The following is a 119,400-nucleotide window of genomic DNA, read 5'->3' on the forward strand; positions in this document are numbered from 1 at the left end:
CAGCTCCAGCACTCCCGAGAGACCCTACAATCACAAACCAGCCCACCCAGCTCCAGCACCCCCGAGAGACCCTACAATCACAAACCAGCCCACCCAGCTCCAGCACCCCTGGGAGACCCTACAATCACAAACCAGCCCACCCAGCCCCAGCACCCCTGGGAGACCCTACAGTAACAAACCAGCCCACCCAGCTCCAGCACCCCAGAGAGACCCTACAATCACAAACCAGCCCATCCAGCTCGAGCACCCCTGGGAGACCCTACAATCACAAACCAGCCCATCCAGCTCCAGCACCCCTGGGAGACCCTACAATCACAAACCAGCCCATCCAGCTCCAGCACCCCTGGGAGACCCTACAATCACAAACCAGCCCACTCAGCTCCAGTACCCCTGGGAGACCCTACAATCACAAACCAGACCACCCAGCTCCAGCACCCCAGAGAGACCCTACAATCACAAACCAGCCCACTCAGCTCCAGCACCCCTGGGAGACCCTACAATCACAAACCAGACCACCCAGCTCCAGCACCCCAGAGAGACCCTACAATCACAAACCAGCCCATCCAGCTCCAGCACCCCTGGGAGACCCTACAATCACAAACCAGCCCATCCAGCTCCAGCACCCCTGGGAGACCCTACAATCACAAACCAGCCCACCCAGCCCCAGCACCCCTGGGAGACCCTACAATCACAAACCAGCCCATCCAGCTCCAGCACCCCTGGGAGACCCTACAATCACAAACCAGCCCACTCAGCTCCAGCACCCCTGGGAGACCCTACAGTAACAAACCAGCCCACCCAGCTCCAGCACCCCAGAGAGACCCTACAATCACAAACCAGCCCATCCAGCTCCAGCACCCCTGGGAGACCCTACAATCACAAACCAGCCCACTCAGCTCCAGCACCCCTGGGAGACCCTACAATCACAAACCAGCCCACTCAGCTCCAGTACCCCTGGGAGACCCTACAATCACAAACCAGCCCACTCAGCTCCAGCACCCCTGGGAGACCCTACAATCACAAACCAGACCACCCAGCTCCAGCACCCCAGAGAGACCCTACAATCACAAACCAGCCCACCCAGCCCCAGCACGCCAGAGAGACCCTACAATCACAAACCAGACCACCCAGCCCCAGCACCCCTGGGAGACCCTACAATCACAAACCAGACCACCCAGCTCCAGCACCCCTGGGAGACCCTACAATCACAAACCAGCCCACCCAGCCCCAGCACCCCAGAGAGACCCTACAATCACAAACCAGACCACCCAGCCCCAGCACCCCTGGGAGACCCTACAGTAACAAACCAGCCCACCCAGCTCCAGCACCCCAGAGAGACCCTACAATCACAAACCAGCCCATCCAGCTCCAGCACCCCTGGGAGACCCTACAATCACAAACCAGACCACCCAGCTCCAGCACCCCTGGGAGACCCTACAATCACAAACCAGCCCATCCAGCTCCAGCACCCCTGGGAGACCCTACAATCACAAACCAGCCCATCCAGCTCCAGCACCCCTGGGAGACCCTACAATCACAAACCAGCCCACTCAGCTCCAGCACCCCTGGGAGACCCTACAATCACAAACCAGACCACCCAGCTGCAGCACCCCAGAGAGACCCTACAATCACAAACCAGCCCACCCAGCCCCAGCACGCCAGAGAGACCCTACAATCACAAACCAGACCACCCAGCCCCAGCACCCCTGGGAGACCCTACAATCACAAACCAGACCACCCAGCTGCAGCACCCCTGGGAGACCCTACAATCACAAACCAGACCACCCAGCCCCAGCACTCCCAGCCTGCTCCAGCTCTGCCACAGGGAACGAGCTGGGGTGGGCTGTTCCAGTCACCCCCCAGGTCTGCCTGCACTGGAAACCCTTGGAAAAGGTGACCTGGGCTGGGAGTCGGGGGTGGGCCATTCCTGCGGCCAGCACGGCTCTCCTCCAGGTCAGGAGTTTGAATTCTGCTCAGGCTGGCAGCGGCCAAGCCAAACTCTTGAGATCAGGGCTGGGATGTGTGGGGCACCGCTTAGCGCGAGTGCCTAGGCGCGATTGGCTAAGAGCTGCAAAATGAGCTGCCCTCTATCTGCCCAATTGGCCCCCACCCATCACCAGGTGTCCCTAGTGCCCCAACAATCCCCTCTCCGGTTCCTCTCTGCCCATAGCTAGTCCTAGCACTGTAAGCACCTCCCCATCTCTCTGCCCTAAGCCCCCCCAGCTTAGCGGTTTTCCATCTTCAGAGCCCAACCCAGACGGCAGCTCCGGGCTCAGGGATGCCAGCAGCAGAGGAGCCCAAGGCTGGATTGGCCACGGAGACTGACTCCCAGCCCGAGGAGGGCCCCCGGAGTCACGGGTGGTGCCCATGGGTGGGGGAGCTCACCCAGCATGGTGGGAAACAGAGACCTCAGGGGTGTCGCTCTGGTACTTGCCACTAGGGGGCGCCAGTGTGTTTTGGGGCCTGGCCCCCATCCGTCGAACTGGGGGTCAAACAGGCTGGCACAATACGCCCACCGAGACCTGCGCCCTTGTCCGGCGGGGCTCGGCCAGCCTCAGCCACTGCCCCTCTCTGCTGTGCTGCCCCCAGCAAAGCCCCGCTCCCAGCCCTGGACGTGCCCTTCAGGGGAGGCCTCGGGCTCCCCGCCCCGTGGCGGGGCCGAGGCGCCTAGAGCCAGGCACGCTTGTGCGTCCCGGCTGCCGATGAAGCTCAGAGGTCAGCCCCACTCGGCCACTCCTGACCGCGCAGCTGGGGCCAGCCCGGCCTGAGGACAAAGCCAAGGCGAGCCAGGGCCCGGGGACAGCCCAGAGCTGCCCCCTGGGGTGGGGGTGGGTACAGCTCCCGCCAAGGAGCCCGGGGGGTGGGCGGCAGAGGGAAAAAGACGAGCAACATCCCAGCGGGGCCCAATCATCCCTTCTAGCCCAGTCGCCGCAGCCAGTCCAGGAGGGGTCCCATGGCACACTCTCCAGCTTGGGGGGCGCACGGCTCAGGGCGCCTCCCTTCTGATCGCCCTGTGATGGATGACGGAGGATGCAAGAAGTTTGGCCCAAGGATTTTCCTGTTTGTTTCCCCCCGACGCCAGCCCCCGACATCAGGACGATCAAGTCTCTGTCCCTGGCTGTTGCGTCCTGGGGTGTCAATACGCTTTCCTATGGGAGGGTGGGGAGGGTGTGAGCGAGCAAACAGCGCTGCCCCCTGCTGGAGGGAATTGGCTCTGTGTGTGTGTGTGTGTGTGTGTAGGGTGCACTGCCCCCTGCTGGCAGGAATCAGGGCCCTGTGTGTGTTTGTGTATAAGTGGGTAGCTGGGTAGCGCTGTCCCTTGCTGGAGGGAATCAGGGCCCTGTGTGTGTGTGTGTGTGTGTGTGTGTGTGTGTGTGTGTGTGTGTGTGTGTAGTGCTGCCCCCTGCTGGTGGGAATCGGGACCCTGCGTGTGTTTGTGTAAAATGGTTGGCCGCAAAACCCAGAGAGTCTCCACCGGTCTCAGGGAAACCCCGTCCCCGCCACCCAGGCTGCGTTGTTTGTGCTCCAGTTCCACCTACCAGCCCCAGGCGAGAGTGAGGGGGGCACCTGAGGCGATTCCCTGCCCCCCAGGGGCTGTGGTCTAAACAGGCAGGAGAGCGATGAGCAGACTTGCCCTGGGTCAGAGGTTGGGCTGGGAACAGAGCCCAGTGCCCTGCCCACTGGGCCATGCTGCCTAGTACCCTACCCCTGCCAGCTCCCCGGTCACGCACGGAGTCCTCCGGGGGCCACAGGCCCAGCGTTTCTCATGTAGACACCAAGCCCCCCATCTCTTGGGAGGGTCAGACGGGGCTCCTTGGAGCTGGTCCTCCTCTCCCCACGCCCCATGCTTAATTATTCCCACGCACGTCCTCGAGGGAACCGCAGGCAGTAGGAGGCACTGAAAAGCGAAGGGAAGTCCGCCACGGTTTCAGGTTAATTATTTTTCCCATTAAAAACAGCAGCTCCCCCCCCCCCGCCCCCCCAGGGGCTCAGCAAGAGAGAGGGAAAGCCCAGTCATGGGGCTCTGCTCCCAGCCCAGAGGGAATCCCAGAGGGGGCTGGACGGAGCAGATCGGCCGCGGGGATCAAAATGTGGGTGAATGACTAACGGCCAGGGGCAGAGAGACCACGAGCCGGCTGGAATTGACCGCCCCCCCCCGCCCCCGCCCCGGTCTCTGTCACGCACACACCATGGGGGGGTCAGTCAAACTGGGCTCGGTGCTGGTCACTGGGCGAGCGGCTCTGGCTTGTGTCCGGCCGGCTCAGGCTAGAATCTCGAACCCCCTCCCCGGCCCTGAACTCTGCGTCACTCAGATGTCAGCCCCCCCCCCCCCCCCCCCCCCCCCCGCAGCTCGGGGTGCCTGGGGAGGGCCGGGGTTGACCCCCACGAAAGGCCCCCGGCCTCGGGCTGCTCCTAGAAGGGCTGCTGGAGTGGCCTTGTGGGGGGGCTGGGGGGGGGGCGAGAAGCATGGGTCAGCGAGTGGGGGGGTAGGGCAGGGCCTTGCCCTGGAGAGCAATAGCTGGCAGGGAGAGTGCCCCTGGGACAGGCCCCACTCTCGTCAGGGCCCCCTCTCTCCTGCAGGGCACGCTCTACACCCAAAGAAATTGCCTGGCTCTCCTCCACAGCTACACCCAGCTGTGATCTGGGGGGGACGCTCACGGGTCGGGGTGCTCTGTACTTTCAGTTCGGCTGCATTGGGGGAGATGAGTGTGCAGGCCTCAGCCCGAAGTCCCTCTCTTTCTGGGGGCGGGGGGGCAGGATCTGAGCTTTGCAGATCTCCCCTAAAGGATGCAGGGCACCTGGGGCGTGTCCCCCCCCCTCCCCATCCCCAGCGGCTCCTGGATCATTGCAAGGGCTGGTGTTTACTGGAAACGGGGCCTGTGTACAGCAAACACCGCGGGCGGGCCCGGTTTCCACCCAGGGCCTGTGATCCCTGCTGCCCTGCTGGGCCCTGGCCTGGAAAGGGGGGACCAGGGATAGAGAGGTGGGACTGTGGGGAGGGGAGATGCCCCCACCCACGTTTGGTCTGAACGGCTCTGCTCCAGCTCGGCTTGGGGGGGAGCGGGGGTCTGAGCCCTCCAGCAGGCAAGTGGGGCTGCTTGGCCCCTGCCCCTGGGAAATTTGGGGGGAGGCCTGGGTTGTACTGAGCCCCTCTCCCCCTCCATGTGTAGCTCATGTCAGGGGTCTCAGAGGGGTGAGCTGCAGCCCCGGCTGCCCTGCTCCCCCCCAGGTCACACCATGACCTGCCCCCACTGCAGGGCTTAGTCTCTCGTCCTCGGGGCCCCGGGGACCAGGGGAGGTGCTGCCCCCTCCAGCCCCCCAGCCGCTCTGCGGTGGATCAGTATGGGGCCAACTAGCCAGGCACCCCTCCCCCCAGCTTCCCGGGCCCCTGGATCAGACCAACGGATTGAAGTCCCCCAAAGTCCCTCTGAACCCTGGACACCCCCTGAAGTGCTGTCCCCGTCCCCCTACCAGTGAGCTCCGTCTATTTTGACACCAAACACACACGTCTCTCCGGGTTTCTAGGAGCGCGTTTTACGGCGCGGGCTGTGTGCAGTGTAAACACGGGCGCGGGGTGCGGGGGAGAGGACTCCATGCACCCAGCAAGCCAGCAGCACGCCCCCGTGTTTGTGCGTAAACACCCCATGGGCGTGTCGGGGGGACGGGGTCGACGGACGGGGGGTGGGGGGGGCACTGCCAGAGCGGGCAGGAAGCTGATCTGAAGCCAGCCCAGGCCCAGCGGGACGGACCCGACCACGGGGATGCAATGGACGAAGACCAAGCGTAGGGCGGAGGGGGGCAGGGGAGGTTCATCACTGCCCTGTTGCCATTAGTGGGTGCCAACGGGCTACACGGCCCAAAAGCCCTGGCCCGGGCGGCGTCCTCCACAGGCACAGATTCGGCTCCCCTGACTCTGGGCTCCCCCCACATCGGAGGCAGAGTGCGCCCCCACCCCAGCGCTTAGCTCATGGGGGTCATTGCAGCAGGCGGACGGGGCAGCACCAGCGGCTGAAACGGCCTCCAGCAGCCCCGGGTTGGGGGATGCAGGGCCTCCGTCCTGGCTCGGGGCTCTGCACAGAGGCAGGGGTGAACTCGGGCCACGGGGCTCCCCGGTCTCAGCCCCCCGGTGCCTCCCGTCCCCGGAGCCCTGCCCTTTCAGCAAGCGATGCAGAGTCTAGGCCACACAGGAAGGAGCAGCAGCCACCCTGTATTTTCCTAGCGATCCCCCCAACCCCCTGCCTCGGCCGCCTGCACTGTCCCCTGCTTCCCCCCCAGGCCACAGGCTCCCCTGTCCCAGCCCCACGGCTGCCCCAAACCCTGGGCCAGCGACACCTCCCAGCCCCCGCTACAGTAAAGAGGGAAGACAAGAATTTCCCCAGCTCAGCAAAACAAAGGGCCCTTGGCTCTGCCTGTTTTCACAACAAACCCCAGCAAAGTGTTTGCTGTAAACCCGGCTCCAACCGCCCCGCCACACCCTTCGCTGCTGGGGGGGGGGGGGGGGGGAGCTCTTCCCAGCCCCCCTCCCCGGGGCAGTCCTGGGCTCTCGCTCATCCCACCCCACCCCCTCCACTCAGCCGTGTAACCCTTTCCTGGAAGCCCCGGAAAGCTCCAGGCAGCTGGGAAGAGACCCAGGCCCACCCAGGCACTCGCTCCGGGTGGGAAGAGGTGTGATCCTTGAGCCACCCAGGTGATGGCAGGGCAGAGCTGGGAACTGGGGAGACCTGGAGCCAATGAAATCACAGCGCCAGCCGCGTGCACACCAGGTGGGCGTTGCTGGGCTGGCACGTGTGCACGGGTGGAAAGGCCCGTTGCCATCATCTAGTCTGACACCCTGGATAGCCCACTGCTTCCCAGGATTGAGGCCCCCACCCTGGAAGCACGACCTCCAGTCTCCCTTCCCGACGTACACGGGCACAGGGAGCCGTATTAACCCAGGCTGGCGGCCGTCGTGCCAGACCCTTCTCGCAGAGCCCAACTTTCTGAGCACCCGGCGCCAGAGCGGAGCAAAGCTAGGAGTTTTTGGTTCGGTGCCGGGGTTCCTGCTCAACCCGCGGGCTCTGCAGACAGACGGGCCTTCCGCCTCTGGGCCCTGCCCGCGTCTGGCCTGGCTTCGCTGCTCCTCACCGTTTGCCTCCCCGCGAAAGCCAAGTCTCCCTCCATTTCAGCCGCAGGCCGATCTGGGCAACATTCGTGCCTCACTCTGCAATATGCTCCCCGCTCGGAGATGCCCCCTGGGAAAAGCCTTTTACACAGGCGTGCGACAGGAGAGACAAGGCAGGACACCGGCCACCCTCTGTCCCAGCTTGCCCAGGCCTGTGCAGCAGAAGCCGGAGTGCACAACGCGACACGCGGTGAGCTGCAGCGTCCAGGAGGCGAGAGGCCTGGGGGACGATGGCATGTCTGGGGTGCTCCTGCACCAGTGGAGCCTGTGTCTGGCAAATCCCCCAGCAAGAGAGCCCCGTCCCAGCTCAGGGCTTAGCTCTGCGATCGCCTGTCTCCTGCGCCTCCAAAGCGTGCACCTGGGGGGAGGGGGTTACCCAGGCAATGCCCGCTGCAAGGTGAAGCCCTTCTGGCCCAGCCCCCCGGGGACGGCTGGACGTGGCTATGGTTTTCTGAGCTTGTTTGGGCCACATCCCACCGGGTCCTTGCTGCCTCCTACCGCAGCTCTCGGTTAAGCAGGAGGGGCAGGAACCCCGCTCTGGCTCGCGGCGCTTTGCCCGCTCGTGCCTCCTGTAACACAGACCAGGGCAGCCGCCGTGAAACGGCCCCAGCTCCCGTCCTTCCCCCCCAGGGTGTGGCCAGCTGCTCAGAGCCATCTGGAAACTGGCCAATCCTTCAGCACCTCTCCCGGCACACACCCACCTGGGGAGCCTGGGAGCATAAAGGCAGGTGCCAGGAGCTGCCTCGCCGGACAACAGCCACCTGACAGCGCCCCTCACTCAGATCTGGGGACTTTTCCGTCCAGCCTCACGCCCTCACCATGCTGTTCTGGCACAGCCAGCCCGAACACTACTGGCCAGGGCCAGGGGAGATGTACCCCTGCTCCGGCGGCAATCTGCTCAGGTAAGTGGCTTTTTCTCATCCCCCAAATTGCTCCCCCACCGTCACTGCCTCTCTGCCTCAGTTTCCCCCGCTGTAAAACAGGAATATCAATTTTTCCTTGGGCTTGGAGATCCTGGCCTGTTATTACAGCAGCTGCGCTAGCTGAAGGGGTAGGTGTGTGCGTGTGAAATGGACGCCCGGGAGAGGCGGCAGGGGCTCTCCTGCAAACTGGAGAAATGCAAGCGAGCGAGGAGCAGGGGATTGTCCCATTTCAGTGCCCTCTGTATGTGAGAGATGCCCTTCAGTGGGTGTTTGGAAAAGACACAGGCGATTCACTTCCTGTGCCTGACAAAGCAGTTCGCAGGCTCCAAGCACCGGCCCGGAGAAAGGCATTTGGTTTTGGTCCGTCCCCCACCCTCTGTCAAAAATGAGGATTTTTATTTTTGTTAAAACCCCAAGCATGAAGGACATTTCTGGCTGGCTCGTGATGGTGCTGGATTGCCAAGAGCTGTCCAAACTGCGTCACATGTGATCAACACGCCCCATGGGGAGACACGGCTGGTCTGGTCGGCAGAGAGGCTGAGCGCCCACACGTGGCTGGCCACGGAGTATGGAGCTCCCCCACACTGGCAGGCCCTTGGCAGGGCCTGAAGGAGGGGCCCCTGGAGCTCACAGCACATGCTTCTGCTGCTGGAGCTAAAAGGCCAGGCTGGCAGCACCCTCCCCAATAAACCTCTGCACTAGCAAAGAGCCCCCTGGGGTTAACACTGGCGCCTTCCCAAGCGCTTGCAACCAGCCCCGGGAGGCAGAGCTGGGCTCCAGCCACCTCCCTGGTGTCAGGGCAGGATTCTTCCCTCTCGTGTTTCCTCCTGTGAGGGCCGGTCTAGATGTCCCAAGGGCCAACGGGCTTCCACCCCCCGAGAGACGATTCCAGGGTCGGGGGCATTTTCTTGCCTCTCGGCAGAAATATTCCCTCCCCTTCCTCCTAACCCTAAATAATCGCTGGGGCCCACCCCCCTCCAGAGCTAAGCACCAGCAGACGGGTCAGGGTAATGCTTCAGAGGGGAAACAGACTCAGGAGAGGGGGAGTGATGTGCCCAGGTCCCAGTGGTAGGAGCTGGGGTGAGACTCTGGCTCCCAGGCCTGTGCTCAGGGCACTAGGGGCTGGGAGGATGTGTGGGCGGGGGGGAAGGGTGACAGGAGAATTATACTCCCCTTCCCATCCCCCAGCCCTGCATCTACAGATCCCCCCTTCCAACAGGCTGGGGGGAGGGGGAGCTCACAGGGGAAGCTGCCCCCACTGCCGTGTGCTCTGCCCTGCCGCAGGGAGTCCCTGGCGCTGCCCTTCCTGAAGCAGGAGGAGCAGAACATCTCCACGTCGGCCGAGCTGCAGTGCCCGGCCTTCCAGTACGTGCTCTGCGCCCCCACCTCGCCCGCCGTCAAGCAGCACGAGGAGACCCTCACCTACCTGAACCAAGGTGAGCCGGGTGGGCTGTGCCCTGGGCGGGGGGCAGGGGTAAGCCCCGGGGCTAGCAGTGGGCCGGCTACCCACAGCGGGGCACAGAGAACTCCTCCCCCGGAGCCTCTGCCCACAGCCGCCCGGATCTCACCCCCAGGGCCCTGCCGTCTCTTTCAGGCCAGTCCTACGAGATCCGGATGCTGTGCAACCCCAAGCTGGGCGACTCTTCCGAGTGCCGGAAGCTGCTGAAGGTGAGCCGGGGGGGGGGGCAGAGAATGGGGGCTGAGCTGTTGGAGCCTAGGCTACCCCTGCTGCATGCCGTGACCTCTCCCGCCCTGGCTGGCGTGGCTCCATCGCCCGTCTGCTCCCGGCCACGGAGCCCAGCTGAGGCACGGCCCAGGGCCTGACGCCCCTCTCTCCCGCAGAGCGTGGCCAGGGTGGTGTTTCACGACCGGCGTCTGCAGTACACGGAGCACCAGCAGCTGGAGGGATGGCGGTGGAACCGCCCTGGCGACCGCATCCTGGACATCGGTGAGTCTGGCTGCCCCCCGGGGGCGGCCCGGCTGTGCCCCAGGGAGGGGAATGAGAGGGGTTGGGTGAGTACCAGGTCCACACCCCTAATATCTATCACACACACGGAGCATGGTGCCCCTCGCTCCTGGCATCTGCAGCCCAGCCCGGTCGTAGCTAGAATCCAATCCCTGTGGGCAAGGAAGCCCCCAAGAGCAGCCCAGCCTTGGATGTGGGTGAAGCCAGGAGGGGAGGGGTCCCTGGGTCAGAGCCAGGAGGAACCAGAACTGGACTGTAGGCCCTGCACGGAGAGGACTCGGGGGGGGGGGGGGGGGCATGAGGAATCTGTGCTGGGCCGCTGTGCCAAGCCAGGCTGGGCAAGATCCTATTCCTGGTGCCCTCCCACCTCCATCGCGGTACATGTGACAGCGCCAGCTACTGGTCCTGGCACCCCAGAAATGCCATCCCAGCCCTGGCACTCAGCTGAGAGGTCTGGGGGAACCCCAGGCTCCCCCTTGCTGGGTCTGGGCCAGCTCCAACAGCCCCCGCGGAGGCGGTGGGGGAAGGAAGCAGAGGATGAGAACCAAGGGCTGGGAACCAGGCTAAAGGAACAGGGGGCACTGGGGAGCCGACTCAATTCAGTCCAGCCTACGGAGGCGCGGCTCCTGCAGACACCGGGAGCTGGGCCACTTGAGAAGATTTGGGCCCATAAAGTGCTTAGAGCACAGGACTGGGAGCCCGGCCGCCAGGGTCCTGTTCTCATCTCTGGGAGGAAGCCTGGGCTAGTGGTCAGAGCCCCAGCTTGAGGACCTTGGGCAGGTCATTCTCTCGGCCTCACTTTCCCTAGAGGGAGAACAGCTCCCTGCCACTGGGGCTGGGAATTGAATTCGCAGTGGCGTAGGAGGGCTTTGTGATCCGGTTTCATGGGAGGGTGAGAGCGCCGAGAACGTAACTGGCAGGATGCCCATGTGGCTGGGCAGAGGCTCATGGGAAGCGGATCCTTCAGCCCCCTTCTGTTCCACATGGGCTCCTCCGTCGGGCCCATCCCTGGGGTGTCTGGGCACCTGCTGCCCCGCATACGCATCTCCCTGGCTCCAGTCCTGACTGATCCCTCTGTGCCCTGCTTGCAGACGTCCCCCTGTCCGTCGGGGTGCTGGAGCCGCACATCCACCCCACCCTGCTGAACACGGTGGAGTTCCTCTGGGACCCCACCAAGAGGACGTCTGTCTTCATGCAGGTCAGAGCATGGGCGGAGCATGGGGAGGGTGGAGAGGCAGAGCGCGGGTGGGTGGGGAGGGGAAGCCAGGGGGCCACGCTCACCCCTCCTCCTCCCGGCAGGTTCACTGCATCAGCACCGAGTTCACGCTGCGCAAGAATGGGGGCGAGAAGGGTGTCCCCTTCCGCATCCAGCTCGACACCTACAAGGCCAACGAGAAGGGCGAGCACGTGGATCACCTGCACTCGGCCAGCTGCCTTGTCAAAGTGTTCAAGGTGCCCGCGCCGCCCTGCCCCTGTCCCGGGCATGGACTGGGCCCCCTCTGTGGCTTCCCCTAACATCCCCAGCTGCCTGGGCCGGGGGGAGGCTGGGAAGAAGCAGCATTGAAACAGAGACGGTCGTGGTAACAGTCCTCCAGGGCAGGGGCCTCCACCCTGGGATCAAGTCGGGGGCATGGAACCCAGGAGGGCGACGTGCCAGCCTTCGCTACAGCCACTGGACGGCCCAGCTCTCCCCTGCGCCCACGGCCTCGCAGTCAAGAAGAGAACCCAGGAGTCCTGCCCCGCTGTCCCCTGTTCTAGCCCCTAAACGTTGCTCCCTCCTTTCCATCACTGGCACGCAGGGTGCTGCTCCGGCTCTGCCCCCACCGGCAGCAGCCTCCCACTGCCAGGCCTGAGCTTCCACCAGACGGGGAGCAGCCCGGGGCCCAGCTCTCCCGCGCTCCCCCAGACTCTTGTCTTCGGGGTCAACTCTGTCTCGCCGTCAGCTTGGCAGGCTGGTGCAAGCAACACACAGGGGTATCTGTCAGGGGGCCCAGCAGAGACCAGAGGAGTTCAGTGATTTATATTTTGCCATCACCACCGCCTGGGAGGCAGTGCGGTCCAGTGGTTAAGACACCGGAGTGGGACGCAGCACGCTGGGGTTCTATTCCCAGCTTTGACCCTGACCTGCTGGGTGACTTCCCCACTCTGTGCCTCCGATCCCCATCACCAAAATGGGGATAGCAGTACTAAGATCCTTTGTGAAGATCGAGGGCTGCAAAGAGGTAGAGGGTGCTGGGGACTTTCAGAGGCCCCTATCCTGCCAGCCCAGCCGGGGGGGGAGGGGTCCCTCGACAGACACGATGGGGTCCGCTCTTACTGGGTCCAGCTGGAAACTGGGGAATTTGTTTTTTCAGCCCAAGGGAGCAGACAGGAAACAAAAAACTGACCGGGAGAAAATTGAGAAACAATCACCGCAGGAGCGAGAAAAATACCAGCCTTCCTACGAGAGCACGGTGCTGGCGGAGGTGGGTTTGGGTCAGGTATGGGGCAACCCCACAGCACCAGGGGCAGCTGAGAGAGGCACCAGCCTGCTGGCATTACATTTCTAGCTGTACCTTGTGCCCCCCCACGGCAGCCCAGCTGTGGGGTTAGCAGTGCAGCGTTCCCAGGTAGGCCAGGGCTGGGCAGGCCCTGACCTGTCAAGGGGTCAGGATCGGTGCCACCATCTTAATGGGGCAGCAAGATAACCAGGACTCCATCCTCTTAATGAACCCCAGAGGTGTGTCCCCTGGCTGGGAAGTGCGCAATTGTCTAACCCCAGAACACAGACAGGGAGGGCGGGAGGTGCGTGTGGTGAGGGGGTGGCTAGGTCCCACCCCAGAGGTAGCTGCATTAAGGGGGCAGAGCTGTGTGCAAAGCACAGCACTGCTAGAGAAGTGGAAACTACCCTCCTCCTAACCCCCTCCCCTCTGCTTCCAGTGCACCCCCTGGCCAGAAGCCTCCAGCAGCCCCCACAGCCCCCCGGCCACCCCCGGGCTCCCCTCTCCTCACGCCTTCAAACTGCTGACCCCAGAAAGGTAAGCTGGAGAGACCCCCTGCTCTGATCAACCCCCCTCCCCCGCAGCACTTGTAGTCCCCCTGCTTCCCCCCTGCGCTGCCTGCTGCAGGATAACCGTCAACCGTCTCCCTTCTCCCTGGCAGGGGCTGTTCCTCGCCCAGCTGCCCCTCCGACAGCCCAGCAGAGAGCACGGCCGAGGTAAGAGCCTGCCTGGCGCTCCCCTTGCCTCACACTGCCACCCGCACCCCGTGCCATGGCCGGCTGCTGCAGGAGGGGACCTTGGCATTGCATGTAGCAGAGGAACCATCATTGCTTTCCCGGCAGCCGGAGGAACTCCAAGCACCTGCTAATCAAGCGAGTCTCCGCACGCTGCGGGGTGGGTGTTATTGCACCCATCTTGCCCGTCAGCAAACTGAGGCAGAGAGACTAAGTGATTTGAGCTGATGCCCCGCCGCAAGGCAGGGGTAGAGCCCAGCGCAGAACCCAGGAGTCCTGATTCCTTGTCCCTGCTCTAACCCCCTGATCACACGTCCCCTCCCAGAGCCCGGCGCAGAACCCAGAGTCCTGACTCCCTGTTCCCGCTCCCACACCCTGATCGCGCTCCCCCACTGCTTGGGAATGGGGCTCACAGCCCTTCGCTCCTGTTCTAAACCCTGCGCCACACAGGGAACACCCCAGCCCCGCTACTGGAATAAGCCACGGAGGTAACCAAGCTTCAGCCATCCGTGGATTCACTGGGGTTGTTACTGAACCTGCCCTGTTCCTGGCTGATCCCTTGATGAGAGAGGGGCTGGCAAGAGATTGCCGGGCACAACGATCTGGCATGAGGGTGGGTTCCCTGCAGGGTGAGATGCAGAGGTTAGATCCCATGCCTGGGTTGGGACACCGGACAAGGCCTGGGTGTCTGGGCCCAGCTGGGACAAACACTGAAGGCGTTCAGGTTCCGGGGGGCTACCAGCATCACTCTGCACCTGGAGCTACGCCTGGCGGCTGTCTCCCCACAGGCTAGTCCTCACGGTCACTCCAGCAGGTCCAGGGGACCTGGGTGAGTGCTGGGCTGAGGTTTGCTGAGTACGTACAAAACTTGCGATTGGGGTCTCAAGCCCACCTGTCACTCCAAACACTCCCCTCTCCACCTGTCTGTCCCAGGCTCTCAGTCCCTGTGCCTCCATCTTGGAAACCCAGCAGTGGCTGCACAAGAATCGCTTCGCCGCTTACTGCAGGATGTTGGCTAATTTCACAGGTGAGGCCGTCTCACTTCCTGAGCTAATGAAACTAGGGAGAAGGGCTGGTGGAGCCAACCCGCCCCAGAGCTGGGGGGCAGCGCTCACCCTTCCGTGGCTCTGTCCCTGTCCTAAGGGGATGCTCACAAGACAAATACACCTCTGTGCTTTGGAGGTGCTGAGACGCATGGATAAACTCCGGGTGGCTTGGATGATGGAGAGGTTAGTGGTGGGTAGGAGGGGCAGTCTGTCCGTGCCCCTGGGGACCGGCAAGTGTGAGCCCTCCACTTACAAAGGGACGTAGGCCACGTGAGCGGTACCAGCTCTGCAGGCTGGGCTCTGGCCTTGTCCGAAGAACCCAGCTGATCCAGGAGGTGGAGGAGCAGCCTGCTCTCAACAGGTCCATGCTGCTGGATTCATTGGTCTGGCACGGAGATGGCTGCCTTCATCCCCTGCTCACCTAACCCTCCTCTGGGGGGAGTCGGGGATGGTTTGAAACAGAGAGGAGTCCTGCTCGGCCCAGTCCCACCCAGGGGGACGCTTTCCTTCCCCAGGCAGGGACCTGTAACGTGGCAGGTCCGGCCCCTGCCTGTGAACCACTCTGCGCTGGGATTTAGTGCCGCACTGGATGATCATGCCAGCCACGCCTGCATGCCTCTCTCTCTCTCCAGGAGCCGACCTGCTGAAGCTTTCCCGCAGCGACCTCATCCAGATCTGTGGAGCGGCTGACGGGATCCGGCTCTCCCATGCGCTGAAAGCCAGGTAGGGGGGGAAAAAGAGACCTTGACACTGCATCCAGGGCTGGTGGGTGGAGGAACACGGGGTCCCCTTCTGCAGTGCTCAGGCAGACCCAGAACCCATCGATTTGCACAGCCGTAGCAGCCCCAGTCACAGCCCAGGCTCCCACGATGCTAGGGGCTGTACAAACAGAACGAAAGGACTGTCTCTGCCTGAACGACTTCATAATCTAAGCAAGTGCTTTGCTGCACCAAGTCACTGCTCTACCTCATCTAGCAGTAGCATAGAGGGAGGCTCCCTGTCTCCTTTGCACCTAGCTGGCACATATCATGAGCTGGTAAGTTCTCAGTGTGGTCACAGGGGGTGGGATGTGGTGGATATAGACAGCCCAGGAACTAGTGATCGTGGGAGCCCAATTCTCAGAGGGCAGGTGCTCAGCCCTTGGAAGGAATCTGAACTTGGACCTCCCAGAATCACTAATCACCTTTGGAAATCTTGGCCTTAGCGTCCAGGAGGAGGTGCAGTGGGTGGCTGGCCCTTCCCGGCTCCCCGCAGGCCTGCCCGGGCAGAGCCGAGGACACAGGATCGCGGAATGGGCTAGTCTTGCGGCGCTTACCCCTATGATTGCAGCAGCCATGGAGCGAAGGGGTCCCTGTGCAGGGGGACAGTGGTGACCTCGTCACAAGCACTGAGGTCTGCTGTGCATGTCTCACTTATGCAACCACAGTGCCTAGCAGGAGGTAAATACTTCTCTCTCCAGCACCCCCACAGCTGGGGCAGATCAAGACAAGTCTAAATGGTTCATTACAAGCTTCTCTTCAGCCGCAGGGGTAGGGTATCCCTGAATTCCAATAGGCAGACGAAGGTGGTGTGTCTGTTGGAAGCCCTGTACTGGGGACTTGGGAGATCTGGCTTCAGTTTCCAGCTCTGCTAGATTCCCTACGCAGCCTCCAGTGAATCACAAGCCCTGTGCCTCAGTTTCCCCACCTGTAAAACTGGCATTGAGGTCGGGGGGGGGGGCAGGGGGGTGGACACGTGCATACATGCAGGCAGCCAATCGCTCCTGGGGTCCCTGGGCACTAAGTGCAATATACGTTACACGAGCATGGCTCCTGCGGCCCTTCTGCTTAGAGACACTGGGAGCTACAGCTCGATAGGCCAGTCAACACGCTCTCTTCTCCCGCAGGTGCATCCGCCCTCGGCTCACCCTCTACATGTCCAGGGAGCCCCAAGCCAATGGCAGAGACGCCCCCGAGGACTCGCACCCTGGTAAAACAAGCAGCTGCTCTTTACTGTGAATGCTCCTGAGGGCCAAGTTCAGGGAGCTAGGCCAGTTCTCCTTTGACCAGGGGGCTGGGCACAGCAAGCCTTGGGCTCGGGAGAGATTCTGCACTGGCCTCCAGCTGTGCATTTCTGGTGCACCCATCCATGCAAAGCTGAACCTGGCTGGGCATCTGGCTCAGGGCTGGGGCCAAAGTCCATTGAAGACAATAGGATTATGCTGGCTGAAATCCCCTAGGGCCTATCCTATCAACTGTATGGGGAAGGGGCTCAGATACGCACATGCTGGGCAACTGCATAACACCTTTAGCCAGACAGCCCTCCCTAAGCACTGGATCAAGCCCTTGGCTTGCAATCAAGCCGTGGCTATTTCACAGGGGCTGCCGCCTCAGCTCAGCAGGAGCTTTCAGGGACTGGGGGCCGCTACAGAGGCTACATCTGAATCCAAACTTCCTCATACTGCAGGAAGGGCCGGAGCTGGGCTGGTCTCCACGGTAGCTGCAGGTGACCCTGGAGGTCTTTTTGTTGCCTGACAAAGCTCTTGGGAAGGGGAGGGAAATCCCGGCGCTGGCTCACTTGCTTTTTGGGGTTTTCTTTGAAAGCCACGTACCAAGAGGTCTATCTGGAAGAACTCACTGCCACGGAACTGACCAATAAACTGGCAGAGCTGCTCAGCCTCCCAGCCAACCAGATCCAGCAGGTTTCCAAGCAGGGACCGACCGGGATTCACATCCTCATCAGTGACCTGGTAAGGGGCTTCCAGGTTGGGAAAACTGCTCTTCCCTTCACCCATTCCATCCCCTCCCCTCACTCGGCAGAGCCCGCTTTTGTGCTGGACTTTCCCATAAAAGATCACCCGCTGTTGGTGAAGGGTGCTGATGGGGCATTGGCCTGGGATGGAACATTGGCCTGGGACTCAGGAAAACTGGGTTCTAACCACAGCTCTGCCACAGGTCAGCTGGATGACCTTGGGCAACTCACTTCTGCTCTCTGTGTCCCACTTCCCTGTAAAATGGGGATAATGATGAAGATAGTGCTTTGAGATCTACCACTGAAAAGTGCTATGTAAGAGCTGGGTATTATACAATCCTGCCTGCATGCAGCAGGATGACCAAACAACTGGTACCCACCCCAGCAATTCGCACCCCGCCTCTTAAAATCCTGCTGGAGCACCGCTGAAGAATGAGCAGCTGACTCACTCTGCAGCCTGCCCACGTTCTAACCTTGTCTCTTTCCTCTCTGGGGCACCACAGATGGTCAGGAACCTGCCAGATGAATCCTGTTTCGTAGCAGCTGTTACCAAAGGTATACGGCTTCCCTGGGAAAAGGAAAGGGCGGGGAAATGAGGAGCAGCCCAAAAAAAAAAAAGCCCGTGAGGGGAAACTCCAGTCCGCAGTTGTGATGGCCCTGGCTCATGACAGAATGGGAAAATGACTCATACGAACATCAGTCATAAAAGAACAGGGAAGAGGGAGAAAAAATAAAGACACACGAAGAGGGCCTGTGCAGGTCTAGTTGGGGGTGGGGGAGGCTCCTTCATTCTCACAGGATGACAGGATTTTGTGATGTCCTAAAGCACTGTCTTAAACCGTCTCAAATGCCCTGAGAAGCCCCCCCTCAAGCTGAATAAGAGAAACATTAGGACTGCATTTCCCAATCGAGGAAAGTGACTGGTGCGTGTGCCTTTGTCTCTCTCAGTGCAGGCTCCAGAAGGCTACCACTTAATTTTAAGATAAGCGCACAGCAACCTAGGACAGTTCAACGCAGAGAAGTGCAATGAGAGAAGCAATGCCAAATCACTGTCTGGAACCAAGGGAGATTTCCCCACACAGAAGCTGGTGAAGAGGCCAACAGGAGCATTTCCCAGCAAGGCAGTCCCATCCCAGTGCTGGAAAGAATCTAGGCCAAGATGGCCGCAGTGTCCTGCATTTGTGAAATGCCCATGTGCCACCTGTTTGAAGACATGCTCTGCTTTGTGTAGCCTTAGACTGTGGCAGAGTTTACACTGATGCTCCATGGTGGCACGGTCATACACACAGCTAGTGGCCTCCTGCACTCAGGGGCTTGGCAATAAGGAGTTCACTTCTAGGTTGTTGGTTGAAATCCAGCTTAAGTCAGTAATGATATTCAGTCATCTGGAGGCCTCTACGTCATGAGGTTAGTGTGGGGGGGGGGGGGGGGGGGGGGGGAGGAGGAATCTGTGGACAGAGGACTTCTGGGCAGAATTTCCAAAAGCACCCAACTCCCAGTGAGCTAGGCACCCAACCACCTTGGGAAGCTTTGCAAACCCCTGCCTGCCAGGGAACCCCTCACGCCCCTTTAAATTCTTCCCTTCACAGACCTGACCTGTAAGCAAAACCAAACCTCAGGCTGAGGTAAGCAGGCTCCTCTAAATATTGTATCATCTGCCTTAGTATTAACACTGAAAACCAACTGCTGTTTTTGGAGTTCTATTTTTATTTGGCTGTTGTATTGTCTAATCCTTTTTATATTAAAAATATCAGAGCTGAAGCTTCAGTCTATTACTGCCATCTGCTTCAGTTTGGGTGGGGGGGTGGCACATTAATGGGATTTCAAATCCCTCTGTGTCACAGCAGGGGGGCACCTCTGAGTGATTAAACTAACCGCTAGCAAGTAGTTTGAGAGGGCAGAGCCTGTGGTGTGTGGGGACCAGGAGTCTGGCCTGCTCAGACACAGGATGGGGCTGTGGTGCACACATTTTTCACCGTGCAGACCCAGTGGAGTACGAAAGCAAAGCTAAGCCCTGGCCCTGCATTTGGATCCTCACAGACAGAGCCTTGCACAGGCATGGAGCCCCAGTGGGGATTGCCCCCATCAATACAACTAAAGAAGCAGGGATTAAGAGTAACCTCCCCCTCTACCCCAAAACACACACACACAATCCCTTGGGTGCAAAGGCCTGACTGGTTCAAACTCCTCCCCAAAACCATGTGCTCTGTCACTTGTACCCTGAGAAAGGGAGCAGGTGACTCACACCTAATGCACTGTTGACTTGCTTTGGGAGCTAGGACGGCAATGCTTAGCAACCCTCTGGTTAAACAGGAGGAAAAACCATTCTTAAAAGGAACGTGCATTCACTTCCAGGGACAGCCCTGCCCCTTCACACTGGCACATCTCAGTCATTCTGGCACACGAAGGGTAGGACGAGTGGGGAGGTGGCGCAGCTCTCCCCAAGCCCATCTGGTGGCCCCCTAGGTTTAGAGTTATGAAGAACATCTGTCCTTATAGTGCTGATGAAAACCTGCGGAAGATGATGCAATGCTGTCCCCAGCAAGAAGCATCTTTCAGAAAGGTGAGAACTACCCACCCACAGAGCCTCAATACACTGAGGACTCTGAACGCTAACTATGACATCTCACATTCAAAGAGCCCCTCTCATCCAGCTGGGGAATGAAAATGTACCAAGGGAACCCAGATTTCTTTAACTAGATACCTGCTTGCGTCCCCTTATCCGCCTTCCACAGTTAAGTGAGAGAGCAGCAGTGTGGTGTGATGAAACATTAACGGACCAGACATATTTCACTTGCCATAGTTAAGGCTTGAATTTTCAGAAACATCAATAAAGGATGGGACACAACTCCCACTGCATTTGGAAATTAGGAACTTAACTCCTACATGCCTGTGTAAAGAAGCCCTTATCAATCCTAAATACCAGGGACACTCAGCACTAGAATCTCATCTTAAATAGGTTGGTTTTTCTCCCCTTTCTGAACCATCTTTTGTCATTGTTTAGCCACAGACAAATCCAAACCTGACTACATACAGCTATGGACTCCGGAGAAAAGCTGGCAGGGAATGAAATATTAATGAAGCTATTTTTGTGGTCGCTTTCACTCCATTTCTTGTGATGACTACTCACGGGGGGTTTACATATTCTCTTCTTTTATGGTCTTTAACTAGAGGGGTTCCAAAGTCCTGTAAATTACGATTTTAGGATGCTTTGAGTAGGCAACACACACACTTATCAACAAGGATTTTGGGGGGGGGGGTTCCCCACCCCCAAGGTTTGGTACTATGAAAGGAGGATAAACCACGGAAGAAGGGAAGATCCTTCTCTGCTTCATCACAATGGGAGAACGGTGTCGTTGAGGCTAACATGTTAGTGACATGCAGCTGTTGCCAAATATATTAACACTTGGTCCTTTAGTAATGAGTCTTCCACTCAAGGATCTCAAAGCACTTTACATCGTTAAGCCTCAACATCCCAGATTAGGTCAGTATCATCCCCATTTTACAGATGGGAAAAACAGAGCAGTGACTTGTCCAAAGCCACACTGTGCATCAGTGGCCGAGCCAGGAGTAGAACAAACTCCCAGATTCCAAGTGCCACACACTGGAAAAAAGAAAGTGAGCCCTTTACTTGAAAAATGATGAGATTCAACAAACGCATTAGCCAAGCAGCAATACCAAGGACTGAGGATCAGTCAGGACAAGTAATCGTTCCCCAAAACAATTAAGATCCTCTTTAGGTTGCGGTAATGGTGGGATTTCAAAAGTGCTCAGTGGTGGCCTAACTCTGCTCCTGTAATGACAGGTTTCAGAGTAACAGCCGTGTTAGTCTGTATTTGCAAAAAGAAAAGGAGGACTTGTGGCACCTTAGAGACTAACCAATTTACTTGAGCATAAGCTTTCGTGAGCTGTAGCGAAATAAAATAAATAAAAAGCTTATGCTCAAATAAATTGGTTAGTCTCTAAGGTGCCACAAGTACTCCTTTTCTTTCTGCTCCTGTAGAAGTCAATGTTGAAAACCCCAGCCTAAGTGTAGAAGAAACAGAACAGATTAAAGAGCCTTTGTCAGATGATCCGTAGCTATTTGCTGTGTGACCTCAAAAGGCAGTATTTGTGGGCACTCCTTTGCACTACCATCACCACAACGCAACCTCGGTGTTAGTCAGGACTACGGCATATCACACAGACGAAAAAAAGGACAATTTAGCTACATACATATATATATATATATTTTACTTTTAGTTAATTGGCAATATTATATCCACACTTAGTGTCCAGGAGAGGGAAAGCACAGATTACAATATCATTAAAATAATATTTTACAGCTCTCTCTCTAATATATATAATTAAGGGAGTGTATGACAAGGTTCTATCTTGTGTGTCCAATAAGTTATTCTAATGGACATGACGCATCCAACAAAGTTTAAAAATACTTAAAGAAACCTCTCCAACACATACAACTTTAAGAGAATAGTACACTCAACCAATCCAAAACTGCAGCTATTCGGACTGGATCAAGATAAGAGGCGGTTGTGGGGGAGAAAATGAAAGGAACTATAAGACAAGATCATCAGCCCAATCCTGAATGCTAAAAAGCAAACAATAAAACAAAATGTCTTCTCAACACAATTAAAACTATTTCTTTGAGTTAAGTTCAATTAAAATTACGAGCCTCACAGCCAAAAATAAAAAGATACTGAACCACCCTCCGGAAGAACTGAAAGCCAGGTCAGGGCTACACTACAAAGTTATGCCAGTGTAGCTATGTTGGGAGGAGCGTGCAAAAATTTACACACCTTAGCTGGCACAGCTATGCCGGCAAAGTCCCCAGCGTAAATGCAACTATGCTGACAGAAGAGTGCTTCCGTCAGCATAGCTCATGTCGTTTGGGGAAGTGGTGTTACTATGCGGGTGGAACTCCTCCTTCTGTTGGCATATGTGGTGTTTAGACTATACTAATGGGCTATGCCAGCATAGGCTCTGTAGTGTAGACATGGCCTTAGTTCAGGAATTTGGTCAGCTGCAGGAATCCACAAAGGTTAAAGATTTTGACGCGGCAGGAACGGCCTCAACGGGAAAGGAGGATTGTAGGAGGTGATGGTGCAAGAGGGATTGTCATGGTGAAAGCTAAGTAGTCTCCAAGACCCCATCTGTCCTGGCCTTACAGCCAATCTAAGCATCATGCCTCAATGCATGGGTAGCCAAGCTGACAACATCTGGACAGACTAGATGGGGCCAAGACCGATCAACAGCCGCCATATACTAGCCTTGCTAGGCAATGGAGCAGATGGGGCCTAGGAGAGGAACGGCCTCCATGTGGCTGGGGAGGGATATACATCTGAGGGGACATGAGGGAGATTGTCTCAGTGGGGGCAGTAAACGGAGGGGTGAAGGAGCAGCAGAGGCGGGTTGGTGAAGCCAGAAATTTCAGGTACCTTGACTGTTTCTTTAAAAAAATCACTGTCCAAGTAAAAACAAAACCAGAAGGTAAATGTGGTGTGGAAACACATTCGGTGGCCGCAAGGACATGGCAACATGTGCTAACCTTTTCCTCCCCTGCCTGCTGGGAGGCGGGGGAGAAGCAAGAGGAGAATAATGCCCTGTCGCAATGACAGTCCCTCCACTGTGGAATCCAGAGGTACAAGGCCATGTTCCCTGCAGCTGTAAACAAGAAGGGAGCAGAACTTATCTGAGGGGGAGTGTAAACGAAACGAGAAGCATTTAAAAAACCCAGCAGACTTCCCTGGAGATGTGGCATTGTGCTGAGGAATCCACTCTGTACCCTGGCTACTCCAATTGCCAGCAACTGTGCAATTGCCTGCAATTGTGTGGGTTTTGGCACGTAACCCAGGGAAAGGTTATCCTCAAAGATGGAAACGAAGAGCTAAGAATGCAAGATACCAGATTTTTGAACATGGATTGTGAAAATTTTGGCCTGAAGCTTTGAAAGATAAAAGTATGTTTTTGGTACCTGCCTGGAAAGCCCTTAAGAGGGTAGGGCATGGGGTTGAGAAGCCCAGCGCTAAGGAGTAGGATTGTGACTCCCGGTGCCCGTGAGTTTTCTGGTTAACTCTGCAGTATCGTTGGTAAAGCAGCAAAAAGAGAAAGATCTGCAGTTTGGTCAAGTTAGGTGGATGCCCCTCAAAAAAAAAAAAAAAAAACACTAAGCCACACACTGTGTGGACAAAGGATCACAGGTCAGTTCAACCCTCAGCTCTGCCCACCCCCACTAACAGGACACTGTAATGAAGAACCTTGTCATACTGGTCTCCCCTGCACCCCCCCGCCCCCCCCCCCAAAAAAACCAAAACACAACACCATGGGCCAGCCATGAACAACACATTCGATTAAAATAAAAAAAAGGAAAAAGGAAGAATACAATGATGTTTAGAAAATAGGAATTTTGTTTAGGTTTTTTTTTTATTTTAAATATTCATTGTGACAGCAAGCTACGCCTTTCCCTCCCACCCCTTTCAGGAGCAGCTCTACAATCATGATTGAAAGTACTGCTGTCTTTTTTTTTTTTTAATTAAAAAAAGCCTCTTATTTTTGGTTGTGTTCGAGCTCCTCACAGCACCTCTACTGGAGGACCTCAAATTCCATTAGTCCAGAGGTTCTCTCTCGGTCTTCATTTACTTTACCTTCTTGTCTGTTCTGAAGGTCACCCCCACTCCCCCTCCCAAAAGTGCATGGACTGGGGCAGTTTGAGAACCACTGCACCAGCCCATGGACAACTCACGGCTGCTGCGTACTGAAAAGACAGATACAGGTTACACAGAGGAATTAATACATGGTTCAACCTACACCACTATCATTGTGGATCACGTGGATTTCCATGGAATCACCCCAGCAATTTAGGCTGCGTGTGGGGATTTTTGGTGGGTGGGTAAAGAGGGAGCCAATAAGTAAATGCAACAGTCAATGGCCTGATACATCTTTAAGACCAGCACTGACAGTCGCTGGAGACGACACTAAGTGAAAGAAGTCTAGTGTCCTTCAATTTAGCTCACATATTTGGCACAAGTAGAAGCCTTCAAATCAGATTAGATATTCAGCACGGGTTTGTTCCTTGCTGAACCTCTAAGAAGTTCCACTACTTCCCACCACTTCCCCCTCAAAAACCTCCACACCCCTAAAGGATGATCCCTTCATCTCAATAAGTGATACCTCCTGTATTCATCAGGTCAAACAATGGTGCTCAAGTCTATTACCACCTCCACATCAGCAGCACTTAGGCTGAGACATAACCCTGCCGCCGGTGCCTAGCAACCCCATATATCTGATCGATGGCTAACCAAGACAAAGCAGGAATGCATCTGGGACCTATTCTAGAATTCCAAAAGCCAGAGCTTGTCCAAAACACTAAACTGTTGAAGTTCTTGCCCTACAAAGGCATTCTTCTGATACGACAAAACTTGGAAAGTGGTTGTTTATTGGTATTTATAAATACAAAACATAAGGAAGAGACCATTTAAAAGAGAGATTCTTGACATAAATGGACTCTGTCAAGTAGTTTGGGATGCCACACAAACTGTTACCCTGTTTAAGAAAACACTTTGGATTCTAAATTCTTAAATTCCACCCCCAGCCCAACAATCCATTGCCAAGAAATTAAACAGCCCCTCTGTAGTTTGACTTACAAACCCACAGTTTTTTTTTCCTCTTGCCCCACCAGAAGTTAACTAAAAGATTACTCCCAGAGCTGTGCTAACACTGACCACTTCTGGTGCCCAAATTGACATACATCTGACTTGCTCAGGAGATCAATAAGTTGCAACATTGTAAACCCGTAGCCAGACTCCTTCGGACACAATCAAGGGAAAGTAGCAAGTTTGGCAAATGGAATTTGAGCTCTGCTGTTGAGGGGAAAGATTATCTCAGCTTCTAAAGAGGGCTTAATGAATATAACAGATATAAAAATTAAAATCTGTGGGGGAAACAACTGTCAGTATCCTTTTAAACAGTGCATACTGGGTTTCTTCTACATGCCTTTCCAGCAGATTCACAACATCTTGCAGATTCACAAAAACATACTGATGGATTGGTGAAATGAATTGTAGATGAAGGAATATAGCTTATACAGTGCTAAAAAATGACCCTTTTAACTGCCTGAATTACTCAGGTGGTGATGAGATCCCTGGGAAGGTAACACACTGCCCTCCACATAAATGTGCAGGGAAAAAAACAAACCCTCAGAGATCTGAAATCTATTACTAGTACTTTAGAAAACCATCTCTTCTTCCCTGTCTCCTGTAATTCTTCTCCATAAAGGTGGAGTGCCGTTTCCTCAGTCTCGGACAATTAGGATGATTAAGCATGCTCATTCCTCTGTGTCTCAGTCAGTCGGGAACAATTTACATAACATGTGCTCTCTCTTCTATCCCAGAGTGCTGACGGCAGGAAAAGAGCAACTCCTTACACATGATCGCTCCTTCCAGGAACCTGCTATAGTCTGACCAAGTTCAGCCCCATTAAGCCCGCAATGCCAGCGCGTCTGTTAGCATCTTTCGTGCTGGCCAATCTGGACGCCTGGTATCAAGGAATCAAATGATTACATGTAGGCTAGCTCAGGTTCTCTACATTCCCTTGAAGCAGCAGGGTTAAGCTTGCCTGAATCACTCAAAACACAGCTGCTACATAGATCAACCATGTCAGTGTGCTAGAACATACCCTTTTTGAAAGTTGGGAGGAACTGGAAGCATGGTATATCCTTGTGGCATAGAAGAAGCTCCCATTTCACTCAAATGGATGCTTCTCCAGGACAAGACACTTACCTGTGGAAAATGCAAACGTCAACAAAGTTGCTGAGAGTTCACAAACTCAATACACGACAATGTGGCCATAATCAGTGTTAGATTTTCAGGTCTTCTGTCCCTTCTGCTTCAAACAATGAATCATTCCTTGATGAGGGCAACAAGCAGTGATTCAATTCTGATTTGGGGCGGGGGGGGGAAGGTGGGACTGTAGAATGTAGCTGTGTCCCCTATATTGTGAGCTATGTTCTCTTTGCTGGGGTAAAACTTGAAATGCAAAAGAGTTGAGACCCAAATATTGGTAAAAATGGGCAAATAAGCCCAGGAGATCCTAGCCTGCGCTCCACTCTCTCTTTTATTTAAGATCTTTCCATCAGACAGGCAGTTTCAGACGCAGCCTTCTAATGGTAAAAAGTGTCTTATTTTTTATTGATAAATAACTTATGTTCAATAATCTCAAAAATTACTAAATTAGAAATCTGTAAAAAAATGAGCAGTTGGGTGGGGTAAAAACCTGAGCCCGACATTACAGATTTCAAGCTATATCATCACAACAATCTAGGAAGCCTCTGAGCTGAATGCTATGAAACACAGAAGAAACTGATGAACCTTCAATGTGAGCATGCTCAGTGCGTTAGCATGGAAACAAGGAAGTACCGAAGCACAGTAAATCATGTCTCACAATGGCTGCTGTTTTCATTCCCTTACTGAAGAACGGAAAACAAAACCTCTTTTTTGTTTTGGACAGTGGGTGCAAGAATAAAGCATGTTCATTTCTCTCCCTCCCCCAGCTTTGAAGGATTTTGGTGCCATTCCAACGCTTAAAAAAAAAAAAAAAAAAAAAAAAAAAAAAGACAAAAACCAGCAGCAGCCGTTTTGGGTTTGCACAACCCCCTCCCCAATAGTTTCTTCTGAGCATGCCCAGTAGGAATGGTTCAGAATTATATCAATCCACCTACAGCAAAAGACAACACAGATCCAGCTCCCATGTCACAGAGTTCATCAGTTGCTGGAACAGGTGGTGCGTGTGTATGGGTGGCTACAGGGGCCCGGTGCCACAGCCCTTTTCACTGGCCCTTGCAAATGACACTGGGATCACTTTCGCTGAAGATACAGGTGTCCACTGTAATTCTAGAAGTGTAATTAAATACTCAGTTTGCAAGGATGATCAATTCCAATGTCATAGGATGATGCAACATCTGCAGAAGCGCTGTCTGCTGCCCCCTACTGATGGAGGTGGAGTCACAGGAGCGAAGTAGGCATGGACTTTAATATTGGGTAAATGGGTCTGAAAAGATAAACACAGTATTTAAAGAAAGAACAGCTGTGGTAGTGCAATACGCAGTCATGCACAGGCGAGCAACTGAAAAGAGCATCAGACATTGAAGGGCCTGCTATTTTTCTGAGCTTGGCCACCTAAATAAAAGCATCTTTCCTCTTTCACAAAAATGTCAAGCCTTTTACAGATCTGAGAGGAGGGTTGGAATTTTATCTTCCTGGACCGTTACCAAATTCTTTTTCTCATCTACAATTTCCCTTTCCTGCCTAGTGAGGGTGGCCTGGAAACCTCTCCTACTCCAGCAGAGTTGACCAAAACCACATGTCCTCACCCAAAAAAATCCTTATTGGATGAGCTATGGCGAGGCAGCGATGGCCTTAAATAATAGTTTTTGGCCCTTCTTTGGTCTAAGATGCTATTCTTTACTTATGCCAAGCTATTAATGTTAAATTATATCATGAAATAAACAGTCAAACTTTGCAAAGTTGCATAGTGACTTGGGGACACATTGTAGATTACCGAATTATTTGAATTAGCCAGTAGGTTAAAAAACAAGTTGTAAAGGGTAAGGCATCAAGAGATGTTGTTATTTTCGTGTATTCCCCAATTGCAAGAGATTAGATTGAGATATTTACTAGCATATGGGGAAGAATCAATATGAAGTGCTCTGTCATATATTTCATCAGATTACTTAATATGAGCTGTTGATCTAACACCAGCTCAAGTTATTTCTTTGCTGGGAAGTGAGGCGAGACTCTCAGGTTTTGAGGGAGCATCATCAGGTTTGTGAATCTGTGAAGTAAGCATTAGCGAGCTGGCTTCTCCTGTACTCCTTTTTAGTTCTATTCATCTGGAACTGGAACCGGATCCTACACAGAAGGAAGGGAGCATTCCTTCCCCACCAGCTAGTGCTTACTGTCATCAGCCTTCTCTTGAATGAGACAGCTATCATTTTCACAGATGATGGCATTACCCTTGTAGCACTCTCAGGCATCTTAAGGACTTGGTATAGATTATAGTGAGTCTGGATCCTCACAACCACCCTCTCCCCATCCAACCATTTAATAATGTGTAAGTAAAAGTCTTAGGTTTTTGGTTTTTTTACCCTGAGTCTCTTGATTCCTGCCCGTGTGATCTGTTGACAGTCATAAAGTTCTATCCTCTCCAGGCTATGGCAACTCTTCAGGTGTTCCAAGGAGGCATCTGTGATCAAAGGGCAGTTGTCCAGCTCGATCACTTCCAGTCGGTCATGTGCACAGGCGCCATTCCCCAAGTGACGAATCCCATCATCTGTGATCAACTCGCAGTGTGACAAACTCTGCAGCCAAACAGAGATGGTTAGTGGTCTCTGGAAACACTACTGTACAACCATCAAGAACACCAGGCTAGGACGCTTTCTGGAGAGATGACAGGATGAACGGAGATAAAGTCCTAGAAGAACAAAACACACCCCAGCAAATCTGCCATGTCAAAGTTCTGGGCAAGTCTGCAGTTGTCCCTTGACACTGGAGGGGGTTGTGAGCTGTGAATTCTGGTTATCAGAGTCCCTGTGCCTCTCTCTAATTAGCCAAGACATCTGTAGACAACAGGGGAAGTTCATATAATGTAGAAGGGAGCCAGTCAAGTTATAGAATCATAGAAATGCTGGGATGGAAGGGACCTCAGCCCCCTTCACTGAGGCAGGACCAAGAATACCTAGACCATCCCTGACATGCGTTTTTCCAGCCTATTCTTAAAAGCTTCTCATGACTGAGATTACACAACTTCCTTTGGTAACTTATTCCAGTGTTTAACTGTCCTTGGAGTTAGAAAGTTATTCCTAGTATCTAACCTAAATCTCCTTTGCTGCAGGTTAAGCCCATTACTTCTTGTCCTTCCTTCAGCGGACATGGAGAACAACTGATTCCTGTCCTCTTTACAACAGCCCTTAACGTATCTGAAAACTTATCAGGTGTGTCTCCCCTCTTCCCCCCCTCCCCCATCTCTAAAGATGCCAAGGGGTTGCTGTTTTTTTTAAGCCTTTCTTCATAGGTCAGCTTTTCTAAACTTCGGATCATTTTGTTGTCCTCTTCTGAACTCTCCAATTTGTCCACATCTTTCTCAAAGTTTGGTGCCCAAAACTGGACACACAGCTGAGCCCTCACCAGGGCAGAGCAGGGTGCAAAAAATTACCTCCCTTGTCTTACATACGACACGCCTGTTAATACATTCCAGAATGAAATCATGGGAGATGGAAGAGTCTCAAATAGATGGAAGAGCAGCCATGTAATGTCAAAAAAAGACAACTATAAAGTTTACCTGCTCTTAAATACTACAGTATTATACAGTACCCCAGTCACAGTGGTAATACTCTTTTGAGCTGTAGGTACTGGAACTATAAGGAGGACAGACTTTCCCATCATTTGTGGGCTGCCCCTATTTTTAAATATTCTTGTAGGTGAAACTAAACTGTGCAGGGAGCTGGGAGACTTCACCATTCCACCATTGTGAGTGATGTCAGTCCATCACCAGAGCATCTGCATAGTTCATGTATCATTTAGTTTGCAGAGGAACTAGGAACAAGAGCTGGTGCATGGATCGCTGTGGAGGAGAATGCACTGAGTGAGTGCTCCAGAGACAGAAACTGTGCAGCTAAAACAATGAAGCACTGTGGAGACAGAGAAAAACCCGAAGTTACAGGAGTTTCCTGCCCAAAGGGTGCAAGGAAGCACAGCAGGCATGCCTGAACACTTCAGATCTAAAATGCCGTCAGTGATAGAACTGCCATTTTAAGGCACAGGGCAGGTGGAGTGGAAGCTGTTTTAGTGAGAGCTCCCTTCCCTAGTGGCCTCTGCTGTCCCTCCCCTCACACAGAAGGAACATGCTGTTTAGAAGTGAGAAAATTTGCTTTGTAGTCCCCTCACTTCAGGTTGAAGCAGACACTCCTACTGAATATGAAGTCTAACTTGCAAGGGATTACTCCAGGACATGGAGGCTTGTCAAAGCTGGATTCAATAGGTTACAGGCCAGAAGCATTCATGCTCCAAATGAGTGAAGAGAACTCATTTGAACTCCTCCATCCCTACCCCAGTTCTTTTTATTTAGGGCCATCACTTATGCCCTTTATTCTATGAATACATCCTTGTAGGACTGTAGCCAAGGCTGTTAAATGCTAACCCACAAGTCAAAACTTCCTGTATGAGAGCAATAATGCACATTTCACACATGGAGTAAGATTCAGATTCAGAGGTGATGAGTGCTATTAAACTGCCTTTCAGCAACAACGGCTTCTGAAGTATAGTGTGAAGAAAGGAAACGAGGGTGGTTGCAGCTTTCCATCTCAAGTACTTATCTGGCCCCCATCACTGCAGTATTTGAACTGCCTCAAAATCTTAATATATTGCTCTTCACAGCACCTGCATGAGGCAGGGTAGTGCTGCTACCCCCATTGTACAGATGGAGAATGGAGGCACAGAGAGGATAAGTGACTTGCTCAAGGTCACACAGCAAGTCTGTGGTGGAGCAGGGACTTTAACTGAGCTCTTCCAAACCTCGGGCTCATCTCTGTTCTCCCTCCCAGGACAGACTGATAGCCCAGCCACTGAATGAATTATATAGACTTCTACGATCTAGGGTTGTAACTAAAGCAATTAAACCATGTGCCAGGATAATTACTTTCCAAATTATATAAAGTCTGAACAGATTAACGCACTCATAGATCAAAAGTATTGCTTTAAAAACAAATAAAAATCCAAACGCATATATATTATTATTATTATTATTAATATTTCTGTGGGGAAGTTGGTAAAACTTCTCAATTTAATCCCGGATCACGCCCTATTGCTTTCGGACCACGCCCTATTGCTTTCAGGCCACAACATGTGAAATCCTGAAACAGCCTTCAAAACAGCAGACAACTGCAATGCAGTAATGAGACAGGGAAGAATTTCTTTTTGGATCATACGATGTGTGATCAGAGCTGTGGAACCAGAATGGAGCTGTAAACTCACAGAATGGAAGAGAGGATAAAATGCCACTGGAAAAGGAAAGGTATCTGAAGGGTTTTGGCAGGGAAACAGAACATGAAAGCTAATTACAACAGTGCACTTTCATATCCATAGGACTGACTCAGCTGGGACTGCATTCTAGTCTCCACAGGTCACAGTTCCATATTCAAGACAAAAAGGGGCTGCAGACTACTCCATGTTATACAAACTAGATACAACCATCACATGCCTGGCAGATTGCAGAGGCAATCCTCAATCGGGCAAAATCTGGAGGCTCCCATTTTATAAAGTGAGAACACAAAAAACTGTTGCCCAAACACTTACCAACACCTGAAGCCGCGGACAGTGTATGGAAAGCTGTATTAACGTACTGTCTGTTATCTGGAAGAGACACAAAGCCCTTTAAGACTGAAATCTTTGTACAGCAATTTCTTCCCAACCAAAACTTGACCCCAAGTTAGTATCTTAAATATTCACCATTTTTCTCCCCCATTGGAAACAGCAATCACTATCTCGAACATTTCCAGAACTGGTCTGTATCTGGACCACATTTCAGCCAAAGGTTCCTATTCATTCTTTAGAAGGTGATCGGAAAGGATTTTTAAGAAGTTGGGTCTGTGTTTGTTTCCTTATGATGCGTAGTTTAAAAGGGTTTTTTAAAGTTTTTCTTCTTTTCTTGTTCTTCCCATTTGAAACATAAGGAATGTCTGGTCTTCCTAGGTTTTGCTGGAGTGAGCAGAACACTTACAGATACAGTTCTCCAAAATGTTCATTTATCACTGAAGTTAAACAGGCATTAACAGCCTGCTAAAAAACCCCTTCTGCTCTAAACTGCTCAGATTTCAGTCTCCGGCTCCTGAAGTGTCCTCACTTCACTCTTTTTCAGTCCTCAGAGTATGTCTACACTGCAATAAAAGACCTGTAAGCACAGCCTCAGCTGGCCTGGGTCAACCGACTGGGTCTTGCAGGGCTAAAAATTATAGTGCGGATGTTCGGGCTTGGGCTGGACTCCGGGCTCTGAACGTTTCCTCCTCAGGAGGTCTCAGAGCTTGGGGGCCAGCCCAAGCCTGAGCGTCTACATTGCAATTTTTAGCCCCGTAAGACTGAGTCAATTGACCCAAGTCTCAGTGCCCCAGGTTTTTTTACTGCAATGTAGACGTATCCTTCTAGGCTAAAGAAGACATGAAGTTCTAATCTAAGAAACATGCAACCCCGACTCCCCTTGTCCTTTCAAAAAAAACAAAAAACACAACACAACTTTTCAGGTTGTCTTTGTACAAAGCAGCAAGACGGGACACAGCTTTAAATCACTTCCTGTGTGGACTACTTTAATTTCCTTTTCTGTGGCCTTCCTAAATCCCTAGTGCAGAATGTCGGGGCCAGTCTGTTTTCTCACTGCAGGAGGTGAAACCCTATTACCTTCATGGTCTTCCTATCCATTTCTAATGGAAAACTGCTCTGCCCTTATGGTATTCAGTCTCTTCAAGGACTTCCTTATTTCATACCCACTTAACACAATATTTCACTTTATCTTTAAATCTTACCTTAATCTTTTCACTCTTATGACATATTTGCTAAAGGACAGTGTTCAGTCACATATGAAGGGCATTCTAAAAAAAACCCATTGAATGAGTCTGTGGCACTGAGTTATTAGGAAAGTCAGATTACAGACTCAAAGGCTGGTGAAGAATTATAGCCCACTGACTTCTTGGGAGATTTTTGGTTGGTGGGCACCTCATCTTTATTTCTAGTTATTTCCCTCCACCTTCATATACAAGGTCACAGTTGTTAAACACTTCAGCTGCAGTAACATTTAATATTTGGAGATTACCTTTACTGATCTCTATCAGTTTATGTACCAGAGAGCTTTCAATTTAATGGCAGCAAAGATCTCACCCTGGGGCTTGTAGTTCTTGCAGTTGCCAGGTTTTTCAAAGGTGCCTAGATTTGCAGAACTATACATGGTCTTTAGTAGACAAGCACACAGTCTAGATTTGATGGGATCTTTAGATTTTAAGATTTTCAATATTCTTTCAATACAATTCTCTTTTGAAAACTGGAATAGAGGTGATCAAACATGTACAAGTAATTCATCTTGTCCAAACTTATCTCCTTTTGTTGATCAGGATTCTGGAACAAGTTGTTTTCATTTTAAAAAATGAATTTGGGATTCTGTGCTCTGATCATTTAGGTGTTATTAAAACCTAGACACGTTTGTCACAGACCATGTTTCCGCACTGCTGTGACCTCCTACATGAAACCACCATAGTCAGAAGGCTGGGCTCTTACCTGAACACACTCTTCCAGGTCCATTTTTTCAAGCTCATGACAGTTCTACATAGTGCAGGCAGGAAATAAAAGCACACAAGCAAATTAGACACACCCAGTCAGTACTTGTAAAATTATTGGATCCCTCCTTTCTCAACACAAATGAAGTGTGTTTGAAAAGAAAGTCTTCTTTCCGAAGCTGGTCATGACTACAGATAGTTTGTTGCTCCCTGGAGGACAATGCTACTAAAAACAAGCATAATACTGAATATCTATAAAGCCTGCCCATTTAAAGACATTTATAAAATATCTACTAATTTGTTTATCTTTTTTTTAAATGTACAGAAAGGGAAAGGGGGTTAACTCAGTGTTACTCATAAGGAGTACAGGTTGAGCTGTCTGATGCATGAAATTGTACAGGGATTTGTATCCCGCTAACTGTTGTTAATTTCATTGACTTTAGATGCATATTACATTCAATTGGAAGTTGGGTGGCTAAATACAATGTTGAAAATTTAAGGAACAACGAACAATGTAGAGATCTACTTAGCCCTCTCATTTCTACGCAACTTTTAAACCAAAAAGAGATGTTTTAGAAAATATAATTTCATGGGAAACGGCTACTGTTACTCTGAGCTTCCAGGAAACAGAGATGCACCATGTACAAAGTGGAATGCAGCACTTACCTTAGCCAGAGTGGTAAAGCCCACATCCGTTAGCTGTGAACACCTTGCAACTTCTAATATTCTGTACAGAAAGAATTAAGAACGTATTAACCATGCGGTAATCATTTTGCTTTACAGAGCCCTGTTTTATTGGGAGTAGGGCAGGGCAAGACTAAAGTCAAGGCAGTACTCTGAGAGGATTATTTCCATGGAGTATTATACTCGAGCACATTTGAATGGAGGTCCCCCTCCACTCCATTTGATAATCTCACCACGAGTTAATGTATTACATGCCATAGTATTTCATGATGATGCTCAGGTCATGTAAGAATAAGTACTTAATGCCATAACATACTGATTTAAAGTTTTCTAGATAGCAAATTGCTCATTCCCAGTTCAGATGACTGCCGAAAATTCTTTGCTTCGGCTACTGCAGTTTCATGGTGCCTCCCCCTTTTCCCTCAAGTTTTATAATGTTTTACTCCTCAATGCTATAATGCTGCAGGGGAGAGCATTATTTCCATTTCTAAAAATTTAAGATCAGGACTTCCCTTAAATGGGAGAGACACTTTGGTTTATTTCAGAGTGACATGGCATTTTATGCAGTTGATCTGCAGGCAGAGTTGAACATAAATATGGGATCCAATTGGAATCACGGCATCTTTATCTTCCTCTTTCAAAGTTAGAACCGCATATCTATGAAAACTGAAACACGTAGCCATAATCTTTTACTTTATTTTTGAGTTTATTGTAGAAATTCCATTTCTATTCTGGATGCCACTTATTTTAGCAGGGCACACAGCTGTAACAGATGCCAGATAATACTACTCTTTTCTTTTCTCTACCATGTCATTTTCCTAATTATGCTGTAAAATCTTTAAAGAGATGGCACCTTAAGCCCATTCTCTGTCTGAAATAGTGAAAATTCACAAAAACCCCCACTATCTTTTGCTTCACCTTCTCCAAAACTATCCTCAACACGCATTAATAACTAGGTATTGAGGCAGGGAATAACGCAGTTTAAATCTCGTTTCCAGTTCTTAACACAAAAAAGCTGTGGACCAATTTCAGTTGTTTTAACCAAAAATAAGGTAATACACTGACTGAAAAAGGAAATGGTCACTAATTCTATATAAGCTCATCAGAGTGGCACAGAACACTGCTGCACCAAGATATCTTGTAGAATTATATTCTGTGGAATCAGAAGTAAGGACATAACTAACTCATTGTCATCATCTTCTCGCTGGACAGCTGGAAATAACTTCAGCGGTAAACAGGTGGACTTCCAGATTGGACTAGAAGTCCTGATCTTTAGAATAAAAAATTCAAGGAGTTCCATTACCAGGTCACCCACATCTTTACTCAATCTGCACTGTGTGAGTCCAGACTGAAAACTCACCTAAGCCGTGGGCAGTTTTGTCCCAGGGCATTCAAGATGGCATCTGTAATGTTAGAGCAGCCTGAGGCACACAAGGATTGCAATTTATGGCATCCTCTGCATATTGTTATGAGACCATCATCTGTGATTTGCTACAAGAAAAAACAAAACATCAGAACCATTAGTAGCGATGACTGAGATCCAATGCATTGCCCAATTCTACGTTTTGAGACAAGGTATTCAGCTTAGAGTGATGAAGGAAAAGTTATGCTTATCAGCCAAGAAATGTGTTCAAATATTTTTACGTGATAGCTGAAACAGCACAAGGCACTCTAATATGGCTTATAAATAGTCTGCAGCTGATTCCACAGGCATGCAAATATTTTAGGGGATGGCACTACAGAATCTGCTGCCTAACACCACAGTACTCTCAACTTCCTCAGCAATGCTGACAAAGTAATTCTGGCTGAAAGATTAATTAGGAAAGTCTGTTAGAGGTCACAAGATCACCACAATTTAGTTTTACAAACAACTTTTTAAAACTCAATCTACTGCCTTGGTGCCCAAGAGATAAATGCCAAGAAACAGGTCTGAATCCTTGTCAAATTCAGCACCTGTGTAACTTCACTGAGTTCAATGGAGCTGCATCCCCTTTGGCCATGGATACATTTGGACCTCGGTCTAAATCCAGGAACCAGTTTGGGATGGCAACATTTGAGGCAGAATCTGTCAGGAGAGTGACATGCTGGTCGACAGTAGCAACATTAACAAAGTTCTGGAGCTCAGTTTAGCCCGGCCAGCTAGAGGACAGAGTATGATGGCAAGACCAAGGTATACAGTGGGAGGAGATAAAGAAAGGAGGAGATGAGACGAGTCGGTATAAAGACACGGGAACAACCTGGGCCTCACTGGATTTTGTGACCTAGCTAGAGTCGATTTCCCATGTGGAAAGCACCAGCTTGGCGACTGGCAGTAGCTCTTTTGGACCAACTGCTGAAGTGAGAAAAAAAGGTGGGGGGGGAACCCCTCTACAAAGGGTTAAATTAAAGGTGAGTGAGAACCTTAATTAGTTTTCCTTTCACCTCCTTCTAAAAGTTGCATCTTCCAGATCCCAGGTACCCAATGTCAACAGTGAAAAGTTATTGTGACACCATCCTCATGCCAATCATGTATACATCTCCCTTCAGAGTGTAACCACTCCTCCTTAAAAGACACTATTGAGTGAGGCACAGATCTACAAATCTCCAAGCCCCTTCCAACTTTGGGGACAGTCTTAATGCTGCCATGTCAGAAGAGCTGGATGATATACACAAAGAACCCCTCCCAGTTCCTTTTTTGGCTTAAAAGTACATTTTTGGCACTGTTAATAGTTGGTTCAGTGTCTTTTTTAGAGGGCCAATATGCTGCTTGATTCAGTTTTAAAGGCTACTGTAAAAGTTTGGATGCAAACAAACTTACATTCCAGCCCAAAGGAAAGAATTTTTCCAGCTAGCCCTGCAAACGTGCTTAGAAGCCCCACGGGAAGGGCAAAGAGACACAAACGGAAGCTAACAAGGCTATTTTGGAGGCGTGTATGACTCTACCAAATGCTACCACAAGAAAAAAAAGCCAAAAAATATTTTTATACATTTATTTTTGGAACTTGCCAAAGTACAATTTTCCAGTCTGGGAAAATGACGATGTTCAAGGATGGAGTAAGTCTTATTCAATCCTGTTTAGTGATGCCCTTTATAGCTACATTGCATGTAATATAGGAATCACAGGAAAGATTACTTACTAAGCAGGTTTGCAGGTTTAAAGTCACTAGTTCAGGACAGTGTGCTCCAATGTATTTGAGAGCTTCATCCTCAAGCTGGAAAGAAAAATGTACAGACTGAAACAATGTGTTACATTCAAAGTGGTCTCTACATGAAAATATGAGTTATCACTCTCTGAATTGTCACTGGGGGGGGGAAAGCCACTCAGTTCTCAAAATGTGTATAATGGCAATAAGCAAGCATTATACAGTCTATCTTCCGCTGTCTCTGAGATTGAGAGTCTACAGATTTGCAAGGTTAGTTTATTGTAGGGCTGTCAAACGATAAAAAAAATGAATTGTGATTAATTGCGTGATTAATCACGCTGTTCAACAATAATAGAATACCATTTAAATATTTTTGGATGTTTTCTACATTTTCAGTTACAACGCAGAATACAAAGTGTACAGGGCTCACTTGATATTTATTTTTGATTACAAATAGTTGCACTGTAAAAAACAAAAGAAATAGTATTTCAATTCTCTATCATGAAAGTGCAACTTACAAATGTAGACTTTTGTTGTTGTTACATAACTGCACTCAAAAACAGAACAATGTAAAACTTTAGAGCCTGCAAGTCCACTCAGTCCTACGTCTTGTTAAGCCAATAGCTCAGACAAACAAGGCTGTTTACAAATGCAGGAGATAATGCTGTTGGCTTCTTGTTTACAATGTCACCTGAAAGTGAGAACAGGTGTTTGCATGGCACTGTTATAGCCGACTTTGCAAGATATTTACGTGCCAGATGCGCTAAAGAGTCTCATGTCCCTTCATGCTTCAACCATCATTCCAGAGAACATGCATCCAAGCTGATGACAGGTTCTGCTCGATAACAATCCAAAGCAGTGCGGACGGACATATGTTCATTTTCACCATCTGAGAGAGAGATGCCACAAGCAGAAGGTTGATTTTCCTTTTTGATGGTTTGGGTTTTGTAGTTTCTGCATGGGAGTGTTGCTCTGAAAGCATGCTCCACACCTCATCCCTCTCAGATTTTAGAAGACACTTCAGATTCTTAAATCTTGGGTTGAGTGCTGTAGCTATCTTTAGAAATCTCACATTGGTATCTTCTTTGCATTTTCTCAAAAAAATCTGCAGTGAAAGGGTTCTTAAAATGAGCAAGGTGTTCTGGGTCATCATCCGAGACGGCTATAACATGAAATATACGGCAGAATGCCGGTAAAACAGAACAGGAGACATACAGTTCTCCCCTATGGAGCTCAATCACAAATTTAATCAACACATTTTTTTAACGAGCATCATCAGCATGGAAGCATGTCCTCTGGAATGGTGGGCAAAGCATAAAGGGGCATACAAATGTTTAGCATATCTGGCATGTAAATACCTTCCAATGCCAGCTACAAAAGTGCCATGTGAACGCTTGTTCTCACTTTCAGGTGACACTGTAAACAAGAAGTGGGCAGCATTACCTCCTGTAAATGTAAACAAACTTGTCTGAGAAATTGGCTGAAAAAGAAGTAGGACTGAGTGGACTTGTAGGAGCTGAAGTTTTACACTGTTCTGTTTTTGAGTGCAGTTATGTAACAAAAAAAATCTACATTTGTAAGTTGCACTTTCATGATAAAGAGAATGCACTACAGTACTTAAGTGAATACTATTTCTTTTATCATTTTTACAGTGCAACTATTTGTAATCAAAAATAAATATCAAATGAACACTGTACACTTTGCATTCTGTATTGTAATTGAAATGTTTTGAAAAACATTCAAAAATATTTAATAAATTTCAATTGGTATTCTATTGTTTGGCAGTGCGATTAATACTGCGATTAATCGAAAGCCCTCATTTACTGATTTCAATAAATTATGCTCAGGTCAAAAATACATAATTAACAGACAGAATAGGAACTGAAATTACTATCTTAATTTTGATAAATTTTGTTTCTAATAAATTAATGCTTCATAGGCCTCCTCTATATCACCATTTTCCTTCCTCTATACCACTTTGGCTGCTAACAGAAAGCCATTGCCAGCCTTACATCCCTGAGAACAGATGGCAAATAACTGATAACAAGGATGTCTTCCCATCAATATTTCACTAAAGTCCATAAATAACCAGAAGTTCGAGCTGTTTTTCAGTGATCTAAATTCTGAAAATAGGCTTAGATTGTTAAACCTCTTACCAGTCATGTATATGTCTCCTAGGTTATTAAAAACCACAGTAACATAAGCTTAGGAAACTACTGGCAATGGTCCTAATATTTGGGCTTGTTTTGCAGAGTGATATATGTACTATTGCTTTGCTTAACATACTAAAAATTTATCGCTTTCTACACCCAGGTACAGTGGGACTAATCTTTTGGAAAGTAAATGTTATTGAAGTTTACATGTCAACAGCAGATAAAATACTAATTCCGTTTCAGAGAAACAAAGAACTAAAACCAAAACCCCAAACCTCCCACATCACAATTTCAAGATTTGGGCAAAAGCAAACCAAGTACATCCAAGAAGATGGCTTACAAATTTAATCCTTAGGTTTTAATTATGTAGATTTCCTGGAACCACAGGTTGGAAATACAGCAGGGACAACTCAGCACTTCACGTTCCCAAGACAGAAACGCTGAGTTCTATGTAGTTTACTGCATGTTGCTCTTTCAGTCTTTCCTGCCTGATCTGCATGTGCATTGAAGATCCCATGGCTACTTATTTTTTTTTAAAAAAAAAATGAGTAAGGGGATTTGTTCTCATGTTCTTGGGCAAAATTTCTCTTGCCTTCACTGTTCTTCAGCAAGCGGAGTGCCAGTTTTCTGCCAAACTACAATTCTCTCAGCCCAGAATTGGTAGCTGAAGTAATTCCTATACTTATGAACACTTTGGGATTCTTATGTTCTTGGGATGAAATATTGTATCAGATTCTACAGTGTCATTCTGATTTAGCCAGGAGCACGTCTGTCTGCACAACAAATTATACTTTCCAGTCCTACGTCAGAACTTGGTTCATATCCAACGCTACAACCAAGAGTACTAGAGGAGGTACTACGCTGTCTGAAGCATGGTCATCTTTTGGAGGACATTAAAATGGGGTCCCTGGGCTTGTTTCTGGCTAGCAAGCGTTAGGACCTGTAACCTGGGTACGAACCCCTCTCTCACTAAAAGAGATTCTAATACTCAAGGTAGGTATCAGCTATTGCAACTGTAACATCTGCTTAAATAAAGTCACAGTACTATCCATATTTAACATATTAAGTTCTTAAATACCTAGAATATGAAAAGAGTTACGCAAATTTCATTCTAGTTTGAAACGTGGGTACTTTCATGGCCCAGCATGTAAAACAGGAAGGTTAAAGAAAACGAACTCCAAACAACAAAGGGTAATGGAAATTTCAGCCTTAAAAGCTAATGCACAATTTTTATTCTAAAGTGTCAGGGTTGAAGATCCATCCATGTAGTATCTTCAGAACCTATTACATCTTGGTCTAGACACAGTCCAAAGAGCAACATGGCCAGTAGTACAAGTGGAATCCTTTTCTTCCTGGTACGGGTGGGAGAGGGAGGGCAGGCGGCACATGACCTTCCATGTGACTTCGCCTCGTCCCCAGCCTGGGCCCCCACACTCTCCCTGTCCCCTCCCCATGATCTACCCCCCCCACCTGGGGAGGAGGGAGCTCTGTCCTCCTCCCGCTGCGCCTTCAGAAACAAGCACCCAGGACCTGTACCACCCCAGCCCTTCCACGCAGGGTCTCCTCCATCTTTTTCAGCAGCCAGCCCCGCCGAATGACAGGGCTGGGGGGGGGGAGGGTGTTTGGGGGCAGTACCACAGCCACCCGGTTGCCCCACATTTTGCTCCTTTCCCCTCTGCAGTTCCTGGGAGAGCCCTGAACTGCAGGTCTCTCCTGGGAACCGCAGCGGCGAAAGGAGCAGAATGCTGGCAGGTCCTTGGTCCAAGGGCTGGGGGCGGTACAGCTGCATGTGTGGGAGCGGCCCCCCCCCCCCCCACCCCGTTCTGCTGCTCCTCTTTCCGGTACGCTGTACTGGTTATAAATATCTTGCTGGTACAGCGTACTGGACCGTACCACTGCTGAACATGGCACATCTCTGAAAGGATGGTACTAAGTGTTTAATTTGCTGTAGGAAAACCTTTGAAACAAAACAATTACAGTCCAATTCTACATCAACCAGCTGGAAGATTCCACTCAGTCAGGAACTTTTATCATGTGATTCCAGATGCGACTATAGCCGGGCTTTCTACTACTGTCTGACCCTTTTAAAAAGGATTAAAATAAGTCTATGGACATAGCCAGGATATTTTATATCTTATTAAAAAAAATGTTAATGTGAGTGTCATTTTGCTTACTACATCCTCTGAAAGGAGATTCCACTACTAGATAGTTTTCATTATTCAGTGTTCAGCTCCTCATGCTGGGCTCAAAGCTAGTAAAGAGAGTTTCAATAAAGCACTTAATGTCTAGTTGGTAGATCTTGAATAGTTATTTCAATAAGGTAACGTTTGGAAATACAAGCCCTACAATACTTCACACTCATTGCTGTAACTGGCGTTGAACGCATAAAGGCACTCGTTGTAGTTAGTGTAATGCGCATAGTCTCCATAGTCATACCTGGGTGCAGCCCTTCAGAAACAGGGCTTTGAGTCCTCCACAGCCTCTCACCAGAGCCTGGATGCCGTCCTTAGTCACTTGGTCGCACCAGGAGATATTCAGCTGTTCCAGCAGTGGGCATCCCTCACTTGGGAGATAAAAGGAAAAGTGGGTGGAAACATAAGAAATCAAGCTTCAAGCCAGATTACAGGAAATTCCAATTTCTGGACTTCAACTGAGCACAGGAAGCAACATGCACACCCCACACCCACATGGAACATTCATTTATTAAACAAAGATCCCCAGAGGAGAGCCGCTCTCCAGTGGCAGGCTCGGAAACCAGTAATTCAATAATTGTGGCACTCTGAAAAAAGAGGGTTGATCTACTGCATCCAGAGTCGGCCATAGGGCTGCGTCCCACTCCCTTGTCCAGAGACTGGGCTTATTCACAGTGTTATTGGTTGAGAGGCCTAGATACAGCCAAACCAACATTAAATCAGAATCAAAAGGGCTTCATTTCTGAAACATGGCCTCTGATTTTCCAGACACAAAGTTGTGCTTGAAAATAGCTGCTTGCCCAAACAGAATGTACACATTTGATTTGCAGTCAGCATTTACATGTCTGTCTACCTATCAACTGTGATTGCAAATAATTGCAGGTACAAAACTGACCCTATAAAATTGGAGGCCAGATTGAAGCCCCTTTTTAAAAATAAAAAAAATTTAAAAAACCAGGCTCCAATTTCTGAAAGCTAGCTACAAAACCAAACCTCTCCCCGTTCCTATACTGATTCCTTTGATATCTCAATGCAGCCTCTTCGCTATTTTGTTTTTCTTCAGATTAGCCTTTCTATATTTTTATCCTTTTTAGATATATGAATTTGTCATTATTTAAAACCCACTTTACTCAAGTTTTTTTGTTGTTTTTTTAATAATTTAGGCTTCACTCCCAACCTTCATCTTCAGGGCTCTCTTTTGCCTCCTTTTTTGTGTCCCAATCTCTTGTCACCATTGCCTGTCATTCCCTTCCATTTCTAGATTACTTGGCAATTACATTTAGTAGGGTTAAGCAGTTACCATGTCACCTAATCAGTTTAAGACAAGTAATCATGTGCCAGTCTTTATTTTGCAACTACAGGACACTTGCTATCTATGCAATGGGAGTTGTGTAATTCAAAAGTCAACTATTAACAAAAAGGTATTTACAAGGCATGTTAATTAAAAACTAAAAACACTCTGCCCCCTGCTCAAAAAATAAACAAACATTGAAACCTCAGTGCAATCCAATTATGCTACTGCTGCTAATCATTATCAGGACAAGGCATCTTCTAGTTAGTTCCTGTCTGTTTGCAGACCAGGAGGCATTACCCAGCAGAGCTCAGCATTCACGTATTAGGTTTGGACTGCAATCCTAGTAACCTATTCACTCATTTCAAACTCCAGGAGGGGAGTTCAGAGAATAGGGGACATGGTGGAGCAAGCTATTTTGAATTAAACTGGCGCACAAGATCTCAATGCTGTCAGTTCCTACCTCAGTGCTTTTAGAGACAGGTTGGTTATGGAAGTGCAGGAAGCCAAATCAAGGTGCCTGAGTTTAGAGCAGAACTTACTAAGGCTGGTACATGTCCTGAAAGAGAATATATATATTTATATATATATAAATAAAAAAATACTTCAGACAGACAATACATTTATCCATCAAAGACGTACACAGAAATGATAATGTATATTTTTTCCATCACACGCTATGTGCACAAGTATATTCACATAAGCCCCGACTTAAAAAATAAAAGGATGGAGAATACAACATGGAGCAGGTATTGGAGGTGGACTGGTGGGAGAGAGGATAGAGGAAATGCTCTAAGCAGTCTATACGTATGTGAAGAGGACAGCGATTTTCTTCAAATTTTGAATCATTCAGCTTTCGTTCAGGGATTAATTTGCTCAAAACCCAATGCTGAAGACCGTTCTATAGGATATTTCTAACATCTGCTATCAAAGGGGCCAAAATAACTCTTAGATCTGTACCCCCTACCCTATTTTCCCAGCTTGCTGCTCAAGGCTGTTTTGATAGTACTGAGAAACCTCTGAAAATGAACAAGGAAAAGTACCAAGCATCACACGACTAAGGGCACATACTGCACACTAGAAACAGGAGCTGAGTGCTGGTAGCAGTCTAGAGTAGATGGAGCACATCCGAGGGGCTTGCTGTTTAGCTGGGACTTCAAACTCCCTGACACCAATGGCAGTGATTTCACCTGCCTAAGGATTCGTTTCTGAGGGAATAGCAACAAACTATGATTTTGTGCAGCAAGTGCCAACTGTAGGCAACTATGTTCTGGGGAAACCAGCGGCTTTTTATCAAAGCCTTCAAAATGATTATTCAACTAGTACAGTGTAGAAAGACCCACAAGTGCCTGAAATATACTGCGAGTGACAGCCAGCGATACCCCTTAAAAAAATAATCGTTGTAGTGAGGCCAGTCTGGAGGCCAGCTGAGAAACCCAGATGCCATCGCCAACCCAGCTATCTAGCTCCAATGGGCTGGCAGAAGCGCAGAGGTAGAGAGTCTGATCCCGCAAGGCGCGGAGCATTCTGGCCTGGAAAATAAAGATGAGCTATGGTTTTGACTCACAGGACTATATGAAGGTTATAAAATAAAATGACTAGCTACACAAAAAGAAGTACTTCCACCAGCTAATTAATAACTCATCCCTACACATCTTTGCTGGCTATTGTTAGTTTTTGCAGGATGTGTTATCTCCAGTGGAAGGCCACATGAGATATGAACAATGACTAGGCTGCATTGTCTGCCCCCAGAAATATGAGTTGTTTTTAAAAGCTATTGTAACACTGATGCTTAGACGTTAACAGACAACAAAAATTCAACAACATGAATTGAGGCTATTTCTTAACAATAGTTGCTACTTGTATCAGAAAAAAACGTAAAAAAGCTTCTTTTTAAGGGTTCCTTCAGTTGGCAGATCTTATTTGTCCAAGGACGCAAACTGATTTAGTGGATTTCACCACTATTCGTCTAAGAAGAGTATTTTAGGCCATCACACTTTCATTCTGAGACTGATCTATACTTTTAGATGCAGAATCTATAGGTAATCAATGCAGAAAGAGCACACATGTAACATGGTTCTTTCTGATCTCATTCCCTCATGTACTGCTACTGTAGGAAACAAGAATCTTACAATTTTGTAAGTGATGTTATTTTAAGGAGTTACAAAAAGCACTTAAGCAGGAAGACAGCAAAGTGGCAGAGAAACTAGATAAAACTTTGATACACTCCTATTTCAAGGCAATCTCGGTGCAATCTGAAGCATAGATGACCAGCTGTCCATGGGAAAAATCTCAAATCTATGTGGAGTGGATGGAAAAGCAGAAGAACTCCCCTAGCTCTTAACAGTCTGTGCTCAGCAATGTGGAAGTACGGCTTAACGTGCGTCACCACAACTGACACACACTTTACTGATGACGACATCTGCGGTCCCTGGATATTAACCAAATTATGTCCATCCATACTCATAGCATTTATTAAAGAAAGTTAGCGTTTAAGTACAGGAGGGTTAACTCTTGCCAACTCTTTTAGGAAAGTTCCTTTGCAAAGACATACACCCCCCCTAACTTCTCCCTGGTCAGGGCTAGCATAGGTAAGGATATGTGGGGAACTTCCTTTCCCCCCCCCCTCTCGTCTGGAGCTCTCCCTCTGAGCAAAAGCTTCAAAGAGACAGATCCCTTTCCACCAAGACAGGCAGTCCTCTTCATACTCAGATTCCCTCTGAGACCTTCTCCTTTCATCACAGAAATGAGAAGACCAAAGCCTCAGAGTGAAGCTACCCCCTACCATCAGCATGAAAAAGGGGGAAAAAAAACTGTACACATTGTAATTTAACAGACAGAATCACTCAAAGGAGAATCAGAACTCTAAGTATACAAGAGGTGGCAGATGAGCACAAGAACCATAAACTAATCAACTGCAGCCGCTCAATGTGCAGAGAAATTGCAGTCTCCATAAATTCTGACCTGGGAGAACAAGGTTCTTTTGTTCCATTACAGAGTGAGCCTTACTGTTCTGAAGTGGACACTTTAGCAGCCTTTTGTGCATCTGAAAACATGAGTCATACCTGCCTAAAAAGAATTATTTCCTCAGCTATATTTTCCCCTTAATGTCAACAACCTGATATGATCATCTGCCTTGAAATAACAAGTGAGCCACTCGATGTAAGAGGTTTCCTGATGTCTTCAAATTTTTATCAGACCATAACAAGTCATTCATCTGGAAGTAGACCATTTACTCATACCACATTTAGAAAACAAACGGTACTGATAATTGGGTGGGACAACAGAGGAGAATTTGGAATCACTGCCTTCCATTCAGTTGAGACAGAATTCGTGTATGTTAATAATTACAAAGGTTAATATTCCAACATTCCCCCTAATAAACATGTTACTTACGTATCTGTGATCTTGGTGCAGCCATTTAGGTTCAATACTTCAATATTTCTGCAATTCTGTGCAAATGTCCTTCGTTGGAAAAAAAGATAAAACGCACTACTTTTCAGACAATGTGTTTCCAGATGCTTTACCCTCAATACTACAGAAATAATTAAACAAAAACACAGGTACTGTTTATCTTGGGCTAACTGCTGATCCTCCCCACCAGCCTTTTATATGTGAGCATCTCTCAAGAACATTGAATCAAACAGGCTACTGAATGCTGGGCTTAGAGCGCAACGCAGAGCAACGATGAGCTGTTACCCATATCTTGTCTTTGGAGTTCTCTCAGCCCAAGAGCAAGGGACAGAGGTTCAGGTTTCCCGTGCCAATTCCCCCAATACTGCAATACCATCATTTGACTCTATGCTGCTATTTTTTAAGAAGGGCTAGGGAGAAAGGCTCATATTTCAAACACACAAAGAATGATACGCATATTGTTCATCATTTACTTAAGCAATTATTTTTGGATGCATATTGTTATTGGCCTCACTCTAGCATGTTCAGGAGTGAATGCACCATTCCAGCCCTCTATGGGTGGGGAAGGAGAACTATTCTTCGCTTCACAGTTAAGAGTAGAAGAAGCCATACCACTACCTTAATGCGTTGTCTCCCACGCCTAGACACCCACGCAGGCTTAGCTTTCGCAAGAAACCCCCACATCTTTTAGAAATATTCTCCACTACTCGCCCCTGTAAAAAGACAGGAAAAGAATTCCACTGATATCACTTCTTAGTTGCCACAGTCTCTTCTTTAAAGTTAAATTTAAAACTTTGTAGATTAAAAACAGTCTGTATATTATTCCAGGCATAAGGGCACTGAGCAAACACAAATTACCATCAAGGTACCAATATAAAACTGAAGGAGACCGATTCAACTTCTAAAAATGGACAAGGAACAATTACCCAAAACCAAAGGAAGAAAGCCGAGGCTAAGCAGCAGAAAAATCCTCAACAGCCAGAGCTACTAGGCAGTGCAAGAGGTTACCCAAGAGATGCCTGAAGTATCATTACTGAAGAAATACAACAAATCACAGAAACAACACGTGACAAGGATTTCCAATAGGCATGTGTGGCCATGAAAGATGTCAAGATTTTTGTTTTGGGGGACAGAGTGGAGATGAATAGTGTAGGGGAGTTCTCTTCTCTCACGGAGGAAGCATTTCAATTTTCCTCTCAAAGACATCTGGAGAAATGCAGTTTAATGTCATATTTTACATGAGAGAGAGAGAGAATATCTCCCCAGAGACCCCAGGACAAATTTGAATTTTCCACAACTTTAGATGATGAAATGGTAAAGAGACCGAGGAGAGGAGAGAAAGACTATACAACTCTATCAGCACAAAAGTTTCAGTGTCCAGTAATATTTTATTCTCCTCCTCTGACCATTGGAGAATGGAAACGTCAATCACGTTCAAAAGTTAGCTACTAAGAGTTTGTATTAAGAAATTTTCAATCCCTCCCTCCCAAACCAAAAATTTATGTGAGCAGTAGGGTAGCTGCAAAGTATTAGCAAGCTCTAAAAGGGCTATCAATCTGCTGAAACCCCCTCATTTACCTTCCTTAAAACCTACTCTCTGAAATACTACTACTCTTGGAATGCCAACTGCAGCTAGGATGTGCTGCCAAAGTGTTGCAATGGCTGAAAGGGATAAAGGAAGGTAAATCCCATGCTGCATTATAGGCCTGGTCTACATTGGGGGGAGGGGAGAGAGAATCTAAGTTATGCAACTTCAGCCACTTGAATAACGTAGCTGAAGTCGATGTACTTAGATTGACTTACAGTGGTGTCTTCACCGCGGTGAGTGGACTGCTGCTGCTCCCCCGTCAACTCCGCCTGCGCCTCTCGCAGCGGTGGAGTACAGGAGTCGACGGGAGAGCGCTTGGGGGTCAATTTATTGCGTCTAGACTAGACGCAATAAATCGACCTCCGCTGGATTGATTGCTGCCCGCCGATCCGGTGGGTAGTGTAGACATACCCTTAGAAAAGGAAGGTTACAGAATTTTAAACCATGCATATGTTTGTATAGGCCCTCAGTGGCCTCACCATAGCTGTGAATATGTTTGGGATTGCAGAGGATTCAAATATATTTTAAAGAAAACGTAAAAGCTGCAAGTTTATCTTTCTTAAAGCATACAACATTTAGGACTTAGACAGCTTGAGAATGTCTTTTTAGGTTAAGGAACAGCAGCATTTTGGAGCATCTTGTATTAAAATATAAGCCAATGCTAGTGCACAAATACATATTTAGTACACAGATGAGTAAGAGAATGGGGAGAATTTAAAGCCATGTAAAACTGCTCAAGAAGGGAAAAGCCTAGTTTAAATTCACAGCATTACTCTCTCCTTCTTACACCGTCTAGATAAAGCACCATGGCTGAAAAGTTTTCCTTATTTTCTGCTCCTACCTTGGATCAGGGAACTCCAATGATCTCCCTGCACCTGTGTTAAAGTGAAGTCTTATCCCAGCAAAGAACTTTAGGAATGCTCTTACTAGTTTTACTTTCTCCCTTAATCAACAGATACATGTCTCAAGAAAGACTTGCTGTAGAGAGCAGAACCACATTTGCTTCCCTCCTTCAAACATTCAGGGCACTTGCCAAACACCATAAGCCTTTAGACCAGATTTTTCAGGTACACAATTTGCCATATCAGAGGCCAGTTCCTTTACGTCTATATGAGATGCTTAGACATGTCTGGCAGAGAGAGTACTTTAACGCTTCTGTCCACAAAGGCTGTGTAACTTGCAGCTTCCACCAGGACATCAAACAAGCCATTCTTATGTTTTTCAGTTTGTGTTGATCTACAATGCTGCTCTCCTCTCCCCATCTCCAAAAAATAATTTTTAAAATGAGAATGTAACAATCTGATAAGGGTTTTAGTTTAGTTTGTTTTTGAAAATTCAGCCAAGAAGCATATAGGGACTTTAGTTTCCAGAACCGTATGACAACGTGAGGCACAAAGTTATCATTTCCTACATGGACTCCATCGTTCACTTCTAACAGGTTTATCCAAAGTTACAAGAAGGCCTTCCCACAGAGGTACATCTTTTAGAACTAACTCAGAACTGGAAATCTCTGGCATCTTCCAGGTTTGTGTTTCCATTTCCAACAAAGGAAAACAGACACTAGAGACAGAGAGAAATTTAGTTTCTTAATGATATAAGTCCAACTATACTAGATAAAAGCCATACTTGATTATATTGAGTTGGAGAGAAAAATCTAGACCAATACCCATCAGCAATATCTTTCAGCAAAAGCACATATTTACTCTAGTTATTTCTACTCTCTCAGTAAACAAAAAACTGCTTCTTTCAAATAAGTGTACATGTACACACACAAATACCATTCACTCCTGGTACAGTTAAATAGTTCTGTCCATTTTCAAAAGCTGAATGAATTGCCAAGACTATAAAGGCTCCCTGAAGCTAAGAAGAACTGAAATTAATTATTTCTATCTCCAGGGAAGGTGGAAAGGGTTATGCTGGGGGTCTTAATCTATTCCATACTGTAATTACGTTTTTAAACAAGAAAAATGGGTTTGTATGTCACTTAATTATACCTCAATATCCCTCTGGAAATCAAACAGGTCAATTCGCTGCCAGTTACTGCCATCCAGGGCCAGAACATTCCATGCCTTTATTGGGGAAAAAAATGTCAGTGCATGATTAATATGAAAAAAATGCCAGTGGGAATCTAGTTACAATTTGTTCCTTTTAGAAACAACACTGTATCTCAAGTGAAAAAGCACCAAATAAATTACTGCAACAGATGAAAAACCCTTAGGTCAGCAATATCCTCAGTTCAGATAAGACTTACCACACCTACACAGTGCGCTCTTAATTTCTCATATATCACTGAACACTTAGGTAGGCAAGTCCAAGGTATCACTGAGATTATCCGCACACAAACGGATGGGCCACACACTGGACTTTTTATTTTGTATTTTAGAAAAGAGCTTTCCAATTGGAGAACATATACAGGGGTAACATATGGATCTCAAAGCATTTTACAAACATTAAACCTCTTAATATCCGTGCAAGGAAGATGAGTATCATGTTCTACATTTCACAGAGGGGAAAAGAGGCAGAGGCTAGCAGGTTGATTTCAGAGTCGTGGAGCATCCACTGATTCCACTGATAGCAGTGCAAGCTGTAGATACTCAGCACCTCTAAAAAATATCAGGTCACAGGTGACTTGACAAAGGTCACAGTGAGTCAGTGGCATAGCCAGGAACAGGCCCGGACCGCCTGATGGCTAGTCCCTCTGCCTTAAACAACAGACCACTCACTCACTATATCTTTTTCTGGAACTTTTGCTTCCTCAGTGAAGCTGTGTTCAATCGCCAGCTCTCCAAGTTCCCTGATTTCCCATCCTTTCCTTCTACTCAATTCTTCAGTCACTTCTCAATGCTGGATTTGTGACAGCTGAATCCCGAGAAACTGACCAAGGGTCATACACGCTGGATGACATCACTGCAGCATCAAGCAGAAGGTGAAGTGGGGGATGTGAAAAAGGAAACAAAACACCAGTCTCCACATATTAGCAACAGCAGCAAAGAAGAATGCCGAAGAGTCACAAGCAAAGACAGTTTGCTCATGTGAGCTCCAGCATGAAAGTTACAAGTCACTAGGAGTCTCACATATGTGTATCTGTGATTTCTGAAGTGACCTGGAGCATGGATATAAGCAAATCCAATCAGTGTACAATGGACGGTGTTTAGAATTTTTGCTTGGCACCAATTTTGTGCTATTTAACCACACAAAAAAAAAAAGCTAAAAGGGATTATTATAGAGCCAGCTTAAAATGTGAAAAACAAGAATACTCAGAATGAAGGGAGAGAGTCTGTCCCTAATTCACATAGGTAGTAAATAGGCCCCAGAACAGATGCTATACATCATACATGCTACAATGTCCAATAACAAAGAGGAAGGTCAAAGATGGAACCTTAACTTAGCCTTTCCTCACCTCTGTACATTTAAAATCAGATGCTTCTTTTTTTGAGGTTCTGGCTTATTTTTAGATCAGGAATCAAACTTTAGCAACTGAGACTATTTGTAGAGCATACATTGTTTTCAGCCAGCTAAGTTACTTACCTGTAACCAGAGTATTTCAAGATGAGCCTCGGCATATTCACATTTGTGGGATCAAGGCATCTGCACTGCAAACTTCCAGAACCTTTTGGAAAGCAGCCTCCATTGGGGCCACTCATCTTTCTCCCCCCCCTCCAGGGTTTTAAGGATTTGAAAAGGGAAGTGGCCCTAACCTCCTGCCCCTCCACCACCACCACTCCTTCCACTAATTCAGGAATTCCTAACCTGAGACTCCAAGGTGGGCAGGTAGTGTGACTATGTAGAGGCTCATCTTGAAGATCTCTGGTTACAGATAAGCAACCTTCATTTCTTCTTTAAGTGGCCTCTGCATAGTCCCACTTGTGGGAGTTTAGCAAGCAGTACAACCCCCAGGAAGGGAGCCTGCGGAGTTGTAGGTAAACAAGGAATGCAGAACTCCCAAACAAGTATCAGCTCTGGATGCCAGGGCAGGAGAAGCAACCAATCTTGCTCCCCCAAAACAAGTCTAAATGAGGGAACATTTTTGCTAAAACGCATGTATAGCTCCAGTATCAGTAATGCAACATGATGCCATGAAGACACAGCGACGGCATGCCAAGGACACTCCCTTTGTCCAGGATGAGGAGTGATAATTCCAGGAAGATGAAGCCCTGTGAAGTCATAATTGTGAAACAGATGAGCAACCTTTGGACCATGACAGACTGGCTCCTAGAGTGTCAGTTCCTTTTCTCCAAGGGACTGGGAAACATGTAGATAAGCTGTGGCCTGATACAATAACAAGTTCCTCTGAATATGCAGATGTAGGATATATTCAGGGAGGCAGGTAAAGGAGGCCCAGAACAAAGACATTCTAGCAGTCTGAAAGAGGTGGAAATCTCAGACGACATCTTAGACTGTTGTCTACACACAGACAGATACCCAACCATTCACAGCGAGTAGTCATGACAGCGAGGCATTTAATGGAACACTTTCTGCCAGAGCACGGCCAAATGATAGGGCACATTTTTACTGAGAGAGATATTCTTTTACTCTAGTCAAAGCTATGTGTAAAGGGACAGATACAGGACTATGGCACAGAAGGGTGCTACTACTAGTACCCTTCAGAAAATAGGAGAGTTCTGTTTCTGGAACCCAGAGGTGAACACGATGAATCTTAGGGAGTTAGCACAGCCAGACTGCATTTTGCCCCGTGCGACACAGTCCTATTGTCCACATTATACAATAGGTGGCAAGTCTCATTCACATTGTGGCCAGGAAACAAATCTCACACACCACTAAGTGTAGGTGATGGAAGTCTCAACCCTTATGTGCAGCTGTTCCTTCTAAGATGAGAGGAATCAAAGCTATGTTTACTGAGAATTCCAAAAGTGCTGAGTCAACTGCTTCATTAGACTCCAGGTCTATTTCTTCCAAGGAAAGCTTGGTAATGTTAAGGATGGGCACCCCTATGTGTTTCTAGAACCCATACAAGGGGCTAAAAAGAGGACACTACCCAATCCTATACACTGCGCACTCCATGGTGGAACCGGAAGCAGACCTGAAAAGTCTCCTTCCTGGCTTAGAACTGAAGGTAGGTAGCCCAGAGCCCAATAATGTTCTAACAGAATTTCCTCTTAGAAGAGCTCAGACACATGGATCCAACCAAATATTATGATGTCAGCTTCAAGAAATATCACAATCCCTCACAAAAAGCTCTTAATGTAAAATAGGACCTACAGTGCACTGCATCTTGTTTGCTGACCCTTGGCAATGCGCCTTTTAAAACAAGTATCTCTTTTTTTGCCTTCGAATTCAAGGGTTGCAAAGTGACTCAGGCAATAGGCCATCCTTTCTGGAGCCTCAGATGGATCCTGGGACACTGCATCCTGTTCCTCCTATACAGGCTGTGTTGCAAAGAAATCTCTGGATCCGTGAATCTCAGAATCGATAGAACTGTGATGGGTATAGCACCCTCACAACCTAAGGGAGCCTCTGAGCCTGGCATCAGTTCTTAGCCTGTCAGATTCTTGTAAATCTGGTCCTGGAAAGCTGAACTGCCCTTTAGGAATGGGCTGGGAGCCCAAGAGAACCGCAGCGGTCCCTACCCAGAACCAAGGGGAACTGACAATTCCACAGCTAAGTAAATTGGTTTATACAACGTCTCATAGTAAAAGAGTTTAAGAACAGACCAATCCTCCTTTTCTCACCTCCAGGGTAAGGGTCTGACAGATGGAGCATTGGGAGGGGAAAACCTTCTCCCAGATAAGCAGCGCATCCAGCAAGTGCATCTGAAGACGACTGAACAGGAAGCACAATGTGAAAATACTATGCTGTAACAGAGACCCCCCCATTCCAGACCTGATTAGAAGCTTGCAATGCATTTCCCCTTTCTAGTTTGTGAGGGCCTCCAAATTGATCTGCTTGCTTTTGCCACTATGTTGGGCACAGAATCAGTCAGGCAAGCAGTTCTGCAAGGATTGTGGTGGTGTAGCACCAGAGTCCAATGACCTGGGCAGATCTGGGGCCTCAGTGGTACAGAATTCTTAGACAAGTGACTCAGCAGTAACAGATGTCAGCTCCCCATGCTGGCTAGATCCCAGGTAATCAGACCCCTTCTCGGCAACTGTGCTCAGCAGTCCTTCATGTGTGACTGCTCCATCTGGATTCAAGTTCTGGCCCTACCTCCATTTGGATCCAAAGCCAAACATGGCTTTTTTTTTCCAGGGTGGGTGGGGGTAATTCTAGATCTGTGCTTTGTTTGAATTCAGGTTCAGCTCCCAGATCCATAGCAGGCCACCAGATCTGGATCAAGATTTTACAGCTCTGGATACATGCTAAGCCACCAGATCTTGGTTTTGCAGGCCTAGATCCACACTAGGCTGCTGGACCTGAGCTCTACGGATCCAGATCCATTGGAAATTGAATCAAACAGCCAGAGAGCCAATTTCGGCACATAGCTAGGTATCCAGGTCAACCTGGACAGACGCAGAGACTTTTATAGTGACCAGCCTAAGATGCCTCCCATGTGCATGGGTGCGAAAGACAGCCAAACCCATTCCTGCAAGACAATCATTGAAGCTGACTGCGAACTTATTCAGTGTCAGCTTAGCTGACTGGAGGAACCTCCCCACTGTGAGCAGGCCCAATCTGCTCCTGTGTCCTGACAAAGCCCATGCTCGACAGGCATTTCCTCATGTCTTTTAAAAGAAAAACCTGGCTAAAGGATAACTCAGTACAAACAAAATTTGCCTCAAAAAGGTAGAAAGAGAAAAAAGAAAAACACTGACAGGAAAAGTGTCGAGGACACCGTGCGATCTGAGCTTGCTGCATCTTTGGCATTTAGAAAGGGACTGAGGGGTAAGTTGGGGCCACTCCCCCTTTCATACTCCCAGAACTCATTAGGATGGGGGCATGAGACGAGTGGCCTCAATGGATACTGCTTTCTGGAAGCTTGTGGCACAGGTGCCTTGATCCTACAAGTGGGAATATGCAGAGGCCACTCAAAGAACAATGGACTTTAACACACAGAGACTATATATTTAAGGCTCAAATTGTTAACTATATCTCCATGGGGAGGACTCCTAAAAACTAGGTGCATTCTATACACTAAGAGGACCCTTACTGGAAGCGGGGGGGGGGGGGGGGGGGGAGGGGGGGGGGGGAGGAAGAGACGACGACGGACTATATAAATGTGCCCAGTACCTACAGTGCAAAGGTTTGATGTGTGTGACCCCACTGCTCCTCATGCTGTTCATAACTCTCTCATTGTTATCTTGTGCTCCCCACTTTCATTTGTTGCATCTGCCTGTTATCTAATCTTATACTTTGACTGAAAGCTCTTCAGCACAAAAACCATCTTTGTGTAATGTGTTTTTACCATGTATAGCACAATAGGACCCTGAACCCAACTAGGGCTCTTGGGTGATACTGCAATATAAATTAATAAGTGTAAGGATGGCTGGGACTAAGCAGGTTTCAATAGCTAGGGAGGGAAAGAAGGGGAAACAGGGAGAGTTTATAATACATTGACGGTTAGCTTCCTTATACTATTTGCTACATCTATAATATTTTGAGACCAGATTTCCATGATAAGGTCAGTGCAGACAGATGTAGTTGGGAACCTGTACTGGAAGTTTCTGCATCTCAAAGATTACCTCAGAATGACGGAAAAACTCCATCATATTTGGAACAAACTATCACTGCCAAGAGAAGCACCTTCCTGCTTTGAAAGGACTGAGAGTATGCACCGTGGGGAGAGACTAATTTCCTACAGGCCATTAAGTGAAAAGACTCAGTCAACACTAAAAATTAACTTCTCAGAAAAAAGAATTAAGAAATTTCAGTGAGTTTTGGGCATTTCTCCTTAGTAAGTCCAATCCACTGACATAAAAGGTTCTTCCACTATAAAGCTATTTGATATGTCAAGTTAGTGTCTCCCAAGTTCCAAAACTTCATCACTTATCAGTATTTCTCCACAAACTGGGGTTATGGGAGCAGAAAGGGGGTGAGGATGACATTGTAACCTTGCTGAAGCCCTAAAGCTTCCTATTATCTCCTTGCTCTTCTTACACACACACACACCCATCCCTAGAGTCATGCCAGTCATGATTTTCACAGGAGTGCATTTCCTCTTCTCCTTACTTTTACCCTGATGGTTTCTGCATGGACTTGCAATGCTGAGAAAGAGGCATCATTGCTAGAAGATAGGTCTGGAGTCAGGGCTGAGGGTAACTGTACCAAATAAGCATGATATGCCAAGACAAGCACTTCCTGTGTATTCACCATGGCTATGAAGGCCTTAATACACACTGTAGGTTTGGTCTCAGTGCCACTTTTGATTTAGCTGGCATTGGTGGTGCTGGGCAATAGGGCTGAGGAGATGTAGACCTCGAGACGGATATAAAAGGTGGTGCCAAGGCAGGAGCAGCAAAATGAGTCTTGGGTCCTCTGCAGAGGTCTTTGGCATAGAGACTGGTTTCAGTACCCTCAATAAGCCCAGAGTATCCGGTGTAGGCATAGAGAAGCCAGATGAGTCCACAACTCGAAGTTTCTCTCTTCTAGTGCAAGGAGTGATGATGGCATGGCAAATTGCACACTGAGTTACCGGAGAGTCTCACGCAGACACAGAAGGCACTGGCCTCAGGAGTCAGTCTCTAGTATGACTGCCAAGTGCATTTCTTGAAGTCCTTATGAGGGTTGGTGTCCTAATATGGCCCAGGTGAGGGGCCCAAGGATAGAAGGACAAGATGTGTAAGCTAAACTATCCTATGCTACTCTAACCACAAGAAAAATAAGCTAGACCAAGGCCACAAAGTAAGTTCTGTTTACACTAGGCTGCTGAGGAACTGAGGCAGGTGCAGCGAGGAGAGGGGGGGCATGCCCGTAGAGTAGGGCAAGCGTGACTTTGCACGAGATCTCTCCCGTTTCCCCTGGGGACAAGGTTTTATAAAGCAGTTCCACAGCTCTATGGCACAGATGCCATATTCCACAAGCGGGAATACACAGAGTCCTCCAAAGAAGAATCCATTGTTAAAGTTTCACCTCATTAATAAAATGCACTTTGCAAAACATTTCTGTAGCACCGCGACCGCTTTTGTTCACTTTAAAAAATGATTTTTTTAAGAGAAGAAACTGACAGGCTTTTAAAAATATGTATTACTTACCCTGTGAGTGAGAACAAGTAATTGGAGGCCTGTACCTTGTGTTTATTAAATGCAAAAAGGTACATTAAAGTAATGATATGACTGCAGTTTTAAATACATAAGTCATGAAATATAAAGTTACGTTCTCACAACACCTGTAACTCTGCCTTCATTCTATTCATAATACCCAATCACACAAGTCATGCACTGAAGTTATTACAGTATGATGAAATACTGCATATTGCATGCACAAGGAGGTAGAGTTTACAGTAGGTGATGGAACCATAATGGTATTAATGGAGTTGTCTGATTTCTGTGCATTTAAAATCTCAATCGTGATATTGCTTTTATGTCCTGTTTTTCATTTAATTACTCCCCCCCCCCGCAACCAGGAAAATATGAAGCGGAAAAGAAATGTGCCAGTGGACTTAATTCATGGTACAGAGTCAGACAATGCACGTTGTAATGTGTGATCCAGTGAGAGTATTATACATTTGCGTACAGGCTAGACTGAGCAATATTTTCACATTAAAAGAAGGCTGCATGTCATCTGTGTTTCTGAGCTCCAATGTGTTCACAGGTGCCCAGTGAAAAGGCAAGGGTGTGACAAAATGGGAATAATAGATAAGATGGGTAAATGCCTTTGGAAGCCTATGTGAGCCAGTTAATAGCCAGAGTTGCTCCTTTGAGAAAATTAAGTCATCCTTAGCATAAAAATCTAGTAGGATCCAAACACATGATTATGACCATCGTGTCTAGGGGCTGGGTGGTGTCTTCAATTGCAAATAAAAACAATTTATAGTATCATTTTTGTATTATTGAGGGCTACCATTAAGAAAAGCAAGTCCATGGACAGCGTATCATCAAGTGGACCCAAAACTATTCGGCTTTCTCCTACAGAGTCAGCGGATACTGGGATCGGCCAATAAGGTAATTCCAATATACCAGTGACTCCACAGACAAAAGGATTTTTATATAAGCATTTAGAACTAGATGATTCATTATGGTAATTTTTCTGTGAACAAGATGTGCGTCTTGTTAGATGATAGCAAGATAAAAAGCAGAAATTCTGGACAAGAGTCCATAAAACAAGTCTAGTAGCTCCGGTTGAATTGGCATTTGGGTTAGTGGAAGTTTCACACCCATTTTCCCTCAAGGAGTCTCGAGTTGAACTATATGTTTGCTGAGTTGCATGAAGTTACGAACTATACTAGTTAAACACTGAATGAAATACTCCGGTCTCCTTCCATCTATATTTCCATCAGCTACATTGAAGCAGAAGGATAACTGTTCATTGGGTTCTCTTCATTGTGTTAAAGTTTAATTCATGAACATGGTACATCTGCATTCAAAGCCCAGACATTAGCACAACTCATTTAAAATCATTTAGCTAACGTGAATTGAACATTTTCCCCTGTTTAAAGCAGCCCTTCTGTACCCCATCTAAAAACTGTTCAGAAAACATGGTTTTTAAAGTATTGATGTAGCTGATTTTTCTTCTTCAATAGGTCCTTAGCTGCCACCAAAGGGATATAGCTAGACATTCAAACCCACTCACTGCTGTGGGAAATACCAGAAACTCCTGGCATCACTAGATTAACTATGGAGAAAGAGGAATATGTATAAATAGCTGAGACATTCTTTGAACAGAGTTTGCTGGCATGTTCTTCCCAATCTGAGATAAAGAGGGCAATCTGGAAATGTCAGAGTCAGAAGAAGAGGAATAGTGCTGATAGATTTTAACAGATACATAAAGATTCTTACCCTGGAAACCTGAGCACAACGACACAGAGTGACCACATCCAGAAAAGAGAATATTCTGTAAAGAAAACAAAGAGAAACTTTGTTTATAAAAGGTATTTTGGTTATTTGCATCTAAAAATAAAAAGAAAGTGGAAAGCTTAAAAAAAAAGCTTGAAGATAGAGAACTTCTTTGTAATGCAGATGAAAGCTTGACTGCAAATAAAAGTGCAGAACAAGCAGTTAACAAATGAAAGCAGAGTCCCAGATATTGGACTGCTATGAAATATTTAATCTTGTACCTTGTAGTATTTGCTGACAGAGTAAACTAAACGATTATTTATCAAAACAGACGCTTCCTGCTACCTTGTAGCTCAGCAGTCAGAAATGTTCAATTAGTTAAGGAAATAGCAGGATAAAGAGTTATAGTTCAACACAAGAGAACAGTTGTACAAAATCTGTTTGTTTACCAGTGAAAAATCCCTTTATCCTTAACAGTTGCATAGCTCCGATGGCACTCAGTGAATAACAAGTTAAACACCTCAGTAAAATATGAGGATCCGGTCCCACTTCAGGAATTTATATATAATTTCCTGTGACAATTAAGAATTAAATACTACAATATGAGAAATGATTAAAAGCATTGTCGTCCTCATGCCCCAAGGATGAGGTAGAAGGAGTATCTTGCTTTGAAATAGAAGGTAAGTGCAATTTGCATAAAGTCAGCCGAGTTCATTAGTGTGCCTGTGTAATTGTCTAGGTCACGTGTGTTAGGAGTGACCCAGCCATCTCACTCCTACATGGAATGCCATTCCTTTGCATGAGGGCACTCCTAAGTATTCTGAACAGCTTGGTGCGTAGAAGTCCATCTACTTATTGCCCTATTTATCAGAATCCTAGAAGCAGATTGTTGTACTTTGTTATTTTTCACTGGGCTCAGTTTTTCTACTCTCAAGTCATTTAAACATATACAAATAAAGTACAAAATCCACTTAAACTCTGAAGAAATAAGGTGTTAATAAACACTGTTGAGAACCACTGGTCTAGCAGTAAGAGATGGGAAGACAGGCAGACTAACTGAGGAGAAGGGCGCAAAAGCATGGTTGGGGAATACTTGGAGTTTGGATCAAATAGAGATCAAAAAGACATTAAACAGTAAATGCTCATGATGGCAACTATAAAATTGAATTTATCACTCGGTCAATAGTTTATTGCAAAGATAAGACGTATTTAGTTAAGAAAAAAGACAGTACACATACCCATGCATATATGAAATGTGTGTATTAATATTTAAAATTGAAGAGTTTTTAGAAAGAAGGAAACTTATTAACATTTGCATTATATAAGGGTTAAGGGGATAAGCTATTTTTTTTGTTACTCTGACAGGTAACTATTTACACGGTATGGTCCGTTTACTTTCATTCAAGGTGCCTTTGTTACTGGAGTAAGTGTTTATATAAGGTTAGAAACATCAGTGACTAATTTAACCCTATTCACCCCCAGATTTTGTCTACTGTATGTGGCTGTAGGGGATTTGTGGGTCAATTGAACTATTGAATCAAGTTTCAAGGTGCCACAAAGAAGACTGAGAGCTTCACAAATATAAATTCTCCCGAGCATTAAGCTAACCCAGGAAAGATGGGGCACCTAAAGACTCAATGCACCCCAACACAGCAGGAAGTTGCTGCCATAATTACTTCCAGACTTGAACTAGGAGGGACCTGGGATGAGAGCTGAGGGCACTGTAGAAGTTGGGCAAGGATTTGGAAACCCTCCAGCAAGTTATTCCCCTCCTTCACCCCTAGTTTACTTCAGAAAACTCCTTCTCACTCCCAAGCCTCACCAACTTCTGATCTTTCTCCAGATGGACTAGAGAGGAAGCTAAAACTGAAAAGAAACAGGAGTGAAGAGGCAAAGACTGATAGGAAGGGGGTGGAGTAGTACCTTTATATAAAGTGGATGCTTGACATATCTCTCTGCCTACTGCTTCCACGTTGGTGGACACAGATACTGCAACAGTTGGGACCACGAGGTGCTCAAATGAACAGTCCTTTAGCATAAGTAGGAGGGGGCTGGCAGCACGGTGTTCTTGGTAAGGTGTCCATTGTTCTAGGCTTCACTTACTTCCTTTGTTTGGGAGAGCCTGGATACAGTGACCTTCAAGGAGATCCTGCAAGACTCAGTTCATCCATCCCCAAGAGGGTCTACGACAGTGGTTCTCAACCATATGCGTCCCACAATGTGTTAGGTGGACCTCATCCAATATTATCTGTATGGCCCTGAGGATGTCACATGGGCCGCAGCTGTGTGCTGATTGGGCAGCAAGCAGCCCAGGTCTGCAGGTTGAGAACCTCTGGTCTTGGTTTAAGAGGTGGAAAGACAGGCTGGTTAACTCAGGAGAAGGGGGCAAAAGCAAGGTTTGGGAAACACTCTGAGTCTGGAAAATATTGTGGGTAGTTTGTTTTTCTTTGCATGATTTATAAGCCTGGCAAGATCCCTGGGCTAATGTGTTACAGAAACTGTTTTATATTAATTGTGAAATGCATCCACAGCCTGGGATTGTGCAATTTATTCTCTGCATCTAAGTCAGCGGTAAAGCTGGGGGGAAAAGGCACTTAAAATAATGAACAAACATGTACTGCTGACAAATTCCACTTTACATCATGTAAGAATTAGGAGGGGTTATCAAGGCTGCTGCTGCCAACAAACCAGCAGGACAAAGCAGTTTATGAACATTAATGTCCATGCTTTGTATTCAACGATAGTACAATTATTTTCACAAGGTAATCTGTAAGTAGCAAAGCCATGGGTTTGAAATTTTTCAGAAGTGGAGACTGGCAGCGCAGAATGACATGATATGCTACAGCAAATAGCATTATCAAAAGAGAGTGAAAAACTTTGACATCATTATCAGTGGAAGCATGTCTGCTGACTACCTTGAAAGGAAATAAGCTATTTATCACATCCACTTCTCATAAAGACAGACAAAAATTAATTCACAGACGTGTGCCTCGCTGGAGGTCTCATTTGTCAACATGCTGAAGGTCACCCTCATTAGCCATTTTGTTTAGCTTTGCTGTAGGAAATAGGATTGCAAGCCCTTGTTTTCATTAACCTTGTGACCTCTGGTGCTCAGCAACTCTGCACAGGCTCTTAAGTAGCTCTTTCCTGGACAGACGAGAGAGGGGAGCGCAGCATGGGTGTGACAGAACAACAAGAAGCCTACAGCAGAGCATTGAGTGTTTTATAAGCAAAGCAGTTAAGGCCTTGTCTACTAGGGAAAGGTTTTTCCGTGTATTCTCCCGTTATAACTACAGCAAAAGAGTGCTTCTACACAGCTTTATTTATGCTGTCTTAAGCTACTTCCCTTGTGAATCACTGCATGCACAAAGTTCAGAGTTTTTTGTGTTTTTTTTTTAAAAATACCCACATAGCATTCTGGGCACATATCCCATGGTGCAGTGTTCTGCCACTGGATTCTACATATTCTATGATTTTTCTCGATGCAGTGTGAAATGCCAACCAGAAATCTGTGGCTTGGGTCAAACTAAAACTCCCATAATTCATCTGTTTTCTGCAAGCCAGCATCATTTCTACGCAGCATGGAGGAAGCCCTACTGAGCGCAGCGATCTGGATAGTCATTTACATAAACAGGCTCTTCCACATGTATGGACAGTTGTGTAGCCAGATAGCTTTGAATGAGTAGGGAGACAGCCACTGTCATGCCTCAATGATGCTTACGCTTAACAATCCGACCCACCTTGTAGCTTGTACACTGGTTACTTTCTCCAGACCTGAGGAAGAGCTCTGTGAAGCTCAAAAGCTTGTCTCTTTCACCAAGAGAAGTTGGTCCAATAAAAGATACTACCTCATCTACTTTGTCTCTCCTATCCTGAGACCAACATTACAACAACACTGCAAATACCCTTTTGGCAGCCAGTCCACAGCAGGGTGGGAAAAGAGCACTTCCTTATTCTACAGTAACTGTAACACTTCAAGACATCAGAGTCCGAGTGGATTTCGCTATAGGAGCGCATGGGCCTCCTGTGCACAAGAGGATTCTTTCTTTTTGGCCGAGCGGATCCGTTGGGGCAGTGCATCACCCTGGGCTGCCTCATGCTCCCATCCAAGGCCATAAAAGATGGAGCACAGGCAACCTTCCTCCAGTTTCTTTGCAATAAAAAAGGCCAGTATAACTGAGGATTTCTAAGAGTGGGAAGGGAGAGAAGGCAGTGGGATCCACATTGACTATATCATCTCGAAGGACCACAGTAACTGCAGGGTAAGTAATAATCCTTTCAGTGTTAGTGTTGACCCCATTGTGGGAGACTGGCAAGCAACATCTCCTGAGGACAGTGGGAATGAGGAGTTCAAGCTGAATCAGTTGAACAGCGATTGAAGTACTGCTCACCTGGCAGCCAAGTCCAAGGCATGGTGTTTAACAAAGGTCAGTGAGTTGCCACCTTACAGATTTGATACCGGCACATTCTTGAAGCAGATGGAGGACACTGCTTGTGTCCTGGTGGAGTGAGAGGCTCACCAGCCAGCTAACACAGCGAGATACGCTGTTATCCATTTCAATGTTCTCTGTGAAGAAATGGCTTGACTTTTAAAATATCTGGCTATGGCTATAAACAGACAGGGAGACAGTTTGAACTGTTTGGTCCTTTCAATAGAGTCATAGATTCCAAGGCCAGAAGGGACCACTCTTATCGTCTGTTCTGACCTCCTGTGTAACAGGCTAGAGAACTTCACCAAAATAATTCCTATCTTTTAGGGTGTGCAATTTCTCATCTCCCAGCACAGAGCATTCTTTTCCCCAAAATTAAGGTAGGTTGACTGACTGGTCTAGATGAAAATTTTAGACCACTTTCTGCACTGTTTTAGGAAGGTCCAAATTAAAGTAGTAACCAAAAATAAGGGGGGTGCAGGAGGACTGGTTATGACAGTACTTGTCTAGAAGAGGAGTTTGAAGCTCAAAAGAAAAGTAGCAGATAGGAGACTTACCAAGTTCTACCTTACTGCCACAGGTAGTCAGAAGGAGCTGAGGGAGGGTTGCAATCACTTTATCCTTTATGCCCTTACACAGAAGCATGAAGGACAACAAACTCTGCTAATCAGAAAATTTCAATCTCATATGCACAAGGCACATGCACACCTGCTGTAGGGTCCACACCGACATACTGGAAGTATGACCGCTTTTTTCAACCTCATTTTCTGGTCCTAACATGCATTTCATTATTACACCCAGCTCTGGCTCCAGTACTGGGTGTTCAGAAAGGAATCCAATACCTTGTTTGAAATCTTTTAATAAATCCTCAGCATACAAATGTCATACTTAATTTGAGGGAAGATATCAGCCAATGTATCAGCCCTCATATGAGGACTACGGGCATGTTGGAAGCGAGGAAAATACTTTTATTGTCTCTCTGGATTCTTGTTACATGAAGCACATCTATAGAACACAACCGCAGCTACATTATAAGGCAAGCTCACTTTCCACAAATTATAATTCTTCTTCCTCCATAGAAATTCCAAGCCATTAATAAATATTCCAGTAACAGGACAGCTAGGGAGGGGAAGGAGAGGGACGGAGTAGTGAGTTTGACAGCTACCCAAGGTATAAAGGATGCTAACATGACTGACAATTGCCCCTTTCGCCCTTGAGGATACACCTCTGAGGTTAAAGTAAACAAAAGCACATGAAAAGTTTCCCTGATCCTAAAAGTCCATCTCTATATGGTCCAATATACATAGATTACAGGGTTCTTAATCTTACTTTTCATTTCTCTTGCCACACCTCCCTCAATAGCCTCCCTGCACTCTTCTTGTAGGGTTTTGACTGCCCAAGCTAGACTGGTTGCTTGGGAGTGGTTGCCTGACAATGACTAGGTTCATGGAAGACAAACAAATTTAAAATCATGCTCTTAAATAGCTAATAAGATTACTCTTTTTTTTTTTTTTAAAAAGGCAAAAAAGACACTTCTAAATGCTGTCTGCACTACTTTTCCCCTAGTCTTTTCTCACTGATACCAAAGAACGACTCAGCAGAATCAGACTATGAAAGAATACTGTTTCAGCAAGTCACTGCTCTGCTCTGCACATTGGCTGCTTCACAACTTGGCTCAAGCTTGTAGCACCTCACAGTTGCTGGAGAGAACACAGGAGCACACTGAATGCCCTGAAGTTCGTTTTCCAATGTAACTCCAAGGACAGGCTTTTCTCCTCAGAGAAACTGCTAGAGGGGAAAAACAGGTTGCCCTGCATGGCTAGGCAATGATGAAACAGGGTTCCTCCTCCAATACACACACAGTATGGGTCATAATTAAATACTGGACTTCTCCTCACCCTGATCTGAATTATGCAGTCTGCACAGTAGAAACAGAACATAAAAACCTAAGCATAGATAATCCAACCCTACTTAAAACAAACATTTTTTGTTAATATCCCATGACTGGTTTAAAATGAGACTGTACAATCGGGAAGCATTCTGTGCTTTCAGAAGTTTGGAAGAGATCTAGCTAGTCCTTTCTAGATCCTACATATAGCAATGTTCATTTACTAAAGAGAGGTTTCAGAGTAACAGCCGTGTTAGTCTGTATTCGCAAAAAGAAAAGGAGTACTTGTGGGACCTTAGAGACTAACCAATTTATTTGAGCATAAGCACTCCTTTTCTTTTTACTAAAGAGAGCCACCTCTTGGAGTTGTTCCAAATTATTTTGGAGGATATGCCTCTGGGCATAAAAATGTTGTACAAAACATCCTTCTAGTTCACTGTACAGCTCTACATTGTTATTTACTAGGCTAATAAAGATAGCTATCACTCGGAATCAAACCTTGAGAAGTTGGTTAAAAAAAAATTAGCAGGTTATTTAATGGTATATCTGCATGAAGACTTCTAGTTTTGACTTACTGGATGAGGAAAATCAGCTATAAATTTCAAACAACCATGAAAATACTCACTTTGCTTTTAAGTTCCACACAGCATATTTATTTTGATGAAATACATCTGCTGACATTTGACTGCTATGTTGTCGTACTTGGCCTTTTCCCTCCTCGCAGAGGAGTGGCAGCAAGAATATAATCCATGCTGTTTAACTTCTGTTCAAACAGTCATTGGAGGGGGAGAGGCAGACACTTATCTAAATATTATCAGCATTAACCCAAGTCAAATCTGTTTCCTATGAGAAAGATTACGTAATTCCATTGGAAATCAACAAATTACGACCATTCTTCAATAACAGCAGGACCAAGGGGTTCAGAAAAGCTTTGTGAAAGGGCTGCTCCGGCAGCACTAGCACAGTCTACAGCAAGGCAAGTCGCCAAAATATATTCTAGGAAGAAATGTCCAGCACATTTCTATCGTTCCAACTTCTTCAAATCCAGTCACGATTTTCTAAGAGATTCTTTACTCTCTCCCATCACCACCACCACTTCCTCTGACAACACTGAGAGTTTTGCCTTTGACGTCAAGGTGAGCTGGATGAGGCCTTTAAAGATAGGCAGCTGTCAAAAGGCTACCATCCAATGTATCGCTTTGACCTTCAACCCAGTCTATTCAAGTCATAAGAACAGCCATATTAGGTCAGACCACAGGTCCATCCAGGCCAGTATCCTGTCTTCCGACAGTGGCCAATGCCAGGTACCCCAGAGGGAATGAACAGAACAGGTAATCATCATGATCCATCCCCTGTCGCCCATTCCCAGCTTCTGGCAAACAGTCAAGCTCTGTTCCCTTCTATTAAGTTGGTTCCTATGGCCTGACCAAGTAGACACAGACTATGGTTTGCTGAGCCTCCAATAGGTGAGCCATTCAATTGTGTTCTGTTCTTCACTCATTTGGAGCAGAAATAAAGCTACCAAAGGAGAAATCAATATGGAGGTAGATGCAAAGCCACTGCGCTGTATGCTGAGGCAAGGCAGGAGATTATGGGGCAGCAGAGCGGGGACTGAACAGAAGGCAATCAAACCATGAGGGGGAGGATTTTAAAGCTGCGTGACCTTATTGTGAACCAATTTGGAAAAGGCAAACTCCTTAGGGCCAGGAAGACCAAGCCAGAGAAATGTATATTTGTGGAGTAAAAATCCCTTAGGAAACTAGTAGATACCACCATTTCTCTAGGAAAAAACTCTTTCAGACTTCCCAATGGAGTTTGGCCTACATTCAAAAGTCAATTGGCAGCTTGCCTTGACGTATGAATGCCCTTTCTCAATGGACTATCGATGCCATCATGTTAGATAGTACAGAAACTATTGGCGCGCAGCTATTTTGGCAAAACAGATGTCTAAATTAACCACAACTAGTGCCAAAAATGAAACATGAATTCACCTTTCAGAGTCAATAAGCCAGCTGTTGGCCTGTCTCAGGGAGGGAGCATCTAAATTCATTGCTATACGAACCAAGCAGCTTGACATTGTCCAAATAGAAGTTGGCAGCTCTGCTGGAATGAGAAGGCGATAAACTGAATTCCACCTTTTGATGGTTTGGCTCTTTTAGAAATGTACATTTTTTAAAAAGGTGTAAGCCCCTAGAAACTCATCTGGTGGCAACAGAGAGAAACAGCTGAAGCAGGTACAGAATATCACTGGGGGGGAGAAGAGAAGGGAGGAGCAGAGACCCAGCCTGAGTACCTCAACCCTAATGCTCCCTGGACTCAGATCTGTGAAGAGACTTCTGGTGCAGCAGGGTACATTCCATTCCACCCCTCACTCCAGCCACAGAAACGTGGCAGCAAATACTGCTGGGAGTAGCCAGCCAGAGACTCAGATGGGCAGAAGCAGAGATAAGTGGCTGAAGCAGGGACATGCAGACTCTGAGATCATGGCGGGGGGGGGGGGGGGGGGGGAAGAGGTGTTGTACTATTTAAAATAGCTTTTGTTGTGGACATTCTTCCCTTTTTGCTGATTGACTGTTCACTCCAGTCTTCCCTGCCCCTTCCCTTACAGTTTCTTTACTCCAGCCTCACATCCAGTCTTCCATGTACCCCTGATTTCCTACCCCCCCTTTAATGTGACCTCTACCTTCTTCCTTGTCTCTTGAAATAATCCTCTCCCAACAAAGCTCCACCCTGCAAAATTAAAAAAAACAAAATCATGGCACTAACATGACTTTTGTGAAACTTCATAGTGTTCACCTGCTTATATGTTACATCACTCCCCCGAACCCTTTGTCTGTCTTGTCTATTTAGATTGTAAACTCTTCAGGACGGTGCTCTTATTCTATATTTGCACACTGAGATCCCTAGGCATTACCATAATACAAAAATATTTGGGGCAAATCCTGGAATTTGAATGGAGATTTTGACAGCAAGATCATACAGACTGATAATTATGCTGTACAACAGGCTTCTCATAAGAGGGATACACTCACAGAACGCAAGAGTCAAGTCACTATTTCCAACAATATTGTGGGCCATGTAGCCACAGCAGAACTGCTTAGTCACTGGTTTAAAATCTCCTGCTCAGGATTCAAAAGAGAAACATTTAGCAGATTTGCTCTCATATAAGTTCACATTAAGCATAGCTTTTTGGATTCAGCAGGGGGATGGAAATCACAGACTCTAAACCCATAAGAGACCATTGTGATTATCTAGTCTGACCTCCTATATAACAGGCCCCAGAACGTCCTCAAAATAGTTCTTAGAGCATGTCTTTCAGAAAAACATCCAATCTTGATTTAAAAATTGACCTTGGTAAATTGTTTTAATAGTTAATTACTCACTGTCAAAAATTACGCCTTATTTCCAGCCTGGAACACTTAAATTACTATTAATCTGTGCCTCCATTTCCTTATCTGTAGAAAGGGCAATGAATCCATTCCTATGTATTCACAAAAGTGTTTAGATAAAGACCATTTGAAGATGTAAAGTGCTGTAGGTCTTCACCAAAAACCTCAGCAGCTAGGCAGGATGAGAGAATGATAATAAAGTCACACAGATTTCTACATTGTGTGGGTGATAAGGTCTATTGTCTGCCCATTTTGCACCCTCCCACAACTGAATGGGCGCAAGTACAGTTTTTCACTTCACAACCACATACATGAGACATCAATACCATCCTCAGAATGGCCAAACTGGGGAACAAGAAATTATCCCGCAGCATTGCTGACACACACAAGTCTTTGTCTTGTAGACACTGACATTCATTTACAGGAGATCCCCTTAGATAAATGCATCCAAGCCTCTTTCAAAGGCTGCACTGTCAATCTGCACTAATTAATTTTCACAGAATGCAAATGATGGATTCCAGCATGCCAAGCCCTTACTTACGAACTTTAACTTTTATAAACTCATGCTCCTTATTCCTTTTAAAAACAAAGTTTAGCATAATCCTGAACACAAAACGCAATTCATCAGCATGTACCAAGGAAAAGTGACATCAAGGGATGAACTACTAGTACCGTTCCCATACTAAAAACACATCCAGCCCTGGGATCTTTGTCTGCACTATTGCTTCCATTGACTAACACAAGTGGGAATTTTTTGAGAGAGCAAAATACCTTAGTAGACATGACCACAGAGAGAAAAAGCTCTTCCTCCTAACATCTTGCAACAACTTCCCTAGATTCTGAAAGGGCCTACTGACCCCTCTGAGACCTTTCCATTCTGACTACAGCGCCAGAAATCTCATCCAAGCTCTGATCATCTATTCTCTTCTGGCCTTGATGCCTGCAACCTTTCCCCCCCCTCAAGTCCATTCAAATGCTGCTACTAACATCTTTCTAGCTTGTCACCAACTGTGTCGTCCCTTCTAACTTCCTCCACTGGAACCTTTTCTTCCACTGCATCAGACACAAAATTCTTGCCTTATCAAAACCCTTTGCAATCTGGACCCAAACCTACCTATACATCCAGTTATCTTATTGTGAGGGTAGACTCCTGCCTCCGCTATACCAGTGGTGCCACTCGATCACCCATTCTTCCACACTCACTCCCGTGCCACACTTACACGTGGTAACTGGCTCAGAACAGTACACACAGCTAGTTTGTGCTAAGACATCCTATATTTGTTACCCCAGCGTCCTCATCTTCCAGCTTATCTCATCCACCTATTGTGGCTTGTCTTTTAGACCATAAGTTCTTTGGGACAGGGACTGTCATTTGCTAAGTGCCTACACTGCAAAGTCAAAAACAACTATCCACAACAGCAAGGAGAATATACGGTGTCAGTTGTGAACTAAAAATTTTATAGAAAAATCAGTTATTTCAGTTCAAGATTTACTTCCGTATTAGGAAGCTTTGAGATGCCTGTGGAGACGGTTCTGGAAAAAGTGATTCTCAATACACTTGATGAAAACTCAAACGACCAGAGCAAGATTCAAGGTAGCAGAGTTGGTGCTTTGAGTGGTGGGAGCACCCCAATCTGTGGCCGGTAAACAACCAGACATTACCCTTCAAGGAAGATTAGTGAATTACATGTTCAGGTGCTACAGTGACAAGTAAATTTTTCCAGAGCAACTATGTGACTTTAAAGCCCACGTCCCAGTGATTTTCATTAAAATCATGTAGGTGTTTTTGAAAGCTTTTCCCAACATCTATGGCTCTAACTAATGGGGTATTGTGAGAAGTAACAAACATTACAGAATATCAGATAATTGTTATTCATTTTATTTTAAACGGACTAGTGCTTTTTTCAGAGGCCAGGGCTCACCTCCAAAGACTTTACTACCATTAAATCTTGAACATCACTGAGCAATACTTACACGCATTTCAAGAAGTTTGCTCATTTTAATAATTCAGATCCTCAGCACAGACTGCCAGCTACTATTCTGTACGAGCTATGCTCTAGTCTGAGCAAAACAAGAGATGAAAAAAAGGGAGAATTTTGTTTCCAGATTTGAAAAATAGCTGCCCAAACTTATGTTGCTCCAAACTTTCACTTCAGTAGCAAACGTGAAGGTAATACTCACAGCATAAGAAATAGATTGAGATACTAACACAAGCTAGATTCCACAATACCATGACAGGAGTCCCATCCCGTGAGATGCTGAGCACTCAGCTACTATTTACAGCAGCTGCGACCAAATGTGCTCAAGTGGGAACTTGGCCATCGTCCAACAGTTTCTCACATTTTAAGTCTTTGGGAGAAAGGGGTTGTGTGGGTTTTTTTCAGATGAAACATTTCACATTAACAAAAAGAATATAGGCAGAGAGTGTCCTATTTTAGACTGTATAGGTATTAGCCTATACCTAGCACTTATTTTTATTAAAGGCCTTTTAGACCTATAACTTTTTTATCTATGAAAACAGTTGACCAGCAAATTCATTTAACACTTCACAAAGACATAAAAAGCAACAACAAAATATTCAGCATAAACTGTGGCTAATGCAGGCCTTTGATCAGCATAGTGTTTGTTTATGGCTTTATAATTGAAGCAATCCAAGCTCATAACTTGTGAATGAACCAGCTAAATTAGCTATTGCTTGTAAACAGATACATAGAAATTCTCCAGTTTCATAAATTGGAAGGCAACTTACCGAAGCAGCAGTTCTTTCGGAAGTTTCTTGTTGATCACAGCTTCGTCATTGTTTGAGAACATCTGCAAACAAAAAACAAACAGTTTAAACCATTAGGCACCCTGTATTTTCATTATAAATCATTACTTCTAGGAGCAAAACTGCTGGTTAACAAGACAATTTCAACTGCATCGACAGGGCCAACTTTGTGCTTAAATTCTCAAGTTCTCAGACTGGGCACCAGTGTGCGACTGGCATTTGATGCCTGATGTAGTTTTGCTCAGTTGGGCCAAAAATGCTTCATGGGTTGATAGAGAGGGATTAATTATAAACGGTTCTGGGAGAACAGGGGCTCTTGGGTGTTACAGGCCGAAACCTACTGTATGAAGGAGCATCTGATCGCGTATGGTGCTAACAAGGGACTTTCAATCCCTGTCACAGTGCTGTGAACATGCATCAAAGCACAGGCCTTTCCACGGAAAGAGAAAAATGGCACATTACACCAAACAACCTTGTGCCACTAGTGCCAGGGGGCAGGGAACAAGAAGAATTGGAAAGAAAGGCAACAATGGGGCACTCAGGGAGCCACAATGTACAGGCAATGGCGACTCAGGAAGGGTGTGTGCTGGCTCCTGTTTCTTTGACAAAAAGTGAAGAAAAGAGCAAGGAGAGCAGATGAGGAGGAGGTGCTGATTGCAACTCAGGAGCCTAACTATAAGGGTACCACCACTGCCTGCACAACTGTAGTGAAAGGACAAAGGAACAGCTTTTGTGAGCTTTGAAGAAAATCACCAGCAGCGCTTGCTCCTCCACAGGATCGTGACCACAAAGCATGACCTGAAGAGTAGCATGATCTGCATAGCTCTGCAATGGGAAGAGAGGACTCAGGGAGAATACTACATTCCTCTCCACTGGCAAGTAAGCAAGAGTTTGTTTTCTCTCTCTCTCTCATACAGAGACACACACACATTCTCACCCCCCGCCCCACACCCCTAAAGATTATTCAACGACATAGCAGTCCACTAATTTACAAAAGGACTCGCTGATCAGCTAATCAATTTTAAAACCACCTCACTAGCTGTATCAAAAACAGACTAGCCAAGCCCCAGTTTTCTAGTTACCAACAAGTCTTATAAGGAAGGCAGAATCTCATGTGCTTCCATGGATGATCTGCATGTATTTAAAGGCTTAGTACTTCCTCACATTGAAAAATGCACTTAAACCTGGGGGAGGGGCAATTAGAGAATACCTACAAATACCTAGATCACTGATGTGTGCAGCCTTGTTGCTCTGTATTCTTGGGTCAAGCATTCAAGTTTCCCATACCTATCATACAGTAGTGCTGAAGCACATTTCCAACTGACAGTGAAAGTGTTATATCAAACCTGGCAAACAAACAAATCTAAAAATAACAAGTTTCATTCATTAACAAGGTTTCTAACCTTTCTCCTAAAACACACGCAAGAACTGTTGTGTATGGATAAGTTATACCCCACAAATGCAAAGCCTAACAAGACTGATGAGCAGTGAAGTTACATTCTGAAAAGGTTGATTCTTATCAGCTGATTAAGTGGGCTTCACTAAACCAGTCTGGCTGTATACATGCAAAGCAAATAAACCCAGCATTAACACACCACCAGGTAGGTCACTCTTCTGTTGACAGAGGATCAGATTAAAAGAGTTAAAAAAGGACAGCAGAAATCTCCCATGTCTTAAATAGGCTACATCTATTTTCCTGAAATACAAAAGGCAAAGTAAGGAAAGACATCTGAATGTTGAAAGTCCTACAGTAGACCAGAAAAACTCCAAACTGTCCTTACACATATCATACTTTAACACGATAAACCACCATGCTGCATATATGTAGGCTCCTAGGTAGGTATCACCTGCAGACAGAGGTAATGAAGCAGGTGGTCTGTAAACGAAAGTCCACAGAATATGGGTTTCTTTTCATATATAAAAAGTAACACACATACCGCCATCCCAAGCAGATATCAGAACTGCTCTTTAGAAAAAAGGGTAAAATTTTCAATAGCAGTTAGTGATTTATAAACCCAAGTTCTATTTTCCAACCATTTATATTACCTGATGCTTTGCAGGTAACGATAGTGCAAATCACAAGTTTGTTGTGCTGGACTTGGGGCTGACTATGACCAGAGTACCAAAGCAGCATTGTCAACATTCTGGGAGCTGTGAGTTGCCTACAACAAAACCTACTTGCTCAGTAAGGAAAGGAGATTCTGGATTAAGTCCTATTGGCAGAGTAATACAGAGGTGTACCTGACCTCTCCCCCCATAACGGTCTGTGCCAGTATAGTATGTTTGAACCAACATTCCACACTCTGTGGGGAGCGGAGAGAGACAAGCCAGATAACGGTAGGATAGAGGTTAGAAAGGTTCATGTTAGAAGAGATTATCCAAGGCACATAAAGTCCTGAAATAGAGACGACACCTAGAAGTGGACAACTGAACTTCTCCTTCATCCCCACTCCGCAAACCCATCTAAACTTGGCTATTAAGTTACAACTGTTTCTTTTGGATTCTGACCACCACAGTGACCCATGCATTACATTAATTACCTCCCATCACTAGCTGAGGCTATACTTCAAGGCTACTTGGAAACCAGTTACTATAGAATGCAGCTGCCTGCTTTGAGTTTTCCACAGGCAGCGTATGACACCTGACCACTTGCTTCAGTCCATTCCAGGTGCAATTCAAGGTGTTGACCTAAATCTATAAAGCCCTTCCCATTGTTTAGTTTCTGACTACTATAGAAACTGTCCTTCACCTTGTGCAATACTAAGGAAGTTGCAAATTGTTGATGGTAACACCTTGTAGATTTAAGGTGAGGGGATTAGAGGCAGGACTTTCTCAGCGAAGGGCCCTCATTCTGCTCTGAAAGAATCTGAGTTTGGTGACATTCAGGCTACAGTGAAAGTCCCACCTATTTTCACAAGGCTTGTCGGAAAGCATGGTACTCAAGTGATGGGGGGACAGACTGACTAGGATTGCTAATGTAGCCAGTTGGATCTCTGATTTTTACATGCACTTCAAGTTCTAGAAATGCACTGTAAAAATCAAAATAAGATTATACAGACAAGAATTATTTATACAGCATTATTTCCTCCCTATGCACTAAGCGGGTATGCATGAGGGGGGAACAAACTTGGTAAGAACTAACCTTTAATTATTTGGCAGTGTATCAATAATAAACCAAACAGAAGAACTGACACAAATTCCTCAGAGAAAGAGGTCCTTACCTATTCTCTCCATGTACAATTGAAATGGAAAGGGATAAAAAGAGTAAAGACAGAAACCATTTGATGTTCAGTGTAAATCTGCAGTCTTCCATGTTTACCAATCTGCTTTCCAAATAAGGATTGTGCTTACCTGCACAACTTTTGAAAAGGGTGACTAGTTTTACTGTGGTGTGGGGGCTCACGAGCAAGTCAGCACCAAGAATACACCTAACTTCTGAAATGTTAGAAGTTAACCAGGACTTCAAATCTTTTGACTTTATTTCCAGAAATAATTTTTATTAACCTTGGTTTTGCTTTTCTTAACATCCCTCCAACACCAGATGTTTTTCTGTTGAATGGGTTTTCTTGCCAGAAACTATAAGAAAACAAATGCATTTATTGTGTGTTAATTTTGCTGCCCATATAAAAATGTAAAACCTACCCCAAACCTCTGCCCCCACAAAGAATGAAATCCACCCCTCATGTAAAGCCCAGGATGACTGTGCAAGGAACTGCACAAGAACAAAGGGGTAGAAGGGGAGTATAGAATTTACACACACACCTCCAACATGAAGACAAGCCACGGCACAGTAACACAGCCCCTCCCCAGCCACTATTCCAGTTTATCTGTTGAAACCGTTCCCGCCCCCTCCAGTTGCCTCTCTACCACCACGAAAATATCCCCTTTCAGAGGCAGTATACAGCCCTCCTGATGTGCACAAGACCCTCTAGAGTATCTCAGTTCCCATACCTCCCCACTGGATAGCTACAGCAGTGCTTCAGTGGTTTTGGGCTATGCAGAGGTCTTCCACACTTGGATGACTATAACTCAAAGAACACAGCTTCACGGCAGTCAGCGTTTCATACCACAAACTAAGGTGCAGAAATATCTCAAGACAGGAGGTAACACACCATAGTGGAAATGGAGTGGAATTCAAAACGGGGAGTAGCACATTGTACAGACTGCCATAACCAGCTACATGGCTAGGGAAAATTTGTGGTATTTTGACAAGTAAAATAATCAGAAAAAGGGAGAGAAAGACAAGAGTAAGACTGTCCTGTTTAAATACTGCTATTCTCCTACAGGCCTTTGAAGGCAATGTCTGCTTATATTTTGAAATGACTCCTTTGTTACCATGGCCAAGAGGTGGACAACATGCCAACGTCACAATACCTAAAGGAGTTGGTCGTTAGTAGGTTAGGATGGCTTGTGTTTCCCATAAATATATTCCAGCTCATGTGCCAAAGCTGGAAAATTGGCAGAACCTGTGGAATTTTCCAGGGCATATGTCAGCTAGAAGTTTTACATTTCACACACAGGCATTTCACTGCTCTGGAAATATTTCCCGAGCTATTGTGCCTATGCAGTTCTGCAGTATTTCTACATGGAAATACCTCCCTTATTAGAAGGGACAGGAAGGAAAAGGGAGAACAGACAGGATTCATTTAATTGCAACTATGTGTTAGGCAGTATGACTTTGCAACTCTGAAGAAATTATAAAGCTGTTGGATTTTATCCTAAAATCAACTCTTAACAATGTATTAATTGGGCTACAAGCTACATTTATTGCCAAAGAAAAATTCTAACCCTATTAGACTCATGGCTAGAATTATCTTTTTTTCCCAGCGTTCTGATGAGTGTGTGCATACAAATACAGGGAATGCATTTTGTTAAGAACTTTGTTAGACTAATGCCATAGGTGACAGCTATAAGGAAAGGATCTTTCAGGCTCAGTCACCTGACATAACTTGCTGGATGCCCTTTAATTTATGCAAAGTCTTCCATGTAGACTTGCATAGCTAATGACAAAGAATCCCAAACAGAACGATTTTGCATTGGTTACTAGACCGATGCCTCTACAGAGATTTCTGTCATTAAGTACCCATTTAAGAACACTATAGTACTTCTCTCCAGAATGTAAAACCACCACAGTGATCCAAACCGAACAGAAATCTAACTGAATGGACTCTGTATGCCCATGGGCAAAAGTATCTGAAAGACTCAAATAAGTACAAATCTTATAGCCTAGGAAAGTATACAGCCTGAAAGGGCGGGGAAGAGACTGTCTAGTTTGTTTTGTCACTTTTTCCTTTGTCCTCCAGCGCATAGTATGCTATGACCATCCCCTCTAGTTCTTCAGGATACTAGTTATTGCAAACTGACAATATATTTTGTCTGACACTATTGTAACTTTTAAGAAGTCATACGAGTGTAAGCAAATTCATCTACAGTTAATCACCTTTATATAGTAAGGATGCTGAAGTTGCTACTCATGCATTTGCTACACCAACCATTCATTAGAGGGTGCAGTGATTACAATGGGGTAATATTTTAGGCTATCAATGGAGGATTGGGCAATGGTATCTGCATAAGGTGGCAAAATGTGTTGTCAGCATTGTAGCTCAGGTAAATCTATTTGTGTGTAAGTGAACCAGAGTATCTTTTTATAGTTATGAATATTTTCGCATGTGCAACAGTGCTGTATAACATACTATATACATGTACAAAAAGAGTATTTGAATATAATAAATGTAAAGTTGTACAAATGAAACAATTTTGTGTACATGTCCTAGATAAATAAGTTACAATATACGCTAGTACTACATCATCACACTATTGCAGCAGTTGTTTCAGAGCTTTTCCAACAGTGCTTACATGATCAGAGCCTCAAAAAGTGTGGGTGCAATGAGACTGTGGGTTCTGCAACTTCAGTCTGACAGACTAAAGCGTGGGTGAGCATATTTAGTTTGGTGCCAGGCTGTGCCTCCCACCAAGCCTTAGTGAAGCATATAATATTTTGCCTATAAATGAGATTTCCATTTGCTGAACATACTGAAAGTTTGCTTTTAAAATACAAAATGTACAACTGGAGAAAACACAAACATCTCTATTTATCTCTCAGGGACCCATATGCTGATTTACCCATGTTGCACTAGGGAGTAGAAAACTTTCTTTAGTGAGAAGGGTGCTTAGAATTTAGTTAATGCTGAATTTAAGAAAACAGTTAAGCTTCTAGTTCTCACAGTTCCAAATAAAACTTTATGAATATAAACCAGTGCAGTGTCGTCTTCCTGAAAACAGCCTAAAACATGGAATATGAACTACCTAGGACCCCAATTCTAACCAGGCTTGTGTGCTGCGAAGGTCTTCCAGGGCTGGTGAAATCTTAAGAAATTTCTGTAAATGTCACCTCTGGCAGAGTGGAGGAGTGTGTGTACGTACAGGAGGAAGTTGAACCTAAGAAGAAAAACTAAACGTCTGTGTTTTTCAAGTTCTCTTTTCAATTAGATTTACTCTTACTTTTATTAAAACATCTTAAAGATGAGTCGTCATTTTAAGACATACTCTGTTTACAAAAACTGTTTGGGAACATTAATCTATAGAACAAACTCCACATAAATTTTATTACTTTACTTTATCACCTTAAAAACTTAAAGCAATTTTCTGAGTATTGGCTTCACCTTCTAGTCTCTGACACACCACTATTGCAACATACTCAAATCTTCCCTTTAAAAATAAAGTCTGCCCCTTCCTTCTTCCAAAAAACAGATAGTTCATGCACAGTAAACCCTGGACAGCATAGCAATCAGATTCTCTTCTCTCCTACATGCAAGACAATGACAGCAGCATCTAAACTGCCAAATTCAGGATGTTATCAGACGGAGGAACTGAGATCGTGTGTGTTGTCTCTGCTTTATCAACAAGTGCAATTTATATCCAAGCAATTTCCAGGTTAAATTCACATTCCCTCTCATTGGAAGGATGGCTAAGATGTATATTTGCATGCTAACATTTTATTCATTGTTCATTTCCATCTAACAAACTGTTTACTTTTGTGGGTACATCACCTGAGAGGTGTGACATCCGCTATGCTCTCTTTTAAAGAGACATATAGCAAATACCACCACATACAAGGAAGAAAGGTGAGGCGGTATCCCTAGCATGTACCAACTCAAGGGGCGGAAATGCCTTTTGACAGACATCAGTTAATGGCTACATGCTTAGTGGTCAAGAACCATATTTTACCTCAATTAAGATGGGCATTAAAATACTAGTTACAGTGGTAGCTCTTCATGGGGTTTGAACATCAAGTAGTCAGAAGTATAAGACAGCTGGTTGTGTGTATTAGCAAGGTCAGGGGTGTTTACTATGCTGCTGACAAAGTCAGCTGGTTCTCAGCTGAGATTGCATCTGACTTTAGCATCAGTGAGGGGCTGTTCTTTTTAAATCAAATCCCACAGGACTTTAAGAGAAACAGTGCCAAACCCAATAATCTAACACAAAGTGTTAGCCTAGATGTGGACCTTGAACCTGAACACTGTTCTTCTAAAGCATGAAATTCAAAGCACCACAGAAAAAAGGATGCAGTTTATCTGGAGCTTTCCAAGCTAATAGCTGACAGACACAAGTTCCTCCTCTAGCCTATGTTGTCACATGGGACCTATGGTTATTCATCTTAATGTTCATCCAACTGAGAGACAATACGGTGGATGCCTGCCAAATCCTAGTCCTCTGACAATCGCTCCAGTGCGTATGCATGCGTGTGAGAGAGAAACTAAAACAGCCCAACAGAAACTAGACTGAAATGCAATGGTATTCCTATTGCAAATATTCAAGTGTTCAGTCAAGTGTGGGCTGGCATCTACAGAGAAATAGGGAGTCGGCGAGAATGAGAAAGGAGATTTTAGTTTTCAGGATTTAACAATAAGTACAAAGCTGTGGGAGAATGGAAGAGTAAGAGCAGCATCCACACAGATGGCCTGACATGATAAGAGGACTTCAGATATTTCCGTAAATATGTAGAGTTGTCCATTTTTGGCACTAGTTTCCCAGTTACTATAAAACATGTCTAGACAGCTAAAATGTAAGATCGCATGATTTATTAACAAGACAGAAGATCTATGAAACACTGGTATAAATTCTCAGTTCAATATAATTTAAAAATATTGTAGCTCACTTAAATTCATTTTCTGATAATGCAGTTAAATAGGACACCAGTATTCTTTTAAAGCCATGTGACCAACTAGAAGAAAAAACCCACCTTTTTCATGGATTATTTTGACACTTTTGTATGTGAGGTTTAAAAAAAAAATCTCGCAAGTCATTAATCTAGAATGAACTAAAATCTGGAAGTACTGAAACTATAGTTGATAAGTTAAGTATTTGTAGGTGCCAATTCACATCCCCACCTGAAATACTCTAGTCTCTGAACATTATAGGCTAACAACAGAATCTTAAAATAAAGATAAATAGACTGTTTACAAGAACTATGGTCTGGTAGGTCAAATGTGAATGATGTTTTTTTCCAGGCTACAAAAATATAGGAATGTTGTGATTTTTTTCACTTATGAGCAGCTCCTTGGCTTTACAACAGCTGGCTCATGTCCAAAATCTAGCATTAAATGGGATCAATGAATTCAAGAACATTACCTTTAACTCTTAGGGCCCTTATGGAATAAATGAAGAAGTCTCCTACAGGTTGTGAGAGAGTGAATGAAATATAGCTCACATGGAATACAACCAAGTCCAAAAGGGGAAGAATAGTTTAGAATGCCTAATGGCAGTATTTTTTCCCCCCAGCAAAATATAAGTTGAGACTTTTTGCTAACACTCTCTCAAAGTGCACCCACACCTCCTGTCTGGCTTTGGTTAGGGAATATACCACAAGTTTCCTGTAAAATAAACTCAACATTATTGTTCATGAAGTGACATATATACAGCAATCAATTTAGCAATATCTTTATTCAGAAGTTTTTTCTTCACAGCACACACTGTAACTGGCATTTCTATTTAACAAGCATATGAGCAAAACTGTGCTGTCCTGTTTGAGGTGCTGAAAAAGTAATTCTGGGAAGGGAAGCCACACAATTATAAGTGATATTTAAATGTAAGGCTTTTCAGGACTCTGAGCATTAGGCTGTTGTGAATGCTAATTTATAAATACAAGCAGTTCAAATGGGGTGAGCTTTTCTTGTAAATTTTCCAGTTACCCAGGGACTTCTTTTTTTCTACCCAGTTTAATCTGTATAAAATCTCCTAGGGAAAAGATTGTCTACTGAATAAAGCTCTATCATTAGCAGTCTCACTGCTTTGGCATCCTCTCTAAGCATGTGTGTCAGCAGGACCAGGGAATAGGTATCTACCGACTGTCGATTACATAGACAACTGCCCTCATTCCATGCTCCCCATGTTCACAGGCTCTTTAGATGCAGGGTACGTCCACAATGCAGCTGAGCAGTGCAATTCACAGCATGGTTAGACAGATTTATGCTAGCTCTGCTTGAGCTAGCATGCAAAAAAAATAGCAGTGTGGACGCTGCGGCATGGGGAGCAGCTTGGGCTAGGCACCCAGGCGGCTAGCCCTAGCTGCCATCCATGCTGCAACATCCCCACTGCTATTTTTAGTGCACTAGCTTGAGCAGCTGGGAATTGCACCTCCCAGCTGCTGTGTAGACATACCTCCAGAGAGAAGCCTGGCTTAACACCAGAAGTAGGCCATAAAATGCCAAACCCAAAGTTGTGACTAAGTGGTATGAAACAGAACCTAGCCCTTGAGGCTTCTCGTAAGCTTACTATTCCTAGAAATAGATTAATATGCAATTTACTCCACATGCAAGTGACAGCTGATGAGGAAAAGTGATTTGACAGTCCATTACGAAAGACTGAGTTCCCTATGAAGATCACTTTTAATCACCAGTATCAGAGAAAGATGTTTCATCCCTTCCTGTATAGCCAGCCTGTAATCACTGATTACTGAGTAAATTGCAAAAAGGCTTCTTGGCCAGATTTATAAGGGCTTCTCTACACTTCAGATTATGTTGGTATAATTTATGTTGCTCAGGGGTGGAAAAGGCTACCCCCAAGAGTGACATAAGTTACTCCAACCTAAGCGCTGGTGAGGTGGCTTTATAATGACGACAGAAAAGCTCTCTCCTGTCAGCAGAGAGCATCTTCACAAGATGCGCTGCAGCTGCACCACTGTAGCATTTCTAGTGTAGACTAACCCTAAGAGTTAACAACAGTGCTAAAAGCATTTGACTCCTCAGTGTAACAATAGAAAATCAAGCCCCTAAAAGGGGATTAACCCCATTGTAAAGAATTAGATGGCTTACTGCACATCTTGCTTCAACTTACGTGTGTGTGTGGGGGGGGGGGGGGGCGTGTGCTGGTGCTGCTAGGGTTAAGAGTTTTTACACACAGACAAATAGCCATAAAGATAGTATTCACAGCAGATTTCCTTTTTATTCTCTCCCTTACAGTTGATCAGACTGACTTCACAGGGACATGGCTTTCTCCATGAAGTACGCTATGGGTCATCCACTACCATAGTGTTTGAGCTAAGATATATATATTCCTTTCACCATTTGTTTTTTAAAACAATTACAAGAAAATTCTTGTGATTTTCCATTAAAAATTTTATAGTCAGATATTAAAACATATCTAAGAGAAATGGTCCAGCATTATCAGGGGCCAAATTTCACTTGTCAAAGTTATTTGACTTTGGTAGGTCTACAAATTGTAAATACTACATTATACATACAATTCAAACAATGATCCCCTTTGAGAAAGACAAAACCATACACAATCTGTTTCTGTAAGGCCTAGTGTTTTATACTCTGCTAACAGAGAACCAGTAGAGGGATCACAAATTCTCGAAAACCCCATTACCTGAGATATGCTGATGTTGCTATTACTTCCTAGCAAATGCACCAGTAAAAGTCGTCAAGCTATACGGTCCCCATAATTAACATGGGGTGCTGGGAAGGGGACAGGGCAAGTTTGCCAAACGTAAGAGAATCAGCCATTTGAAAGTGTACCTCCAATTGAAAGATCAAAAGGTTAAGGTAAAACATGCACAGGTGATCCATCCACACGCAGATTTATGACCCAGTATATTACTACAGTTAAGTGCACCATACCGTATTCATATGGCAAAAACACACATCAAGATCACTTACATAATGGGGCTAAATTAGTTTGAACAAATTAAGTAGCAAGGTAATCCGGCAGGGGAAAGGAAAACAAATTACCTGATATGTCTTAGGCCTCAAGTGAATATGCACAGTCTGAAACAAAATGAGCCTAGCATACAAGGGATGCCTGTTTCAGTAATAAGCAAGAAAAGTGACCATTTACATATGTGTCAAAGGGCCTAGCCATGAGAAGTAATATGCAATCAACAGGGAGATATCATTGCTGAATCTAAAGAGGAGATGTTCGGTCAATGATCACGTAACACGTGACACTTGCAGTACATGCCTGTGCTTCTCTTTACCTTTATCCAGTCAAAGCCCTTAATTTCAAGCATATGGTTCCTTTCTCCCCATTTCCCCCTACCCCCCAAAAAAAATTAAAATAAAAAGTGCTCTAACTTTTCCAGAGTAGAAAATCTATTCTGGAATAATAAGAACAACATCAACTATTTTAAAAAAAATCATGAAACATCTGTGCTGCAACAATTCTGGGAAACCGCGCACATAGTCCTATGCGCTACTGCTCCCCAAAAAGGTCATTAGCTAGTGTCTGCACTTTAGCTGTCAGCAGTCTGCTAGTACCTTTCTTTGGTAGCAAAAGGTGTTTGAGACATCTGAGCATGGACTCTGGGGCCAGAGGGCTGAGGTCAATCAAGCCTTTTTTCTTGGTACAACTCTCAGCTCCCCACCACCTTTAAAGCCATTATATACTCTGTATCTGGAAGGACGAGCAATAGTTTACCACACTGCAGGAGGGAGATATGAAGCATTGCATGTCGCCACTGTCCCCACTATAACAGCAACATAATGACAAAGCTGACAGAACGCAAGTTTTTAACCTATGGCAAACTCAAACCTGAGGCAATTTCAGTTAATCTCTCGAGCAAGATTCAAACATATTTTGGGTGTGTGGAAACTTTACTAAAAATCCTGTGTTTACATGCAAAATATGCAAGATTCTCAGGCTCTTGGCAAGTTGCCTATATGGCATCTAGAGTTGCAAAACATGGGCAATACTGCACAAGGGAGATGAACAGGGGGTGATTCATGTTACCATCTCTTGCCCCATTTCCTCCAACAAAATGCTAAGTCTTCCTGTTTAATCCTTCCTAGTCCTCCCACAGCTCAACTAAACTGACTTTTGCTTCTGAATCTGGTTAAATTCCACTCAGCCCTTTGGTAGAGTATGCAGTGTGGTCACTGTACCTCTACAGTGACAGAACCACATGTGAGTTATGCATAAACTCAACTCAAAAAAAGATACACTGGCATTAGAAAAGGTTCAAAAAAAGAGCAACTAAAATTATTAGGGGTTTGGAACAGGTCCCACATGAGGAGAGATTAAAGAGGCTAGGACTTTTCAGCTTGGAAAAGAGGAGACAAAGGGGGGATATGATAGAGGTATATAAAATCATGAGTGGTGTGGAGAAAGTGAATAAGGAAAAGTTATTTACTTGTTCCCATAATATAAGAACTAGGGGCCATCAAATGAAATTAATGGATAGCAGGTTTAAAACAAATAAAAGGAAGTTCCTCACTCAGCGCACAGTCAACCTGTGGAACTCCTTGCCTGAGGAGGTTGTGAAAGCTTGGACTATAAAACAGAACTGGATAAATTCATGGAGGTTAAGTCCATTAATGGCTATTAGCCAGGATGGGTAAGGAATGGTGTCCCTAGCCTCTGTTTGTCAGAGGGTGGAGATGGATGGCAGGAGAGAGATCGCTGATCATTACCTGTTAGGTTCACTCCCTCTGTGGCATTGGCCACTGTTGGTAGACAGGGTACTGGGCTGGATGGACCTTTGGTCTGACCCAGTATGGCCATTCTTATGTTCTAGGTTAAACAATCTGCTAAGCTTCAGGCAGACATTTCACCCACCTCTAAAAGGATTTTAATACGAGTCAGCCAACAAACTGAGTCCCTGGGTCCTTGTTTGTTTGTTTGGGGTTTGTTTGTTTTATTTTGGGGGGGTATATGCACATCAAAAAGTCTATTTTCGCATTCTCAGGATAAACTTAAGAACAGAAGTATATGGACCTTTAAGGAAAAAACCTTATTCAGGAAAGTTTAAATTTATGTTTTTGCTATTTACTCACCATTTCTTATCACTATTTAATAAAGTGTTATGTTATTAGCAGAGATCTGACAAAAGCAAATGCTGTTATGTGACTCAGGAACACCACCTAATGACTCCTAACTTCTGCTCTATGGTTTAGCTTTCTGCCAATGGCATGTGAATAGTAGTTTCTCTTCTTTTTCTGTTATGCAATACAACATACAATAGTAAGTACACCACTGGCTACCCATTCATTTATATTTTCTGGGTAGAGGAGCAAGAGGGGCACACAGTGAAATCCAAATATTTATTGGTATTCCTTGTTCAATTTGTCCAGAATTTAGTTTGTTTCACTGCATTTCAGTAGATTGAATTACTCAGGGTCTAAAGATATCCCTGAGGTGTCCAAGACCTATCTGAGATTATAGAAATATTCAGTTCAGTTATTTTTTCACTAGTTACATCTCATCTGGAGGGAGGAGACTTATAAAACAGGCCTGAAAATGACAAAAAGGCTGAATAAGAGCCACGCAATGGTGACCAAAGCAACTACAGAAAAAGTTAGTTCTGGATTTTGGAGGCCAACCAGAGCTCAGATTTGGAAACACCACTGGAAGACCAAAGAATGATCTTAAGCAAGGAATACTGAGGAGAGAGTGGCCCCAAAAGAACTGAGATGATGACAGAATGTAAATTAAATTTAGATGATTTTGCTTAGAGAAATTTCGAGACACAGTTGCAAACTATTTCATTCTGTATTTTAAAACAGCTGAAATATTTAGTTTTGATTTCCATTTGCATCGTTTCATAGCAGGTTTGACTCCAGACAAGGCCTAACAGACGTGTGGGCCATTAAAACTCTTGGATATTTTGAATCTGAAATACTGATAGGCAACGGATGCTAAGAAAAGAATAAAGTTGATGTACTTGTCCTGCTTTAGTATGAAGGGTTATTATGGATAACACATTTATTGGCGCAGATATCCAAGTTGTTTAGAATCTCTCTCATAAAGAATGACTTTATGGCCAGAAACAACTCCCACTAATTGGAGGGTGTGGAGTCTCCTTGAGGAAGCTGGAAAGGTTGGCTATTACTTTTGAGGATATACTGGAGACTAAGTTTATTACCATAGCATTTTTTCAGGCTATAATTATTTAAGTGCCAACAATGTGGCTCACTACTGTACAAAACTCAGAAGACGACACAGTCCCTGCTCGGGAGCAGCTTAAACTGCTGTTTGTGCTGAGAATTTTCAGGAGTCGAGCACCAGTGCAGCTCAACTCATACTAGCAATGGTAGATGTACTAGTGTAGACCAGGTGCAGGTATTTTTAACCACGCTATCATCTAGATCTGCTCTATGATAATGCTTCCGTCATTGCTTGCATTAAAGGAGCTGCATCAGTGACAGACAAACAGTGGAAGTATTGATAAAAATTCTCTGTGTAGTGCAACCTAAACAAAAATTTCACAAAACATACCAGGAGACCAAGAGGAATGCTCTATCTCAGAGCACTACCTTCTCATTTCATGTTTCGTGATAGGTTAGTGACAGTATTTTTGCTGACTTGGGTTTCATGGAAGGAGCAAGTTGAGAGATTTAAAAGGAGAGCAAGGTACCTAGGGCACAGAGTACAGGGGCGGTGTTCCAGGCCATCGGGACAGAATGGGCAAAGGATACTAAAGAAGCGATGAGAACTAGGACCTTTCTTAAGGTTAACAGAATTTCATGCTGTAGGGTACAAACTGATCACCACAAGCATCAGGAAAGACTCACCCCCTCCTCTTCCCCAGTACATTGTTACATAGGTGCATTTTGCCTCTTTAGCATTGGTATTTGCTATTGCTGGAGGCAGGTTACCAGATATAGGCCAGTGTTCTGATGCACTATGACATATCCTATATAAAAGCACAGCCAAAAGAATTAAGAGTCAGTCTGGGTAATGTTTTCCTTTTTTCAATTGCTTTGCTACAGTAAGTTATTTTCTTTGTGGTGGCCACACCTCCCATAAGGAGTATATTTAGAATACGCTCTTCTTCAGCTAGTCATGCCAAAGAGTTCATTCTTTCATTTAAAATAAAGAGTTTAGCTGCTTATGTGTTGATATGAGAAATCCATCTGAAATCCATGTTTAGGAAATACAGCCAATATCTTACCACTGTACTTTATTACCAAAGTAAGAGACCATTCCCAAATGTAGCCTGGATTGTATTTTAAAACTCACAACAAAAAATTCAAGAAACTGTTTGTACAGCTTAACAAAAGATATATATTAAGTCTGAATAACTGGGCAGACAAACTCAACAATTTACTTTTTATTTAAAGACGTTCATCATTATTTTTCATAGTTCTAACACACACTACCTTTCAGAACAGGGCATCAGCCTCTTAAGGTCCTATTAACTTCAGAGTTCTAAGGCCATGTCTACACTAGCGAGCTTACTGTGGCACGGTTGTATCGATGCAGCTGAGCCGCTGTAAGATGGCATCAAGCGGCTACACGAACAGACGAGATGGGAGAGAGCTCTCCCACTGACATAATAAAATCACCTCAACAAGCAGTGGTAGCTCTCTCACCAACATAGTGCTGTGCACACTACCATTTATGCCAGCAAAACTTATGTCACTCAGGAGTGTGGTTTTTTCACACCCCCTAGCGACATAAGTTTTGCCAACCTAAGTGGAGGTGTAGACATGGCCTAGACGTACTCAACAGAGCTATGTAGCAGTAATCAGTACTATCTTTGTTTATCTTTCAATATTCCATAACTGAATAGAAAACAGCAGCTTCCAGCCTACATACTGTTTTGCATGACTGCCCATTTCACACACACACACACACACACACACACACCCATACCATTGTTATAGCCACGTCAATCCCAGGATATTAGAGAGACGAGGTAGGTGAGGTAATATCTTTTATTGGCCCAACTTCTGTTGATGAGAGAGACAAGCTTCTGAGCTTACACAAGTTCTTCCTGAGGTCTGCTTTTATATATATATGAACTATTACGTTAAAAACATTTTCTTGTCAACAAATAGAACTTATGCTTCTTTGAAGAAGTAAGTAAATTCACTGCTTTAGAATACTTTTATGATAGTACTGCTAATCTCTAACCCCCACTAGCAAAACCACATCACTGCATCCATGCCCTCAAATTACTAACAATTACTTAAAACCAGTGAAAATACACTCAAGAAACATGACAATGTTTCAAGACACTCCTTTCAGTTCTGAAACTAATTAAAATTTTGGATAACATTTGGATTCTTTCCCGTCATCCTATTTTTTACTAAACATTTTAGAGTTCTCACCTGCATATGGAAATACATGAATTTAGGTCTCAAATAGTCCTTCAGCACGTAGCTTAATTTTAGCTTTTCCATTTCTTCCCTGCCTGCTTCCAGTTTTGTGGAATGTACACATTTTCAGAAAAAACATTACTTTTGCAACGATTCACATTAATCTTGTTTTGGTACATCCTTATTGGCAGCTAACCTGAAAACTAAAATTAATAAGAATACCCAATGGCAGGACAGACAAGTATGAAAGGTCCCTGCAACATCAAATAAATATTCCCCACAGAAGGCTGCTACTAGTGTGTGCTTACTTTTCAAACTACTATGCAACCAAGAATGGATCAGAATGGTACAAGCAATTACCACAGTCCTGAGACTTTTTGCATTTGGCCTTTTCTTTGTGAATGCCTATCAGCCTCAAGACTTCACACAATGGCTAATCATACACATCAGGCTCCATACAGAAGTTAAATCATACACAGGTTAAGGAAATCTGACTTTTACTATGATATAATCTGAAATCACTGTAAACAAGGATGCTTTCTGTTCACTATGGTCTCTGCATCAAACCAACATCAGCTGTTGTAAAAAAAAGTTTCAATTTTTTTTTATAATTATATTCGATTTCTATACCTGTCTCAATCCACTGGTCAGTTTCTTGATGAACATGCTGTTCTTCTTCATTGCAGTTATCAGACACTCCTCAAGTTGTCAGTAAGATTTTTGCTTGATGGTGTTTACCTTCCCCCTCAGCACTGAGAACGAGCCATACCCAACATTGTTTCAGTCCCTTTCTAGGTTGCTCTTCTCCCTCCATTCAAGCTTTTCTCAAGAGCAAAAGGAGCAACAAGCCCCACAGTTGAAAATTTGAATTGGTAGATATTTTCCCCTTGCATACAATCTCCATAAAATGTGAAGTAAACCTTGTGGTTGCCCTCATTTCTGTCACCAACATCGCCTCCTCCCCCCTTCAGAAAAAGACAGCTGTTACAACAATGAAGTGCTGGAAACAACTCTGACTAGATGGGGTGCTTTGTGTTATCCCAAATCAGACTGATTATATGCATATTCTTTGAATAGATCTTATTGTTTACCCTCTGCTCCTTGTGCTCCTTCCGCCCTCTCCATCCCCCACCCCGAGTAATCAAATTCTGCCTGCAACTGCCCGTATATCATGTCGACAGCACAAAGCAATGCAAATGTTGCACCTCCTTCCTCTTTCCAAGCTTCCTCCTCCCCCTCAAATCTCTCTCAGGCCATCTACAGCTGGTCTGTTTCTAAGAAGGTATTTTCACATCTCTCGCTCCATCACCAACTCCGCAAGAAACACAGGCACATACAATAGGTCAGCAACACATCAGCGACTCTCCCCTCACCGCAGTCCCTAAAAGGAAGTTCACATCTAATAACTCAACGAGCAGCAAACAAACACGCCCACCCCCCTCTCCCCCCACACACAATATTACACACCAAGGGGAGAAAAGGAAGTTCCACGGTATTAGTCTCCTTACAAATTACAAGACCAACCCGCCGCCCCGCCAGACCCCCACCCCCACCCCGGAGACGCTTACACGCTGCCCCCCCCCCCACCCCCTGCGATGGCAGGGCCTCCGAAGCCCGGGACCCCACATCCCAGCCTGCCCCCCCCTTTACCAAAACAGGATTCCCCTTTCTGCCTTGCACACTGAGAAGCGCCCCCCCCCCGTTGCACTTTATCACCATCAGCCACAGGAAGAGCCGCCACCGCCACCCCCCCGCCGCCCCATCGGCTCCGCGCTCCCCGGAGCGGGGTGGGGCGGCCCCCTCCCCTTCAGCTGCGCCTCTGGGTGCTGGGCGGCCATTGCCAACCCCACACACGGAGGCGAGGCCGGGTCCCCTCCGCGGGGGGCCCGGTCCCCGCCCGCCCGAGGAGCCCGTAGCCCCCCTCCCCAGCGGGGCCCCCCTGGGGCCGGGCCTCACCTCAAACCTGCTCTTGGTGACCCCGTTCATCTCCCTCCTCATGGCGGGGCCGGTGGCTCCGGGCGGCTCCCCCCGGGTCTCTCCTCGCGCCGGGGCAGGTGGTGGTGGGGCCGGGGCGGGAGGGGGGGGGGGGTGCGCGGCCTCCGCCCGCCGCCGCCGCGTCTCCTCCGGCCTCAACTTCAACCCAAAACAAAAACACTCCGCACCTGCCAGCAACAGCGCCGCTCATTGGCCAGCGCCGGGCGCGGGGGGGCGGGGGGAGAGCCAGCCCCGGCGCGAGCCCGGCCGGCGGGGAGCGCGCGCGCGTGGACCCGCCGGAGGGGGGAGGGGGCTGCAGCGGGGCAGGGCCAACGGTCGCACCCCAGAGGAAATGCGCCCTGGCCCCTGCCTCCCCCCAAGCGGAGTGTAACCCCCCCTCACGGTGGCCCTGCACCTCCCCCCCCGCCCCACCTACCCTGGGGGGCCCTGCACCTCCACCCCCCGCCACTACCGTAGGGCAGACCCCCTCCCCCTCCAGCACTCTGCATCCCCCCCCAGAGAGACTGCATCCCTCCCCAAGCTCCTACACCCCCCCAGAGACTGCACCCCTCCCCAAGCCCCTGCATCCCCCCCTTACAGGAGACTGCACCCCTCCCCAAGCTCCTGCACCCCCCCCAGAGACTGCACCCCTCCCCAACCCCCTGCATCCCCCCCTTACAGGAGACTGCACCCCTCCCCAAGCTCCTGCACCCCCCCAGAGAGACTGCACCCCTTCCCAAGCCCCTGCATCCCCCCCCTTACAGGAGACTGCACCCCTTCCCAAGCCCCTGCACCCCCCCAGAGAGACTGCACCCCTCCCCAAGCTCCTGTAACCCCCCCACCCTACAGAGACTGCACCCCTCCCCAAGCTCCTACGCCCCCCCCCAGAGAGACTACGCCCCTTCCCCAGCTCCTGCATCCCCCCACCCTAGGGGAGACTGCACCCCTTCCCAGGGCCATCTGATCCGCAACGCGAGGCTGCTCCCTTCCCCATTCAACACAGGGCACACAGCAGCACCCTCTCCCCCGACAGACACACACACACACACCCCTAAAATCCAGGGGAGATTGCAATTCCTCGGGTTTAACCCCACTTCTACCTCTCTTAGTGGAGCTCCCCCAGGGGACTGACCACAGAATCTGCATCCCCTTCACCTTATCCCTAGGGCCCTGCAAGGGGGAGATCGCCACCGGTCCTCCAGGAGCCTAACGCCCCCCACCCCGGGCAGAGGGCTGCGTCTACCCCCTGGGAAACTTCACCCATCACCCCTCATCTACCCAAGGAGATCACACGCCCCAAACCTGCCCAGTGGGAGATTGCAGCCCCCTTCCCCCTGGAGCTTTGCGCCCCTCCTGCACCCGGGGGGCTGCCCCTCTGGCAGTGATGGTTTACCCCCAGCTGGGGCTGCTTGCGCTCCCCTTCAGCGCTCCCCCCAGCGGTGCCAGAGGAGACCGCACCAATTTCCGGTAGGAACAGCCGTGCCCCGGCTGCGGCCAATCACCTCCCCGCTGGGCGGGGCTTCGGAATGACGGAACGACGGCGGGAGAATCAAGCGTGGCAGGGGGGATTTAAATAGGGCGAGCCGCAAGAGGTGCGCTGGCTCTGGGGAAGGAAGCAGGGATGGTCTCAGCTCAACGTGAGCTGCAGCCAGAAGCCCAGACGGGCTGAGGAATTCAGACCAAAAACCCGTCTGAAAGAAGGACTCTCCGCCTTAGGGAAAGACAGAGTCCCTCAGCTGAGGAAAACAGATTCAACAGGAGCAGCACCCTAGAATCTACTACAAAACTCCAGAGTAAAAGGAAAAGCACTACCTTGACACTAGATCAGAGATCCCTGGTGGTAAATTATGGCTGTTGGAGCCTTTTCTATTCTCCACTACACCCTGTGGGCAAATACCCGTTTAATACACGTTGTACTTCTACAGTGCCCTCCTTCAGAGAATCTCAAAGGACCTTAGAAACATCACTTAACTTTCCCAAGAGCATTGTGAGAGAGGTCCACATCATTTACAGATAGGAGAAACTGAGGCACAAAGAGGAACAGGACCTTGCTCAAGATCACATAGTTAGGCAGTGGTATAGCTAGAATTAGTACCCAGATCCCCACCCCCAGTCTTGTGCTTCTGCTTAAAACCATCTTTCTCCTCACATCAGACCTCAGTTGGGCCAGTGAGTGCTCTCTGTATCCTGTTCAACTGTGCACATTTTAACCTATGGGGGATCTTGGGCAGCAACAAATCAGTCTTGAAATTGTACTAGGGTGAGGAGCCATCTAAGTTCCACAGTGGTTTATAGGAGACAACTGAATGGAAGACAGCTGAAGCACGTCAATTGTGAACATAAGCTATAATTAAGGGACTTTAAAGGACCACTAGGGATACAGAACTACTGCTCTGTAGCCGTCTTATCCATAAACACATGGCAAACATTTATATTCGACAAGCCAGTGAAACTTGGTGACCATTGGACTACATTGAATTTTTGTGTAACAGATTAATCCAATAGATTAGCTTCCTGTGTGGAAGCATGTCTCCACAAAACATTTTTCTAAAACTAAACTAGTTGCTAGCTAACACTAGTTCTCCCTTCACTAATGTCAAATTAGTTACAAGAATTCTTGGTCCTGTCCAGTGATTTTAGCAATTCTGAACAAGGATTGTGTATATGCATATACGGTGCCCAGTATGTTGTGGGTACTAACAGAGCTAAATGACAAAACCTTGTAAACTGAATATATTATTTGATCATCAGTTCTCACTTAAGAAGGCTAGCCATGAAAGGCACAAATCATTAGGGAATACAAATTTTCCTCCCCATTTTATTTGTTCCTCTTTACCATTAAATCAGATGAAGGCTGTAATTCTAAACCAGAGCACTAAAAAACTACACGTTAAGATTCAGTGCTCTGACCGCCAAGACATGCAGCACGGAAGGCACAGCTGGTGGACAAGGTGGGCAAAGATGGCTGCACCTCTGGGATTCTAGTCTGCTGCAGCCCACAGAATAAATTAGGCTGCCAATACGCTGTGTCACAGCCCAAAATCTACATTGGGCCATGCACTGTGGAGATGGTTTTAGCATATCCCTTGCACCAAGGCATACAAAGGAGGTGGCCTTATGGTGTACCTGCGCCTGGGGCATTCTCCCCTAGCCTCTTGCAGCACAAGTTCTGGCTCCTGCATGCCACCAGAGCAGTGGAATGCGTCCCGTACTGTCAGAACCAATGTTTCACTGACAGGCGATAGCAATCTTTGATTTCTAAAATGATTTTTTGTAAGAGTGTTGACTTTACATACCTTGAAGTTAAGACAGTTCTTGGGAAGCAGAATGCTTTTAAATAAAGACGAGACAATATTCTTACCAAAGAAATGTATTTGCATGTAAATAAACATGTTTTGTTTTTTTTCCAGTATTTCCAAAAAAGTTGAAAGTACACTCTACATTGAAAAAGAATGAAAAATTAGCAGGAAGTATTTACACAGTTGCCCACAAAAAGCAGATCTGAAGACACTTATTTACATAATGACCATTTAGGAAAGAACCATTTTCTTTTAATCTCAACATCCATTTCTTAACCTGAGATTAAAAGGTTTGGCTTTTTAAAAATTTTTTAGTTTGTTTACACATTTATCTTTCCAATACTGAAAGATGTAAAATATCATAGAGAATAACAAAAATATTTTAAAAATAAAACATTTGTAAGAGATCAAACATTTACATGTAAAATGTCTGTGTAATATTGACAAGTGTACCTCATCTCTGATCAGTGCAACAGGAGCATCATGCAACTGTTGCCTGACTTTTAATGGCTGTCTCTCTCCCTTACTTAGTGTAAAACAAATACGTGTATAAAGGGGAAAGGTTACAGTGCATTATAAGTGGACTGAGAAGCTATTTACCTGCTATGACTACTGTTCAGGATTCAGTTTCTCTTGCAGCACTCAAAGTCACAGATGCTTAAAGAGGATGCAACTTTGTTCCCTGTATTTCTTTAGGTGTTAGCAATGACGCCCACCTCTTGCAGGAGAAATTTAGAACCCTGAACTTGAGTCTTAGGTAGGTAGTGAAGGAAACACATTCAGCTGTTTCATTTAAAATATATTTATAATTTAAATCTTAATAATTTGCAAAGCTGAACAATTTTTTAAAAAGCCTTTTACTGAATCTTTTATACTGTTAAAACACCAGTCCATTTTATTGAGGAAATTATTCCTTGAAAACCCAAACCTTGCTTTGCTTTTGTAACAGTGCTGTTAGCTTCAGCTAAGCCGTCACACAATCCAAAGACGTTTAAAGGGTTATTTTAAATAAAGCAACTTAAAATGAGACGGACAGAACTAAAACAGATGACAACCTGTTGCCATCTGAACAAGTATTATTTCCAAGATGCAGCCACTCTAGCAGGGTCTCAAGATGGGTGTTGTATTTCTTACATCCTCTTCATTGACACCACACAGTCATATAATTTTGATAGTGCATCAAATAATGTCATTTGCTGCAGGTTTGGACTTTATTTACTATTTTCTATGGGAGTATTGGTGAGAGGGAAGCCATGGAATGCAGACCACTAGGAGCAAGGGATGGAGGTTGGAAAATAAAAGGGAGCTATTGTGTGTGAGAGAGAAATTCCCGCCTGCTTTCCATGTGACAACAGCAATTTCAGTATACAGCCCCAAATAGAGCTGAAGACAGGAAGAATGGAAAAGCCTATAGATAGCTGCATAGAAGCCAACCCACCGAAAAGATATGACCATTCCAGTTTTTTAGGGGCTCTACATGAGCCAGAAAAGAGAAGCTGTTTGGCCTGAAAATTATCAGGAGGCTGGACTGTGTGCAAGACAGGAAATATCTACAGTTTAAAGGAAACCTAAACCTTGAAGTCTTTTCAAACTGCAAACCCAAAATAAAGGGTATTCTCAAGCCCACAGGTGAAATCCTGGCCCCATTGAAGTCAGTGGCAAAACTCAGTGGGGCCAGGATTTCACTCAGTGCATTTCCCTGTAAGACCTAAAAGGAGATGGGTTCACAGTACTCGTTAGATACACTGTGTTCCCTTGTCTGCAGGCTCTTCCATGTCTCCTCCTCTATCAAAACAATCCTAAATGCTTTTGTTTATAAAATAGACTTCTCGCTCCTATCCTCTCAAGGACAGAGACTAGCAGGTCTTGCCTGCCTCTTCCTTTAAAGTCCTGGTGAGAGAAGGAAATCCGCCATTCGGGGAAATTATTGCTTCTATTGCAGCCAATCAGTTTTCACAGAGCCAAGACATTTCAGCATGGTTTTCATCAACGTAAGTTCTAACACCGGCACAGGAATGATTCACACCTATTGGTGAGCTAACAACCTCTCGGGGGGAGGGGGCATGGGGAATGCTTGTGTGTGTGTTACCAGCAGTGCTGCTGTGGAAAAATGTGCTGCACACACACAAAAATTGAAAACTCCCCTTAGGCACTTTTGCAACAGAAAGATTAAAAAAATAAGGCCTGATTCCACAAACCGTTTGCGCACACGAGTAACAATAGTTGCACTGACTTCAAATGGGATTTTTTACAATGAATAAAGTTAAGCCTATTCTTAAGTATTTGCAGGATTGGGCCCTAAATGTATCTCTGTAAAGGTTGTGAATTTTCACAGCACTGGGATTCTGGGGAATTTTGTTTCCTTTAAACCTAGCAAACAGCGCTCAGATCAGGGCAAAGCATGCTGTGATTTTACCACCTTTCCCAAAGCTACAGTGGCTGCACATTTTCCAAGCTTTCCTAACCCACAGCTAACCAAGCTCCCACTCTCCCAGAGTCCCTTCAAACCCTGCATCACACCATTTAAATATAGAGACTGCATGAAAACCAAACAGCATGAGGCATTCAAATAGGGACATAAATAAATAGCTAAAATGCAAGGTCAATCAAACATCGACATAAATATCCTTCATCGCTTTGACCTGGAATAAAACGCTGATGTCCATCAAAACACAGTGCCTGATTTTGCAGAGCTGCTGCTGTCAATGGAAGATGAAGGTCCTCAGCACCTCTAAGAATCAGACACTAAATGATGAAGAAACTCCATAAAAGAAACCTGCAAAGCATTTCTCTTTTCTCCAGCCACCCTTCAAAAAAAGAGAAAACCACAAGCCCCAAACATTAAAATATGCCCTAAAGTTATTAGCTCAAAACTTTCTAAAAACTTCTCATGAAAAGGAGAGGGAGGGGGGAAAAATCTGATTCTCCCACAATAATTTATGTTTCTGCACCAATTTAGGGTCTGTTCCTCCAAACACTTACCCACATGCTTAACTCTACGCCCACTGACTTTACAGGACTATTAATACGTGTAAAATTCAGCATGTGTGTAAATGGGCTGCACACTTGGGGCCACAGTCAGAAGACTGGTTTGCCATTCCCAGTCAGAAAGATCAGCACTCGCAGGTATTCTGTGCAGGTTTTTGAGATCCTCAGGAATACTGTTTTCATTTTAAACCATGTCCCTCAAGGTAAGTGTGGTATTCTGAAATGAACGATTCTTTGCTTGCTATCTCTAGAACCCACTAGGGGGTTCTAGAGATCTTTTAAAATTATTTTTTTTTAAATTAATTGCCAATCAGAGCAACATCCATGAGGTCATCATCTTCCTCCCCAATCAAAAAATCAGGGCTTGGCCGAGATGGCCTGTCAGCGGATAGGATAGCACTACTTGTCATGGACAGAGTCTGGTCAGAAGAAATAGGTGATTTAGACCAACTTTCTGGTTTAATGCTGTGTGACTTCTTCTTGTCTCTGTCTTTGTCACGATCCCTATCTCTGTCACGGTCTTTGTCTTTCACTTTCTTCTTCTCTTTTTTGTGCTTCTTATGTTTTTCTGAACTATATTCCGGCAGTGGCCTAATGCCATCATCAGAGCTGGGACTGTTCTGATAGGATTTCTCTGCTATAGAGGAGCCAGACTCGCTCTCACTGTCTATGTTTTGAGGAGTGTATGCTGGTGACTTACTGTGGCTGGGTGAGCAACGTTCATGCTTTGGAGTAGACCCACTGATCAGAGGGGATCCATAGCTTTTGGAAGAAGCCATCTGAGGCCTTAAGCTATCCCCACCTCCTTCCCCAGGTTTCTGCAAGGTTACTTTGGCTTTTATGCTAGGGGAACCACCATCGTGTTTGCTGATGATAATCTTGGCCACTCCAGTACTACCAATGTTTTTGGAATCCGAAGTCTTCTTGGAAGAGTCAACAGATCCTCCAGAAACAGAGACTTTGGATTTGTCTTTGTCACTTTTCTCCCGCTTCCCCTGAAATTCACCTCCAGACATGTTGTGTTTGGAGGACAAAGAATGGCTTGAGGAATTGGAACTTGGCCCCATCTGTCCATCCATTGGGTCTTCACCTCCAGGCCCACTAGTAACAACCCCATGTTTAAGTTTGTCTATGACTGCAATCAAGGATGGCTTCTTGTTTCTGCTTGGAGATTTGCCCTTGGAGCTTCCATGCTGGTTCTGAGATGAAGACATGGAAGAACCACTAGATGAAAAGGAAGATGAAGATGTTGTAGAAGAGTTTGATGAAGGAGGTGGTTTCTGGGACATGGACCCAGAGGATCCCATTCCTGAAGAGGACTTCATATTTGACCCTGATCCAGTCCCAGACATATGTGAGCCCCCAGAACCTGAAGTGATAGGCGATTTTGCTTTAGATGACGGGGGAGTACCTGGAACAGGTTTCATTGGAGAGGCAAGCTTGTCAGAACCCCCTGATGGTCTAGAATGTGAAGGAGAAATGTTTGGTTTACTCATGGAAGGGTTCATAAGTGATGAAGGCTTCCCTTGAGGCTTCATCTTGGTACCTCCGGAACTGCTGCTGAGGCCATGTTTGGTGATAGGGGAGGATCCAGGCTTTCCCACAGACTGAGCTGAGCTTTTTGACTGACCTGAACCTGAGCCACCTTGGCTCAGGTAGAGGCTGCTGCTCATCTTTGAGCCAGAAGACCCTTCTGATTTGCTGCTTTTTACTTTGCCCGAGGCAGAAGAGGAGGAGGAAGAGGAGGACGAATGGCTGTGATGGCTTTTGCTGCTCGAGGAGACAGAGCCACTGCTTGTATACTGGCCGTGTGATGGTTTGCCAACAGTCACTGTCCCTTTGGGGATCTGAATTGTGATTTTTGGAATAGGAGGAGTGGCTACACCAGGAGGAGTCTGAGATCTGCCTGAACTTCCAGGAGATTTTGACCCGCCGGAGCTTGCTGGTGGGGTGAAAGGTCTGTTTGATGAACTATGAGAGGGAGATTTCCCTTCTATGTCTGCTTTCTTCCGCTTTGGAAGCTTTTCTTTACTTTTACCATCACTGGACGGGGTCCGGCTGCGTTTTCCTGGCTTACCATCTAGCCCAGGACCCGATAAACTACTCCCAGAGCCATTGCCTTCTTTTACCCGTTTCTGAGACTTTTCCTTTCCCAAATCCCCTGTACTTAGTAAAGGGCTCTGGCTTCCACTGTGATGCTCCATAATGTCAGAGGACCCCAGGGTTTTGCTCGCAGCTGCGATAATACTAAAGTCAACCATGTCTGCCTGATTGCTTCCTTTAAATTTATTTTCTCCCCCGTCACCCCCCAACACTTGCACTCCCAAACTACTTAGGGCCTGGGATGCAAAGCCCTTGAAATCGTCAGCATCTCCACTCTGACTGCTCTCATCGAAGTACTCCTCCCCAAAGCCACTCTGACTCTGACTGTTCAGTAAGTCAGGGTTGAAATCTACTCCTTCAGGGAAAAAATGGTTTGAAGAGTCACTGTTTGGGCTCACAGTCGCATCTGCTATAAGGTCGGCTGGATCAGTGTACGGGGTCTCACTGCTATTTGTCTGAAAGACATCTGGGTCAAATAGGGCACTTTGTGAATGTCCTGAACTAGAAGAGTCCCTTACAGGCGTTCCAATGGGTGGACAGTCCTCGTTAGTGCTGGGGAGCTTGGCAGCCTCCTCTGCTATATCAGAAAGGATATCAGTAACATCAGCTCCAATGCTGTCTGAACTGGAAAGTCGAACCATCCTCTGAATACTGGGCTGAGAGTGAGGTATAGGCTGGGGGTACGTAGTAGGAGGAGTGCTGCACTGACTGGGCGCTGGAGTAATATGAGGGGTATCCAGAGTATCGGCGGTCATGTTGACATCAAAAATCGGGTTCTGGGAATCAACGTCCATTGAAAACAGCTCTCTCTGAAAATCATCCTCAGTTTGATGCTTGGGCTTGTCTGCTGGTGTGCGAGATTTTTTTTTCTTTTGCTTGTTCCCCCCAGGGCCCATTTCCATTCTGGGGGAGCCAGAAGAAGAGTTCTGCCTTTCAAGAGGGCTGCTCCCATACAGAGTGGAGAAGTCCTGAGGAGGATTGTCTTTAAGGAGGTTCATGAGCATCGGGTGGTTCTTGGTGTTGCTTGCTGGTGAGGACACTGGTGGTGGCGTGTGATGGGGAGGGGTTGGACTTGAGCCTATGGTAGACCCCACATTCCCTGTGATCTGCAACAAACTAGTGAGAATAGGGTTCTGAGACACTTTGCTGTAGTCCTCCCCATGGCCCACCGAGTCATGCCTCTCTTTCATGCTCATGCTCATGTTAAACAGGGTAGTGATGGGCCCCCCCGGAAAAGTGTTTGTTGGTGTAGTGGTACCACTCATTGGGTTGCTGCCTGTGGTCATGCCGTACCCTGGGCTGCTGGCGGGGGGCAGGTTTTTCTTCACCATGTCTTCTACTGTCTCCGCAATGAGGGACAGGGCTGGTGTATCTGCCTGAATGGTTTCTGCCTTTCTACGAATGGCTCTCATCGTCACAGGAATGGACATACATCTGCAAGACAGAACGCGTGAAGGATTTAGTATGCAATTTGCTCATGTATAGAAACTGTCAACTAAAGAGTTTTAAAAACATTACAGGATTCACTGCAGCTCTGAGAGTTAGGAATTATCTCCCTTTTGCAGGAGGGTAAACTAATGCAAATCGCAAGAGACTTGCCTCAGGTCACATGGCAAGACAGCAACTGAGCCAGGAATTGCCAGAATTTAGCATCTTTTGTTCCCTACTGTATCTATTCATAGCTACTCTATCATACTCCTCTAACCACTCAACAACAGTGCCTCTCTACATTGTCTTCATTAATATTATCTGCTACATTTTTAATTACAATCAAACTTTAATAATTAGTAACTAAGTAATACTTAAGAGAAGAAGGATGATCTTGCAGCTAAAGAGATTGGGAGTTAGGAGGGATAGGTTCTGTTCCCAGCTCTGCCACAGGCTCTGTGTGTGACCTTGGGCAAGTCAACTTAATCTGTGCCTCAGTTTCCCCATCTATAAAATAAGAATAATCATACTGACCTGGAAGGTAGGTAATTCATCAACATTGATAAAGAAGTCTGTAGGGTCTCTGTATGTGCAGAGCATTATTAATAGCTTGTAGTTTTCTAAATGCTTCCAATGTTGCCTGGGGCTGAGTAATTTTGATAAATGTAAAATCTGGGGGGTGGCAGGGCTATCAAATGTTGGAACTGTGAGTGAGTCACCCTCTAATTCAAAGAGAGGCAGAGACTTTGAAGGCAAATGCAAGCTCATCATGAAGCATGAAAACACATACAACTAAGACAGGCATCCAGGAAACAAATATTTAATAAGGTCAGCTGTTGCTGCTCCACAGTTACGGTTGGAACCGAGATTCCAATACAGCCCTGGTTTTGCCTCCCTTTCTCCCGACCATCATTTGCCTGAAATCCACAGACAAAGGATGAATGGCTTCAAATCTGGTAGGTTTTGTCCAAGGCTGGCGTAGAAAACTCTCAACAACAGTTGAAGTGCAACAGAAATGGAGTTCTGGAATGATGCCACCCAGACAGAGGTGTTCATCAGAATTCAGAAGTCTTTTAATGATATTTTGTCTCTTTTGTAGCTAAGAAATAGAAAGGATAATGGAAGCAGTATGTACCAGGAGACAGGGCATTAGACAGAGGCTCAAGTGACTTGGCTTATATTCCCGTCTCTGCCACTTGCCTGCTCAGTGACCTTGGGCATATGATTGTAAACCTCTGTGCCTCAGTTTCCCCATCTGTATAATGGGAATAATGCTACTTAAGTCATTTGTAAAGTGCTTTGAGATTTATGGATGAAAATTGCGACAAAAGATCTAGGCATTATTATTTATTTGTATTATTGTAACACTATTACTATTATACAGAGATTTGAGGAGGCTAGAAATCTATGTCGCATGCTTAAAACAATGATTGATAAGCAAGAGTTAACTGATTTATTAACTCGGTTTCATGAGACACCTTCTATTCAAAATTGGAAGACTACAAATGTTCAGCTATTCAAGCCCTCTCTTTGGCTGAACAAACTGTAGTGCTTTATAAATAGCTATGGAGGATAGTCTGAGCGAGGTAGCAGGTGATACACAACGGGATCTTTCTGCAGAAAAATGAACTGTAGAACCACTGTCCCCTAGATATTTGTGAAGTGCCCACCAGTATCTGGGTGCTACTGTTCTGGGGATTTATAAAAGCTGCTCTGAGTAGCATCTTATAGCAACACAGAGAAGGCCTGGTTTACCTCTGAACAACTTTGGCAATGAAGTCATCCGTGCAGATGAGAGCATCAGAGAGCCCTTTATATAGTTTACAGTTCACATGTGTGGAGTCCTGCACATCCATGACCACTGAAAGACAGAGAGGAGGCATTTGGGAGAAATTAAACTTCCAACTGTAGTGGCAAAAAACAACACCCCTATCTTCACCTGAAATCCATTTATAAATACATGCTTTTCACTGAACCCTACTCACCACACACCAGGGAGTCATTCACAGGATGCTGAAAGGATACACTGAAGCAAGAATCTGAGAGGGGACAAACTTCAAATTGCAGGATCCCAGGAGAATCTGAAAGACACAGGAGCTGGTAAATGCAGCATCTTCACAGCACAAGAGACAAAGACAGACATTAGCTCAAATATAGCCATTGAAAAGAAAGAAAAATAAAATGGTGAAGCAAAGCAGCCTGGGCCTCTAATTTCCTATTCCCCAAACCCGCCGTCTGATTCTAATATGCTACAGAAAACAATCCAGGATCATCTCCAGTCACAGAATTTTATTTATGTTAGTCAATGTGTCACCCACCTTCTTTTAAAACAGTTCGCTTGACACAACTGCCGATCAGTGTGTTGTAGGCCACTTGATGCCTGATCAAGTTGAGGATGAGAGGAACCCGGCCAGGGTGCTGGAAGGTGATTTTACTGATGAGAGTTCCTTGCAGGCTCCTTCCATCTGGAAGAGGAGCATCCTTGTTCAGGAAATAGCAGTGCTGCTGTCCTGGAAGAGCCTAGGAAACAACCTGTGCTTTACCCCAATGGTACTGGATACAAGGAAGTAAAGACAGCTACCAAAGCAAGTGCAGCTCCAGAATCTGTGTCATGCTAAGTTACCTTTGTGGTTGGAATTGACAAACATTGGAGAGACACTTTCTAAGAATCAAACCCTTTTATAAACTGATTTACAACCTGAACCAACAAAATACCAGTCCAGAAATACCACTGCCAAGAATGATAGTATCACTCTGTACCTCTATACTGCCCCATCAGAGGTTCTCAAAGCACTTTTATACACAGTAAACTTAACCACCTCACAAAAGGACAGTGAAGTATTGATCCATTTTACAGTTGGGGAAACGGAGGCACAGAAGGTGAAATCTTGGCCTCACTGAATTCAATGTGAGTTTTATATTGACTTCAGTGAGTCCAGGATTTCACACAAACTGTTTAAGTGACTTACCCAAAGGTCACACAATGTAGTCAGTGGAACAGCCACATACAGAACCCAAGAATGCTATCTCCCAGATCTCTGCCCTAACCACCACAGTGACATTCCACCTCTCGTGATGCTTGGGTTTTATAATTACACAGTCAAAGTCAATTCCCACTCATTGTACCTGCAAATGCAAAAACATCTATAAACCCACAAAAAGTCCAAATTACATTAAGAATCTAAGATACCTATAGAAGCCAGATAATTCCATGTTAATGTAAACAATCAGTCACTTGCTGTGTACAGATATTGGCATGTTCAATGGAAACTGCATCCTTAAACACAGTAGCCAACCCAGAAAGTACCTTTCTCTTCCCTCCTCACATCAGCTACAAGTTTTCCAGCTCATGGCAGTCACTCAGAGAGGCAGTGGTTTAACAGTACAGATGATTTCAATACCTTCCCATAAATCCAGGCTCTGGCATACCATAATTTTGGCTACCTTCATAGTTCTCATCTGTGCAACTAACCCAATCAAAAGAGCAAGTCTGTCCTTAGGAGGATCAGCTCATTAGCACAGGCACATATTTAAAAGAGGTCATTTATCAAATGTTATTAGACCAAATTGCTGATCTCCTTTGGTCACTTTACATTCTCCACTTGTGTTCTGGTATGTGATTCTCAGTTAAATAGGAACATTAAACAAGACAACCCATGCAGACAAACTCATTGGTTGCACATGCATCGGTTTATTTACCAACAGTCTGACACAACAGTACATCGTGGTTTTGGGTTACCTTTTGTAATGGCGGTAGATCAGTTGCAAAAAGAAACGCTTGCAGTCCAGAGGATGACAAATCCACAGTTAAGACAGGACAATTAACCTACTGTGGTTGTGTCTTTTCCAGCATTCTGGCTTGGATAACAGGTTGTGTCTACGCACAAAAGCTGTAGCTCTTTAAGTATAACTGCATCCACTCTAAGGGCTGTACTGGAATAACTATTGATAAAAACATGCCCCTAATTGACAGTTATACTGGTACAAGAGAAGGCTGGAGTTGTATTTAATAGATTCCAGTCCAGGGTTTCTAACTCTTTTCAAGAGTCTTCAACCTGCCTCTTCTGTGTGCTTAGTTCCCCAGTTCTAGTGACATACTTACTGCATAGAAGCGCATGTTGTGGTTTAAAGGTACAGAATCGGTCTCCTTGGATAACTCAAACTGTGTGATCAGCTCATACAGGGGGACAAACGTTGGCGGGGTGTCAAACAATGGGATTCCTGAGGGGAAACAGCAGAGCATAATGACATCACAGAGCTAAAAGGAGCTGCACAATAATATGGACCTAGTCAATCCTCAAAAGCACATATAAAAGAGAGTATAAGAGTTTGGGTTAAAATCACTTGGTGTGCTTAAAACAATCTACTAGTAAAAGCTCGTGAATACTTGTCCGATAGAGTTACAGCCCACCTGTGCAGCTCTGCAGTTTCTGAATGAAAGCCCGGGATACTGGAATAGGTCGTGGGAACTTCAAGAAGAAGCAAGCTGGCAAGTCAACACTGTTGGCACTGGTGACTGATGAGAAGGATGGAGTCCTAAAACATTGAAGTTACTTGTTATTTTTTATTACATGCATATTTATATTTATGTAGGTACATTATGCTCCTATCCCCCGAAAACAATGCCTGAGTACCACACAAACATTAATGAATTTATCCTCACAACACACTTGTAAGGTAGAAAAGTATTATGGTGTATGCACAGAAACATTTTTTAAAGTGTATATATATTTTAAGTGTAAGATACACATTTTATCCTCTGCCCAAACATAAGTATTGTGTCTGTTACTTCTGAAAAATTACGACACTTGATTAACACCTGAAAACTAGGCTTCACTCATGTCTCAAGTGCAGGGTATTTCACAGATCAGGGCAACATCAGATCCCATGACTGATGATATGACATTGTGTTATTGACATGCCTCGGAAAGATGACTCAAAAGAGTGACATGCCAGCAGCATCTGAATGAGGCCACTGTGAGAGGCCCCAGCAGAAGTGCCCTTTCCTTACCCTTTGTTGTCAACAGGATGAGATCCCATAATTAATGGTGCAATTGGGAGTTTGTACATAGCCAAGGTTCCTTCGATTGTTATCGACGCGTTCATGCCCAAAGACCGAGGGACTGGAAGGGGAGGCAAGAGAAAGGAGACCATATCAAAACCTGCTGGAAAACCCATTCATGTGTTTTAGGAGTTAAAAATACTGCTCACATAGAGATGTGTTATTTGTCTATGTAGCACCTCTTTTAAAGTTTGATATAGCCTAGTTTGAGTGTGCAGCCTTTTGTTTATGCTATTTGAAGTTCTATTTCTGGAGTGGGCTTGTTACCGGTCAGCAATAACTTTCAGGTGACTTTACAAGCTTGCAGTACACGTCTATGTGCAAAATTATTTATGATTTTGGAGCATTTCAGTCCCAGTGTCTTATTTTTCCAAGTTGTCTCGCTTTTGCTAGATACGGAGCTTGGTGTTACTGTATAAAATGCTACCTAAGAGCAAACCCCTATGAACAGGTGTGGAAGTTTACTATTCTCGTCCTACAAAAAGCCACACTCATAATCACAGCTGGAACCGGGGAAAGAATTTTTTTTAGTTTTTTTTTTAAATTAATCAATATAAAATAAACCTAGAGTTAGCCATCCTGGATGAAATTCACCCCAGTGCAGAGGGCCAGCATATTTCGAGGGCTTAAGCAGGATTTAAGTAATGCACTGGCTTTGTGCAGGCCTGCACAGAAGTGGATTTCACCTCCAGAGGTCAACTGTACCCAGAAAATGGGAGAAGTGTCCCAGGGTTTGCATGTGCTTATCAAACCTATGTCCGTCACTCTGCTCTTGATTCTCTCATATTGGAGAGCACTGGTTGCAGACAGCCAAATGGTCATGACTCCCTGATCCTGGCTGTCCAGCCCCAGTGGAAGCTGGAGTAGCAGGGGACCTAGTTTAACTTTGCCACCGGTGTAAGGTCCTGAATGGACCATTGGCTTTATGTTAGTGGATGACCAAGAGCACTGGAGCTCTGCTTCGCCCTGCTCCTCTCGCCCTTGGAACACATCTGCCATGACCTCTCCTTTCTGTTATGCCAGGGGCAAGGGGGCTGGCTAGCGTAGAAAGCAGAAGAGCCACCTCTGCCAGCTATCTGCTGGTGAAGACTTCCCCTATGCAGTGTGAATTCTCCATCAGTCATCTCCAGATAGGAAGGCCATTTTGTGCCGCTTATGAAGGAGAAGCCAGCCATCAATCTTCAGAATTCTACACTTTCCTCAAAAATCTAAACTCTACCACCAGTGAGTCAGTCACTCACGCTATAAAGAAGCGGCCTTCTTCTACAATATTCTTGCCTCTGACTTCATAGAAAAGTTTAAACAAAACTAGGAACAAGTTTTAGACAGACTGAAAATCTTATGTGCCTAAAGTACAATCAAAGTGGCCAGAAGCAGCCTTTTAGGTGACGTACCGTTGTTCTCATGCAAAATAATGGGGGCTCCAGTGCCTTCTTCAAATAAATCATAGGGTGAAACATAATACTTGAGATTCATCAGATGACCTGTGGGAAACAGGCTTGTTAATGAGGGCCTTGATGGATGAGTTACTCTGATCCTTCATAAAAGTCACTAGCAACCAGACCATACTCACTTTGCAATACTGCACAGCACATGAAGTGCAAAGCTGTTCAAACAGTCGCTCTTTTTAACAGAGGCCAAGATGTCTGACAGAGAGAAACTGTGCATTCTAAATCCAGTATACTGAGTGATTCTGTAAAAGTAAAACTACCCTACTGGATCATGAGATACTTAGAAATATGTAGATGACCATCACTCTTACACTGGCAACTCTTATCCACTATTAGTATCTGCTAATATGAAGCTCAGCTACCATCCGTAAAGGTTTAAGTCACCTGAATAAAATCAGACAACTAAGAAGGGTCTGTTCAATCCCCTTTTCTCTCTTTTGGTTACACAAAAGACACAGATACCTCCACTTCTTGGGGTGAGATACCCAACACTGCCATGAAGAATCTTGTCGAGGGGACTTGCGTTGGTGGCTTGCCTACAACAGAGAGAATAGTACATTTAGGACGTGCTGGAGCATAGCTCGAATCCCAAACGTCTAAGCACTGGTGGCTCCTTTAAGATCTTACAATACACACTTCACAGTCAGATACAAGTAAATATCTTAAGCTCCACACTGTAACTGGAAAATGTCTCAAAGTATTGGCAAAAGGAGTCATCAGTTTCCCCACTAGCTAAGTGGGTTTTAGTCCACTAAACCTACAACAGTAAAAGCTAACGTAAGTGGTTCCCAACCTGTTTTGTTGGAACAACCCCTGTGATCAGTGGCTGATCAACCCCATCCCAGGATCTCCTCCTGCTAGATAGTAAAAAAGCTGCTGTATCTATTTTTTTTTTTTGGTCAGTCTCTCGTCCACGCTGTCTCTGCTCTTTTTCTATCTCTAATCTCTCTTTTTCATCCTCAGCCTGTTTTTTCCTCACCTTCTATTTCAATTGCTCATTCTGCAGTTAAACACAGACTTTAGAAAAGCCGAAAAAATTATGAACAGTTTCTATAACGCTTTGTATCAACCTCCAGTTGCATGGGGTTGCTCTAATGTAAGCATCAGTTTTTAAAAAGAAGTCAGAAAGTACCGGTCTCATCATGCCGCCAATTCATGCCCAGGTATTGAGAAAATCAAAGGTGTATAAATGTTCTTACCAGTACATCACTGCCATCTTTGAGAGATCCAGCTCCAAAGATTGAAGAGCCAAGTACATTTTAGTTTTAAGTTTGCTTGAAAAAAAGCAATATGGAAAAAAAAAAAAAGAATTCAAGAAACTGTACAGAACCTAAAGTTACCTCAGAACTTCAGATTAAATTATTTACTAAAAGTATTACCCTAATCATGGTATTAAATCACTAAAGACAGTCATTTTTTCCTATTATGGTTTCAATGTAAACTGATAAGACATATAAACAGTGAATGATACAATGTCTCACATCTTAGATTGTATATTATATTTTCTCTTCTTTTCTCAATTTGTACAGAGCAAATCATGTACATATGTATTCCTAATTTGGTATCTGTGTACTTCGTGATTATAATAAAATATAAAATTAAGGGATTTACACGTACATCTGTGTTTTTTAAATAAAAAATGCACAGAACCACAGAGGAGAAAATGAAAAGAATAAGAATTTTTATGCTTCATAGTCTTAACTTAGGCCCTGATCCTGCAAACATGTATGCACCTGAATAACCCAATGTAAGCCCTTTGGGGCAGGGACTGTCTTTTTGTTCTGTGCTTTTACAACGCCTAGCACAATGGGATCCTGGTCCACAATTGGGACTCTTAGGCACAATGGTAATTCAAATAAATACACAGAGGATCAGGGCATTGGTAAGGAAATTTGTTAATATAGTTTATCTTGACAGTGACCTTTAAATGCAGTGCTTTTTTATGTATAAAGACAGATGGTTATCAAGATAAAAAAGTTTTTCAAGTCTCTTAGTGTAAGAAAATTGACAAATGGATTCCCAAGCAAATGACATAATGTGTTAGAGATTTGCAACTTGGGCTCCAATATTATAAACACTTATACACAGTCTTAACTTTAAGCACACAAGCAGGTACACAGAAGCCAACAGGACTAGTCACCTGTGTAAAATTAACATGGGTTAAGTGCTTGCAGAATTGGGGCCTAAACTGGCTATATAAACATGGGGGCAGGAGGAGAATACACTACATACACTTACTTGTCTCCAGGAAGTTTATAAAGGTTCACAAGCCCCTTTAGATGCTTAGAGAATTCATCAAAGTTTTTCTCTCTAGGAGGAGGAAAAAATTGTCATTGTTAAGCAATTTGGATAAATCGTTCATAGTAGATCATTTTATTTTTAAGACTTATTACCTTTATAATACAATTCTTAAATCACTTAGGAATTTACTTTTGCAACATGAAAACTGCGAAAATATGTTTCTTTAATCACTGCCTTTAATATTCGCAGTTGATTTAGTTTTAGCTTTTTGTTTTTTAAATGTCTCTGCAAAACACCCTGGTCAAGAGACAATTGTGTGGCCTCGTACAGAGGCTTCAGAGGTACCATGCATGATGAAAAGAGTCAGGAAGCCCTAGCCAAACGAAGCCAGAAAACCTCTTGTGAAAGTGCAAAGACTTTGTGAAGAAGGAACAGTTACCAACTGCTGTACAATTCCTCCCATAAAATAGTACTGCTGATCAATATCAGGGAAAAGAATCTTTTCAGGATGCAATGAACAGCTGTTTTTGCTCACCTCAGCTGTTGCACCAGTTCTGGACAGCTCTGAAATGGAAAGAACATACACTACATTCATTTCAAATTCATCTGTGACTTTTGAACATTTCTATGACTATAAAATACAGGGACAGAATGAGGTTTCTGACCATTATCACTGGTCAGAAACAGTTTTACACTCACTGCTCTACACCAGCATGGTTCTGATGCCCTGTTTGTCAATCACTTGCAGCACAAATTCATTTAATACTATCTCCTGTTAAACAACTATACCAGTTTTCAAGCTTGGGGGCTTTAAGTTGAATACTTAAATCCATATGTAGGTATCTACTAAAAGTGGCATGGTTTTCAGACGTGCAATTAAATCAATGGGAATTGCAGATGCTACTGCCTCTGAAAAATCAGGCCACTTTTTTATGATGCCTAACTTTAGGCCTCCAAGTTGAAATATTTTGACCCAAGTTTCCATCTTCCATCTACAGAACTGTAAGTTTTATCAATGATAAAGAAATATGCTGAAGGAAACCAATAAAAAGCTGCAGATAACTGTAATTCTGCTTTGTCAATTGATTATACTCTGACTCAAAGAAAAATATGGACCATTATCTAAGAGGTTCTTGTTCACATGCACAGAACTGAACCAATCACCAAATTTAGGAGTGAGAAGGAATCTGCCCATGGAGGTTTTCACCTTCCACTGAAGCCATGAGTAGAGATTTTCTATGAGAACTAGATGGACATATTTTACACAATTGATTCCCTGTGTTTGTGCAGAGGGGAGGCAAACCAACACTGCTTGCCTTTGGCGTTACCCATCTCCTCTTTCTAGGTTATACGTACCACAGGATTTTCTCCATGGTGCGCCACCTTCACATCACACAGCAGCCCTGTAGGATCTAACTGGACTTCCACATAGAACATGTCTGAAGTGATGTAACATTCAGTGCCATTTGCACTAAGGTGAGATCCAAGGCTTACATACAAAACAAAACAAAAATTGCTATGAGATGCACACAAAAAACAATCAAACCAGCAGTGAGATTATGATGATTCTGTACAGATACACAGGAAATGTTTCTGCCACAAAAGAAGACTTACCCATTTTGTCTAGCTATAGACTCCAAGCGATCGGTCATGGCAGGCAGAGATGATACTAAACAGGAAAGACACAAGGCAAGTTTAGATCGAATGACACTTACTTTTCCCATAGGAGTGTATTCCTTTGGCACTAAGTGCAGTCTCAACTACCCTTCCTCACACACACACAAGCCAACATTACGCACTTGTACACTTACACATCTGGGTGTGCGCACACATGAATTATCCACATGCAAAATATAGCAGGAGCAATTTTTAAAAAGAAAAATACAGCCCACCATTGCAGTCACAACTGCAAAGAAATGAACTGATATTCTTCCATGTTCCCATACCTAATCACTTTTGGGTTGAGGCCAGGCAAATGGTTTAGAATAAAATACTACTGGCAACCTAAACTATGACATTCTACTGTGGCATAAGTGGTAAATATGTGCGTGTGAAAGTGTGCGCGCATATATGTCAATGCACATACCATAAACACAAAATGAAACATTTGCTATTTCTGTTTGTTTTTACAATTTAATATTTCTATCATATTTCATTCTGAACACCATGGAAAGCGTAAGTACATTTTTTGTTGTTACTTTTCCAAAGAGTTTACCAACCTTTTAATGCTTTCTGCAAAGTCTCCAAACAGCTCACCAGATGTTGATGGCCCCCAGAGTTCATCGCAACCCGTTTTTCCTAAGTGAAAAGGGAGAAAACAACCCCCATTTGTATGCAATGTTCATCAAGAGTGAGTCATTATAACTATTATTCAGGGCCAAATGTTGTTTATTCAAACAATTTCAAGTAAATTAAATCCCATCCCAGAATTACTCTTCCATTTAGGTCCCTAAAATGAGAACAGGAGCAAGATAACAAAGATATCCACTGCACACACACCTCTTTTTTTTTCTTAAGCAGCTGATTGAATTGGAGGAACTGACTCTAGTAGCTTTTTATATATGCACAATCCTAAACAAACAGAATAATAAAGGAAGAAATGGGGGGAGGGGGAGGGAATAGCCAGGCATGCAAATTTCACACATCACAGAACAATATTTGCAGAAAACTTTTCGTTACCTTTCCCTAGCATGACCAGACGTCCTGATTTTATAGGGACAGTCCTGATATTTGGGGCTTTTTCTTATATAGGCTCCTATTACCCCCCACCCCCATCCTGATTTTTCACACTTACTATCTGGTCGCCCTATCTTTCCCTTCCCCATTGCTGCCTTTTCAACAAACACACCAGCCGGGCAGTGGTGCTAAAACTGAAAGCAACATGCCTAGTATTAGGAAAACTTCTACAATAACTTGGTGCAGTGTCTCACAAATTAACTGTACTTCTACCAGAAAAGGAGAATGAATGAGACTGTGCTGCATAACTGCACTAACAGCTAGTTGCCAAAGGGGACTGGTACCTTAGTTCTAAGTAGACACTGCAGTCCAGTGGTTAAGGGCAGCAGGATCATGGGGTCTATTCCTGACTCTGCCAATGTTCCATGGGTGTTAGCCCTTGGGTAAGCTACATCTTCTCTTTGTGTCTGTTCCGATGAAGTGAGCTGTAGCTCACGAAAGCTTACGCTCAAATAAATTTGTTAGTCTCTAAGGTGCCACAAGTACTCCTTTTCTTGTTTCTCCTTAGTCTGTCTTGTCTATTTAAATTATAAACTTTCTCAGGCAGGAACTATTTCTCCCTGTTTTACAAAAAGATAGAGTTTTACCAGTTGCACCTAGAGGGACCCTGATCTTGGCTATGCCCTCTACGTGCAACTGGTAAAACTCTATCTTCTATGAGCGATTGTAAGGATTAATATTTTGCAAATCACCTTGAGATAGCTGGCTGAGGAGTGCTAAAGAAGTATTACTACTAATCCAGACTACATAACTACACCATTCTCCCAGTAAACAATCTCATCCAGACTCCTCCAATTCTCACCATGACTTGACGGACAAGCTTCACCGTTTCAGTCCAAGGTCTGTTTTGGTTAAACTTTGCATGAAGTCTTTCCAAGAGAGAACTCATCTTATTCAGCTTCTCCGTTTCTACAGGACAAATGATATGGGACAACTCAGTCAGGGGGCCTGCCACTGTTTAATCTCCGTGTTGACAATAAAATTCAAACTTTTACAAATAAAAACTCCTGCGAGTTCCAAATAAAAGATGTGTCCTTTGCCCTTAACAGCAACATAAAACAATTCAGAGAAATTTTACTTATTGCCACTTTACTCTTCTCTCTCTCTCACACACACACACACAGTTAAATAATGCAAAGATTGCACCAAAGATCATCAAACCCAGGAGACTATAAGACTTCAAATACCTCCTGGGGAAATCAGTAGTACAACATATGTGAGTAAGATGTGAGAGTGGGATTTGGTCCATCTTGTTTAGTCTTGGTACTGCATTATAACTGACTGGGTACCCCTTGCAGACACAAGAGGATGGTTTAAAGACCTGCTGAAACCTCAAGGAAAACAGAAGATAAGAAGTATAGCAGTTCTTTAAAGAGGGGAGGTTCTACTTTTAATCTCCTGTCTCTTATTGCACTGTATACACATAGTTCCTCTCCAACTCTTTTGTTCTACTAACCCCATTGTATGGCAAAGATCCTCCGCACAGACCACCTTCTCTCCCAACCTCCCACTACATATTCCTCAACCATTTGTATTCTGTGAATCTCCAGGAAGGAAGCCACAGATCACAGTTTGAGATCCACTGTAATCACATTCATGTATTCAATTATTTTCTTTTTTTAAAAACACCTTCACAGCACTGAATGGAAGTCAACATAACACACTATAAAGACTCCAACTGGAGCCCATTTACAGTGAAGGACCTGACTGAAGCAGCGACAGTTGGAATGCTGTACAGGGAGGGACTCATGCCCCGACCCGACTGCCAGCACCTCAGAGGGCTCAAAATTCTATGATTTAGAGGTATTCTGACCTGCCTAGTGGGATGGAGCCAATACCGAGGGGTTGGTATCCTGGGGGCACGGTGTCATTAGGTTGCAGAGATGTCCTAGAACTGGGATTGCTATTTGCACACTGCAAGGGAGTGACACAATTCGGGATTTCACAGTAAATGGGGTTTCAAGGGACACCATCACCTGAAATCTAGTCATTTTAAAAAAATGAGTGTCATGTCTCAGCCTCCTCCCTAGCACCACAACCCTTACTCATATCCCACCCTGGTGCGAAGGCGAGGTCATGGGGGGAGGAAGGAGGGCGGAGCACTGCACCTGATGCACAGGATTGCAGTGGCACTCTGGTTTGGCCCAGCCACACCTCAATTGTGACAGGAGCCACTGCCATGGGGTGAGTGCAGGGCAGGCTCATTTACCAACTCCCCCGCCCTCCCCTCTGCACCAGGCTAGGACAAATGAATGTTTGCCTGTTTTTGCACCTGTGGTTTCATTATTTCTGTGGGTCCAACTGAACCCATGCTAATGCCACACCTGCTTTCATTAGAAAAGAAACAGGTTCCTCTATAGTTAGACTCTTTGAAATGTACAGCAATCATCACAGTTTATTTTAGCAACCTCATCTGAGTTGTCAGATCCAAGAAAAACAGAGGGAAACAGCACCTGATGATGTAAGTTACTGCTCATGTAAACACACATCTAGGGACTTTTCAAACTCAGGTTGGTGATGGAACAGATCAGAGGTTCCTAAACTGTGGAGAACACCTCTAGGGCAAGGGAAGCACAACGTTATTAGGGGAATGTGAGGACCTGACTGTGCTGTGCTGAAGAGTCTGAGCCAAGAGGGGCCCAGTCGGGTAAGAGAAGCGGATGGGGGGCTGTGCGGGCAGTCTCAGCTGTTAGGACCAGGTTCCCTGTTCATCTCACTCCCCCACTGCCACTGCTGCCAACTGGCCGTTACCATGATCTGCTGGGGAAGCGAGAAGGGACTCTGCAAGAAGGAAGCTGTAGGCTGTCCCCCTTACTTTTGATACCCCTGCAGCACAGAGCGCCTTCCTGTCCCCAGCCCTTCAGTACAGCCCCAGGGAACCAAGCCCCAGCTGCCTCCCCTGTTGGACAGAGCCTGAGTAGAGGAAGCAGACAGAGCTTAGTGCCCCAGGGCCAGGCTAAGGGGCCAAAGTCAGGAGGGGGCCCCTACTCATAGGGTGCAGCATTCTGCTGCTCTCCTGATCCAAGCAGGGCTCCATTTGCTTCCCTGCACAGGGAGGAGTGTGATAGGCAGGGAGCCAGGTCCCATCAGCCAAGACCACCCCAACCCCTGTAGGGAGTGGAAACTGCCACATGGGACACACCCACTCTGCTCCCCATAGGTAGCAGGCATCCCTCCCTCAACGTGGGTACCGGACACTCACCCCGTGCGTACCAGGCACCCCACACAAGGGCGTGTGTGCTCAGGACATGAATCTCCAAAGGAGGGCTCAGCAAAAAAAAAGTTTGGGAACTTCTGGACTAAATTGTATCATTCTCTGACAGTGTAATAGCAACTGAAGGGGCATGTTTGATGAAGGTGAAGGTGTCTGCAATCTGATCTATTTTATGCTACACCCATCCCCAAAAGATCTCAAACTCCACTATATAATGCTGTATCTTGATCAAAGGGCAAGCTATTTTGATCAACATAAAGCTTTGCACAGTAGGACCTACTGTAACCTCTCCTGGGCCATATAGGATCATGCTGGATCAACACGGCTTAGGTAGCCGTACGTTCCGTATACCAGGAGACCACGCAGCCCAAGATGAAACATCCCACCCTAGACAGCTGTGCTGTCCTCAGGCTGCTCCCACGAAGATGCAGCAGCCGGGGCTAGGAACCCGTAAGCTCCAGCAACCATTCACATCCCACTGGGGCGACAGGCAGCGAAGAACCCCAGCGTGCATGGGCTGTATTGCTGTGACGGATGTGGGTGGCCGTGGGCCCCCCTATGTCGGTCCCCTTCCATGCAGGGTAGCAGAACAACATGGTAGCAACGTGGGGGGCAACGTGTGTGTAGGGAGGAAATAACTCCCCATTCGCCCAGCAAGGAGCAGGGAGCAACCAAAATCCCTTGGAGCTGACTGGGGGGGGAGGAGTTTGGGGGGGAAGCTGAACGCAGGGAAGGGGGCGGGGGCAGCAGAATCTCAGAGGGAAGTTGGGGAGCAGATCGCCCCCTTCCCTAGAAGCCAGGGCTCCCGCTACAGCGTCTGGGGCTCCCCCTTCAACTCCCCCCCCGAGCCCCGACTCTCCCAGGGCCAGGGCCAAGCCTCCCCCCGCCGACTCACCCTCGGCGCCCCCCTGTGCCGCCTTCATCCCGTGGGCCGGTGCGGGCCCGGGAGCGGGGGGGAGGGAGGAGGGCCCCGGGGCAGGCCGCAGGCGCCGGCCTGGCGTAGAGCAGGTACCCGCGGCCGGGCCCCTCCCGCTCGGGCCTCAGTCCGCGGCGGCCGCCGCCAGCCCAACGGCCATGGCTACGCTCCAAACCGCGCGACACTTCCGCCTTCTCGCGGCCACCGAGACGTCTCGCGAGAGCGGAAAGGCTAGACCCGGGATGGGGGCGGGGGGGGGTGTCATCTCGCGAGACGTGCGGGGCTCGCTCTTTCCCTCCGGCCCTCCCCTTCCTCGGGCAGCGGGGCTGGGTCGTGAGAGGTCACAGGCGAGGGGCACGTGTGCGCCCATGCGGTGCCCAGGAGGGTCACAGGGTAGGCAGCGGCTTCTGCAAGGGGAGAGGGAAAAGGGGTGGGGCCTTTTACGTCCGCAGGTGGAAAAAACTGCCACTGAAGCCAGAAGGTTACAAAAATATTTAATTGCCGGGGGGAAAAAAAAAACCTAAAAAGTTTTAAACAGAAAAGTTTCATCCCCTTCCCCCTCCCCTCCCGCTTTGTAAAATAGCTGAAGCAGCAAATCGTGGTTACTGCTGGGGGAAGGGTAGCACACATCTCAAAACCTACCATCCCAACAGCTAAGAGACTTAACATAAGTAATGCACAAGCAGGGCAAATTATTTTAGACAAGACAGGATTCTTTTCTTGGGCCGAAACAACATTGCTGTAACTTCAGCTTCATAATTCCCTGTTTCAGATAGCACTTTACCATTATGAAAACAAGATACCCCATGTCAATATGAGACAGGAAATTTCATGTCTAAAATGGGACAGTTAACAGACTTATTCATTTATCAAGTAAGTTTAATATCACAAGTGATGTGCAGGGGTTAGGAAGAAAGCTCCAAAAGCAGCCTCCACTGACTAAAGTCAGACCCCATAAAACTTATAGGTTTCAGAGTAACAGCCGTGTTAGTCTGTATTCGTAAAAAGAAAAGGAGTACTTGTGGCACCTTAGAGACTAACCAGTTTATTTGAGCATGAGCTTTCGTGAGCTACAGCTCACTTCATCGGATGCATAGCATATCGTGGAAACTGCAGAAGACATTATATACACACAGAGACCATGAAACAAAACTTCCTCCCACCTCACTCCCCCGCTGGCAACTGGTTGCTAGCGGGGGAGTGAGGTGGGAGGAAGTTTTGTTTCATGGTCTCTGTGTGTATATAATGTCTTCTGCAGTTTCCACGATATGCTATGCATCCGATGAAGTGAGCTGTAGCTCACGAAAGCTCATGCTCAAATAAACTGGTTAGTCTCTAAGGTGCCACAAGTACTCCTTTTCTTTTTTCATAAAACTTATAGTAATCCAGCCTGAACCTACTATTGGGTTATAAAATGGGGCAAGAAGAGACTTGAGGAATTAGTGGTTTCATTGGGTATGGCAATTACATTCATATGTATGTACCTAATTCACAGTATTGTAGCCACATATGTCCCAAGATGGATGAGGTAATAGCTTTTATTGGTCCAACTTTTGCTGGTGAAAGAGACAAGATTAATACTGTGCCCCAACACGCTTTTCAAGATCCATGGGTCCTATACATGCCTATCACATCATTCAATGTATTTCATCCAGTGCACTAAATGCTCCAGTAACAACCATGTAGGTGAAGTGAGAAGTCAATATACTGTCCAATGAGTTCACTCAGAAAAATGATGAGACAAGAACACTATATCAGCTGTAAGTAAATACTCTTCACAAAATGATCGCTCCCTATCTGACCTCTTAGTCCTCATTAGAAACCTGCACATCACCTTCAAAATACAAACCTGGGTAGTAGGTCACTTCACCTTGAATGGTTTCTTGCAACAGGCATTAAATCCTTACACCAATTTGTTCCACCTTGTATTTTGCTAAGACACTCTTGAGTATGTGCCCCACACCTAAGAAGAGTTGTGTACATTCAAAAAAAACTTATCTTTTACTGGATCAGCTTCTATTGGTGAAAGACATTACTTCACCCACTATGTATCTAATGTGTAATTTATCTGATCTGCAACTTCCTACTAAGGTGCCACAAGTACTCCTGTTCTTCCTGCTACAGGAACCGGTAGACAAAAAAGTTTAGGCCCTACATTAACAGTTACAGTTCTAAACACATCTAAAGTGAGCTTTTAAACTTATTATAGGTTTTACACCTTTCTCCCCAAAGAAGGTTTTTAAGAGGTTATGTTAGGCACCTTTACAATTAGAAAAATCTATGTAAAATAACACAAGTCCTCAAAATATATTAACTATTTTTACATTATTTTTATCCAATGGCTATTGTTGCTCCCTTTCATTGAGTCAGGTCTTCTGCAGCTGAACGTTGCTTGGCTTTTACAACAGATGGCTTTCATCAGAAGGCTTCAAAGAATTTTACAGGCATGAAAGCTCACAACACCCAAAAATAAGGGGTCACTAGTCCCCTAAAGGGGAAACAATACAAGAGCATGGGGAAGAAAATATCCCAAGCGCGTATCATTCTTCTTGGAGCAGGATGTAATCCGTCAAGTATCTAGTTTTTTGTAGGCAGCCACACTCCCCATCAGGCCCAAATGCATAGTTCTAGCTCCTTGTGGAGTAAACAGAAAGATGCCCTTTTGTAGAATCCAAGAAGTATACCTGCTTCACTCCTACAGTATGGCAAACAAAGATCTCTTCTTAGGAGAGTTTGCCTAAGCAGTTGATTTTAACCACCTCCAGATAGATAGGCAGGCACTCTTCTCTCCCCCTGGGGAAATCCAGCCTACTTTCATACCTTCCCTCTTTATGGCACTGACTTTCTGTTAATAAGCCACAGCTGAAGACCCTCTTCTCCAAGAGTGGCAGCTCAGGCAATCTTTGTGAATGGAATAGGATTCTCTCTTTCCCCAAGGAAAGAGATTTATCCCCATTCAGTGGCCTATCATGCAGGATACATATGACTTGTCACGTACCCATGTGAGGTAGTGAATACAAATAAATTAATATTTAACAAAAAAGTAATGGAAAACTGTCCTGATAAAACTAGTAGATTTGCCAATGCAATACAAATGGGGGAAAATGCTACCTAGGACTGTAATGGTTGTCACTTTTTTTTACAGAATAATCACTCTGAAATTCATGACATGTGGAGGTAGAACTCATATCCTTCTGCTCCAGAAAGCACTGCATTCTACCAAGTAAACTAAAGGAGAATCTCCTTCAGCTGTTAGCAGTATAGGGCCTGTGATGCACAGGTCTGATTCCATCCAATAGAGAACTGTGTTGAACACTTATACAGGCCAGCTCATTACAATCTTGTAATAAATCACAGTGCTCTCTGTGGAACCAAACACACGTTATAGCGGATCAAATTGAAGAATAAAATCAGGGTGCAAGGAGGTCATCTGTCTACCAGGATATTAGTGAGGCCCTGATCCTGTAATGAGCTCCATGTAGTAGGCGTCCCAAAAAGGAAGTTAGAAGGTGACTTGATTGTGGTTTTGAAGTACCTATATGTGAAGATTTCTGATAGATTAAAAAAACCTTTACTACCAGACAAAAGCATAACAAGATCCAATGGCTGGAAATGTAAGCTAGACAAATTCAAACTGGAAATTAGGTGCAGATTTGCTAACAACAATATGTGGGGTGGGACACAATTAACCATTGGAACAGCTTGCTGAGAGGAGTGGTGGATTCTCCATCTCTTGAAGTCTTTACATCAAGATTGGATGTCTTTCTAAAAGATATAGTCTACTTCAGCCAAAAGTTATTGGGCTTGATATTGGAATTATTGGGTGTAATTCTGTGGCCTGTGTTAAAAAGCAGACAAGGAAAGCAGACAAGATGATCACAATAGTCCTTTCTAGCCTTAAAAACTATGAAGTTAGTGGCACTCTATGTGAGCATAAGGGGCTTTCCATACTGAGCTCATTGCAGAATTGGGGCCTTTAGTAGGGGAGGTGGGGGCAAAAGCAGCCAAAAACCACGAAGTATTTGTATTTCTTTTGCCATCCTTTAACTTAAAAACAAAGCATAGATTTGTTTTTAAAGTCTGTAAAATATGAGCCTAAAGGCAATTTTATGGCCTAGAGAATATAGTCAAGGAGGTCTATAATGAGATACAAACAACCTATTATAGGCAGAAGGCTGTGTTCAAAATGCTGACATGGCTCCATGGAAGCCATATATACATACATGCAAATTGAATAAATGCTAATCAAAATATTTCAGAGCTTTTGAAAAATTGCCTTTAAGTGATATGACCATGATA

General features: G+C 45.6%; 3 protein-coding genes across 14 annotated transcripts; 1 reads left to right on the plus strand and 2 right to left on the minus strand.

The window, feature by feature from the left end:
• The first annotated feature begins 6,762 nt into the window (after positions 1-6,762).
• Positions 6,763-18,802, plus strand: LOC102945556 (transcription factor CP2-like protein 1). 2 transcript variants are annotated; one of them, XM_037886949.2, is made up of 15 exons: positions 6,763-8,064; positions 9,370-9,521; positions 9,680-9,753; positions 9,928-10,033; positions 11,143-11,249; positions 11,351-11,503; positions 12,406-12,516; positions 12,971-13,068; positions 13,193-13,247; positions 14,199-14,292; positions 14,944-15,034; positions 16,197-16,279; positions 16,894-17,039; positions 17,545-17,596; positions 17,990-18,802. In XM_037886949.2, exons 1-15 carry the CDS (start codon positions 7,982-7,984, stop codon positions 18,025-18,027), a joined length of 1,443 nt encoding a protein of 480 aa, XP_037742877.1. In that variant the 5' UTR covers positions 6,763-7,981; the 3' UTR covers positions 18,028-18,802. The 2 variants fall into 2 exon arrangements, with proteins under 2 accessions (XP_037742877.1, XP_043392890.1); XM_043536955.1 differs by lacking the exon at positions 17,545-17,596 and having other exon boundaries at positions 7,876-8,064.
• Positions 18,803-21,253: 2,451 nt separating this feature from the next.
• On the minus strand, positions 21,254-89,816 carry FBXL20 (F-box and leucine rich repeat protein 20). Of its 10 annotated transcripts, XM_037886618.2 has the most exons (18): positions 89,646-89,780; positions 88,895-89,070; positions 88,320-88,441; positions 74,656-74,727; positions 71,134-71,195; positions 58,681-58,735; positions 49,786-49,860; positions 46,822-46,916; positions 46,186-46,254; positions 43,253-43,348; positions 41,743-41,869; positions 37,148-37,222; positions 35,392-35,522; positions 34,014-34,074; positions 33,349-33,393; positions 31,384-31,440; positions 28,179-28,391; positions 21,254-27,082 (listed from the first exon to the last, which is right to left on the minus strand). In XM_037886618.2, exons 3-18 carry the CDS (start codon positions 88,368-88,370, stop codon positions 26,975-26,977), a joined length of 1,392 nt encoding a protein of 463 aa, XP_037742546.1. In that variant the 5' UTR covers positions 88,371-88,441; positions 88,895-89,070; positions 89,646-89,780; the 3' UTR covers positions 21,254-26,974. The 10 variants fall into 10 exon arrangements, with proteins under 10 accessions (XP_037742546.1, XP_037742550.1, XP_037742545.1 ...); XM_037886622.2 differs by lacking the exon at positions 74,656-74,727; XM_037886617.2 differs by having other exon boundaries at positions 88,320-89,070.
• A 3,201-nt stretch (positions 89,817-93,017) lies between these two features.
• MED1 (mediator complex subunit 1) lies at positions 93,018-115,307 on the minus strand. 2 transcript variants are annotated; one of them, XM_037886777.2, is made up of 17 exons: positions 115,081-115,307; positions 111,774-111,880; positions 110,455-110,533; positions 109,850-109,904; positions 109,592-109,724; positions 108,771-108,799; positions 108,233-108,304; positions 107,194-107,268; positions 106,457-106,530; positions 105,938-106,027; positions 104,493-104,604; positions 103,893-104,017; positions 103,584-103,702; positions 101,800-102,001; positions 101,467-101,562; positions 101,237-101,342; positions 93,018-99,487 (listed from the first exon to the last, which is right to left on the minus strand). In XM_037886777.2, the coding sequence occupies exons 1-17, from the start codon at positions 115,106-115,108 to the stop codon at positions 96,250-96,252; spliced, it is 4,740 nt and encodes a 1,579-aa protein (XP_037742705.1). In that variant the 5' UTR covers positions 115,109-115,307; the 3' UTR covers positions 93,018-96,249. The 2 variants fall into 2 exon arrangements, with proteins under 2 accessions (XP_037742705.1, XP_043392702.1); XM_043536767.1 differs by lacking the exon at positions 115,081-115,307 and adding an exon at positions 112,159-112,311.
• Between the last annotated feature and the right edge of the window lie 4,093 nt (positions 115,308-119,400).

This window comes from Chelonia mydas, chromosome 27, assembly GCF_015237465.2.
Source record: "Chelonia mydas isolate rCheMyd1 chromosome 27, rCheMyd1.pri.v2, whole genome shotgun sequence".
NCBI classification, from domain to species: Eukaryota; Metazoa; Chordata; order Testudines; family Cheloniidae; genus Chelonia; species Chelonia mydas.

What these genes read in the sequence shown, in the direction of transcription:
- MED1 (XM_037886777.2), bottom strand. Translation starts at nt 115,108, where the DNA reads ATGAAGGCGGCACAGGGGGGCGCCGAGG. An exon ending in ACCATGGAGAAAATCCTGTG is followed by an intron (nt 108,800 to 109,591) that starts GTACGTATAACC and finishes TTTCCATTTCAG; the next exon opens with AGCTGTCCAGAACTGGTGCA. An exon ending in GAACTGGTGCAACAGCTGAG is followed by an intron (nt 108,305 to 108,770) that starts GTGAGCAAAAAC and finishes TCCTCCTCCTAG; the next exon opens with AGAGAAAAACTTTGATGAAT.
- FBXL20 (XM_037886618.2), bottom strand. Translation starts at nt 88,370, where the DNA reads ATGAAGAAGAACAGCATGTTCATCAAGAAACTGACCAGTGGATTGAGA. An exon ending in TTAAGAAAAGCAAAACCAAG is followed by an intron (nt 71,196 to 74,655) that starts GTTAATAAAAAT and finishes TTTTGTTTGCAG; the next exon opens with ATGTTCTCAAACAATGACGA. An exon ending in GCTTTACCACTCTGGCTAAG is followed by an intron (nt 33,394 to 34,013) that starts GTAAGTGCTGCA and finishes TGCACTATGTAG; the next exon opens with AACTGTCATGAGCTTGAAAA.
- LOC102945556 (XM_037886949.2), top strand. Translation starts at nt 7,982, where the DNA reads ATGCTGTTCTGGCACAGCCAGCCCGAACACTACTGGCCAGGGCCAGGG. An exon ending in CGACCGCATCCTGGACATCG is followed by an intron (nt 10,034 to 11,142) that starts GTGAGTCTGGCT and finishes CCCTGCTTGCAG; the next exon opens with ACGTCCCCCTGTCCGTCGGG. An exon ending in AGAGCACGGTGCTGGCGGAG is followed by an intron (nt 12,517 to 12,970) that starts GTGGGTTTGGGT and finishes CTCTGCTTCCAG; the next exon opens with TGCACCCCCTGGCCAGAAGC.